Genomic DNA, 144,179 nt, shown 5'->3' with positions numbered 1-144,179 from the left:
TAGTATCGATAATATTGATAACCTATCGATAACGACAGTTCCATCAATAGTATTGCTACCTACTGAATGCTATTCTACAGCCAACTATCGATAGTGAAAACATTTAACTTTCGATTGTATCGATACTATATATAGTATCAGTTGTAGTTACAGTAGTCACAGCTCACAGCCGATACTATCATAGTAATTTCAATATTGAGCTTCAGTACTGTTGCAGCATATTATTGCTGTAAGTAGGTACCTATATGATATTTGTACTATCATTAGCTATTGATACTATCGGCAGTATCGATATTATAGATGATTTCCGAGGTCAACTATCGATAGTTAAGCAACACTAACACTGACTGATTACTGCTTACTTATCTATTCATCACATATGCTATTCTAGTTTAAAAAAAAACTGCTCTCTCATTTACGTGAAGAATGGCTTTGCAAAAAATAAGTTTGACGAAAGAAGTTCTTAGACCGACGACACTTGAAGGCCGCGATCTTTTGATGATAATGGTATCAATTATGATTTTTACATTAATATAAATTGGTACTTGTCAATCTATACGTTAGGAAATCCGACCAAACATGATTACTCATTAATTTGTAACTAAATCTCCGAACAGACACAGGGGGCGTAATCGCGACGCCCCTTATTATCCAAATAGAATATTGCAGACTATAGCTGAGTCTTCATGTTGAATCCAACCAAGTAACACATGGACAATGTTTAGAACACTATTAACTTCCATATTAATAACTGTATGGGTTTTAAAAGTCGACTGTGACTACTACAATGACCGACCCAAGATCAGGACTTCAAATGGCGATCTCATTCTTGAGCCGGCGACGGGAAAGAGCATATATTTACGCCCCAACGGACCGCAGTCCAGCGTGTACATTGGCGATACTAACCTGATCAATCTGACTACACTAAGCGGACCTTTTCAACCACCAATTGAAGTGGAAACATTCCCTTACGCTTCAAACGACATTCTGCGCCGGCTGCAAGTACTCGAAAGCAGAAATGTTGTGTCGCAAGACGAACTCCTTCGAAATATATCAGCACTGTCGATGAGAGCCAACAGACTGTCCACGAGACTCAACCGCTTGCAGCGTCAAGTCGACAGCTGGACAGAAGTCCAGTGTCAGCTCCACACTTGCCAAAACGGAGGCACTTGCCTGCACTTACTCGGCGACTACCATTGTCTTTGTCCGTCAAATTGGGAAGGGAGAAACTGCGAAGTCGATGTCAACGAATGCCGCAATTTCGCCGGCACCGATTTGGGATGTCAAAACGGAGCTGATTGCATCAACCAGCATGGATCCTATCAATGTCGGTGCAAAACCGGATGGTTTGGAACACACTGCACCAAACGAAAGCTGGACTGTTCTGCTGGTAATTTCGAGATGTGCGGTCATGGTACGTGCGTGCCGGTGGCTTCAGGAGAAGGTATTAAATGTATTTGTGACCAAGGATGGACTACAAACGGTAGCGTCGCATGTTTAACAGATGTTAACGAATGTGATACAAGTTTGGGCCCGCGATGCTCTACGAATCCGAAGGTAGAATGTATCAACCTACCCGGATCCTTCAGATGCGGACAGTGCCCTCAAGGATATCAAGGCGACGGGTATGTTTGCTACGACATCGACGAATGTGCGACTTCTAACGGCGGTTGCAGCTCTATGGTGTCTTGTCATAATACTATAGGGTCGCGTATATGTGGCGCATGTCCTCCAGGTCACGTGGGCGACGGCGTCACCTGCACCTGGAGGGGTTCTTGTAACATCGACCACGGAGGATGTCATCCATCTGCGCGTTGTATCGAATCTGGTGCCGTCGGAGGAGGTGTTCTATGTGAATGTCCTCAAGGTATGGATGGCGACGGTCTCGGACTTCATGGCTGTTATGTGTCAACGGACAACAGTACAATGAGTTGTGAAAATGATCCATGCGGCCCACACGGGCGATGCCACAAACTTCGACAAGGTTACACGTGCTACTGCTTAAGAGGTTTCAGTGGTGCTCATTGCGATGTCCAAGCTGAAAGTTGTGCTATTAATCCATGTAAAAACGGAGGTGTATGTAGACCTGACGACACGATGGCACTTGGATTTAGATGCGAATGTACTGCACAGTATTCAGGGACTCTATGCCAGGAACGGTCTCACTGCGGAAGTATCCTACACGCTGAAGAAGGGAGTCTTGTGTATCCGTTGACGAATACCACTTATACTCGTAACTCTAAGTGCGCTTGGATTATTCGTACAGTTCCCGAAAAAGTGATCAATGTGACATTCAGTCGATTTAACTTGCAGCGTTCGCCGGATTGTAATTTCGATTTCTTGCAAATTCACGATGGACGGAGCACAGCTGAGCACTTGTTGGGTAGGTTTTGTGGTAATGAAGCACCAAAGGGAGGCAATATTGTATCCAGTCAGCATAATTTGTATCTGTGGTTCCTGTCGAACAGCGCTCGTGGGAGCGATGGGTTTGCGCTTCATTGGACCAGCGTTGCGCCTGTTTGTGGCGGAGAGGTGAACGCGACATTGCACGGCACTATCAGCTCTCCGGGCTCACCTGGTAAGTATCCTCCTAACAGAGATTGCTACTGGCATTTAAAGACTGCCTTAAATAAAAGAATACAATTGCACTTCTTCCAGCTAGATTTAGAGAAACACGATAATTGTAGCTTCGATTATTTGGCAATTTACGACGGATATAGTCAACCAACGTCAGGCCAGCCCCTGGAGAAGTATTGTAGTTCGACTCAACCTGCTCCCTGGCTATCGACTAGCCCAGAAATTCTTATACATTTTCATTCCGACACTCATACTTCCGGTAAAGGTTTTCAAATAACTTACGCTCCTGTAGAAGGCATTCCGGGTTGCGGGGGCTTCTTCAGCGGAGACAAAGGAGAGGTCACGTCACCCTCTTATGACGGATCTTATTTAAGTAATTTGTTGTGTGAATATAAAATACGTACAGGTCCGGGCACTCAAGTTCAATTAGATTTTAAATTGTTCAATGTTGAGCGTTCCAGAAACTGTAAGCGTGATTATTTAAAAGTTTATGACGGCCCTTCTACGGATTCTCCCATTATGGGTACCTTCTGCGGTAACTTAGACAGAAAAATAATTCTTAATTCTACTTCGAATAATGTTTTCATGGTATTTAAAACGGACCGATCAATTGGTAAAGATGGATTTAAAATAAATTATAAAGTATTATGTAATTACTTGGTACGAGGTGACAGTGGTGTTATCCAGTCCCCGGGATATCCTTTCACTTATCCTGATAACAGAATGTGTGAATATGTAATAGAGACCTCACCCAGTAAATCCATTCAATTGACTTTCCAAGACTTTGATATTGAGGGTGATAGGCTCTGCCAATTTGACGCAGTGGAGGTTAGAGATGGTTTCAATACTAATTCTACTCTCCTTGGAAAATATTGCGGCAACAGAATCCCTCCTACATTGACTTCTTCACATAACATAATGTACGTAAGATTTAATTCAGATATGAGCCAATCTGGCGGTGGATTCTATGCTAACTATACAACAGTTGACATTGAATGTGGAGGTATCTATAGAGACCCAGTTGGCACTATAAAACATCCTTTACTTGATGGCGGCTACAAAAACAGACAAAGATGTAACTGGATGATATTAGCACCCGCCGGTAAAGTTATCCAAGTGACATGGAACAGATTCGATATAGAAAATACGCATTCGTGTACGGCTGATTATTTGGAGCTTATTACTACAGATGACGACAATAGAAATAATACGCTAGGGAAATTTTGCGGTGCCACAGCACCTCCAACTTTTTCAATTTCTAGTAATAACCTTATTCTAAAGTTTGTGTCTGACAGTTCGATCAAATTTGGTGGATTTTCATTAACATATACATTTTTAGATGAAAGTGCTTGCGGTAGTTACACGTACATACAAAATCATGGAGTTATATATTCTCCAGGATGGCCGGAGAGATACGGTAGAAATCTCGATTGTTCTTGGACAATCAAAGTCTCAACGGGGCAACAAATTAAACTTAATATTTCGCAATTCGATGTTGAAGATTCAAATTATAGAACTGGCCAATGTGATGACTTTTTACAGTTAAGTAATGGCCCTAAAGCATCCTCTCCCTTGATCGGCAAATACTGTGGTGAATTTACATGGAAATCTTTCAAAACAACAGCAAACTCGGTCTATATATATTTTCATTCAGATTTTTTGATTGGTGGTAAAGGATTCAAAATAGAATGGGACAGCACAGTCACTGGATGCGGAGGCACATTTACCGGTTCAACGGGATCAATATCATCCCCTAACTATCCGGAAAATTATAATGAAAATTCCGAATGTTTCTACAGAATTGTCACAAATCAAGGCTCAAGGATATCGATGACATTTGAAGATCTTGAATTGGAGACTCTATGTGATGATTACGTTGAAATTTATGATGGAAGAGACCCTGAATCTCCTAAATTAGGATGGTTCTGCAGAGCGTCACCAAATCAGGTAATCGAAACGACAAGTAACTTTGCATTTATTAAATTCAAATCAGATTTCTTGTTGACTGGTAAAGGATTTTTGCTCAATTACAAGGCAATATGTAACAATAATGTGACCGGAACTTACGGTGTGATTGAATCCCTGAACCATCCTAGCAGCTATCCTCTACAGAACTGCACCTGGAATATAAACTTACCGAAAGGTAATAAAATCAACATGACATTTACTGATTTTGATATAAGATCAAACCATTGGTGGTATTCCAACTTGCGTCCTGATGTTGTTGAAGGTGGGGGAAGTTTCCTTAGAAATAATAGTTGTGCTATAGATTATCTTTTGATCGATGAGCCAGCTTTAATAGATCATTCCGCTCGACACTGCACCTGGCCAGAGCCCATAAGCTCAAAGAAGAATATAATGCAATTAAAACTGAATACAAAGAAAGCATCAAATATTCCTCAAACTCATTCAGGATTTAGATTAGAGTGGGTCAGTTACGGGTGTCGTGAGCATTTGAAAAAAAGAAATGGTTTTCTCAATAAGACTTTGTCATCAAGTGAGCAGATGGAGTGTGAATGGCTAATCGAAACTCCATTGGGAACTAGCATGTATCTTACATTCACGAAAGTGTATATGTTGGAAACACATAATTGCACTACTGATGCGATAGAAATTTACAACGGGCCGAGTGATAAATTTCCACTTCTCACTAAGTTCTGTCACGATTCTGCCGTTGTACAGTCGACATCGAACTTACTTTTAGTGAAATTGATCAAAAATTCATCATTGAAAGATTCACATTTTGCAGCTACTTTTAGTGCAATTTTTGCCACCTGCGGCGGTATCATGAGAACACAATCTGGTATTATAACGTCTAAAAATTATCCCAAAAATTATGATAATAATTTAGATTGTGTTTGGATGATAACCGTATCCCGCAGTCATCGTGTGGCAATCGAGTTTACTGATTTTGATCTTAATAACGACGGTGATCGTTGCGATGATTTTGTTAAATTATATGAGGGTGATAATATTAGGACAAGTAATTATTCGCATATCATTTGCAAAGCAGCGTCCCAGAAGTATTTTGTTTCTAAAAGCAATACATTACAAGTGCAGTTTGTGACTAATGAAGTTGAGACAGCGAAAGGGTTTAAAGCCAATTTCAGCGTTACGTGCGGCGGCGTCATAACTACAACAGAAAACTCTGAAAACGGTTTCTTATCTAATGATGACTTTAAAAGTTTTTCCAATTCAAGTTGTGTTTGGACTATTCTCGCGCCGACGTTGGAAGAGAAAGTATCTCTAACCATAACGCATTTATCATTGCCTATTAATTATGAGCAAAGGACAAATGAAACTTGCCCCAATTCTTATCTAAGGATTCTCGATGGAAATGACGAGAATGCACCGTTAATTGGAGAATATTGCGGCCGCAAAGTACCGGCGACCATTGTGAGTCGCGGCAGCGCGCTTACAGTCGTACTTGGTACTCACGAGGACAGAATTAGGGGAGTTTTCTCAGCTCATTATTCGACCGTGGACACATCTTGTGGAGGAACATTTACTTCAGAAAGTGGAGTAATTACTTCCCCTAACTACCCCTCTCCATACCCTAATAATGCAGATTGCGAATGGACACTTAAGACGTCACCAGGCAATAAAGTGTCTATTAGTATCTTGATGTTGAATATTGAATATTCTGAAGAATGTAATGAAGATTATCTAGAAATTCGTGAGCACGATGGTGCTGGTCAATTACTCGGTATTTACTGTGGCAATATCCTTCCAATAAATACTACAGCGGCTTCGGAATTATACATCAAGTTCAAAAGTGATAACAAAGACCCTGGTCCTGGATTCATAATACATTACGAATTCGTGCATGGAAATGACATTAGCGGTCTCAACGATGGTGAAATCGCCTCTCCTCTATATCCACGCCCGTACGACGGTTCGGGCGAATTTTGGTGGCGTATCACTAGCGACAATCAAATAATCAATATTGAAATTGACCAGTTAGTAATACACACTCATAGCGAATCTTGCGATGATAATTTAAGTGTCTATGACGGAATCGATGATGAGGCAACACTCTTGATAGAACTTTGTGGAGCGTTACATTCCAAATCAGAGGTAATTCGAACGACTACCAACGCTGCGTACATAAAACTTACACTAAATGAGAAAAATGAAGGGGCTCTCTTCCATCTTCGATGGTCTCAAGGCGACACAGATATTAGTGAGCCAAATGAGAAACCTAATTGTGGTAATAATAGCACAATAACGATAATGCCCGGGAGTTCGGATCATTTCTCGTCACCTAACTATCCTCATCATTACGAAATCAATCAAAACTGCGAATGGATATATAAAGCTACATTTGGTCGACACTTGTCATTACAATTTGTGGTCTTCGATATCGAAGAACGTGATCCGTGTACTTATGGTGATTATGTTTCAATTTACTCATCAAACAATCCTGCTGAATGGAAACCGATCAAGGAAAAAGCATGTTTAAAGTCTGAAGTAGAACATGTATTTAATGCATCTTCTTTCATTAAAATAACATTCACCAGTGACTTTTCATATACAAAAATGGGATTTTTAGCTATGGTGAAATCTCAATGTGGAGCGACATTAAATGACCCATCCGGAGAAATCACTGCTGATGTAAATGATTTTAACAATATGTATCACAGGGAACCTCTCAGATGTGATTGGAGGGTGAAAGTACGGCCTGGTCGTCGCATAATGTTACAGTTTTCATATTTTAACATAACTAATAAAGAAAATGATTGTCAAACTTATGTTGTACTACACAATGGCGAGTCTCTGGATTCACCTAAGCTATCTGACGGGAAATATTGCGGCTATGCACATGAGAATAGAAAAGGAATGATGACATCAGGGAACAATCTGGTAGTAAGTTACATTGCAAGTAAGGCAAGGACATTCCAAAATTTTAAAATTATTTACGAAGAAGTGCACATGAATTGTGGTCTTACAACGACATTAAACGCGGACAAGACTTGGGAAATAATAAATACGCCAAATTACCCGAACGTGCCTGATCCTTACAGTGAATGCAATTGGCATATCACCGGTCCTATAGGAGAGATACTAAGAGTAGATTTTATAGAACGGTTTGATCTCCACAAAGATGATGAATGTACAGGAGAATATGTAGAAATACTCGATGGTTCTTCATACTTTTCACCTAGTAAAGGACGTTTTTGTGGTACCAATCCTGGTACAATAAAAACCACAGGCAATGCCGTTTCGATAAATTATATCACTGAATTGACTGAACCGAACAATGGTTTCAAAGCTAATGTGTCCATCGATGTATGTGGTGGTGTGATAACTAGCTACAAAGGAGAAGTGACCTCACCTGGATATCCTAACACGATACATCTGCCTCCAGGAACTGTATGCGAATGGCATATTAAAGGCCAAGTTGGACATACAATAGCAATAACACCACAATATATGGATTTGCCAGAATCAGAATCAGAGTGCGGTACAAAAGTTACAATTGAAGAATTGGATCGAGACAGTGACGTTAAAGAGTTACTTCGGACATACTGTACTCAGAATTTTGTGGATCAAACACCTGTTGAAAGTTCATCCAATAGTGTCATAGTGAAGCTTTATATAGGCACACCAAGCTCCTATCCTACCGGTGCGAAATCAACAGGGTTTCGTTTGACATTCAAGTCATCACAACCATCTTGCTATGGAAAATTGGATGTATCTGAGGGCTACCTGACTAGTCCGGGTTATCCACGAGATTCAAGTGTTAACTACTGCAGTTGGGTTGTAACCGTACCAGACGAGACGAGAAGAATATCATTGGAAATTCTCGACTCTGGAAAATATAATGTATATTTTAGCGAGGGTGATTTTGAACATAATATTGTGTACAAATACAAATATGACATAGCGAATGATAACACCACTTTTAAGGCCTCTGGTAACAAAGTGACTTTAAGTGTACGCAATCCTAATGAAAATGAACGATTCCGGTTCAAAGCTAGATTTAGTTCTGACGAGCCTGCTGTTTGTGGAGGCTCACTGACTGGAACCTCTGGGCATCTGACGTCGATGTCATCTCGAATAGATCAAGAAGATGCATTTTACTGTAGTTGGAAATATCAGGCCGATTCTAACCAAGCAGCTGATGTTTTTGAGTACAATACTATACATATTACAGGTTCAGTGAACTCATCAGCACCTATCAGTAGAACACGTTGCCTTTATTTCGATCCAAAATTGACTATACAATCGTTAAATCCTACCAGCGACTATTTGCGTAGATATTCAATAAGGGTTTGTAACGCGCAGTTTTCTTACAGAATACCGAATCGATCTGTACAATTTATTGCAAAAAAACTCAGTGGGAAAGAGTTGACCTTTGATTTGCAATGGAAATTGCAGCCTTGTGGGGGTACTATGTATGTTGCAGAAACTCCTGTTAGTATAGTTAATATTCCGAAATCCTATAATGATTCAATAGATTGTGCTTGGCAGATTGATACTACTAGAACAGAGATCATTCCTACGGAAATAAAGCTTGAAGGGACTTTCAAACTAGGTTGTGTTGACGAGTTTGTCAGAATTGGCCGCTTAGATACACTCGGAATATATACTATTGCTGAATATTGTGTAGATAAGCCACAAAATGAGCCCCTCAAAGTTTCTTACAATCGTGCAGTTGTTGAATATCATATGAAGTCACCAAACTCTACGGACATTAAAATTTTTGCCAGAACCATAACTCAAGAATGTGGTGGTAAATATCTATATCCCGGCAAAATATCATCGCCAAATTTCCCTAAAGGTTACTCTAGCAATTTAGAGTGCGAATGGGAAATTGTCTCCAGAGAATTAGGGTATCGCGTGTCCCTGAAATTTGTAAATAGATTTGCAATTGAGAAGGCACCCAATTGCACCAAAGATGCTGTTATAGTTTATGATTGGAAAAATGGCGATTACATTGAAGTAGCTAGACTGTGTGGTCGCGATATCCCTCCTGTAATCAATTCTACGTACGATCGCCTCAAAATAATTCTGCGCACTGATGATGATGTCAATTTAGACGGATTTCAAGCTTCTTGGACAGCGATCTGCGGTGGTACATACAATGCCACAACCAAGGAGCAGTACTTATATAGCCCTGGATATCCCTACTATCGTCCTACCCAAACCTGTTCCTACAAAGTCCTAGTCGCGCCGGAAGAGCGAATTCAAATTAAATTTATCGATTTTGATTTAGAAGGTGAACAGGGTTCGTGCGAAAATGATAATTTGACAATGTCGTCGGCATATTTTTACGATATATATTGTGGTGATGAAATACCCAAAATTAGTATAATGGTGAATGACGTTGACATAGTGTTTAATTCTGATAATACTATTCAGAAGAAAGGTTTTAAGATGGCTTACTCAATTTATTCTTGTGGCGGACAAGTTAAAGAACCTACTGAAATTTCTTCGGGTCCGGTTGATATTTACAATAATGATATGAACTGTACATGGTTCATTGAAGCTCCAAAGAATAAAACGGTTGTATTGAAATTTGTTTATTTTAATTTAGAGCAATCGTTTGAATGCAATGCCGATTATTTAGCTGTATACGAAGGTCAAAATATAGATGTAGAAAAACGAATAGCTCTTCTTTGCAATGTCATAAAACCGGCAACCACGATACAGAGCAAAGGCAATACAATGACAATCGAATTTAAATCCGACGCATATGTTGGCTTCAAGGGTTTTAAAATAAATGTTTCATTCACTTACTCTGAGTCAGCAGGATGTGGTGGAAAAATTAATGTAGATTCTTCTTATACACTGACGTCACCGTATATAAATTCCTTGTTTTCTTACGAAAACTTCCTAGACTGCAACTGGAATATTATAGCTCCATTAGACAAAGTTATAAAAATTTCGTTCTCATCATTCCATATTGCTCCGTGCCAGTACATCAACCAAACTGCCATAGGCTACAGTCAGTGCGATTGTGATTTTGTAGAAATAAAAGACGGAATAGATCAAGACAGTACAGTAATTAACAATTACTGTGGACACACCCTTCCTCCAGAATTAGTTACCACTGGGAACACAATGGGAATAAGGCTTTCGACTGACGGTGAAATCACAAGTTCAGGTTTCACAGCAACTTTGACCGTCCAGGAAGCAGTCTGTGGTTCGTCTTTGATCAATGCAACGAACGCGGTGCAACGTGTGAAGTCACCTGGTTATGATACTGGTTCCATCCCGCGTAGCATTCACTGTTTGTATAACTTCGTTGTTACTAATACGTATCAACTTGTTCATGTTCATTTTAATGATTTCGATATTGAACCCGGAACGACCAATACTGTTTGCGATAAAGATAAAATTATTATATCCAGTAATACCGCCACTAATAGCAAATCTCTTGGGAAGGATTATATACGTTGGGATAATAGTCACGCTGTAGGTTATTCAATATATCAAACTTATCAATATGATAATTCGGCATTTCCCGAACAATATGTAATATGCGGATCGAAGAAGTCTATCGATCTATATATAAGTGGACCATTCACCATTAACGTCATAACAACGTCTGATGAGGTGGCTCAAAAATTCAGGGGTGTGGATTTGGAAGTTTCGGAAGTCGGTTTTTGCGGCAGGAATTTCACAGAACTTTACGGTAGAATAATAAGCAATTACGACCCTAATCTTAACGATAGCATAAAGAATTGCTACACACTCATAAGTGTTCCTGAAAACTACACGATATCTTTATATTTCTATTCGGCTGATGCGTCGTTTATTTCCAAAATGCATTTCGATGTTTATGATGGTAAAACATTGTCGTCCAGAAAAATGTTGACATTATCTGATGGTCAATCTAATACTAATCCATTATTTTCAACGGGTAACAACGTTTTGATACACAATCGCTTCGAGATCACTGGTAATTATATGACATACCATGCAAATTATATAGCGACTGACAAAGGGAGAGGATGTGGTGGGTACTTTTTTGGCAGTGAAGGTTCTGTCACGAGCCCTTTGTACCCAAGTGTGTATCGTGAGACGAAGACTTGTGAGTGGGTGTTGGAATCGCCACAAGGTACGAGGTTAAGACTGAATTTCGAGGCGTTTGATCTAGGATCAGACTGTGATCACAACTACGTCCAGATGGTAGACAGGACTGGCAGAGTCCTTTCCAATTATTGCTTGGAAATCCCCGCAGATTTCACGAGCGAGAGCAACTATGTTAAGATAGTATCGGTCACAAATAGAAACAACAGAGGGACAGGTTGGGTTGCGAAGTTTTTGACTATATTATAATATGATTAGGCACTTCATGTGAACTGAAACTGATACTCGATACTCGATACAGATACTCGGTAAGATTCTTCATCACCATTTTTATAAAGTTATCGATTTGTTAATACCTATCTGTATCTATCTATTTCTGATTAATTATGTCATGCTATGTGTAATAATACATTTTGTACTTAAGTAACTAATTTGTGCAATAAAGTATTGTTGTATTGTATATGCACAATGTTAAAGACTTCAATGTAGGTTAGGATTATTTAATACGTACAGTCTGCCACAGAGAAATCTGACCCCCTAAGAGATGGTGTTCAAATCGCGGTTGTCAGATTTCTCTGTGGCTGACTGTACATATAAGTTATTTTGATTATGTACATAATGTGTTACATTATTTTCATTTTTATAATAAAGACCATGAATGCTGCATTATAATTCTATAGATTTTCTAATATTCTGTCACTGAAATCTGATAACATTTTAATTTTGTACTTATGTCGATAATTTCCAATAAAGTTCTTGTGAAATAAAATTGACTTTTATTGATATACATTCCATATATTAATATGAAATATATAAAATACTGATAACTTACAAATTACGGTGTTCCGAAAGGCAGTGTTCTAGGTCCTTTTTATATTAAAAATACTGGGTATTCTTCCGGGATTTTCGGTCGAATTTTAAGGTCCAATAAAATTACCTAATCCTATAAAGATTCAAATTAAAATTTCATCAAAAGTATTCTGTTTCAGTAAGTTATACGTTACACAACACACCATTTTGTGTAAGTTAAAAAAAAGAGTTGGTTTTTAAAATTCCGGAAAGAAATAAGGCGCCTCGCCTTTGTTTATTATTGCCAAGTGTATTTTCTCCCTCTCGTCTAAGCGCTTTCCCTGTTTCTTCCTCAGCCGCAGAGCGTCGGAGCCCAGAGTCCGTTACTTTGTTGATCCACTTATGTTTCTCAGCCCTGATTTTTTTACGTCCACTAGCACTTCACAAATCACGAGCAAAAATACTTGTACATATTATAAAAAAGTCCTCTGCCTTGTCTGTCTGTTCGCGATAAACTCAAAAACTACACTACACGGATTTTCACCAATAGATAGTGTGATTTCCGTAATGCCTTATGATAAAAGAAAAACGGAGTTTATCTTAAAAATAAATTTATTTAACACAAAAATCTACATTAATATTATTTCAAACTTACATATAAATTGTTCGACAGAAATACTGAATTAGCACTAAAGTGTCTTAATGCCTGTTACACCACTTTCTGATAAAACATCATATTGCAATCTGACAGATAAACTAACTGCTAGATAAATCTGCCTGAAGTGATTCGCCAGTTAGCTCTATCAAACACTTGTGAATCCTATATATGTACGATATGTGACAGACTATCAGATACTTTATCAGCAAGGAATGAAACAGCCACTTAATATTGCAAAAATAATTTACTAATACGTATTACTACATAAAATTATAACATCAAGTATTATTATCTAAACACTTATAATGTAGATTAGGTTAAAATATTGATGCAGTAAACCGCCGAGGAGTTCCTCCGTTGGGAGCCGGTTCTGGCTGTACCATGAGGTCATGCGTATCATATAATATTTGCGAACGCGTAGGAATAATAATAATCATTTCATTGGTATATCCGGGAGCGGGTCTTGGCGGGAGACCTACACAACATCAAAACACTCCAAAGGGCCTCTACGTGTTGGATCCATATCCCCACGCAAGCCTCTCAAAGGACCGGACTTAGTGCCGTGAATCCCAAAAGGAGATACAAATAATATGAAATGGTTCACAACAAAAATAATAAATTGCAATAACAATTATTGAAAATAGTGCTAGATAGATTAGTAAATCGCAAGACTTCACCACAGAAGATGTTCTATCTTTACCTCTCTGTTCTTTTCTCCCTCTAAGCATTTCCCCGGTTTCTTCCGCAGCCGTTAAGCGTCGGAGCCCAGAGTCCGCTTTCCTACTTTTGCATCCATTTCGCACGAACGTCGGTGTCTTTAGTTATCTCTTTGGTTTTTATCACAAACTTTTATTCAACTTGCAATGTCTCGGGTGGGGTCTTGCAACTCAATTTTGAAGCAGATATCTTCAACCGATTGATCTGAACTTTTGTACACACGTTTAGTTTGGATGACAACGCATTATCACGATTAGCGTTATCTGACGGTGCACCTAGAAACGGCTCCAGACGGGGTGACTCCTTAACGGTTAACCGCACGGACATATTTTTTTTCACACATTGAATGCAATAAGATCTCTTTGACAACGATAAATGCTTGAGTCAAAAATGATGTTTTTGTAACATATTATCATAATTGCGATAAAGTCACAGTTATTTACTATATAATAATAGTTACAACTATGGCATGCTCATTACCATAAAATTACAAGAACTATATATATATATATATATATATATATAATTAATATTACTCACATAGTTCTTGTATATATATATATATATATATATATATATATATATATATATATATATATATATATATATATATATATATATATATATATATATATATATATATATGTATATATATATATATATATATATAAATAATGATATTTGCTAGGTATCACAGACGAATACACACATACAAGATTTAAGTACCCTGTTATTTATATGCGTTAAAGCATACTTTTAGCTAAAGTGTTTTGTCACTATCGCACCTTATGATATTTGAAATTGACAGAAAGAGACAAAATATACTTTCAAGCTTAAAGTATGCTTTGACTTTTTTTTATTCATAACAGGGTTTGGGTATTCAAATCAACATCGAATGCAATCTAGTGTTATAAATATATAAAAAAAAGCAAAAAAATATATAGAATAAGTTTTTTTCTCGTGAGATCCAGGCAACTGTCAGATAGTACAGATTAATAAGGATATTTCGACCCTGTGACTGAGTCACTGCTGTAAAATTTTGTCAAGAAAATGATATTTCTACCACGTAACATAAACGTGCGGACGCAATGACCTAGCCGTCATTGCGTCCACACGTTCTCTGTTTTTTACACGACGCGTACACGATATCAGAGACAGCATGTGGATGTTAGTAACATGTTACGTGTTATGTTTACCACGAACATAACACGTAACATGTTACTAACAAAATTATGCTTCTTCAAAATCGTAAATCACCATTGCCGTTGTCACAACAACAAATTTGTACGATTAATTTGTAATTGAAACGTTAAAAAAAATAAACAAAAATATACATTTTTCATGCACTCTGAAACGTCACGCACTTCACTTTCTTTTCTTTATTTTTATCACCGCATAATAAAAAAAAAAAAAATAAACGTCAATGCCAATCGAAAGCGCAATGGCACATCAAAAGATAAAAAGACGCAACGACCAGATGTCCCAACATGATGGGGAAGCCGATCTTGAAGAACTGCAAGAAGGTGAACTTGTAACCGTACTGCTCGGCGACTCCTGCGCACACCACGTTTGCGCTCGCGCCAATCAGTGTGCCGTTACCTGTGGATAATTAATTGAATCGAATTTTTAAGCCCGGTTCGCTTTTTAGTTAGTATATGTATGTGCGAGTGTTGAATTCAGATACTAATTTGTTCATTTTGGCTGACAATCCTATGACGATCTGATCCTCTGATGCCGAGTGTCTCAGAATGACTAATATTCTAAACAGTCCAGTGTCCTATTATGTCCAGTCTAGTCTCTCAGAATTAAGTAGAAATACTTGACTCGCATTAATCAGTTTGATCTTTCATCTTAAATTTCTTTTGTCTTTCATCTTTCATCAGTCAACTCTTATCCGTACATAATTATAAAACAAAGTCCTCTATCGCGTCTGTCTGTCAGTTCGCGATAACTCAAATATAACCAATAGATAGTGTGGTTCCTGAGGAAGGTTTAGGAGTTTAGGAGTATATTATTATGTTTTTAACCGAGCAAAGCCGGGACGGGCTAGCAGCCCGTTATGTCATAATTTGGTCATCCCTTCATTACTTTAATAATTTTTTAATTCAGTTCATTCTCCTGCTCGTCAATTCATTAATTCACACCTTCGGTAATAGCTTCATTTAAAAAAATAATAATATGAAAGTCTACAGATCGTAGACGACCTCGACAGCGCAGTGGTATAGTTCTTGCCACTGAAACGAGAGGTCCCGGGTTCAATCCCCGGTCGGGTCATGATGGAAAATGATCTTTTTCCGATTGGCCCGGGTCTTGGATGTTTATATATGTATTTGTTATAAAACATGGTATCGTTGTGTTAGTATCTCATAACACAAGTCTCGAACTTACTTTGGGGCTAACTCAATTTGTGTGGTTTGTCCTAATATATTTATTAATAGACAATCAGAAGTATCTCACCTCCTAAACAGGCTCCATAGGCTAAAGCCCAGACAAGCGGGGTCATGGGCAGATTGAGATTGGGGTTGGACCCGAGTGACGTCACGATCCTGACCATCATGGTCGTCAGCGGGATGTTGTCAACGAACGCTGACGTCAACCCGGACACCTGGAGGAATAATTTCATTTGTGTAACACGGGCCTCATCCATATTAATATTATGCGAAAGTGTGTTTGTTTGTCCGTATTTCACGTCGAAACGGAACACGGATTGAGGTGATGGTTGGCGTGTAGATATGGAGCTGCGGCTACTTGGTTTTTATTTGATAATATAATGTTATCAACTCAATGTATACTTCTTATTATTTATTATACAGAGGTAGGTAAGAGTTTGTGAGTTTGTATGTTTGAAGCTACTTGCTTCAAACATACAAACTCACAAACTGCTCCGAAACCACTGAACCGATTTCAAAAATTCTTTCACCTATTAATTTCATTAGAAATAATATATAATTTTATTAGAAAGGTACTTTATCCAAGATTGCTATAGGCTATATTTTATCTCATAATTCCCACAGGGGCGAAGCCCCGGGCAACATCTAGTATATCATCACGATATGTCTGTGTTCTAATTGAAATAATTACATTTCTACTTAATGATTATAAGTATTTGAAAAGGTGAAAATTCTAGTACCTATACGAGGCCAAGAATCTTTACGAAAAAATGCTGCATGCAACTGTCTTGCTTATTCAGTACCTATTCTAGGGCGGCAACCACACGCCTCGACTCACCCATAACAATAGAATGATGGCTGCAGCCAACCTCGAGCTCTCGTCCACTTTGAGAATGAGGGACTCTGTCAGGCCGCCGATGTACTGGATGAGTCCCAGCTTTGACAGAGCCTGTAAACAAGCAATTTCATTTACAAAATGAAACAATAGTGAAGTACTAATCAATACATATACTTAAAACTCTTCCGTTACTGAGTGACTTACTGACTGACAGACAGACAACGTATAGCCGAAACCTCTGGGCGTAGGAAGCTGAAATTTGGCATGTAGGTTCTTTGGGGAGTGTAAGTGAGCAATAAAGAGAGGATTTTCGGAAATTCTACCCCGAAGGGGTGAAAAACTTTTATATGAAACTTCTACCCCGAAGTTAGTGACTTGAATATTTGGATTTTAGTTGTTTACAACAAATTAATGTATAAGTGTTTCAGATTTTTCTGAGTAATTCACGCGGGCGAAGCCGCGTGCAATAAGCTAGTCCTTCATAAAATTGACATTACTACAGTACAATTATTTTAAAGTCAGATATCGAAAACTAATTCTTATCTTTGTAAAAATTTTGAAATATTATATAATGACAGCGCGTGCGCAACGATCGAAACGCTGTGAGGGACACCCTCGTAAGCCTACCTCCATCAAAACAAACAAGGAAGCGAAGAAAAGCAACGTCGACCACTCCACCCTGTGCAGTATCGGCTCCAGATCCTCTCTGTCAGCCAACGTCAGCACCAAGATGGCGCCGAGCAACGCTGTCCAGCCCAGGGTCACCCTGTCTGCAAATGGTGGTGAATTATTTGATACCATTACTAGCTTTTGCCAGCGGCTACGCCCGCTTGGTTTTCCCACGGGAACATTCATTTTTCCGGGATGAAAAGTACCCTATGTCCTTCCCCGTACTTCAAACTACATGTATACAACATTTCATGAAGACTGGTTAAGTAGATAAAACGTGAAGAAGTAAGAAATAAACATATTTTCGCATAGTTAGGATTCAAATCATTCAGAAATTACACAGACACTTTTTCGTCAATCATCGTCAATTTTTCTATTAAACAGAATTTCTCAAAAGCTACAAACTACTGGCTGCTACTGGGATTAGGATATAATATTAGTTAGGATTTAAATAGTAGGTAGCATATGAAAAATACTGGGTACCGACGCTTTACGGCTGATGAAGTATCGGCTAAACGGCCAGCTTGGGAGTACGGTGAAAACTTTTAGGTACCTAATAGGTAACTACATCTTTTTTTAATATTTTGAAAAATATGTATGTAAAATCTTTACAACCTATAATTTGATCAAGTCAAGCAAAACACAGTTTGAAACGCTGCTAATGTTTTGTCCACTCATCGTATGCACCGATCACACTACTCAACGATACTATATTTTGTAACAAATACGTATATAGATAAACATCCAAGACCCGGGCCAATCAGAAAAAGATCATATTCCATCATGACCCGACCGGGGACGAACCCGGGACCTCTCGGTTCAGAGGCAAGCACTTTACCACTGCGCCACCGAGGTCGTCGTCAAATATACTATCTCATTACGGCTACGCTAGCTGTGTTTGGTTGAAACCATAGAACCATGTATTTTTGAAGTACCTCTACACGGCAAACATACTTCTTCTTCGTCGAGACGACTGTTCTAATTGCAACAGGCAGACTGATAGACAGACATACGGACGAACAGACAACGGAGAGATTCCAAGGGATCCGTTTTAACCTGATGTACGGAATCTAAAAAAATACAAAGAGTAGCTTACTGAATTCAGGTATGGAGTGGAGGAAGAACACGGCGACCACAAACGTGATGGCCACCGACGCCTTCACCAGCAGGATCTTATCACGGATCTTGTACTGGAAATAAATATTGTGTTTGTTGTGTGTCCTTTGATGTAAATGAATATATTGTCTATCTATCTATCAGTTTAGTCCCAGTATAAAAAAAAAAAAACGGGTATCCACTCCGGGAGTGCCGGCAGAATTGAAAACGCGGAAAAATAGACATAGGGTGAAAACTTGAATATTAACCTGAAGTTAATATTATATAATTCTGTGATATATATTTCTTTTATCTATTTCTGTGATATTAACGTTGTGCATTTTTGCCTGTGATTTTTGACGTGTTACCAATTATTGATGGTCACGTGTCCTGACGCGAGTTTAACATTTTTTTTACCAATCACAAAAAGTGCACAACGTCGCCGCTAAATAAGTTTTCACTTCAAAAAATAATAAAAAGATCATGGCATTGGCATATAAAACCTAGTCCTAGAAGAAGCATGGAACGTAGTGTACTCGATGAGTCAATAATATTAACACAACCAGTATGGGGTTCCGGAACTGTACGTCACAATTAGTAACACCTATTGATCGAAGTCTCACCGGCTGCAGTTAACAAAAAGACTTTCATAGGCACTTTTTCACCCCAAATTGTACTTACATTAAGTAATTTCTCAAAAAGCTTTAAACTACTGACATTTCGGAACGACCACTGATGAGAAGAAACGGATTATAATTCACTAGCGGCCCGTCCCGGCTTCGCTCGGATAAAAACAATAAATTATACCCCTAAAGCTTCCTCAGGAATCAATCGATCTATTGGTCAAACCGCATGAAAATCCGTGCAGTATTTTTTGAGTTTATCGCGAACATATAGGCAGGCGCGGTTGAGGACGTCGTTTATAATATGTAAGGATAATTTCCAATTTAAATTACATTACTCCTTTTGTTTGTAGCCCGAATTGGGTTAGAATCTCGAATCTTTCTACCGCCTCACACACCACTTCGCTATAGTTGCTCACCTTATCCTTCATCTCCTGAAGGGTACTCTGGAAGGTGGACTTGGGACACGCTCGCTTGGTGTTCTCCTTCAACCGGTTGTCCAACTGCACGTTCAACTTCTTGATCTTTCGCTCCAGTCGCTCCCTTACTATTTGGACGTCTTTACTCAGATGTGGCAGGGAGTCCGCCGCGCGACGCCATATTGAGATTTGATGACGGAGCTCTAGTAAACATTTTAAAATTTTGTCAGACATACGTTTTCCTCAGCTCCGCTTTTTTTGGAGGTCAATATCCTCGTATTGCGGTCAAAATAAAGACACAAAATAAATAAAGACCAATAGTAAGTAGGTAGAATATAATCTGACACCAGTGTTAGCAATTACACAACAGATGAATCAATGAACGATTAAATAACTTTTTACTTCTTCCTAGAGTTCACAGAAAATCTATGTGGGTACCTAACAGTTCGATTTTCGCCCGACTTTTTGGGAATAGACTGCGGATCTGGGCGTAAACACGTAATTTTATGGGATGGATTACGAAGTAACGAAGATTTTTATTAAAAATAAGGGTTGCCGAATACCGAAGTGGAGATGAAAAAATAGGAAAGCGGACTCTGGGCTTCGATGCTCAACGGCTGGGGATCGCAATTTGGAAAATGTTCAGATAAGAGAGAGAGAGTTGTTGGAAATTACCAAAGAATTGTCTCACCTTGTATGTCTCTTGGCACTTTCAACCTTAGTTTGTTGGTGTCTCTGTACATGTATCTCAGTTGACAATACGTCTGTACACACACCAGCAGGATTCCTAACGACATATGGATCGTGAAGTTTGTGAAGTTTATACCCTGTAACAAGATTTTTTACAAAAATTACATTTTTGTCACAAGCTTTCATTCAATGCATGTCAAAAAACCGTGTCCGTCTTGGGTGTACCATCTCTTCATAGTCGTATTCCTCATGACTGAGGCTCGTGGTCATTACGTGGAATTAAACACACACAACAACTTTCTTGGTATTAGTAATGCAGTGGTTTGCCATTGCCTTCTCCATTTCACACACAAGTTAATAATCAATCAGTGTGCAGGTTTCCTCACGATGTTTTCCTTCACCGGAAGCAAGTGGTGGTCGATGAAAACGACTATACATGAGTCAGATTGGTATCCAAACTCATGTGGCACGAGTAGTATTCGAACCTGGGACGTTTCGATTCACAGGCGGACGTCTTAACCATTACACCACCACCGCTGCATCGTACCATCACAACAACCAAAAAACTCACAGATTTTAGGAAAAGCAAAAAACTCACAGATTGGATGACCGCCTTGTTGGACGCTATGATGACGTTCGGGGGGTCGCCGACGGGAGTCATAGTGCCCCCTATATTGCTGTACAGCACCATCGACATCAGGATAGGCACAGGGTCCAGGTCCATCACTTCGCATAGCCTGAAACAGATAAATAAATCATTGATTCAATCTATACTATTATTATAAAGAGGTAAGCGTTTGTGAGTTGGTATGTTTGAGGCGGGTAATCTCCGGAACTACCGAACCGATTTCAAAAATTCTTTCACCATTAGAAAGGTACATTATGCAAGATTGCTATAGGCTATATTTTCTCTCAAAACTTCCACGGGAATAAAGCCCCGGGCAACATCCAGTAATTAATATTTGTACATCATCATTTTCAGGCGTGGCGTGCGTGTGGTCTCGATTCACTCTAGAATACTCCATAATCCTTCCACGGACGTCGTAAGTGGCGAGAATTGGTAGTTTAAAGGCAACAATAGCATTCAACAAGGAACACACACTTTACCTGATAGTGACTGGAGTCATTAGAAGCACAGTAGTGACGTTGTCCAAGAAGGTGGACAGGAGAGCCGTGATGGCACACAGCAGAGTTATCAGCGGCCATAGCTTTCCCTTGGTCACCTGGAACCAATCAAATTAAACCTATTTTACAAAATTTTATTTAAATTGCAATGAGAGTAGGTAACTTCAAATGTGTTACTAAAGATTCGATGAGGGCGCTGTCTCCTGTTGGTTGGCAACACTGGTAAGTTCGGGAGGAATATTGCAACTCAATTTTAATAAACAGATACGTTAGCAGGCATAAAGAACAGCCAAAATTATCAGCTCAAGGTGAAATATACGTTTAATTAGTTACCCGAAATATACACAGCAATATCAGTAGAATAATCACAGACAACAACGCGACAAGCCGCCAAAAAAAAAAGCTTTACGTCAAAAATATTGTCATGAATCGAGGTCAACAACAAGATATCTTCAACCGACAAAATATAGCTGCTTTATTGTCAGTTGTCAATGCCTGTGTGTATGACATCCTGCACAAGGGTTGACTATTTATGTGATTACTTACCACTAGATGGCGGTAGGTAGTTGTAAAAACTTAAGGCGACTAACTTGATCTAGATACAAAATAGTGAGGGAATTTTTTTTTTTGTTCATAGCTATGGAAAATTGTTATAGGAACAGCATTTTTGTTATGGAAAATCAACATTCTGACGAAATTTTGCAGACTATTGTAGCGTTTTACTTACATAATTGTAAAATATTCAAGATTATAATCTTAATGTTTGCAAAATCTTATCTTTCAAGATAAATAATTGTCCATATTGATTATCACTAACAAAAATTAAGTAGGTATATATTTAGGTAATTTATATTGAAATATAAAATTATTGATGATAATTTTGTCTGTTTGAGTGAGTAAAAAATATAGGTATTATGTAAATAATCAAATACGTTAATTAAGTGACATTTTAATTATGGCGACTTATTTTTTTTTTGTAATGCTACTGGAAGTATTATATAATCTGTGGTAATGCTTTTTGACTCTAAATTTGTGATGTAATAAAAAACAACCTCTCAAAATATTGTATAATTACATTAGCATTTAGCGATAAGTCCGCCTTTTCACTCATTATGTTTGAATATCTTGTTGTAACTTATAACTCCTTTGTGAATGGATTAAAAAATTTGCAATAAAGAGTTTATCTAACTATCTATCTATAATTTCGTACCATTGTAAACTTTCACCCCACTCTATTAGGTAGGTATATTTATAATTTTGTCAGCAAGCAAATTGGAGTAAGGAAGTATAAAATCCGCCATATTGATTTTATAATGTCGTCACATAGCCTACATATCCCGGGGTGTAATGTAAATTAAAACTTAAGGAATTGTATGATAACGATAGTTCGTTTCCTGATGGCTATTAAGAATTGTGGTGAAACAAAAAACTCACATAGATAAGTACATAAACTCAAGAAGCATGAGAACATAACAATATATTTTTTTGGGTAGCACGCGGGTCGCCTGATGGTAAGCCAACACCGACACCGGCAACCCAATACGAGTCTCTGGGACGTTGTCGACTTTTTGAGAGAGCGACTCATTTCTTGAAAGCCTTATGTTTAGCCTTGAAGCCTTAGGCTATGTCGAAAAATTTGGGATCTCCGCTTATGGAAGTTTATTTCCACAGTATTGTAATTTCACAAAAAGTATCGAAAAGTTGTAACAAATTATATAAATTAATAGAAAGTAAAAAGTAGTAAGTATTACAATAAATTGATAGAAAGATAAAAACTTTTTAGCCAAATATATCGTCATTATAATAACGTGCTGGGTGAAGGTGATAAAATGTTTAAATTATAATGTGTACGATAATAAAAGCCGACTATGTCAGTCTATGTGTCGTCTATCACTCTTACAATTCCACGTGTCAGTTAGTGACAAACAAACATACACTTGTTTGCATTATTTTATCATAACAGTGTGATTTTTTACCATATATTCATATTTTCATAGATTTTGTAAGAGGTTAGAACTGGCGTTGTCATTTTGTAATTATAGTCTCTGTATCTGGCATCGTAGCAGTCAATCGGCTAAACCGATTTTGATGTAGATTTTTTTATTAAAAAGAGAATTTAATCGAGAGTCTTTTTTGTTTTGATCATTTCTAGAAACTTAAATTTAATCTGTTTTATAATCTAAAAAAACAATGGACCTAATAGTAGTGAAATGTGTCATTATCGTTAGCTAGGTAAGATATAAACGTAACTTATTCCTTAGGTACCTATTATGTTTCTATAAATGAATAAATATATTAGGACAAATCACACAGATTGAGCTAGCCCCAAAGTAAGTTCGAGACTTGTGTTATAGGATACTAACTCAACGATACTTTATATATATTTTATAACAAATATATAAATATATAATATAGATAAACATCCAAGACCCGGGCCAATCAGAAAAAAGTCATTTTCCATTATGACCCGAACGGGGATCGAACCCGGGACCTCTCGGTTCAGTGGAAAGAACTTTACCACTGCACCACCGAGTTCGTCAACTACCTATATAGGGTTTTATCTATTGACAAGTAATCGCATGCACACTCAACGTCAACCGGTGTGCAGGTTTCCTCATGATGTTTTCCTTTACCGGAAGCAAGTGGTGTGTTACTCATTTGAGCAATCAAGTAAAATTAAGAACATATCCTTTAAGTATTTTCCTAGTATGTTCAAAGGTTGGAGGATAACAAATGTGTTTTTAAATAACGGCTCGCCCCGACTTCGCCCGGGTAAAACCATAATAAAAAGTACCCCATGTCACTCCTGAAGGTTTCGCCTATCCCTGTGTCAAATTTCGTCAAAATCGACCTTAGTAGTTTTTAAGTTTATTCATTACAAACAAAAATCTTTCCTCTTTATATAATATTAGTATGGATTTGTCACTTCTTTCGTCTTATGCAGTCTGTTAGAAGTATGTAATTTGTATAAGAATGTTACGCAGTGCACATAAAGTAATTCTTTATTCGTACATAGCTTTGTTATACACACATGACGTGGGTTTAGTTAATGGTCATTGTATATATAGATAAGGTAAAATGATGTGGTGTTTGATGCGACCTTGCTGGAGTATATATATATATATATACTACAGATAGCGACGCGAACGCATGAACATTGCATAGTTTGTATGAGAGATTTTATTTATCTTAACGAAAAAGCAGCCATGTATGCCGAACCCGTAGTGTAATTGTATTAAGTATTAAGTTGTGTAATTTGTATTAATCTGTTTTGTTTCTTGCGTCTATTCTTCTTCACCTGCACTTTAGGAGAAGACTTTGAGTAAATTTTCGAGGTTAATAAGTGATTAAGTATATATTTGGAGATGGAACGGATACCAGTTACCTAACCATCCGGTATCCAGCCTATTCGGCCTTATTGTCACTATCCGGCCGGATACCGGATAGTGAAATTGAAAAAAATATCATTACTTATATTTTTTTTCATCATTACTTATATAATTTTTTTTTTGCACTAACATAGTAATAACCACCAAAGCACCACTAACAAATTATGAGTCTATTACTTAAATAAATAAAATTCATTCATTCATTCATTAGGTACTTTACATTGGGCACGTCAATACCATGTGTGACATGTATAACAAATCCTTTGTTATGCCAAGTTCACCAACAGGTACCTGTTTTAAGATAAGTCCTCTGTCAAGATAAGTTTCGTTGAGTTAGATGAAGTTTACAAAGAATTATTTATCTTATAGTCACGGTAAAATATACTAACCTCAAAAGTGAAGACTGCCAAGAAATCAAACATGCCAGTCTCAGCCATGATGGCAACCAATAGCATCATGCTAAAGAGAAGCAGCAGAGTCTCTATGTCGAGCCAGGAGACCAGCTCTGGCAGAGACGGCCGCTCGCCAACTATCGCCAGTACAGCTACAGAAGTTGTTGACACCATAACAGCCGCCATTGTCCGGTTGATCACCTGAAATTTCAGTCATTTTAATAAATATTTTATCTCTCTCTCGATCGTCTTCGTGTGTTCCTATGGTTACATTCGGAGCTGTGACGCCCCGAAGACCAGAGTTCGCGTAAATAAATGACGATAACATTTTGAAGATTTGGCTATGCTTTTTTAAGCTGCCTGACAACAACCCTCTGAGGATGTCATCGTTGCCTATCAGCTCTTAAGGCATGTGTCCCGTAGTCACCTCGCACGACATCCACGGGGAGGATTTGGAGTGGTGCTATTCGTCTTATAATATAGTCGTATACTTATTTCTAACAAAAATCTCATAATATTTTATTATATTAATACCTACTTAATTGGCTCAGATATTCTGTTACATTTTAATCTATTTACCTATTTTATTTACCACGTGACTACAAACACGTGTAACTCTGATATGAAACAGAATATGTTATTATTATTTGTACATAGTTACACTAATTATAATATTTTATGACTTAAGGCAATTACTCCCCGCTCCCTAGCGGCCACCTCAAACCTTTGCTAATTAAGTACTTTTATTTCTTAGTGACAATTAAAAAAATATTGTAACAGATTATCTCTTGTCATAGTCGCGTTCCTAATGACTGAGGGTCGTGGTCATTACATGGAATGAAACACACGTAACAACTTTCTTGGCATTATTAATGGAGTGGTTTGCCTTCATTGCCTTTTCCATTTCACACATAAGTTAATAATGAACAAGTGTGAATTTCCTCACGATTTTTTTCCTTCACCGGAAGCAAGTGGTGGTCTATGAAAACTACTATACATGAGTCAGATTGGTATACGAACTCATGTGGCACGGGTAGGATTCGAACTTGGGACCTTTCAGGCGGGGGTCTTAACCAGTAATGGTTACCTTGCTTCAACAGATTATGCCACACTAGATACATAAAGAATTTCAGCAGAAAGTATTATAGTTTCTATAATATAATGTGATCACAGTAGACTAAAAATAATTTAAACCACCGTTTTCGATTTAATCCACATTAATATTGAATTTCATTACACAATTGAAATTTAGAATACTTTCTACTAAAATACTTTATCTAGTGCATAATCTGTTAAAATATATTTTATCCTTACATATCATAAAACAAAAGTCCTCTGCCGGGTCTGTCTGTCTGTTCGCGATATACTCAAAAATTACTGCAAGGATTTTCATGCGGTTTTCACCATAGCTATCTAATATACACTGAGTTTTACTGAGTATTATGGTTTTGGCGAGCGAAGCGGGGCGGGTTGCTAGTATACTATTATTTATTGTTAAAAATAGGTATCTTTTGTATGGTTCGGAATGTTTGGGCGACCAAGGTGACGGATGAAAGACGACTGCACATTGCGGAGATGTGGATGCTTCGATGGATGTGTGGAGTGACAAGGATGGATAAGATAAGGAACGAATGTGTGAGAGGAAGACTCAAGGCAGCACCGATAATAGGAACATTGGAAAGTTAACTTCGATGGTATGGTCACGTTATGAGAAGGGAGGAAATTAATATTGTAAGAAAAGTTATGGATTTGAAATTGAATGGGAAAAGAAGTAGGGGCAGGCCGAAGAAGAGGTGGATTGAGTGCGTCAGGCAGGATATGGCTAGAAAGGAAGTAACTGAACATCAGACAGGGAGAAGTGGAGGAGACTGACATGCTGTACCGACCACACATAAAGTGGGGGATAAGGGTAGGCTGATGATAACTAGATCTTATTTGTTTTTTTCTTTCTCTCTGTCAACTACGTTTTCCCGGTTCCTCAGCCGTTGAGCGACGGAGCCCACTGTTCGCTTTCCTAATTTTTCGTCTCCACTTTGAATGGAACCTTAGGCGCTGTCTCCACGATTTCTATATACTTTCTATGGCGCTGTCTCCATGATAATATCGTCGCGATTCTCTCGCTCGTGGAACACAGCGCCAGGAAAACATTCTTTCTCTCTGTCATCTACGTTGTCCCGGTTCCTCAGCCGTTGAGCGACGGAAACCACTGTCCGCTTTCCTACTTTTTCGTCTCCACTTCGAACGGTTGTCAGACCATTGTCATATATATTATCCTTGACGACATCAAGCCAGCACTTCTCGGGTTTGTTCTCTGCCAGGGCCGGGCGGGAGCGGCAAAGCCAGACATTTGTTTCCTAAGTAATTTGCCGGTCTACGCAAGACGTAGTCGGAGCGTAAGGAAAATAATATGTTTTTACATAATTCAATGTGTTTTACAAGCTTTGTATAACTTGTAATGTATGTATAGGTATGTATGTTTGTTATGGTGGAATTCAATTTTGAAGCATATCTGCACGAAATTGAGCTGGATTTTTGTATACACGTTTAGTTCGGATGACGATGCATTATTAAGACCTAATGGTGCACCCAGGATCGGCTGCCGACGAGGATTCCTCAACGGTTAATAGCACGGCTCCATGTTTACAAATAATTATTCTAATAACAGTATGTCACTATATTCATAGACAATGATGAAAACTGGATATACCGGAAGTGATAAATAATTTATGCTAAACTGTTTATATTTGGTGTTTTAGGTCTGTTCGTATGTACCAATATATGTTGACATTATGTTTGCATGCAGCGAACGTTTTATGTTATGATAAGCGTTATCTACAATCGTCAATTAATTGTGAAACACTTGTGTGTTTACGTGTATTAATTATTTACCATTGCACATAAGTGTCTGTGTGTGTGTGTATGTGTGCAATTGACAATGAACTCTAAAAAGCAAGGGCATTCTTCTGTGTCAGTCACAATCTGAAACGGGCGGTCGGAAAATTTCCATTGCTACTACTAGGTTTTAACCCGGTTATATTCGGAATCCCCCCATTTCGTCCCTAAAAATTAGTACGAAACGATTTAATCGTTTTCGAGCTTTCATTCAGAGAAACAAGTTTTAAAATACATTGTGTATACAAATTTTTGAATCATCATCACGTAATTTAAGAGCGACGCTCTAGTCGGAGGAGTTCCTTCCCTTGTTCTCTCTCCAAAGCCAACACCTTCACTTCTTGATACGACGCGAAACCCACTTTTTCTTTAATTTGTTTGCTGTTGTTAATCTCTTGGTTTTCCTGGGCCCCCTTCTTCCTTCCACCTTTCCTTCTATAATAGTTCTGAAGAAGGCATCGTTTCGTATCAAGTGCCCTACCATTTTCCCTCTTATATTTTCAATATGTTTCTTTTTTCCCCAATAAATAAATATATTAGGACAAATCACACAGATTGAGCTAGCCCCAAAGTAAGTTCGAGACTTGTGTTATGGGATACTAACTCAACGATACTATATTTTATAATAAATACATATATAGATAAACATCCAAGACCCGGGCCAATCAGAAAAAGATCATTTTCCAAGAATCAAGAAAAAGATTTTTTGATCGAACCTGGGACCTCTCGGTTCAGTGGCAAGAATCTTACCACTGCGCCACCGAGGTCGTCAAATGCGGTTAAGAACCTCTTCTTTGCTGATTCTTTCTTTCCAGCTGATTCTCTCCAATCTCCGCCAACACCACATCTCGAATGCTTCCAATATTTTCTTTTCTTTTATTGTTAACGTCCACGTCTCTGTTTCGAAATTTTTGAAAAGACATGAAAATTAGCTCGTATAGAATGCTTAACTGTTGGCGTGTTGATGTTACGTATACCGCAATTACGATTAAGAAGCCTTGTGAAGCCTTTCGTATTTGCAATTGCAACTACAGCATTCAATTCAACAAAGGGTTGGCGTCAGGCAGATGCAAAATCACAGTAAAACGTCGTAAAATCACAGTAAAGTGTAATCAAGACTTATAAATCTATTTCTTTAGGTTTCGGGGCGTCACAGCCTCTATTGAAATCTGTTACACGCCATTATGATATACCTATTGTTACATTAAGGTACATCGCAATCTAGAACTGACCAAAGTCCGCTTAAATACTGCATCAATAAAATATAATAACCAAACGGGTCATATTTTATGACAGTTATAAAAATTCCACATTTTATTAAAATTACACGGTTATTTTCGATAAAAGATGTCACAGAAGTCTGCAATTGGTGGATAGTGAAACAGTAAATATGAAAGAGGGTGTGTGTGCCTACAAAGGTTTTTGCTAACAAAGTACTCACTTCTAAAAACAGTAATAAGTAGGTACTTGAATGATAGCCACCACACAAGAAAAGTTAACCCACATTTAAGTACCTAACATCAACTCCACTTTATTGCTAACAGTTTGCCAAACTCTATTTACATTGCTGATTTTTATTTACGGTAAAAAACACACATGCCTACAAACTACGCAATGTATAATTCAATTTACATTGCAGATTTTTCCTTGCGGTACCTACAAAAAAGCACACATACAAACTACGCATTGTAACATTACATCGGCAACAGCGTGGCGGAGTCTAAGTTAAAAAAAGTTGTACTCACTTCGAATATAATAAGAACATAAAGCGCCACCAACAGCACACACGCGTACAACACGCCAGTACTGACATCTAGCGGATTCAATGTGTAACTCATTTTTAATGGCGTCGTTATATTAGTGTTAGTATTCATTCTGATCGCGTAGACGACGGTCGTGTTCATGTCACGCGGGCCGATGTTAAGGACTTGCGAGCGGGGTTCGCCTATATTGAAATCCACGTCTTCTCGATTTTGAAGCACCAGTTTCCATGTCGGTGAAAACTGTAAAATAAAAACAAAACTATCAATACACTTGCCTGATGTGTTACAGCAATTTGTGCTGTAGTGGCGGCGACTGGGGTGATCCGGTGGTTGAGACGCCTGTAAACAGAAAGGTCCTAAGTTCAAATCCCATTTGTGCCACATAAGTTTTTATACCAGTCTGCACTCATTTGATTGATGATTTTATACTAAGTTTAAATAGACCACTAAGTATCCGATTATGTAAAATATCGCGAGGAAACCTGCATTCTAGTTGATGATATATCAGCTAGTGTGTGAAATGGAGAATGACAAATCACTCCATTAATTTTACCCAGGACAGGAAGTCATGTATGTGTAATCTCCCACATAACGGTTACAACACTCAGCCATGAGGAATACGATTTAAATAGCTTGCCACCATCTTGCCTGAGAATTAAATAGGTACATACCTCTTTAGTGTCGATATCATTGTCACCACTATATTGAAGGATGCCAGGCCTCAAGCGCCACCTCTCGAGCCAGACCTCAACCACGTCAGCGCTTGCCAGCTGCGTTGAGTTCAGCTTCTGTTCATTTTGCTCCGACAAGAACGGCCCAGATAGTTCTAGAAGAATCCTCAGTTGATTCTCGGAGACTTTTAATATGTAACCTGAAAGCAGCAAACTCTGTTAATAACAATATTTTGAGATCACCAAGTGGTTGTTTCCCAAATACAAGATCATCATCATATGCCTGCAGTCATCGATTCTAGGTAGACGGAAGGAGGTATCTCCTTCCGTCTACGCCAACGTTATCTGTTGCTCTTTGTCCCAAGACAGAGAAGGATGGCGTACTCAATTTTGGTTTGGTTAATTATACATATATATATAAGTATATATATTTTCCTTTCATCAGCACTTGATCACAATCATAATATGTTTCAGTATACCTTTTGACCATGTACTTTATTATGTACTTACATGTTATATTACTGATAAAAAATTATACATAAATTTATATTTAAAAAATGGTAAGCCCTTCTGGCATAATAGGGACCAACACTGTTTGAATGAGTTTCTTTCGGCATTTCTTCTCAGCAGTGGTCGTTCCGAAATGCTAGTAGTTTGTAGCTTTGGTAAACATAATTTAATTTATATTATGACGTGAAAAAGTGCCTGTGAAGGCCTAATTTCTGAATAAATGATTTGATTTTGATTTTGAATAAAAAAGAAATAAATCTCCGAGATTATATCTTGTATGTTTATCTTTTTCACAATATCGTAATTTTTGTAATACCAATTTTCGTTTGGTGCAAAAGTTTGTTTGGCAAAGTAGGTTGTATAAAATAAGTTGTGTATTATGCTTTCTAATGGCAGAGTCACGTGTTTGATGGGATGTTTCGTGTTAGGTTCTTTATTGACATAACATACAATATTGGACGTCCCACGGGTAATGGTACCTTGTGGTCGATTTTTATTTAAGCATCTATAAATTGCTACTAAAAAACTATTCATAAATAAAAACACAAAAACATTCATTTTTAGGGACTTTGAAACCTAATGAGTAAAAAAGCGGGATATTATTTTTTTCATATTTTTACTAAGAACACAAAAGCTAAATTTTGTTGACGAAGCGCGGGACAGTACATTTTCGAGTCAAAAATCGGGACGTCCCGCCAAAATCGGAACGTCTGGCTTCGTTGCTTATTGTGTATGTCACATATTTCCTTAGGTCTTACTTATGTCTATAATAGTAATTACCTACTACAATAAATATTTTTTTATACTCTAGTCTCTGTGGGACCTAACTGCACTACAAATAAATTATCATATTGAATCGAGTTGAAACGTTACCTTTTTACTTACTTTTCGCATCGCTGGTGACGTAGGTGGTTCTCGTGACGACCTCGTTCTCATTGTACATGAGGAACACCACAGTAAAGAACACCCAACAGCCCAGGAGCAATGTCATCTTTGTGTAGTGGCGCGCTTTAGCGATCTGTTGGAAGATACTCTATGGGAAAAACTGCTTACCAATCGCTGTAATAAGTTTCGATGGATCGCAAGAGAACCTACACCGCAAGTACCAAAAGCGGTACTGCGGTATTGTGAAAATTGTTTTAGTTAAGCCGGGTCCGCTGCGCCATGTTTTGAACAGAACATTGTTGAAAAACATAAAAATGGCCGAACGAAACTAATTAAAGAAATACACTAGAACGTGTTCGCCGGAGTTTGAGGAAAACATCGCCCGCGTTCGTCTGCGGGCGGGGGGAATCGTTCATTTAATGTTTTTTTTTTTATATACGGAACATTTGAGTTTCATTTGGGCTTTAACTGGTTCATAGGGCATATTATTTAGATACACGTTTTTTTCTTTGCTATTTATTACGTACAAAGATTCATTTAATGTTTGATTTTGTAAACGAAATATATACATTGTTTACTGAATATTGCTAGGTTGCAGCGGACGGGAAATGTTTTGAACATAAGTAAGTAACTAGTTCAAGAACAGGGTTCTGTCCAAAACATATCGCAGCGGACTCGGCTGCTTACGATTGAACAAAGACGTTCCAAAATTTAGATGTACGACTTAGTAGCTATTTACGAGTCTTGCCTATAACACTGTGGCAGACAAGTGGGGTAAGCGGCTCCACCTTGGTTAAATTAATCCTTCTATCCTACTAATATTATAAATGCGAAAGTTTGAGATGATGTATGTGTGTATGTTTGTTACTCTTTCACGCAAAATCTACTAGGACGGATTGTTATAAAATTTGGTACACGGGTAGAATATTAACCTGGAACACATAGGGTACTATTTACCCTGAAATTCCCATGGGAGCGAAGCCCCAGGGAGCGGCTAGTATAAGATATATCTAATGTTTATTTCTCACCTTGGATTGTTTGTGATGTTGCCCTTCTTCGTTGCTACATTTGAGTCTGGAAAAAAAAAACTAATTGTTAATCTGTTACTAAAAGACATAAAATTTATATATTTTTTTTTGCAATATCAAATCTGTTTTTTAGCATTAAGTACGCCATTTGTTTATTATAGTTTACAAGCTGTTTACCCGCGACTTCGTCAGAGTAGAATAGTTGTTTCTGACAGCATAATTATATTTTTTGTCGTTAATGTGTTTACCCATGCCAGATTATCTATTTCAATGCTCAATATTTTTGTGTTATAAAAAATCATGCCTTTCGCAGAGAGAATTAACACGGGCGAAGCCGCGGTCAGAAGCTAGTTGAGAAATAAATGTACTAACTTAATCTCCTCCTTCTCTGTCCCTAATGGGGACAGCTCCACCCTGGGGACATCCTCGGGTGCCATCACATTATTGTTGAGATGAGGGGCTGAATTCACCGACGGTAGGCGCTTGGTTTTCGATGCCGACCCGTTTTTCAGGGTTAGGGGAATGGTTTCTTTGCCTGTAAGTAGAAGAAAAACGACATCATTTTCAAGTTTTTTTTTGTTACCTCTTCATAATTAATTTATACAGGCTATGGTTTTTGAAATTTCACACAACATAGTTAGTTATACATAATACAGCACATAACATAGGTGAGTATAGAGATGGACATGGAGAATTCACGTGGGCGAAGCCGCAGGCAAGAGCTAATAGAGTAGATAATCTTAATAATAAAAAAATACAATAAAAAATATATAAAACTCTTGCGTTACTGAGTGACTGGCGTCGCGACTGACGCGTTACGAGTGACGAAATTTGGTGTGTAGGTTCCTGGAAACGAATTTTTACTTACATACGACGTTGTGAGTAAATTATATATTTATTATATTATAATAATATAATAAAAAATACATAAAAAGGTCAAAGACATGCTAATTGGCTACTTTCCAATTAGCATGTCAAAAACAAACAAATATTTGGAGCTTGTATGATACGATGTCACGTCGACGATTTTTAAAATGTATATTTTAATGAGAACAATATATTGTAAATTACGTACCTAATTAATAAAAAATATCTATTAAAGTGACGTTTGATTATTGTGTTTGGTTATTTAAATACCAATATATATTGATTTTTTTACGCATGCAGTCATTTAGGGAATTGTTGATAAATAAATCTCTTCCAGACAACATTTAGTTTAGCTATTCTACTGCCTCACGAGCTTCGTAACTCATGGCTCTGTCTACGCCGTAATGGGATTAAAACGTAATGCTGTATCTGTGTGAAAATAATTTCGTATTGATATCATAATGTTTTTTTCTACGCCTACGCAACTTAGTAACAAAAATTAACATAATATTTCTTACATAAAACAAAGTCCACTGCCGCGTTCTGTTCGCGATAAACTCAAAAACGAATGTACGGATTTTCATACGGTTTTCTCACAATACATAGTGCGATTATTAAATAAGGTTTAGGTGTACAATTATTTGTAGTTCAAGCGAAGCCGGGGCCGGCCGCTAGTGCCATATAATATTACGAATATTGTTACAACAATCGTAAGTAATATGCGAAAGTAAATTTGTTTCTTTTTTTATCTCTTCACGCTCTATCTACTCGACCAATTTTGCATACGTGTAGTTCGTAGTGTGGAGAAGGACATTCATCCCGGAAAAATATCTGGTCCCGTGGGAAATTTACGCAGGCGAAGCCGCGGGCAATGAGCTAGTAAATACATACAGAGTGATTGTTTATGCAGTGTTCAAATTTTTTCTAGGTATATTAAATACTATTAATAGATTGATTTTTTGAAAAAAAACAGTAGAAAAATAAATCTGTACATTGATTAAATGGTGGAAAATGATCTTTTTCTGATTGGTCTGGGTCTTGGATGTTTATCTATATATGAATTTGTTATAAAATATAGCATCGTTGAGTTAGTATCCCATAACACAAGTCTCGAACTTAATTTGGGGCTACCGAACGCTACCGTCACGCGACCGAAGTCGCGGCCATCAGCTAGTATCAAATAATTCTCGTCGATTTAGCGTAATGATGATGATGATGACAGAAGTAGCTGTTTATCTGTATCCGGCCTTTAAAACTAAATAACTGGTTAAGAGTGAGTTGGTTAGTTAGTTAGAAAAGTTCCGTATACTCAGCATTTTTTTTTATTTGAAAGAAAATTTAATAGATCGTGTTCTTGGCCATGTTTTTTATGATGATGTTTGTATAAAGTCTTGTAGGCAGTGTAATATATTCTCAACATGTTTTCCTTGAGCTGGCAGCCTTGTGGAAACCTGTTACTGTACACAGTGAGGTCGAATTAGGGAAATTTTATGCACGTGATCATGAATATGGTCCTGAATGATTTCTGATCCTATATATTATTATGTTGTATTTTTTATCTGTTAAAATATTTATTTAATTTTTTCGCGAACAATGAAAAGAAATGTCCAATGTCATGGTGGCGCTAGTGTGCGAATAGCGTCGCACTCGTCTTGAAAAAGGTCTTCTGTATATTTATGACTGAAATTACAGATGACTTTTCCATCGATAAATCAAACATGACAACAAACAACTCGTATTTTAATTACCAATGTTTTTGTTAGTTGGTAGTACCAGTGACTCGTGACTGTGACTGTGAACGAGATTCATGGACAAGTGAAGCACAGGAGAAAGTAGAATGGAGTATTAAATGAGAGCTGTGTCCTTACTTAATCTACCTTAAACACCATTATGTGCCTTTGTGAACACAATTATTATAATGAATTAAATGCAATAAATGATTTGAGTTTGAATTTGAGAGACATACCTCGGTTATTAGCGGCCAAACGCTGAAATTATGAAAGCGGTTCTTTTAGAATTATAAAAGAACCCTAAAATAATATTTACAACATTGTAACAGTGTTATATAGTTTACTGATCGTGATTATGATTCGTCACTAACTTTTAATCACGTACGATATTTTTAAACCCAAAAATATTGTATGAATGGATGTGGTTTGTCCAATTTTGTCTTAATTGCACTAAAAAGTGCAATATATGATCAAGATTTATCGCGTATAGTGGTCTAAAAGAAGTTTTTTACGAAAATGTATTTTTTGCCACAAGCTTAAACATTGTTGTTATAATAATCTTGTTGCATTCAACGAATGACAAAAAAATATGTCCGTGCGCAGTAAATCTAACACGCCCGTCTCTTTGAGAGCTGATCCAGGGGGAAACTTGTGATAAAAATGATATATTTGTGTTACAAAAAAAAGTATCAGAATTCTGACAAATGTTGACGAAATGACATCTTGTCACCCATATTTTAAGAAACACAAAATTTTTAGACTAACATCTAATCAACTATTTACATTTTGGAAATTTGCAAATTTGTACGGAATCACGAAGAATTATATTCTTTCAGGGATACTTGCAATAGAAGAAACAACCACTATTTAAATAAATTAAAAATTAAATAATATAGAAAATATTAAAAAAATTCATTAATTTAATAGCTTAAGGCTTTCCTTTTAGACAAATGTTATTATAGTATCTCAGAGTATTTTTGGTGATAAAATTGACCAGTAAATCCTTCGATGTCCTTACGTAAAAAACACGAATCATATATTTGAGTAAATGGCATATAGTAGCTGTCTAACGACAGCTGTCAATGTCATAAAATACCGCCTTTTTATTTGTAAAAAGTAAGAAACGATTGATTGACATTACACGGAGACGACGAACGGAACCAAGAGAGTATAATTTATTGAATCCCTCGAGATTTCATTCTCAAATCCTCACACCACATATTTTCAGTAGCCCTTATGTTTGCTGTGCCCTTGCAGGGCGTCACTTGTAGGTACTTTATATTTATTTGACATCTTTTAAACCTGTGACTTGCAATAAATAATCTGAATCTGAATCTGGGTGCATCATCAGGTCATGCTTATCATAATAATGCATTGTCATGGAAACTGAAGCGACGAAATTTCAACTCTGTAGAACATCTTGAAGTAGGAGAAATTTAACTTGCACGATTTTATTACAGACATACAAGCAAACATCGGGACAGGTGAAACAAAATAAAAGCTTGTAATAAGAAGCTTCCATGAAGGGGATAGATTTTTGCATCTTGAAGCTTTTTAAATTTTAAATAAATATATTAGGACAAATCAAACAGATTGAGCTAGCCCCAAAGTAAGTTCGAGACTTGTGTTATTCAACGATACTATATTTTATAACAAATACATATATAGATAAACATCCAAGACCTGGACCAATCAGAAAAATATCATTTTCCATCATGACCCGACCGGGGATCGAACCCGGGACCTCTCGGTTCCAAGGCAATCACTTTACCACTGCGCCACCGAGGTCGTCAATTATTTTCAAACAGATCTTTATTTGTAACATGTGGCCCCGCCCTAAAATAGGACTACTCCATATTTACTAGTCGATTTATTACGAGGTGACTAAGGGGCACATAGCTGATAGGTGATAGGAAACAACAGCATTCCCAAAGAGGTATGCCGTCAGACAGGCAGCCGGTTGTAAAATCACGGCCAAATCTTCAAAATTTCAAGGTACAATTTTTACAAACTTACCATACAGACAGACTAAACTTTTATTGCATTTATTTTACTACCTCGAAAACTGTCTTCCAGGTTATTTTCAAACGACTTCAGTCATTATAATCATTGTCAGTAAGCTGGTTATAGCTTGAATTATAGTTTTGACTACAGTCCAATCCAGACTAAACAGGTTTGAGCTATAATTAGCCGGTTAAATCTGGTTCTAGGCGGCTTGCCAACAGACTAATGCGTATTAACTTTTGAATTTCGAAATAAGAATGTTATTTTTCCTATTTGAGAAGAAATTAAAAATATGTATATATTACATACATACGGTTAAAAAACAAATTTATCGCTAAATATCCTGAACAATTGAGTTGTGGTAAAGGTGAATTTGCAATGAGTCAGTGTTGATTGGTGCACTGTCGACTGTACTTACATACAATGTCTTTATCCTTGCATATCATAAAACAAAGTCTTCTGCCGTGTCTGTCTGTCTGTTCGCGATAAACTCAAAAACTAGGTACTGCACGGTTTTTTCATGGTTTTCACCAATAGTGTGATTTCTGAGAAAGGTTACGGTATATAATTTATTATGTTTTGACCCGAGCGAAGCCGGGACCGGCCGCTAGTTACTTAATAATTGACATTCCACATTGTTTTTATCCTCGGGTCTGTTTACAAACATTACATATACTTATGTAACGATAATTTATTCGGGGAACTTGCTTTAAATTAAGTTGCATATATATTTCAATACTGAGAGTAAGCCTTACTAGTTAAAATGATGTGAGTACCTACGTAAAAAGAAGGGTCTGATTTTATGATCTGCCGTCAATGCTTTTTGGGATTGCTGTTGTCACCGATCTGCTATCAAGCTCTTATTTCTTAGTCGCTTTGTACGACATCCACGGGAGGTTATGAAGCGATCCTTTTTTAGGGCGGGAAACAAACGCCACATGTGATACTAGAAGTAATATTAAATAATTGTTAGGGTTAAAAACTTCATAATATGCAGGTCGTTATCCTATTAATGGTTTTAATAATGCTTTTATTACATCATTACAATATTTCTATAATTATTACTCTTATAAAAATATTCTTTTTTCTTAACTATATTCTATTAATATTATAAATGCGAAAGTTTGTGAGGATGTATGTTTGTTACTCTTTCACACAAAATCTACTGGACGGATTTTTATGAAACTCGGTACACGGGCAGAATATAATCTGGAATAACACTTGGTACTTTTTATCTCCTGAAATTCCCACGGATATGATAGGTATGATAGGGAAAAATCACATCTGTTTTAGATTGAGTTAATCCAAAAGTTACTATCGATAATTGTCTTAAATTTTATAAATGTACTTACATATTATGTTTCCCATTCTATCCTATAAACGGGTCAGAAAGATTTAATATTTATTTTCTTATAAACGGGTCAGAAAGATTTAATATTTATTTTAATAATAAAAAAAGGTTTTGAGAAAAAAAACACCATAAGTACTACCTTCAAGGACTCAAATGTCAAATAAATCTTACCTCTACAATTTTGAGTAATTTGTTTCTATTTCGTCATAATCGTTATTAAAAAGGTTTTAAATAATTCATTTCCTTATTATGTTTATCTTTAACTCTCAGCTGATTGCATCAAAAGAGTGTCTCTTTTGGACACGTTCCAACTTCACATAAACAAACAAACATTTTAGAAGCTGTTAATAGATCTTTAACGTGGTCAAAGTCAAAGCTTTTAATTAGATATACAACAGACAGACGGACGGATAAATCGACAGACGGTAACTATAGGTATATATAAAATAAAAAATGTGTAAATGCATTCACATAATGAAATACGATAATCAAATGTCACTTTAATTGGTCAATTTTATTTATAGAAAGATTTAGTATTTTTTAGATTCAGTATTATTTAGCAGTAGCTTTTTGACTTCAACATTTGTGACGTCACTTGCCTCCGCTGTCATCTTATACAAGCCCCATATATATTTTTTTGTTTTTGACGCATAGAAAAAAGTATTTGATTTGATGCATAATTTTCTAATATCTATGATTTGATTGCAACCACCCATAGATTAACAAAATTAAAAGAACTCCTATTGATTGAAAGCACGTGAGATTAATGTTCTTACGGCCTACATGAAATATAACGAAAGAAAATAAAATTGATGATAAGTCAATTTGGAAGAAACGTAAAATCCTTTGAAAACAAACACGTTACTTAGTTTTTATTAGATTATTCCATTCATCTCTTTATTTTCGAGTGTGTTATTGCTAACACTGGTGTTGGATTCTATCAAGGCGTTTAGGCTAAACGCATTTGACATAACTTTGACAACTAGCTATCACGTCTAGTCGCGTGTACACACTACAGAATTTACTGTCAACCAGTGTGCAGGTTTCCTCCCGAAGCAAGTGGTGGTCATCGAAAACTACCATGAGTCAGGTTGGTATACAAAATCATGTGGTACGAGTAGGATTCTAACCGCGGGGTCCTTTTGCTCACAGGCGGATATTTGTGCTATTTTCTTATCTTATTGAAACCTAAATTCTCTCGAATAAAACGCCGATTTCAAACTAAGGATAGCAGACCTATGTTTCTAAAAAATCAATGCAGTAGTGTTATAAAGTGTCGTGTTTTTCATATAAAATTTCACCAAATTCGTCGTATGAAAAATAATACATTCGGCAGTGAGCGGAGCCAGCAGATCGTTTGATAAAATTAAAACTTGATACCTTTATGGTTCTTAGGTGTTGACAGATGGACAGGAAGACAGACGGACAAGGAATCGATCCTCTAAAGGTTATTTTTTGCCTTTTGAGGTACCTAGTTACTGACATCAGTTTCATCACTTTTTGATAAAATAGTAAGTAGGTATATTGTAAACTGAAAAATACTGCTAGATGGATATGCATGATGTGATTGGTGTAGTTAGCCTATCCAACTCTTGTGAAATATAATTTTTCACCCTATCTTTCCGATATATTACATATCACGGCTTACTGATAAACTATCTGATAGTCTATAACATATCAAACCGCTTAACGAAGTAGGCCTTATTAAAATAAATAAAAACAAATAAAAAAATCCTCTCAGACTATCGATGGTTGACTGCAAGAGATCCCTTCATAGGATAAGCCCGCCATTGTATATTTACCTTCTTGTTATGTAAGTATGTAGCTACTTTTAAACATGTGTTCTTTGTACAATAAAATAAATAAATATTAGGACAAATCACACAGGTTGAGCTAGCCCCAAACTAAGTTCGAGACTTGTTTAATGGGATACTAACTCAACGATACTATATTTTATAACAAATACACATATAGGTAAACATCCAAGACCCGGGCCAATCAAAAAAAGATCATTTTCCATCATGACCCGACCGGGGTTCGAACCGGGATCTCTCGGTTCAGGGGCAATCACATTACCACTGCGCTACCGAGGAAGTCTGTATATAAAGATGTTACAAACAAACAAAAAGTAAGTGACAATAGTACAAAAGACAACTCACTTCGCTCGCTCTCATACAGCTGTCTCAGCGACTCAAAAGCCGGATCACCCTTGACCTCTTCAGGTAGACTGAGCCACAGCTGTCCTGTCGTCAGCTCGGTGCACGACACCAGCGAGTAGTCGCTTCGCGTCATTCCGGGAACGGCGTTATTCCTGGACACACCGCTCAGTTTTTTTACACTGTTTATTAACTTCTCCATTTTCACTTAAACATTCATCGCTTACACTATAATTTTTTATGGTGAAATATTTTTATTTTATACCAATTTGATGCACTTTTGTGGTCACTTTTATGGTCACTGCAAAATGAATATTTTTTTCTATGTACGACTACGGTTCGTACAGTTTTTTCCTTACTATTTTACATTAAGAAAAACCATTAATTTTTTTTTCATTTGAGCGTTTGTTTTTATTCAATTATTAAATTTTATTATTGTTTTTTTTTTGGTTTATTATTTGAGTGTATATCGACAATCAACACGCGGAAATTTATGACGTTTTGTTGTATATAGGTTGTGTGCAAGAAGTCGTTTTGTTGTATGTAGGTTTTGTGCAAGAAGTTTATGTAATACATAAAAACAAACTGAAGAAATGAGACCGACGATTTACATACAATAAAAAGCGATTGGGCCTTATAAGACACACGGACACATTATTAGCACTCCGTCCCGTTTCCTCTCGTGTATTTCTAACAAGTATCTCTTTCTTATATGACTAAAACGAAAGTGACGAAGTCTATAGCTTTATATGTCTAGTTCATATATATGTCTATAAATGGTCCTATTCTAGGGCGGGAACAACACGCTACTTGATTTATAAGCAATTAATCAACACCACAGAGTATAAATAGTATATAACATAAATTGCCGCAAAGATAAACGGTTTGACCCACACCGCGCTTCATAACACAATTATAATATGCATATATATTAGACTATCTGTTTACCCGCAACTTCGTCAGCGTAGAATAGTTACTGACTGTGTTTATCCATGGCAGATAACTAATTTCTAGATATTTTTATGTGCGTCTTTGGTCATCTTTGTTCAATATAGTTTTCATATAAACTTTTCCCCCTCACGTTATAGACTCTGGGGGTAGATTATTGAAGAAAAAAAGCCTATGTTTGAACGGGGCTCTTTAACTACATGCATACGAAATTTCATCAAAATAGGTATAGCGGTTTAGCCGTGGAAGCGGGACGGACTGACTTCCGCATTTATAATATTACTATGAATTAGTATGGATAGCAACTTACGTCAAGGTTGGAAGGACCGATTGCGTATCATTTATAAACTATAGATTATGAATGGGTAATTCATAGATTGCAAAGAATCGAGATAAAATAAATATACGAAAAAGGTAATTTTCCCTTTAGCTACAAATAATAAATATATTAGGACAAACCACACAGATTGAGCTAGCCTATAACATAGCCTATATATATGTATATAGACAAAACATCCCAAGATAAACATCCCAGACCCGGGCCAATCAGAAAAAGATCATTTTCCATCATGACCCGACCGGGGATCGAACCCTGGACCTCTCGGTTCAGAATATAATAGTTCAGAATATGTATTTGTTATAAAATATAGTATCGTTAAGTTAGTATCCCATAACACAAGTCTCGAACTTACTTTGGGGCTAGCTCAATCTGTGTGATTTGTCCCTATATTTATTTAATAAAAGCTTGTTGTGAAAATGTTATTAAATTTTTAATTTATTTTCAAGTTGACCCAATAAAGTAATAAATAAATAGTGTAAGGGCTAGACAACAACTATAAAGTATAATATTATTCACGAGACTGTCTGTGTACTCAGATAATATAATGTCTTTATTAAGTAAACTTATCATTTATTACAATGCTATCGCTCTGCAAACACTTGTTCAAATCTCATTCGTATAATTATACCTATTATTAATTTATTATTGTTACAAATTTTGCGTCATCATTTACGGGATGCTTTAATGCACCGCTATGGTCGGGATAGGCTTGCTTTCAGGCTGTCCCGTTGTCTCCAAAAAGAGCCAAATCAACTTTACAACAGGTTACTATTGCCTAAGAGCCATTGTGACTCGAGAGCAGCCGATAATTCAGTCGTGCTGCGTTTGCGACGACGCACGTTATAGCTCCGTTGTTTTCTATAGGTTTTAACACTGGCGTACGTCGAATCTACATACAATTTCTGCGTTGTCCGTCGTCGGACGTCAATGTGATCAAGGTCGCATGTAGCACATAAACCTACTAATAATACAAATGCGGAGGTTTGCAAGAATAGTGTGTATGTTTGTTACTCTTTCACGTACTAGACCGATTGTTGTGAAATTTGGTACACGGGTAGAATATAACCTGGCATAACACATAGGGTACTTTTTTATCCCAAAATTCCCAAGGAAGCGAAGCCCCGGGGCGCAGCTAATTATACATATATATTTTTTCTAGTTGTTACATAAGTTTATAGGTAATCTAAAAGTATATAGTAACACATTGGGCAGTTAATAAGGTTAGATAATTGTAAAAATATGTATAATCTAGGTAAAATAGTTATATTTCGGATCATTATGATAATTCATAGACTGTAACAACGCAGCTGGATTATTATACGAAGATTTAATAGTTCGTTCAAAAAGTATGAAATTATAAAAACAAACCCAACCATAATAAAAATATAACATTTTGTTACAAATTTTATTAAGAAGTCATCACCATAAACGTAATATTTAATGTAGCTGTCGAACAAACATTTTCTTTGCGAGCAAGTTGTGACGTCACTTGTTTGTGTCATTTGGATGGAGCGTTTGGACGAGTCCAAAAATGTGTGACTTACAGTAATATTTTGATTTCATGAGCCAAGAAAATCTCAATCTTGTATTGGTTATGTGGTCCTAACATTTCGGTATTTATAAATTTCTATATATATAACAAAAAAATAGGCCCTTAGACAAATAGACCCAAGTCTATACTCATCCTACTGGTAAATCCGCCACTGAACGTGACAGAAGTATTAAAAACCATAGTAAAATATTGTAATAAATTACAATGGCGTGACCAAGGATGGTATTAAATATCTTTCAGCCCATCAAATCACATTTTAACATGCAATGCTATATAGATACAAGAATAAAATAATAAAATAAAATAGTATGTTTTCTGTCTGTAAAGGAAAAATAAATTCTGTGTGGGCAGTAAAAAATGCATTTATCATTTCAGCCTTGGTCATATGCTATGATTTATAATTTATATCTACTCAGATATTGTACTTAGTACTTAATATGTAAGCGGGCTATGTCTGTACGTAGGAGATATTAAAGAATATTAATCATTGTATGAGCGCCTTTAGCCTTGCCCAAAGGCTCTGTCATTTTCTCGTCCGTCGACAGACGACGCAGATATTGTATGAAGTTTCGACGTACCTCAACGTATGTCTTCACCTATAGAAAACAACGGAGCAGATCAACGTACTGCGTCGACGCAACGGAACACGACTGAGCAATGGGGCATGGCTCTTAGACGTGCCTTATCACTACTCAGTGTGCGATCATCATTCATCGCGAATATGACTTACTAGCTGCGCCCCGGGGCGTGGCTCCCGTGTGAATTTCGGGATAAAAGGTACCCTATGTGTTATTCTAGGTTATATTCTACCCGTGTACTAAATTATACCATAACACACTTCCTAACAACATTCGCATTTATAACATTAGTAGGATAAGTAGTATTATGAAATTTTACAGTGCAAAAATGTTTGTAGACAAAGAAATCTTAACAATGTAGATGTTTTATATCACCGGAGTGTAACGAGAATACAGTTTGTCTTGAAAACCATATGTAATGAATGAATGAACCATATGTAATGAATGAATTAAATTTTTTTGTCATATACCTATGACACTCCATTGTTCGTTCTCTTCTCGTATATATATATATATATATATATATATATATATATATATATATATAGTGACATAAAGGTTGTCCTTCATGAACCATAAATTTTCATAATAATATGATAATTCAAAAAACCCATGTTTATGAACAGATGTTGACAAATTATCTGTACCTATTTGGTGTCTTTGCGTTTTCAATTACAGTGGAAACATAAAAGGCATTGACATATGGTGGTGGACAGACGGACAAATATTTGTATTTATAGCCTTTAATGTCTCTTTGAGGCTGCGTAACCAAGGTTGGAGGACAGGCGCTCCGCATCAGGTGATATTGTGAAGCGCAGTCCTTCTTCGGAAGACATACGAGTAGAGATGGGCGTTTATACGATAAGCATAACATAATACTATTATTTAATTTAAGCACAAAATAGGTTGATTAATTTAAGCAACGCTTAAAATTTTAACATTCAAATGTAAAAATAACAAGTTAAAACTATTAGTAAATTACATTCTGCTACAAATTATGTTAGTAACTTTTTTCAACGAAAATTGTATTATGTTTCAAACTATACTATAATTAGCACGCAAGATTTTTTAAATTTAACAACTTTTTTCAACGAACTAAATAATAAGATAGGCAGTTGAGAAAAGCTAATTTTTAAAAATAATTTATTGATTAAATCTGTTATTTTTTTATACCTGTTTAGCCCGCCTTTACATACGAGCCCAAGGTTCGACGGTCCGACGTGCGACCATAATGACGGAAACTCCCGCGGATGTCGTACGAGGCGACTAAGGGACACAACCTTGGCCGCTGATAGGCTAAAATAGCATTCCCAAAGTGGATTGACGTAAGGCAGGAGCCCGTTTGTAAAATCACGGCCGAATCTTCAAAATTTTAAGGATTTTTTTTAACCTGACTCCGGTCTGAATGATACATTCTAAATCTAATTAATAACCGAATATAAGTAGGCTATACCTAGGTGCCATCAACTGAGACCGGTCGCACCTAGATTTAGCCGTACTTCGGGGTTTAGCCGTAATATCTACATGTAAAAAGACGTCAAGATTGTGTATAAACATCTAAACAAACGAGATTTAAGTACACGTATGTATCTAATGATTGTAGATACTAGGCGTCTCTATTAACCTACAGTAAAACAAGTAAATAATACATATTTCTCTGATAAACGATTAAATAGCGTATCATAAACTAATTACACAAAACCATTATCATAATTGCAAATTGTGTGATTTGTCCTAATATATATATTATAATTATATGCATTTATGGAAACTGGCGTTGAAACTATATTATATTTTATTTAATACGCACGTGAGACGTGGCCTTTATAATCATAAGCACTTTTGCACTATATTTTTATTTAAAAAAAAATATTTTTTTTTTCTGTGCACACATCACATTATTTTTTAATATTCGAAAAATACAAATAGCAAGTCAATCGGATTCTTTTTCCGAATCATTCCCGCCATAAAATCGTTGCCGGTCAGTATTTTTTTGTTGACAATTTGTTTTGATCAACTCACGATGAAACTTTTGAAATCGTTCTATTTTTTGGCGCGGGCGCGTGCGTTCCTTCGCGCTTTTAGTTGTGTACTAAACAGAGATAGATTCTATTAGTTGTTATCTATATAGGCGACAACAGTTAAAGCGGAAAAACAAACAATAATGTACTTCGCATATTTGTTTTAAATATTTAATGTGACCTATTTAATTTACATTACAATGCTTTTTTTTTCTATTTTTAACCCTTGACGTCAGTCGGAGGTAGCAGCCATACGGCTGAATTGATTTTGATGCAATATTTTTTATTTGAAAGGGATTTTCATCTAGTGTTCTTGGTTATGTTGGGTGTTTGGGCAATGTCTGTTCAGGCGTTTGAAGACCATCAGCAATTTGTAAAAAAAAATAGAGGGTTTAAGCAACTTTAGCTGCTTCAATTTTATCGATTTGAGTCACAGGATTACATCAGATTACCAAATTTCACCTAATTTGGTCCAGTAGTAGAAAATTGGCTGTGACAGACGGACGAACAGGCAGACGCACGAGTAATCCTATAAGAGTTACGTTTTTTGATTTTTTTTGTACGGAACCTTAAAAATAGTAAAACGTATAAACTTACATATTAGCTAACTTGTTCTCCATGGTTTCTCCCGTCGACATTTTGGATTTCGTATTAAAACTTCTTCTAAAATCACTCCCAAGACTGGATTCGTTCAGAATGCTGTTCAAATTGAACAAACTTTGTGACAGTTTATCGTAATAATTATTCCTATGTACCACTTTAATTCTTCCTTCGTTCTCATATTCTATATCCGTGTCGATTGCATTATTATTAATGCCACCTTTATGAAAATAATTTTGCTTAGTTTTGTCAAATTTGTCATGATAAATTTTATTTGTGTCATTGTTTGCTTGTGTTAAATTGTTGTCGGCCCACAAATTTGATATATTTCCTGTTACATTTCCAATAGCTGTGTTATTTTCTTCAATAATGTACTTTGTTTTTTTATATTCACATAATTCTATGTTTGTGTCTTCCATACTCATTGTTTTGTCTCTGTCGTCTATTGTATTTGTAATCTTATTGATTTTTACACTAATTTCAATACATTTTTCACTATTGTCATCAGTTGCATTAATTATTTCTTTATCTTCACAGTTATCAGTTTTTTGGCAATTGCCAACTTCATTTGTTTTATTTCCACCGTCGTTGTAATTCAAATTTATGTTAATATCGTCTGCAGGATGGTCGTAAGCTGCGTTGACTATGCCTTCATTTTTTGATGCCATTTCTGCAAATTAAAAAAAAGAAACTACTGTATTATATTCTCTTTTAATTATTTCTTTCATCTGAGCATATTCCTTGTTTCTTCTTTCGCCATGAAGCATCGGAGCTAAGCGACCATTTGCTATTTTTTCTTTGCCACTTTGTACGGATTGGCGCGCATTTCTCGTAAACATTTGAATCATTGAGTTAAGTTTGTTATTAAATTTGATTAAGTATATGAGTAACATTACCGCAAACAGCAAACCTAAAATAACATAATATAAATTTTTGATGCAAATAACTGCATCGACCTCACACGAAGTATTGTAATAGTTGATAATTATAATTTTGCTGGATACTAGAATAAAAACATCGTGAGGAAGCCTGCATGCAGTTAATAATAGTGTAGGATACTTCACGTTGACCTAGAATCATAAAATTTGGCAAGAAGTAAAGGAAGATAGGAATACTTACGTCAGAAAATAAGCGAATGTTGAAGGATCTTTAGATGCATGAACCGACTGGTTTCTGACCAGATTTTTTGGTGTACAAATCGCCCGTAGTATAATTAATGAAGATCAATTTTGCCAGATATCCTATGGCCGGGAAAAATGGGAACAGTCTAAAATAACAATGGACACTAACCTGAATAGTACAGACTATTATAAACTCGCAAATGTATGCTTCAGTTTATTCCTTTTGTTTTAATGTTGTATTTATATGTATCTCATGTAATTAATGATGCCTGCAACAACTTTTGATAGAAAAATAGTTATTAACAGAAACCAACTTGAGAATCCGTTGAAGGGAACTGTGCGAAATCTAACACGCAAATGAACGTATGTTGAAAGGAAGCATGATATGATAATATTATTGCACGAAGAGAAAAAAAAATAAACATTGGATTCGCAAATACATAACATAGTGTCTGTGTGGTGGACATTTTGTTTTTGTATTGATTATAGCTTCGTTTGTAATTTTATTTCTCTCATCCCGTTTTTTAACTGAACCCTATAGCGTTGGAGACGGAAGCTTTCCTACTCATTTTGCCTCTTCTCATATTTTTAATTTTTAAGTATTTAGGTATAACTTATTTTGGAGATACTGTTTTTCATTTGAGTTTATATAATTTTCTGTTTTAAAGACAAAAATGATGATGGTTTTTCTCCTCTATTTAGATTTTTGGTATCATAAGTTGTGAGACAATTTGATACTTTGAATAGGTTATACTAATAATAATAATTTGATACTTTGAATAGGTTATACTAATAATAATAATTTGATACTTTGAATAGGTTATACTAATAATAATAATTTGATACTTTGAATAGGTTATACTAATAATAATAATTTGATACTTTGAATAGGTTATACTAATAATAATAATTTGATACTTTGAATAGGTTATACTAATAATAATAATTTGATACTTTGAATAGGTTATACTAATAATAATAATTTGATACTTTGAATAGGTTATACTAATAAACTAATTTTATCGTACTAATCTCTGGAACTCTTTTACGTTTTACATAATTATTTATAACCATTTTCAAGAATATACGAATGACCGACTAAGCTGTAGGAGACAACACTTTCAGTTATATTCTGTACAGACTTCAAACAAGAGTCGGTTCTCAATTTTATTTATCGCGATATTCTTTTTGAAAAACAGATTTTACTTTGTTTAGAAGGGAATTCCACGTTGTCGAAGCCGCTGACAAAAGCTTGTCAAATCAATACAGGTATTTTGTTTACAATAAATAGTAACAATTAAGGACCCTGGCGGGCGCTGCAATGGGAGAAGGGCTATATATTTTCGTCAAGTTTATGTTAATGATTATTTATTTTAAATGTTGTCGCGTGTTTGTTTTATTTCATGTATGTTTATATTTAGGCATATTATTATATTTATTTCGATATATGTGTCATAATAAGTTAGTTAATTAATAATAAGTTAATTAATGTCAATTATGTAACTATACCATTTTTTTTTTGCCTTTACGGTGTAAATTTGTCTTCTAAATATTCATTGATTGTGTAGAAGCATTTATTAGTCAATAATTCTTTAAGATGTTGCAGGAACAATATAACCTCTTGACACGTTAAGTGACACTTATGCATTGGTGAAAACAAAATGTCCGCTAAGTGTTTCTTAAAACACTTAGCGGACATTTTTTTTAGGGGACACTTAACATTTAGGTACCGCTGGTGAAAATGAGCATTAGTGTTTTCACAAAAGTTTGTAAAGTTTTATAGACATGGGTAGATGAATGGAGCACACACACAATAATACAGTCAGACACCAAAATATCTGAGAGTCTCCAACTCTTAGATATTTTGGTGTCTGACTGTATATTTTGTTGCTATGTATTTCCTCTTTTTTTTAAAATGTAACTTGTATACTTACAATGAATATCCACAGGCTAATTTGAACCAAAAGCGTTATCACTTCACTACCTCTGAAGATATGGCTTAGACATTGGCGAGATACGACTGTTACCACACATTTAGATCGTACAGGTCTTATATTCAAGAAAATTTCTTTTAAATTACATGTTGTATTGGACCCAGTGATTTTGGGGGCGATTACAAGGTATTGCTATATGGTGTGGTAGTATTTTAGTTTTATTGTACATCTGATACGGTAATGATGTTTTAATCAACATATTCTTTAGGGTTCCATATTTATGGGGTTTTTTGTTTTTCTTTTTTGTATGGTACTGTACTTTGTATGTACTTTGTATGGTAAAATCTTGGATGTTGTGTAGCCCTCTAGACAACTATTCCTCGATTTAAAAAAAAAAGTAAAACCACAACACTAGAGAGCAGCTAGTAAAATAATTAAGTGGGAATCGAACCCAAGTAGTTTAATACGGATACCATAAAAAAAAAGTGTTATTAGATGCAGTAATAAAACTGGATAATAATTTTATTTTGTTATATCTTTATTCAAAATCACAATGTTGATTTCAATCTACAAGCCAACCATCCAATTACAAACATAACCAAAAAAAAAACAACAATATTTTTTGAGCAGTATCAACGAAAAATTAAAAACTAATAACTTTTACCTCACTATATAATCATTTTTGTAAAAAAAAAAATATCATACGGTGCTTATCTACACAATTACTAACACGACAATAGTGCTGTTAATCACACATCATTTTTCAGCCAATAATACTTAACGCTTCTAATCCGAGAGGTGTCTCTAGAGAACTATTTCAGCGAACTTGATTCTGGAATAAAACTATTAGACGTAAATTTGATCGCTCGACGGTAACTGACCGCTGCCGCCAGTTATTATATTTAACTATATTTTATTTATATTTTTCCATAGTCGTTTTGTTTATCTTGTCAGGACATGACTAATTTATATGGCCGTCTGGCTCCTATTATTATAGAATTTATTTCTAAAAATAATAAATAAATATATTAGGACAAAACACACAGATTGAGCTAGCCCCAAAATAAGTTCGAGACTCGTGTTATGGGATACTAACTCAACGATACTATATTTTATAACAAATACATTAATAGATAAACATCCAAAACTCGGGTCAATCAGAAAAAGATCATTTTCCATCATGACCCGACCGGGGATCGAACCCGGGACCTCTCGGTTCAGAGGCAAGCACTTTACCACTGCGCCACCGAGGTCGTCCGAAGAATTTGATTCCAGAGTGATGTCCGCTCTAATATTGTCTCCTCTAGAGAATCTCCCGTGACTTCTGGAACTAGTGAAGCATTTTTTTCGTGGCGCGAAATTCCAATCATTGAATAGCATTTTGTATATTATAATTGTATTGGAAGCTTCCGAGATTGGAATCACACAATTATCGACAAAAATTGTAGTATTTATCATATTTTTTTTTATACCCATTAATATATTTTTTAATTTGCTGTTTGTGCCAACTCCTAAGTGACAAGAAGCATATCTTTAGCGATACTCATGCGCAAGACATATGACTTATGAGAATATGGCGTAAGATAGATCCATGTAAAAATTATACTGTCGATCTTTAACATCAAACATACTATAGTAAGTAATTAAACAATTTTATCTATGAAAAAGCTGCTCAGTAAATACGAGTATGTATATTGAACAGTTTACACTACACCATACTTTTAATCACCTCTTTGTCTTATCTGAGCGTTTTCCGGTTTCTTCTCAGCCATAAGGCGTTGGAGCCCAAGATTCGCTTTTCTACTTTATTACTCCACGTCGCACGGTCGTCGGCATCGCTAGTTGTCAGACCATTGTCACGCGTATCATCCTCGACGACATCAAGCCAGCACTTCTTGAGTTTGTCCTTTCTTGCAGCCTATTTTTCTTCATGATTTTATCAACATATTATTTTTATTGACGCCATTGATTTAAAAAAATATAATAGCTACGTTTTTAACCCATCGTAGATATCAAAATATTGATTTGATTGTAACTAAACAATGATATCACTAAAAATAAGACACTACGTTAAATTACGTTCATATAAAATCAATTCAAAGATTGTTATGAACACTTGGATTTTAATACGTTAATAGACAGCAATAATAATATTGAAATATACCAATGCATATAATACAATTGTAATATTTAAAAAAATACATTAAGTTCCGTTTCATCACTTTCTGATGAAAGATTATATTGTAATCTGACAGATAAAATTAACTGCTAGATAAATCTGCTTAATATGATTGGCCAGTTAGCCCTTACCAACACTTGTGAAACTCAATTTTTCAGACTATTATCAGATACTTTATCAGCAAGCGATAAGCCCTTAATAAACTAAAACATTTTTAGGTTTAATATTAGTCGCTGTGATTCGAGGGTAACAAAGGATTCAGATTCACAATTGATTTTAAATTGAGGCCTATGTCCAGCACTGCCCTTGTGTCTAAGATGATGATCAAAAGCGATAGAATCATATAAATTATATTTTCAAATAGTGTTAGCGACTATCATGCACACATTTGTCTACAAGCAAAATTATTCTTTTAATTATTATTCTGTATATATTACTATTACTTCATTTTCTAAAATCACTTTTAAGTTTAATAGGTCTTATTTGTTTAATTTGAGTAGATTGACCGTCAAATTTAATATCCACATCTAGGTCACTAAGCGGGTGAGAAATTATTGAAACGTCATCTCTTTTTTCATTATCTCTATCCTTCTCTGTAGGACTTAGCGGAGTGACGAATCCACTGTCGTTCATTTTAACATTAGCACTAGGGTTTAAATTTAAAGACATACTTTTTCTACTCTGAAACATACATAAATCATCGTTGAAAGATTTTGTGTCTTTATCGATTTTTTTGAGATTCTCATCAAAGTCATGCTTCAATTGTTGCTCGAATAATCTTTCTTGTCTTATTTGCTCATGTGTGCTGGCAAAAAAGCCAGTGTTTTTCTTCCCTAGTTCCTTTAAACTTTCAGTTATTATACTATCAGCTCTTAAACTCTCAGATCGCTTATTAGGACTTTCATTTTTCTCTTCAAGGACTTTCAGTGGATAATTTTTCAAATTATTAGCTATCAGTCCTGAATGTACTGATTGAGATTTCTTCATTATAAATCTTCCATTATCATTTTTATTCTTATCAGCATTGACAGCGTTCAGGATATCATCTCTATTGATTTTTGAGAATAGGTTAGGACTACTGACACCAGTTTTGAAAGGTTTTTCATCTTCTTCGTTCGCATTGAATTTCGAAGCGAATATCTTTGAGCCAAATGACAATTTCTTGCTGTGTACTTGAACTATTTTCTTGATCTCTGGGGGCAGTTCTTGTTTGTGATGCGTTGAGATGTACCGGCTGAGTAGTGTTAGTTGCTGCTCCATCATCTTGTTCTGCGATTCAATTTTTGCTTGCGATTTCTGGTAGTTTGTAATTGCGTCCATTGCCGACTAAAAATATAAAAACAACGTTTACTACTTTGATACAAAAGTGCCTTTTCAATTATTACTTTCATGTATATAATGATTTATCATCTACTGAAATAACTGATGTATTTTAATTAAGTTTGTACTAAAAAATTATAGTAAACCAATATTGTTTGTTTGTAATAACTTCATTGCACGAAAATAAGTACATTAATCAAAATGAATACAAGAAAGATACATGTACAATGGCGGACTTATCCCTTCTATGGATATCTTGCAGTCAACCTAAGTTGAGAGGACATAATTATTGTGTACTTACATCAAGTTCCTCGGACATTCTAATCTTATCACCGTTCAATAGTCTATTTTCTTCAGTAAGTGTTGCAAGTCTTGGCATTTCTTCTCGAAGGACAGCGTACTCGACTGCGTAGTCGTTGAGTTGACGACTTATATCAAGAGCGTAAACCTGTGATAAAACAATAATAATTGTGATGATTCATAGAATCTTTTAATTGAATATGGTTTTGAATCAATGGTTATATCATCCATATATCATCAATACGAAAGCAGATAAGCTTATCATTTCGTTTTGTACATATAAATGTTTATCGTGTCTTTTTATATACATAAATCCAAAATGAAATCAGCTCTTATCACAACCGTATTTTTTTTTCAATTCACACAGTTTCGAGTTAATGCAAAATATAAAATTTACTGATAATATCCCCAACAATTATCAATATCTGATAAATTCGATTCAAATGCAGCATTAATAAATTTGGTGATACTTGCACACATACCTTCTTCATGACCTTGTCATAGATGACACGGTCCATATCAGGCAGTTTGTGTTTCAAATATTCAGCTGCTTCTTCACAGCTCTCACATAACATAAGTCCATCTTTGTGCACCGATAGAAGAGCGAGTGAGAAGGAGAATACCACATCTAATGATTCTAGGAAAATAAAATCTGTAAATGAAAAAATGGTAGCATTAACTAAATTATGCTATTTATAATAGGCCCTATATACTACTGTAGGTTTTGTAGTTGCTTCTGATTCCAACTAAGAGACACAGCCTGGACAGCTAAAAGGCAATAATAATATTCCCATAGAGAGTTACTATCTTCTGATAAATTACAGCACAATCTTTAAAATTTTAAAGATATATTTTATACGCTTACCGCGCTTCGTGGCATCACAGCCTGAATGAGGCAACCACAGGATAAGTGATTCTATTCTAGGACTCCAGCTCTAAAATAGAAGCGCTGTGACGTAAGGTGGGACAAATATAATATAATAAAATCAATTAATACAATACAAAATATTTTTGATTAAATAATGATTTACCAATATACTTAAATAATCTAAATTGAAAAAGTAAACTTAATTTACTGATCCAACATGAGCGGGAACAACAATAGAGCCACTTACCAAACACTCTAACAACGAAGCCCAGCGGGAACTGGCTCGTGAACAACGTGAGCATCCAGGGCGCCGCGTACAGCGCGGGCGAGATGTCCAGCGCCTCCAGCTTGGCGTGCAGCTCCGGCTCGTGGTCGCGCAGCAGGCGGGACAATTGGTACAGCTAAAGAGAGAAGTTTTAGAGAGAGCCCGCTTCCTTAGATATCGGAGCCCAGGGTCCACTATACATATATCCCTCGGCTTTATAGCTGACTAGATGTTGCCTGGGGATTCGCTCCCGTGGGAATTTAAAAATAAAATATATATAATAATAATCTTCGACAATGTACATTTCTAATGGTGAAATAATTTTTGAAATCGGTTCGGTAGTTTTGGAGCTTACCCGCCTCAAACATACAAACTTACAAATGCATATGAGGAAGGAAAACACTACGGCTAAACACGTATATAGTAGTTTGGCGTGGAGGAGGCGGGACAGGTGATACAGCTTGTGTAAAATTGAGGCAAATTTCAATAAATGGCTTGAATTGAATTGAACTGATCTCATCATATATCCCAATCATATAAACCCAAGGTCCACATCATGTATCCATCGACTTTTAAACGCCCAATCGCTGAAGAAGTAACCGGGAAAACACTTATATATGAGAGAACAGCTTAAGGGAAAACTTCCGGGGAAGGTGTACAGATTCCTAGTCGTTCGCTTTGCGTGGAGCCTAGTTCGAGGTGGAGGAGAGGACACATACCTGTGTCAAGTATCTCTCCTCTTCCGCGAGAAAAATTATGACAATCGCAATAAATAAATAAAATATTACAATTATGATCTATAATAAAGTGTACAAAATGTTTACCTGCACTTGCAAAGCGCTCATATCAGGCAAGTATTGTTTTCTCAGCCCTCTTCTGAACATTAGATGTCGGAGTAATACAAACGCTTCCGCTTCTTCCATCTGAAATGTGTAATATCTTTACGACTTCTGCTACTAGATGGCGGTATTCGTAAAAGTCATGGATGCTTTTAGAGCGCATTTTCCGTCATGTTGGCATCCGTCGATGAATCAACGTAAAAAAGGGTACTTAGGGTACTTTTTATATCTAAAAGTCGCGATTCGTAGGATTTGATTAAAACAATTTGACAGTGGCGTTTTATAAAGTAGATGGCGGTACTGTGCACATAATTAAAAAATAATAAAAACGACAATTTTAAAAATAATTACAAAACGATAAACCGCGATTGCAGCTTGTAATGTTACAATGTATTTTCCCGCTTACGCCTATGGGCTCCGACGCTCAACGGCTGAGGAGGCAACCAAGAGCTCAATGTGAGAGACTATGTTTGTTTGCTGTGCCCTTGCAGGGTGTCACTTGTACTATCAACCATGTAACCAACCAATATAACTTCTTCATAGTCGTATTCCTCATGGCTGAGGGTCGCGGTCATTACGTGGAATGAAACACACACAACAACTTTCTTCTTCTCCATTTCACACACAAGTTAATAATCAACCAGTGTGCAGGTTTCCTCACGATGTTTACCTTCACCGGAAGGTGTGGTGGTCGGTGAAAACTACTATTAATGAGTCAGATTTGTATATAAACTCATGTGGCACGAGTAGGATTCGAACCTGGGACCTTTCGATCCACAGGCGGGGTCTTAACCATTACACCACCACCGCTTCTATAGCCAATATAACTAGTGACTTGCAATAACATCTGAATATGACATTATCCGCTTACATGAAGCAACAGTATCCCGGCGACAAAACTCAGCCCCTGGCAGTAGCCGACTTCCGGATCCAGTAGCGAGTATGCCTTGAGTATGTTGTAAAGGGCTAGTTGCCCCGGGCCGAGGGCTGATGCGAAATACGAGTGCTTTGGGAATGTTCGCCCTGGGAAAAATTAATGTTAAGAGTTATATCCCATTACCAGGTTGCGTCGAGATAAACCTTATTAAATGTTAATGTATATAATTCGCGTGTAATGTATATAAATTGCGTCCGTGCCTCACAGCGTGCTCCGGGTCACTGACGATCCGGACGTGCCTGACACGGAGCTGTGTGAACGAGTTCATACAGGTGGAATATAACCGATTTTTTAGCCGTCCCTGACGAAACACGGCAGGGACGGGGCAATCCGGAAATGTGTGGATAGCCCTTAAGGGATACCATATACTAAATGGGGTTACCATATAAAGCTTAACAAAAAATACGTTCGATTTTACCGTCCAAAAAAGAACTTTTGTATTTTGTCAATAATAATTACCATATACAGTCCGTTACACAAGTTTCCTTCATATAATCGCGTTAGGCATTCCTCTGTATCTACCTGTCGCAACACTTATTGTAATACAATATTTTCTGAATAGCAGTTTTGTTTTTATTATCTGTCATGAAATTAATATTTTGTAGAAAACATATAATGTAGCAAGTATTCTTAGGTACATTTTTTTTCTTATATTTAAGTACTATGTCATCATTTTCCGGGATGAAAAGTCTATAAGATGTTAACCCGGGATTCCGAGGAATTTTTGATTCATAATTAGTTTTTCAATTATCCTACGGGAACCTGACCATTTACCGGAATGAAATGTATCTAAGATGTTAACCCGGTATATAAGGTACTTACATACCAAATTTCAAGCAAATGTGCGCGTTCAGACAGACAAAAATTTCCAAAACTATATTTTCGTCATCTATATCAGTAACTAAGTATATTCCATGAAGAATTTTACTTAAACTTAATAACTTAATTTTAAATTTTTATATTTTAATTGTACAAAATTGGCCTTTCTTCAATTTTATTATATGCATTGATGTGTAAAATAATGATAATAATATTAATAGTAAAATGTAAACAGAATTTGTGTATAAACAAAATTGCTATTATATAAAATATAGATGTAAAGTAAAAAATGTAAACTTGTATATATATATATATATATATATATATAAATAAGATGCAGTACACACTGACCGAGATCAATGAGTATCGCGTGCTGGTGCTTGGTGAGGCCGGCGAGCAGCGCGCGGTAGGCGGCGCGGTAGCGCGGGCACGCGCGCGCGGCCGGCGGCGGCGCGCGCGCGCTCTGCTGCTCCGCCAGCAGCCGCCACACGCCGCCGCGCGACATCCGCGGCACACCTGCACACACACACACAAGTCCCTGAGGCTTACTTAGTGGCAGATTTGCAATTCACTTCCACCACACCATGCAATCGATTCTAAGTGAGACGCAGCGCGAACCATGTGCGTATTGCGACTATGCTATTTAATTTAATATCATCATAGAGTTGATTCGCAATTATGGAGGGTCCGCTGCGCTTCGTTTTGAACAGAAAACATTGTTGAATAAAAATGTAAAATATGAATAGCGAACTGTAGACTGTAGATCCTTTCTTTCTACTGAACACATAATATGAAATTGATTGGGAAAAGAATTAAACGTAGACCGAACACCGTAGCCACATCGGCTAAGAACTAAGACTATTATAGTACCAGATCTGTTAACATCAGACAGGGAGAAGTGAAGGAGACTGACATGCTGTACCTATCACACATAAAGTGAAAGAAGAAAGAGAAAGAGAAAGAAAGAAAAAAAAAGTGGGCAAGCGAACGATTATCTCACTGACCTTGCATAACAGCTTGGGTCAACATATGGTGGTCCACTTTGGAGACGGGCCTCGCCCCGTGGTGGTGGGCTATGGAGTCCCACATTAGGGTAACACCGGCGTCACACACACCCAGCTCGGTGTACTCCAGCTTTATGCGTCGTACTGCGGATGATTCTTCGCTCTCTGTAATTGCAATATCAGTGTTGCGCTGGTTGTTAGTGCGAGTCTTTAAAAAAGTGAAGGTAGCCAGCCAGTCAGACTGGCCAGTAAGAGTGCCAAAAAAAAAAAGTATGGCTATTATTTGATGATATCTTATAGTTGCTGCATGTGGTTCCGCCCTAGAAGAGGACCACTCCATATCCTCCTGTGAAAGTCGTATGAGGTGACTAAGGGACACAAGTCAAAGCTTTAACAGCACAATTAATGTTATTGATCTTATTCTCTCTGATTTTTCGTAAAACAGAATCTCCCCATTTGTAACGGATAAGGATAAAATAGAAAAAATTATGATGAAATAAATATGTCAGTTAAATTATAACAATTTAGATCAAATCAAATATTGTTACATGTTTTACGTTACTTTGCACCTAAGTTAATTTCAAGTTGTTAAGTTCAGTTTAACCAATACCCTTGTAAGTGTTCGTAACAGTGCAATATACTATAATCCTTTTATAGAACAAAATAAGTGTTTTGTTTTTATCAGTATCATTTGTTGCTACTTCCCATATAATATAATTTTCTCAAAGAAACAAACTATTCATTCATACACTGGTATCAAACGCAAAATCTCCTAAAGACTATTTGGGTACATCAAAAAAAGCAACTTTTATTCTACGACTTTTAGTGATTCGTATTTTCTTTCATATAAAAAAATGCAATCTCATTTGCGATTCTATACATTTTAACTGTATGTAATAGCCAAGCAATACGAGACAGTACAGGAGCGTTATGTAGCAGAAACGAACATAGGGTTAACGTTTTATAGAAACAACATTAAAACTAAAAAAAGGAAAATGGCCTTGGACTCATGACACTTTTGGCTCTGTTACTTTCCTAGTGGGGGAGAAAGACAGATAATGTATCTCCAACATTAACCACGAAAAAGAGACTAATAATATGTATTTCACCACAAAATTCCAACAATTTAATTATATCTTATGACGGAACCGCTTTTCCGCCCAATTTTATGTCCACCAATTTCCACATTCATGACAAATCATTTTTTTTACCACGGAACCGATTCCCCACCCGTCTACCTTAGCCCCGCGTATCATCACATAAATTAGGCTAAACGCAGCCTATGGGTCTTGATTTTGCAAGTTTTGTTTCTGTTTATCCCCTAAAAAAGAGAGTAAGATAAATCTCACCTCTCAACCTAGCATTTTCCTTCTCCATTCTCACGAGCAGTATGGTCTGGTCGATAGCCATCTTCCACAGTTGTCTGAGTTGGTCCTTCGTCCGCTTGCCGGGAGGAGCTGACGGTATGCTTAGAAGCTTCTTTGATTCACCTGTAAATAGATAATTTGGTATTTTAATGAATTAATGAATGAACGAACGAACGAATATATGTTGCAATCACGTAATGGATGTTATATAATTCATTACGTGATTGCAATATAAGAATAAACTAAAATAAGGCTTTTTTGTCGAGGCATTCATCCCAGACAGCACTCATGCTTGAGTGTGAAATGAATGAGTTGTGATAAGAAAGTTAATTTTGAAAATTGTATGAAAGTTATAGAGGTAATGTATATGTACCTATATATTTTTATGTTGTTGTGTTTTGTGTGTGTTTATGTTTCAAATAAATTAGATATGTTCTATTCTAATTTAATCCCAATTCTACTTATCCTAATCTTAACTAATATCTTAATATTATAAATATTAAAGTAAGTTTGTTTGTTACCCTCTTCACGATCTATATGGGTACTCAACTAATCTTGAAATTTTGCGTATATATTGTTTGAAGTACTGAGTAGGACAAATACCTTTCATACCGGAAAAAATAAATGTTCCCGTCTAATCACGCGGGCAAAGCTGCCGGCAAAAGCTAGTTATATAGTACCTTCTGGCTCGTCTTGCTGTATGATCTTCTCATAGATGGCCTGTCGCCAGGTCCCGTCTGACTCGCCGCCCGTCTCCGTTGTCGCTGGTCTAGAATCACTGACTTTCATGAATCTGTGGATAAAAAGCACGGACCTACTGTTTATACTAAACCAATATGCAATACTCAATACTCAATACTCAATCATTTATTGCATACCATAAAGTTGACATGATGTTATAAATTATATAAAAGAACATATTTATGGACCCTGGCGGGCACAGCAATATGGATAGATAAGAGGAGGTCGCACTTAAAAATAACTATTTTTTAAATATACAACTTAATTACATAAATAATTTAATAATAGAAATTGAATTTCAATAATGTTATTATTCTTGCGTTGTAGTTACAATTTGTCATCGAGGTAGTCTTCTATATTATAATAAGTTTTGTCTATTAACATTTTTTTCAATTTTTTGTAGAACGATTTATCGTTAACCTCATCTTGTATGTCTTTAGGTAAATTATTATATATTTTTATAGACATAATTAGCGTACTATTAGAATTTAATTTTAGACGGCTGATTGGTAGGACTAGCCTGTTTTCATGTCGGGAAGGGTATTTGGAGTTTACATTTCCACTATAATTGCAATACCACTTCTCACTAATATTATAAAGGCAAATGCTTAATATCCTAACTAATATTGTACTAGTTGTTCTCCGCGAACTTAATCCTCGCAAACACAATAAAGTTTTACAAAATTGTGAATATTCCAAAAACGACTGAACCGATTTTGATGCCCCACGAACTTAAAAATTTTATTGGCATATACCTTTTAAATTTCATGAAAATCGAACCGAAAGTTATCGCGTTACAAACATACATACAAAAAATGTAATTTTGGCCCAAGTAGAATGTTAAACCTCGCTCGCTTCGCTCGCTCGGTCAAAAAAGCGAAAGTAAATTCGTTTCTTTGTTTGTTACCTCTTATCTACTCAACCGATCTTGTTGAAATTATGCGTACATATAGTTTGAAGTGTACCTTTCATCCCGGAAAAATAACTGTTCCCGTGGGAAATTTACGCAGGCGTAAAGGTATGACAAAAATAAAATCACACATTTTTTGATCGTCCAGAAGCTCTATACTAAATGACACGAACAAGTGACGTCACAACGTGCTAAAATGTTCGCGAAGAAAGACATGTTTGTCCGACAGCTACATTAAATATTACGTTTATGGTGATGACTTCTTGATAAAAGTTGTTACAAAATTTTAGTTTTTTATGATGGTTAAATTTATTTTTTGAAAATGGACTTCCCAACCAAGTTTAAATCTTCGTAATGATCCAGCTGCATTGTTACAGTCTATGAATTATCATAATGATCCGAAATATATCTATTTTACATATTTTTTACAATTATCTAACCTTGTAAACTGCCCTATTACACTGTCATGGTAATAATGAAATGTAAAAGTTTAAAATTGGTTTAATACTCACATGTCCATCATAGGAGAGTTGAGAGGAGTGCTTGGTTCCTGTTTCTCCTCTTCGTCATCTGCTGACGGTACTGACGATGGGGCTTGCATTGGAGAGGGAGGTGGTTCTGTACACAAGACAAAACCTACTAATATAAACTAATATAATATAATATAATATAACCTAATATAATATAATATAACCTAATATAATATAATATAACCTAATATAATATAATATAACCTAATATAATATAATATAACCTAATATAATATAACCTAACCGTCTGTCCTGACTTCGTTCGCGAAAAACATAAATTACACACCAAAACCTTAATCAGTTTTTGAGTTTATCGCGAACAGATAGAAAGACAGACAGACGCAGCAGAGGACTTTGCTTTATATAATACTAGCCGCCCGTCCCGGCTTTGCTCGGGTAAAAACGTAATAAATTTACTTACCCCTAAACCTTCCTCGGGAATTACTCTATCAATTGGTGAAAACCAAATGAAAATCCGTGTAGTAGTTATTTAGTTTATCGCGAACAGACAGACAGGCGCGGCAGAGGACTTTGTTTTATAATATGTAAGGATGTAGGTAAGTTTGTGAGGAGGAAGTAGGTATGTTTGTTACTCTTTCACGCGAAATCTACTTGACGTATTTATGAAAATTCTTCAAAACACAATATTTTTATTGTTATATATTTTCAACTTATCTTATTATAATTTTTTAAAAATTAATCAATATCTTTGGGTTTGACGAGCTCCATGGCGTAGTGGTCACCAAGCCTGCCCTCAAGATCTTCTGGAGGTCCAGGGTTCGACTCCCAGCGCGGGTTAATATTTGTACTTGTGTTCACAATTATCTATATATTTATCTGCAGTTCTTGGTGTGTTGTGTCCATTTCTGTCTTTGTTTTAATCGGACACGCGACACAAGCTTAGTGTGGGCCGTTGAGTGTTCTCGATTTGTCAATTTATTCACATTTAGAGATACCTAGGGAACTCTAAAAATCTCATCTGTGAGGAATGTTACTCGAATGATCATATCGAGTGTGTTATTGCTAACACTGGTGTCATATTATATTCAAGTCGCCTAAAGGCATCTGACATGACTTTTACGTCTACTTACCGCCATCTAGTGGTCTTGTACTTGTGTCCTGAGAGGGGGCCACAGGCACCACAGCCGGGGACAGGGACTTGCTTCTGTCCTTGTCTGGGGATAGCAGGTCGGTAGGTTCAGGAGATGGCAACGCTGTTGACGACGTGGCTGGAGAAGATTCCTGTAACAAATTTATTTTTTAGACAAATTAAAAGACCCCCGACTTTCAATATACATTTCGCTACAACTTATGAACGGCTGAAACGATTTTCATGAAACATGGCTGAGAATACTCGGGATAAAATTATCTTTTTTTATATATATCTAGCCTGTAGGTGTTGTGTCCCACTGCTGGGTAAAGGCGGCCTCCCTCTCATTTTCTCCACTCATCTCTCTCTCCATATGGAGATGGAAAATTATGACATGACACAAAAAAAAAAAACAAAACGAAAATCGGTTCATCCGTTTGTGAGCTACGATGCCAAAGTCTGTCTGTGGCATCGTAGCTCACAAACTCTTTTTGCGTCGGGGGTTGAAAAACATTATCTATAGGGTGATTTCTTATATATTGGCATTTTATTCTTTTTTCTACATGCTCTGCATTTGTTATAAAATATAGTATCGTTGAGTTAGTATCCCATAACACAAGTCTCGAACTTACTTTGGGGCTAGCTCAATCTGTGTGATTTGTCCTAATATATTTATTTATTTATTTAGCTACCTTTTTGATCTGGGGCTGATTACCATCGTCTCTGCTTGCTTTCCTTTTCAGAAGATGGTCGAACCCACTTGACAGAGAACGCTTGGCTTTCATAAAGATTGTGCTGCCACCTAGATACTGGTTCAGGAATTCAGATCTGAAAGTTACAAGTTACTTGAATTAATCCTACTATCGAATTTGTAGTATGTAAAATATATTTTATTTTTTTATTAAGTCCTAGTTACTGATATTATAAATGCGAAAGTTTGTGTGAGGATGTATGTTTGTTACTCTTTCAGGCAAAATCTACTGAGCGGGAAAAGCTAATACATAATAATATCAGTACAAATAATAGTATAGTATAGTAATATATCTTGATATATACCTATTTTCCGCAGTATCATGGACGTGCCTGGACTGTTTGGCCTCGCAATGAGCCCGCAGCAACATCATCAGGAAGGCGTTGTGTTCAGCAACCTGAACGAAACCCATTTATCCATAAAGTTTTGTAATTTTGTTCGTAACCAAATAAACTCCAAAACTATTCGGCCGATTTTACTTTTATTAGGGAAACAAATAGTTAGTTATATAGAAAAACAATAAATGTAACAACTATTACAAAAACCAATCAAGTTTCCACTAATTATTACAAATTTATCGAACAGACTCTACAATGATTTTGAAGAAATTTGGCACATACATAGATGAAACCTTAAAGTAAGATAGGATACTTTTTTATTGTGGTTTTACCCGAGCGAACCTGGGACGAGGCGCTAGTAAATAATGTACCTACCTAAACAAATTCATTTATTTATTATAACAAATCGAGTAAGTATGTCATCTACTCGATTTGTTATAATAAATTGAAAAAAACATGTATGCTCTAGAGATAAAATACAACTACCACATTTATAAGTTACATCGGCAATATTCGACGGCGCAGAATAGCGCGTCGTACCGCCCGAATCAAACCGAATACAAACTCAATAAAATAACGACCATATTACTAGGACGTAAGTCTTAAATAAAAAAAAAAAACAATGATTCGTGCGTACGACGCGACGACGCGTACGCGTCAGCCAATAGCGGACAGCTCTGTTCGCGGGTAAACAAACATGGCGCGCTCTGATTAGCTAAAATATTATCGCGGCGTACAAAAATTTGACTTCTGCGCAGGTACATCGGTGTAACTTATAAAAGTGGTAGACCTGTATTTATGACTATTGTGGTAATTCATAGACTGTAACAATGCTGTTGGATCATTATACGAACATTTAAAGTTGGTTGGAAAGTCCATTTAAAAAAATTATGAGAATACACAAATACATTTCCGCCCCGGCTTCGCACGGGTGCAATGAATCACTCTTTAAAAAGTTCTATTGCGTAGTTTTAAAGATCTAAGCACACATAGGGACAGACAGCGGGAAGCGACTTTGTTTCATACTATGTTACTTAGTGATAAACTTAACCATCAGTAAAGAACTGAAATTTTGAAACAATTTTTATTAGGTTGTCATAATGTAAGGAGGTAATGTACAAATACAAACCTCATACATATGGTTGGTGCCGCCCTGGTACTTCATGATGATGATCTCCTGTTCCTCATCAGGCAACTGCTCGATGCGGCGGAGAATAAACGCGTGAGATTTCTTCTCGTTCATGCCTATTAACATTGTTGGTGTTATATCGCCATGTATAGAAAAGCCGGCTTCATGTCGTCAAAAATGTTAAGCTGCTACTAGCATTACCAAGGAAGATTGACGTTGAAGAAGATTGAAGAGGGTGTGCCTCTTGTCGTGTAGACTGGTCGTAAAATCACAGCGAAACCTTCAAAACGTATTTGGGCACTGGGTTTCGGAGCGTCACAACTGAAAAATGTAACAAATACGTGAAGACGAGAGAGAATACGCACCCTCGATGTCGTGGCAAAGTCTGTGGTACCATAGCAGGGGGCAATGCTCGCAGGTCATGTTCGGAGATTTCTCCCTGGTCTTCTTCAGCAGTTCCGCGTGAGCTACGAACGCTTGTTTGATTGCTGGGAAATATATCAAAGGATTATTGTCATATTATACATTATCCGTACTAATATTATAAATGCGATGTTTCTCTGTGTGTCTGGTCCGCTTTCACGGCTACACCGCTGGATTTTGATGAAATTTGGTATCTTTATAGTCAAAGAACTCTGATCGAACATAAGCTACATTTTTGTTTCCAAAATCAACCCCAAAAGGCCATTAAGAGGGGGTGAAAGTTTGTATGAAAATTGTATTGAAAAGACGATCAAAGACTTGTACAAAGATTGTCTAACACACATAATTAATTAATATAGTTATTCTGGGGTATAAAAGCTGATTTATATTATTTTCTCTTTAATATACTTAGAGAGCTTTATTTTGATGGAATGGGGTCCAAAAAATAAAGGAAAGTAGATAACGCTTACCATTCACCACTTCAGTAGCAACAGAGTCGCTCTCACACTTGAAGACAAAACACGCGTAGGATTCGTTAGTCTCTCTACAAACAAAACCAAAGTGGTCCTTATTGAGCCTCCCCAATACACAACTGGCGACATCTCTGAAGGCGCGGTGGAGAAGAATCTGTTTCCTATCGGGGCTTATGAGACGCAGCTCAGAGCGGCCCACCTGAGAAAAATAAATGGATTAGTATCAGAACTATTAAACGTTATGGAGCTGACTTGTGAAAAAAATGTTTGGCCACCTAGTGAGACATGATAATCTGATTGAGAACCAAATAGAAGGTAAAATTGAAACGAAAAGAGGAAAAAGAAACCCAAGAAGGCCTTATATAGACCAAATAAAGGAGGCAACAAGATTGATGTGGTACAGGGAGGACAACACAATGGCTGAGAATAGAGAGAGATGGAACTCCACCGATAAAAACGGACCTGCGCGCGGGGCCCTTTCTAAATCTATGACAAGAACGATGGTCTTAGCAAACATAGCAAACTATAGATCATATATTTCATCGTAAAAGAGAGGCGTATTAGAGCCATGCTCAATTGCTCAGTCGCTCTCCGTCGTTTTAACGTCCGTCGACAACTTAGAACAACGCAGGAATTGTATGAAGTTTCGTCTTATGTCAACGTACGTCAGTGTCAAAACCTATAGAAAATAGCGGAGCTACAATGTGCTGTGACATCGCAACGGAGCATGACTGAGCAATGGGGCTTGGCTCTTAGGAGTGTTCTGTCCCATATTTTATCGTGTATTTAACGATATAAAACACAGAATACTAATTTTTGACATACATGCCTTTATCGCACCGCTCGCCGCTAAACATGATGATGTTAATTGAAAAATGAGATTTAAAGTGTCTACTGTAAATATACTTTAGATTGACAACAAATGAGTAGGCTGTTCATTGTCAGCTCTTGTGTTGTCAATGTAAAGTATGTCTACAGAAGACGTATTAAAGCTCACTTTTCAATGAACGTCTATAAGTAAATTACTCTTCACTAGAAAAACTAATTTCAAACGACGAGGACCGATTTGTGCAAGGAAGCAAGAAATACAATTCAAAATTTTAAAATCTGTGATATGTTGTGGACTGCACTTTTCTTCAATCTGAGAATAACTTATGTGAATATTCTTTAAATTACTTGGTATGTACCTTTATTGGAAGTACTTACTTGGAATAGCATGGTCCTATTCTGCTCCCCAATCAACTGCGTTATTGGAGTCTTTGAATTCAAAGTGCCTATAGAAGCAGAGCGATCTCTCAAAAACGGCTTATTCTCAGGCATGGAACTCCTATTACTAAATTCTTCAATCTTTGGTCTTGCTATTTCATTAAACTTTATCTTTTCTGGACTATCAACTTTTTCTTTTTGAGAATCAACATCATCATTAGAGACATCTTCTAAATTTAAATTTAAAGGCTTAGGCTTAATAGTAACATCGTTAGCTATTTTATTTGCGTCTTCAATAGTATTTTTACAATATTCGCTTATAGATGTGGCAGTTTCACTTATAATTGTGTGTATATCATGTTTTTCATCATCTTCATTTACAGTACCGAGATTATTTTTAGTATGCTCTGTTTGTTTTTTGATTTCAACTCGTTCTTTGGTGAACATATCAAATTCTTTGTCGATTTCATTGGTTTCTGGTTTTGGTTTTTTCGCGAGAGCTTCAGTGCTTTTCCAAGGAGTAGCTTTGTCTGGTTCTAATGGAGTAGTGCTTGGTATCAGACTTTGTTTCAAATTTAATTTATCAGGTTTACTGTCAGTCAAATTTTCTGATGATTCAGTACTGTAGACGGAAGTCTGAAAATGGAAAAAAAGAAAAAGTTATGTTACGGTCTTCTACGGTTATCTAGAAAGACAAATCTGACAGATCTTTTACGTCTTCGACAGAAAGGATATTTTTGTCTTGCGGTGGCACTTTTTTTTTTAAAGGAATGGATGGCAAACGAGCTCTCAGGTCACCAGATGATAAATAATCATGGCTGCTTAGGAATACCAGGGGCATTAAAGGAGCATAGCGTCTTTTAAGACTTGACTCTAGGATTGACTCACAATTAAAGATTCAAAATAAAAGGACTAGAGAATATATTGCTATTGAAAATACGAGTGACTCACGTATATAGATCAACAGTAAAGAAAACAAAATGCTCAGGTATGATATAGTCGACTTTTCAGTCGACAAGTTTTCAGCAACACGAGAGTGACACGTATTTTCATTAACAATGAAAGGAATCTTACCCCAGTGGAAGACAACAAACTGTGGACGCCTCTGCCCCTTCAACTTCTCCGCCTCGTGACAAAATGCTCACGTATGATATAGTCCGACTTTTCAGTCGATAGCAACACGAGAGTGACCCGTATTTTCATTAACAATGAAAGGAATCTTACCCCAGTGGAAGACAACAAACTGTGACGCCTCTGCCCCTTCATCTTCTCCGCTTCGTGCTGAGCAAACTTCATCAGAGCATCGTCTATTAACGATTCTGGAACTTTCCTTTGCGATATCCTTACTTTTCCTATGTACAACACCTGTAAATAACATAGAAAAATAATATTACGCGGCTATGGAACAGCTCTAATGAAAGCGAGAAAGAGAGATGAGAGAGAGACAAAGAGAAATTTGCATACCTCAAAGAAGTGAGAATCAGACGGCGACAGGTCAGCGCAGAGCGACGTGAGAGCTGAAGCGTTACTGACACTGCGCACGAGTTGAGTCTGCTCGCTCGTTCTGAAAGTAAGAAACAAATAACATACGTTCCGTATCCGACAAAAAAACTATACCAATGACTAGTACAATGGCACTTACTGCCCGCCTGTGGACCGAGAAAGGCCTCAGGTTCGTATCCTACTCGTGCCATAAGACTTTGTATACGAATCTAGTAGTTTTTTTAGACCACCACTTGTTCCCGGTGAAGGAAAACATCGTGAGGAAACCTGCACACTGCTGGACAGTTTAGTTCACTATTGTGTATTCGACTACCTACCACTAGATGGCGGTAAGTAGTCATAAAAGTCATATCAGATGCTTTTAGGCGACTTGAACAGAATCTGACACCATTGTTACACACTCGATATGATGATGATTTTATATATTAGTCTGCTTTGCATGCTCTAGCATTATGGGTACAACAACAAGTTACTCCAATAAATAAATATAAAACAATAATGGTAAGTCCTTCTGTCATGATAGGGACCACACTGTTTAATTGAGTTCCTTTCGGCATTTCTTCTCAGCAGTGGTCGTTCCGAAATACTAATAGTTCGTAGCATCTCTTCTTCTTCGTATGTACTTTTTCCCGGAACGAAAACTAACTTTCTCTAAACTCTTATACTTTATTTTTACGTTTATACGTATGTTTAGCTGTAACATCATTGTTCTCCATCAGGTGTTCCAGTTTTCAAAATCATTTATACCCTATTGTTGCCCAGGCTTAATAGCTATATAACAAGAAAGTTTAATTAAAATCAGTCCAGTAGTTCGAAGATTAGCGTGTACAAACAGACAGACATACAGATATACCGACTGTATGTCGACAGAGTTTTTAGTATTTTTTCAAATTCTTTATCTATTACTATGACTCCATCGCATAGTTTTGTTTTATGTAAATTTATTAAATATACAGGATTTTTTTTCTACTGTTTTATTATACATATTAATGGTAAGTAAATAATGGAATTTGGCACATCGCCAGCATAGAAACTCGCACCAGATGGATGGAACTAAGGCAATCAGACGTATGCACAGAATTCTCGCTACAAGAAGTCCCGTCATATGACTATCAATTATCCATATCGAAGGCCAGTGCCCCAGCAGTAGGGATGTTTAAACGTCTAATAATGATGATGAATAACAGTTCGGCCACGTTGGTTTTGTCAGCAACTGAATTAAAACAAGGACTTATCTTAACGCGGACACTAAAGTAGTAAGATACATCGTACCAATTATTTAAATGAAAAAGTTGCCATTCTGGTGAAGTAGCCAGCCACTTCGTCTAATTCTATGCTTTGTCATTACGAAAATGTTGCAAAGGCACACCAAACATGAAGCCAATTTCGTATTAATGATAATTAAAATTAATTATAAACCCGAAATTTTAAAAGGAGCGTAAATTTACCTATAATAGCAATTATTCGTAGCTAAAAGCTGACACGTAACCTTCAAATGTTTTTTTGTTTGTTCGTGTTATTTTTGACATTGATAAGGTTCGAGTTCAAATTTCAATATCCGTGATTTTATCTTATAAACTAGCTTTTGCCTGCGGCTTCGCCTGCGTTTACTTCATGAGTGACTTCATTGACGACCTCGGTGGCGCAGTGGTAAATTTCTTGCCTCTGAACCGAGAGGTCCCGGGTTCGATCCCCGGTCGAGTCATGATGGAAAATGATCTTTTTCTGATTGGCCCGGGTCTTGGATATTTATCTATATGTGTGTTTGTAATAAAATATAGTATCGCTGAGTGATTTGTCCTAATATATTTATTTATGAGTCCCTTAATTGTTTACATAGCATAGCACTTACAGTTTTATTATATGTATAGGTAATTTGAACTGTGGGTATTTGTCGTTATGTCAAAAAGTTAATCTGTTAATACAATAGGAACCAATAAATAAGCAGACAATTTAGACAAGTAGACTGATGAGGAAAGTAGATAAATTATCTCACAATCTCACTCGTACAGTCAACAGCACATCAAGTTACCCTGCATGAAACTCTATGACGCGCTAATAGCGACGAGTTTGCAATTAATTTGGGTAGGATGATGTGCTGTCGACTGTACAGTAGTTTTCATAGACCACCACTTGCATTCAGTGAAGGAAAACATCGTAAGGAAACATACAGCTGTCGAAAATCTTTATTTTAGATATGGCAGAGGCCAAATCTTCAAAATTATAAAGTTTCTTTTTACGCTGACTCCGGGCTTCGCGGCTTCACAACCCCGAACGCAACCTGCAACATGCCGATATGAGAGAATAAATAAAAAAGCTTACAGATTACTGCTGCAGTTCCCTGGTAGCGTTATGGCGGGGCTGGTCCAAGGCAGCTCGGAGTTCTGTTGTTGGAAGCCGATGTTCTTGGTGACCGCGCCGCCGGTCAATGACCCCGTCGAGCCCTTGGGGCTCGCGGTCCCGGGCGACGGCTCCCGCATCTGAGTGAAGAGGTCTGTCACCTGGAGAATGGGGAGACGTCGAATCTATAATAAAGGAACTGAATGCCTACCACGAAACGTACACACGTAGCACGTTACTAACGTCCGCTGTCGCTTTTTAAAGGTTACCGAGGGCACACTAGCACCATCATCATATTTTTATCGATTTCTTTTAAATAAAAGTAAACTTTAAAGATCTAACTTGGACAATTATGCTTTGCTATATAAAGGACTTAAAAAAAAGTAATATAGTTTTCTATTGTACATGTAAGTAGTCACAATTTACTGAACGCACTTTAGTGGCCGCCGTTTCCCGTTTAGTAGATTGCGGCAACTGTGTCCAATATAACACTACAATACTTTTTAATGCAGTCCTTTATCTAGGGAAGCATCATTAGTCCGAGACAGATATTTAAAATTTGCCTCTGTTTAAAAGAAAATGATGGCGGCGCTAGTGTGCGCTCGGTACACTCTTAATACCTACATCGTGTGAAGAAGAGAATGTGTGGACGCAATGACGTGTTACGTGTATTTATGGTAGCCCCTCTGGCGAGTACCTGTCGGACTACGCGCAGTGTAAGAGCGTGTTCCCATTGCTAAGTAGTGCTCCGTTGCGAAGACAGTACTTATTGTTCGCTAATAACCTATTATTGTCAATATTGACGTATCGTGATGAAACCTATATCGGATTTTAAGATAAGACTACCCCCTATTCAGCTGTGCCATATAAAACCGCATCAAATTCCATCCAGTAGATTTTGCGTGATGCGCGAACAAACATACAGATAGACAGGCAGACAAAAACAAATTGTTTTTATTTCTATTAGTTCCACAAAGACACCCGTAATTATTTTCCTTTAATTCAATTCGTTTATTTCGTGAACACAGGTTACTTAATACCACTTATGTACAGACAGACATAGACCACTAACCTACAGTTTTATTATATGTTAAGACGTACATATTAATTACTCGTTAACACATATTCTAAATAGCAGTGACAGTTTTCCTATCAAATTCATTATAACACATATGACGATTTCATAGCAACAAATCAGTGCGCGTGCGCATGACAAAGCCTTGACTGCATGTAACCTGCAGTTTGCCGAGGTTAAATAAGGACGTGTTTAATGAAACTGTTTGCAGTTGATAGTTAGGTACTTCTGTAAGCATAGCATCGTACTGGAGTATTCATATCTATACTATTATTATAAAGACAAACATACAAACTCACAAACGCTTACCATTTGTGAGTTTGTACGTTTGAGACGGGTAATCTCCGAAACTACCGTACCGATTTCAAAAATTCTTTCGCCATTCGAAAGGTACATTATCCAAGATTGCTATAGGCTATATTTTATCTCAAATTTCCCACGGGAGCGAAGCCCCGGGCAACATCTAGTAACAAATATTTGGCTATGCCGCTCTCTCCTGGTTATGGAATCCTGGTCCTGAAGCGATGGTGGTGCAGTGGTTAAGACCGCCTGTGATTATAAGGTCCCAAGTTCGAATCCTACTCATGCCACATGAGTTTGTATACCAATCTGACTCGTGTATAGTTTCATCGACTAATGCTTCCGGTGAAGGTAAACATCGTTAGTAAGCAGGATGCACACTGGTTGACAGTTTAAGTTCACTAGTGTGCAAAAGTCATGTTGGATGGAACGACTTGAATACAATCTGACACACCAATGTTTGATCGCGTATCATGAATTAACTACTAAAAGGAATTTGATGTGGTTTTTACAGTTGTATAGCGGAAGATTTAACTTTAAATCTGGCATAGGTTTCATCGCGATATGTTGTTTAGATCCAGAGATATGAATAATAATAACTTATCGGCGGGCGCATGAAGAAAACGCGGGCGAAGCCGCGGGCTAAAGTTGTTTATGAAAACCGTGTTGCGTCAGTTCATTTTACTTGTAAATATTATTCTATATCTATCAGTCACGATATCATTCCAGTGTGAATGTAGACTTATAATTGTTTTGATACGACACGTGTTGGGCAGCGAGCGTCATTGATGAGACCGTGACAGCCACAGCATTTGATTACCAGAATGCAAGAACTTTTAATTCGGATTCAGAAGTGAGTTTATAAGTACGTCATCTAATACATATTTCGACGACCTCGGTGGCGCAGTGGTAAAGTGCTTGCCTCTGAACCGAGAGGTCCAGGATTCGATCCCCGGTCGGGTCATGATGGAAAATGATCCTTTTCTAATTGGCCCGGGTCTTGGATATTTATCTATATATGTATTTGTTATAAAATATAATATCGTTGAGTTAGTATCCCATGACACAAGTCTCGAACTTACTATGGAGCTAGCTCAATCTCTGTGATTTGTCCAAATATGATATACTCGTATGTATGTATATTTATCAACATTCCGGTGTGAGTTTAGTTCAACTCGCCGACGCACCCGCAAGTGTAGCGCTAGTGCTCGAGTGAGTTTTACAGAATCCAAATTAGCCATATCCGTGCGGAATCCGACGTGAGTTTTTTGATGTCTGTATTTTATTTATTACGTTTAGACAAAAGTCGTAGAATAAAAGAAAGTAATTGTTAAAAGGTTAAGCGTTAGATACCAGGTAACCCCTGTACCTATATATAATCTAAGCGTGTTTCACGTGAAGCACTCTATTTCTGTTCTGTATTTTATGTACGTTTCAATAAATTTATTTGTACATATTTTTTTGTGCAATATACTTTTAAACAAGTTTATTTGTTAGACAAATTAAAAATCCCCCGACTTTCAATATTAATTTCGCTACAACTTTTGAACGGCTGAACCGAATGTCATGAAAAATGGCTAAGAACACTCGGGATAAAATTATCTATGACACAAAAAAAACTAAACGAAACTCGGTTCATCCGTTTGGGAGCTACGATGCCACAGACAGACACGTTAAACTTATAACACCCCTCTTTTTGCGTCGGGAGTTAATAAATAATCACGGCGTCAGCTGTAGAGTCCAGAGTAAAAAATAAATCGTACAATTTTGAAGATATGGCTGTGATCTTACAACCGGCCGCCTTCCTAACGTCATCCCTCTATGAGAATGCTTTTGTTGCCTATCCACTAAGACTATGTGTTTCTTAGTAGTCTCATGTGACATCATCGGGAGGAGTGGGCCTGTTTTAGGTGTAGTACCGTGTGGTTCCAACACGGTACTAAGTTTGAGACGTGTTTTATGTATGTCAGTATTTAGACCAGAATCGAACCCAGAAACTCTGGTGTGATGACCATTAGGTAACAGTGTTCATCTTAGTCTGTGACTATTTCTCCTACTTATATTATTGTGTTTACTAGCGGCCCGATCCGGCTTCGCTCGGGTAAAATATAAATTATACACCTAAATCTTCCTCAGGAATCACACCTATCTATTGGTGAAAATCGCAATCCGAGCAGTAGTTTTTGAGTATATCGCGAACAGACACACAGATAGACGCGGCAGAGGACTTTGTTTTGTAATATGTAAGAATACATGCGCGTACACTAGCTCCACGATCACATTTATATTAATCTATTTTATTGATTTTTTAACCGGACCTTCTAGTTATTATGTACTGTGGCACATGTAAACCACAACATTCCAAGCCAATTGTTCTAATGACAGAAACACAGACACATTAGTGTTATCTACCAACGGTTGCTTCAATTATGTTTACACGGCGTATTAGTTACACATTGGTGATTTATATGAGACTAGATCTTGCCCGGGGCTTCGCTCCGCTCGGGGAATTTTGAGGTAAAATATAGCCTATAGCAATCTTGGATAATGTACCATTCTAATGAATTTTTGAAATCGGCTCGGTAGTTTCGGAGATTACCCCCCTCAAACATACAAACTCAGAAACGCTTAAGTAAGCGTCTATAGCGTAATAAAGAGGTCTTTATTATCAGAAGGCCCTTAAAAGTGGTGGATGGATTGTGTCAGGGAAGATATTATGAGGATGTTGTGGATTGGATAATATATAATTAATACCCTGGTTTAATTAACTAGCAAACAAATCAGAGAAATTAATAGTAAAAGAAAAAATACCAAAGAACAACTGCAATAACAGAGAACCTCAGGACAGAAGCGTTGCCGACCTTCCAAGAAGTCGTTAGTGCACTTTGGCCCTGTCATGTGTCTACCGAATAAATGTGCATTACATGTCTCTCTATCCAATCGATTCGAATTGTGATGCAGCGACCCAATCACATTGCGGTGTGGTTGTCGTTGCGTCACAATGGCGTGCTGTGATTGGTTAGCTGCGTCTCACTGTGAATCGACTTGAAAGTGAGATGTAAATAGCAAAGTTCAAATGTTATGTACAATTTCATCAGCGAAACAATTCATTCATTCAATCATTCAATTCAATCATAATTAATGACAATGATTATCGCAGTTTACGGACGCGTAAAACACTAGGTGTCACAATTCGCGAAAACGAAAACTATATTGATCTTTTCGGAACATTGCGGCCCATTTTTAAGTACATTGCGGCTTTGATAAAACCCTCACATACAAACTAGGCAATGTTTATTGATTCCCGTTCGCCGATAGTGAACTGTAGATATTTCTGGCATAAATAAACGCATGCGGAGTCAATATGCACAGACATTGCATGCAAAGACAAAACAGATGGCCATTTAGTATCAAACTCATTCGTGCAGTGTTAATATTATCTACTTACTTATCTAAATAAATTAGGTAGGAATCATTTCGACAAAATTAGAAAAGAGAGAAGGCTCGTTTTAACAAGTTAAGTATTAATAATTTGTTCTATGTGTAAGTTACATCAGTACAACACTATGACTTTCTGTTTATCCGTTCGTTGGTTCTCAAAGCGTTTCGACCGCTGCGTCCGCGCTGTCATAATAAATTTTTAAATTTTAACGAAGACAATAATTTGTTTTCCTATATTTGACTTTAAAAATCGAATATTTTTATTATTATATTAAAATTGAGTGAGCAATTTAGCTAGCAATATTACACCATACAGAATTTATTAAACGAAATATACACTTATTTATTTTAACCTAAGCTATTAAGTTTAAAATAATCTGAACTGTGGTGGTGTCAATTTTACGAATGATTGATTTTATGGAAATGATTCCTTCTTCAAGAAAATTGACGGATAGTAATGACAGCACGGCCGCAGTTAGTCGACACGATCTTAGAATAACCATTTACGAATAAACCCAGGACAGTACCTAAACGTCCTAGCGCCTAAGAACAAGGAGGCCGATGCTAAATAACGGGAACAGACAAGGAAGAAGACGAAAAATACATTTTATAGTTAGAAAAATCAACTTAAACAGTCCACAAACTTGTTAATAGGTACATAATAGAAAAAGTCTTAGAGAAAAGTTTTCAAGCAGATAAAAACATTGCGGAATATTTTTGTTTTGAAGTTTTAAATGCACAAATTTTCCAAAAATCTGTAACAAACGTACACGATGCTGTTAGTTCGTCACTCGTTGCAAACCCCTTACCATGTGTTTCAAATTTATGGCCGAAGTGTCAGAATGGGACCCGAAAAATGGTCGATTGGGATTCATTGTATCTGCCGGAGAACATAAAAATGTAAAAAAAAAAAAAACAATTCAAAAATCTCGACTATATAATATCCTACTAATGCTACTAATTCTACTAATATTGTAAATGAGAAAGTTTTTGAGGATGTATGTGTGAATGTGTGAATATACTATGTTTGTTAGACTTTCACGCAAAATCTATTGAACGGGAATGCAATTTGGTACACGGATAGAATATAACCGGAAATAATACATGGGGTACTTTTTATCAAGAAATTCCCACGAGAGCGAAGCCCCGGTGCTCAGCTAGCATTATAAATGCTAAAGTTTGTGAGTATGTATGTGTGTGTGTTTGTTATTCTTTCACGCTACTGGATGGATTGTTATGAAATTTGGTAGGTACACGGGTAGAATATAACCTGGAATAACAATGCAATATTACAATGACCTGATAAAGCAATCAGCATCGGCTCCACGCGTGAGAACTCCTCAACGGTTTACTGGACGGACATGATAATTTTTTGTCACACATTGAATACAATAACGACAACATCTCACTGACAACATTAAAAGCTTGTGTCAAAAATTTCATTTTTGTAAAAGACCTTATTTAATGTAACTTTCGGTTTTTCCCTAGGGTTGACTGGTTGGAAGTAGGTAAATATACTTTTAGCATTTAATTCGCCACCTATTTTGTTTGGAAATCAATAAATGTGTGGTCAGTTTTAAAAAATATAGCTCAAATAAAAGAAATATTATCTTATTAACTTATGTATTTAAATTGATTCTATCATAATTTTCTTTTTAATAATAATATATTACTGGCCAATTTGTTGTGAAACAAGAAATGGAAACTGCCAAGCTCGTTTTGAAATTTCAAATTAAGAATCTGACTGCAATAATAGCTACAAATCTGTCAAAGATTAATTAATTCAATAATAATACCAGAAGGATCCATCGGGTGGAACACGTTTGATCAATTATGTCTAGCGTCAATGGCACGTGAGCGGTTCGACACGGCAACATGATTTGCATAATCGTGTGTTTATATGAAAACAATTTATGTACCTATTAACATTGATCAAATCAAATTCTTTATTTTGCCTTAAATACGGTGTACAATTTGGTGTGATATTAGAATGTATTTCGCGCATTTAACCAGAATCTATACTTAGGTGTAAAGCAAAGTTACTTTCTGAACAGATTCTATAATTGTAATACTTTCTATAAGATACTTAAACTGAACAGTAGAATCTATCTAAAAATACAGTAAGAAAAATATAATTTAACTTTTATGATCGTTTTATTTAAAACGTATGTATTATATTCGCGGAAATTAACCTGTCAATGTCAACGTCAACATTTAACCTACAGATATGACTATCGTTGCCCACCTTGGTAATGTTGTCCAGTTGAGGAAAACCTAAGTGAAACAGGTTAATTATTTTGATTGTGTTTCCATACTGCTGTAACCTTATTTATAGGCTCCGAAGGGCAGGGCAGTTTTTTCAGAATATAATTAATAAATCTGTAAATCTCGATGTTTCTTTTTTAACTAGGCACATTAGTTAAGCGTTTGTGAGTTTGTATGTTTGAGGGGGGTGATCTCCGAAACCGATTTTAAAAATTCTTACCCCATTAGAAAGCTACATTATCCAAGCTTGCCATAGGCTATAATTTGTCTCAAAATTCCAACGGGAGCGAAGGTACGGGCAACATCTAGTTTTCAATAACGGTGGACATGTTTATACCGTTCATGTAAACTAGTTTGTAAATAAATTATGAACTTGTATGTACCATGGACAATTCATGAAACAAAACCGGAAATGTTGCCGTAATAAAAATTTTCTATCGTCGTTAAAACATTGTGCGTAATGTCGGATGGTTGCCAAAACTAAGACTCACTTTTGGACGTTCGCAATATGGAGAGGTTAAAGCCATTTGTAACAAGGTCGTTGAATTTTTTTTTCTTTATTTTTTTCCCGGCTTCGTTTGGGCGAAACGATGATAAATTATATTTACACATAAATCTTGAAACTTCTATTTAAGACCAGCATCAAGGACCATCGCATAGTTACGCGACGGTCGCATAGTTAGTTACGATAAAGAGACAGCGGGATAAGCGACATTGTTTTATGTACCTATTTGTGATGAGGTTGTGTGGAAGCGAAAGAAATTTGTAATGTCGTTTCTTCAGGTTGAGCGTCGGTTGTTTATGTTAAACGAAAACTTGTTACTACGTCTTAAACGTTTCAGCTCAATTAATTATTCGAAACCGAAATTATATACAAAAACAGAATTATATCTTGAGACCGAAACCGGAACCGAATATTCGGTCAGACTCTATATCCATACTAATATTATAAAATATGTTGCCCGTGGCTTCGCTCTCGTGGGAATTTTGAGATAAAATATAGCTTATGGCAATCTTAGCTAATGTACCTTTATAATCATGAAAGAATTTTTGAAATCGGTACGGTAGTTTCTGAGATTATCCGCCTCAAACATACAAAGTCACAAACGCTTACTTCTATAAAATAATAGTATAGATGTAAAAGTATATCCATCTATCTCGCTTTCACAACCACTGGGCCGGTTTGATGAATTTTGGAATAGAAGTAGTTAATAAACCGAGGTCCACCATAGGTTACCACTAGAGGAGCTACTGGTTTTTGGCCAGTAGCTCCTCTAGTGGTATATATTATTATTAGAAAGGGGTAAGCGTTTGTGTGTTTGTATGTTTGAGGCGGATAATCTTCGAAACTACCGGACCGATTTCAAAAATTCTTTCACCATTATAATGGTACATTATCCAAGATTGATATAGACTATATTTTATCTCAAAATTTCCACGGAAACGAAGCCACGGGCAATATCTAGTTGGTAATAAGATCGTGATAACTTTACTGTAAAGAATCCCTATTTTCCTCACTATTCGAGCAGTGCCTCCTGCCTTAATCGTGATTACATTATGTAGATAGATACAATGATTAGTGTTATCATAAGATAAACCATAGACAAATATTTTCATGAGACGATGTGCACACGAGAAGAACTTTGCTTTCTGTTTTGGCTAATCCACATTGAAGATTTTCAATTCAATTCAAATCAAATCATTCATACAGTATGCTACAATACACAGCTGCGCCACGGAGTTTTGCTCCCGTGGGAATTTCGGTATCAAAAGTACCATATGCTATTCCAAGTAACATTCTACCCGTGTACCAAATTTCATAATCCGTCCAGTACATTTTCCGTGATAAATAACAAAAACACATATATTACATCCTCACAAAATTTCGCATTTTTAATAAATATTACTTACTTAGTATTATTATGGTAATGTTTCAAGAAGCAGTGTATTAGAAACATTATTTGTTTATAATAAAACAATCTGATTGTTAATAGATATTTTTTGTTCTTTGATGAATTCAAATTCAGTTAATAAAGTGATATTCAAATTCAAATAATTTATTCAGAAATTAGACCTTCACACAGGCACTTTTTCTCGTCAATTTTTATATTTATAGTTATTTCTCACAAGCTACAAACTACTGGCATTTCGGAACGACCACTGCTGAGAAGAAATGCCGAAAGAAACTCATTTGAACAGTGTTGGTCCCTATCATGCCAGATCGGCTTACCATTATTGTTTCTTACAATGTTTTTTTTTCTAATAATATATAAAAGTACATAATGTACATAGTCAAAAGGTATATCAAAACAGGTGATACATGTCAAGTTATGACCAAGTATTAATTATCGACCTCAAAAAAATAATTAAAACAACAGACTTATATGTATATTAACTGTGCCTAATTAAAATCAAGTTAAAAATTGTTTTTTTTTAGTTTTTTTTTTGTTTCTTTTCGTTGAACTATGACGAAATCAAATTACCTAAATCACGTCTTTATCCATATCACATGTGTGAATATTCTGTAGTTTACAGCGATTTCCCTTTATTAAAATGAATTTCTGAGAAAATTGCAAGATTTCCATGATTTTTTTTAGAGGTAAATAGGTATAGTTACAACATCATTATAACATACGTATTCAGTAGTCTGCTAGAAGCGGTGCTGGTGTAATGGTTAAGACGCCCGCCTGTGGATCGAAAGGTCCCAGGTTCGAATCCCACTCATGCCAAATGAGTTTGTATACCAATCTGACTCAGTAATTTTCATCGACCACCACTTGCTTCCGGTGAAGGAAAACATGCACACTGGTTGATTCTTATTAACTTGTGTGTGAAATGGAGAAGGCAATGGCAAACCCCACTCCATTAATAATGCCAAGAAAGTTATTGTGTGTGTTTCATTCCACGTAATAACCACGACCCTCAGCCATGAGGAATACGACTATGAACACTTTCCTAAAATTTTGTGTCAACTTAAGTAGGTACCCATAAAATTGTTCTACTTACAAGTATTATATCTGATATAAGAAAGATCTAATGGAATATTCCCAACTATTCTACGTACAAAATAACTTTAGAGACGAACAACGAAATATGTAGGTATAGGTGCACAAAACAGGTACAGTCGACTGCACGTCAAGTAAGCCTGCATGGATCTCTTTGTGGTGGTGATAGCGACGGAGTGGCAATGAATTTGGGTACTTGGTGTGCTGGTGACTATACATAAACAATCACCCACAAAAACTAGTCGACGTTGAAAAAAATAAACAAGTAAAATGATGTCGGTACTCACGATTGTCTAAAAATCCACAGGTTAATGTGACAAAAAGTTGTTTTTCACACGAGCACTCAACATTGTCTCAGACAATAATAAATTAATTCCTTAAGCGGCCATTGCGTCAATCAATTAAAAACGCATTACACGCACATCACTAATCTATCGATTATGAAATTGTTAAAAAAAAAAAACTTGAGTCACAAATCACAAAATTCCACGTTTGAAATCGATCAGATGTTTTATGTTTACAAATCGTTCACGCAAGTAAGTTGGCACTGGCACTCGTTGGCGTTCTATTTTCAAAACACTGAATGAGATTCCAAATTCAACTTCGAATTTTCTAAAACAGTTGCACATTGAATGTATTTAGCACATGAAAGTACAGAAGGTCCATTTCACACGCGAATAGTATTAAAAGGGTACCGGTCCAGAATTCAAAATTTGAAAATGTGGCGCTAAATGCGACTGGCTGGCGAGACAGGGGCGTCCATACTGAATTCATCATTGTGATCTCGACTTGGCACTATACTCCGTTCGATCTCATTTAGAGCTGCGTTTGTTGTTTTTGGACTTTAGCATCGTTTTAACTATGTCTAGTTTATGTCAAAGATATTTTTAAAATAAATTTCAATATTTGCCGTTTCTCATTCTCCGTTTTGTTTCTCATTTGTTTTCATAAATCATTCGTTTTGTTTATTATTTTGAAATTTTATAATTTTTGTACACAAAATTGCTAAATTTCTTACATGTATGGAAGAAAAACAGACAAAAACACTGAACTAAGAAATTGTAGGTATTAATTTTTTTTCACTTCACAAGTCCACTTTACATTTAATTATTTATTAAAAAATATATAATTATACGTCATATTAAAACAGATATCCATTAATGACTAACAGAACGAGTCGATAGACCCGTCATACTAAATTTATAACCAACCAAGGTTTCTATACAATGTCAAAGTATTAATTTTAGGGTTGGCCTAATAAAGAAAATATTTTCTACAGGCACAAATCACTTCTTTTCGGTCATTTAGTTTTCATTCAGGAATAAGACGTTTTCACGTGATATTCTGAATATAATTGTGTTCATCAAAGCTACAAACTACTAGCATTTCAGAACCACCGACGCGGAGAAGATAATTATTTTTCATAAAAGGTTCTTATTAAGTAGGTATAGAAATTACGAAGTCTAAAATTTCTGTACTAAAATTTAAAATTCAATTTAAGTTATTTATTATAAAAATATTATAAAAAGAAAGTCCCAGTTTCGCGTGCGTCGGTCTGTACGAACGCGATGAACTCAAAAACTACCGGACGGATTTTCAATATATGCTCGAGTGAGGCCGGGATGGACTGCAGTAAAATCTAGAATATTCCAAATGTAAAATAACGAAAAACACAATATTACGGGCATATCGCGTAATAGTTACGAAACTAGAATTGCATCGAATTGTTTCATAATAAAAATCTTGAATTTCCGAAATACTGGCTAGATATCGCCAAACTCAGAAAAATCTGGCGAAATATTTGCCGATTATCCATAGCTGGGATATAGTATAGCTATTAAAGTTGTTGATATTAATACTTATCTAACACACCCTAAAGAGTTATATATGAGTAAGATGCGAACCCGGGACCTTACAAACCCTGGTGAATACTTATTCCTTGTACTTAGTTATAATATCCCAGGTATTTTAACTGTTTTTAAATTACCTAATTACTACTATTTTAAAAGTAATTATTCCTTTAAAAACAGTGATTAAAACAACTATTTTTACAGTACATCCTTACAAATTAAAAAAAAGTCCGCACCGCGTGTCGTATTGCGACTGTTCGTCTGTATGAATGCGAATCAAAAAAATACCAGATTAATTTTTGTTCAGTTTTCATCAATAGATGATGATTTGTGAAGGAGATTTAGTATAATTTATTATGGTTATACCCGAGCAAAGCTGGGACGAGCCGTTATTTAAATAAATTATTTATTTAATATGTTATTTATATGTCGACAGCCCTAAATAGAATTTATAATAAGTACATTAATGATTGAAAATATTTGAATACAACATTTTAGTATGCATTTTATTTATATAAAAGTATAATTTAATATCTAGGAAGTGATTTGTATATTAATTTCGAAATAACATTGTCATTCATAATGAGATATGTTGCAATCTACTTAGATGATCTAATTAGATCTACTAAGAATTTAAGAAGAATAACAAAGAACACAATAAATGTATTTTCTTTCTTTCATATTATTACTAGCTCTTGACCGCGGCTTCGCCCGCGCAATTTTCCCACAGGAACAGTTATTTCGAGATGAAAGGTACCCTATGCCCTTCTCCGTACTTCTTTATGCAAAATTTCATGAAGATTGGTTGAGTAGATAAAGCGTGAAGATGTAACAAACAAATTTACTTTCGCATTAGTTAGTTAGGTATAATAGTTACATATGATACATACATACATTATTGACAATTTTTTGCGATCAATAAATTTCAAAAAGCATATATTTATGCGAGAAGATACTTTATAATATTTTAAACCAAACATGTTTTCTACGTAAGATGGGTGTTCAACGTAAACTTTATTATTAGATATCTACATAATGAGTATGTCAACATGATCCGTCTCTAACAATCTAGATAAGAGAGGTTGTAACACATTACAATAATATTTAGATTCCTTGGGGGTCTTTTCAAAGAGTAATAAAAAAAAATACAGACAGTACAAGGGATTGTAAGTAAAAAATGTACTGCCTTAAAAAAATACAACATCAAAAATAGTATATTACACAAGCGCACAAAATCCGCCATATTGATTTTTATTATTTTTGTAAATTCTAATCCGTGCTTCTTTCCGTGTAATTTTAGTAATCGATGAACTATCTATAAATATAAATTAACAATTTTTAATATAAATTAAAAAAGTATGATAGTTATAAACCAGCTCATATAAGCACTATATGAATGGAAAAGTGTAAATATATGTTATATTTTATCACACCCCAAGAGTAAATTCAAGTAAATAAAATGTATTTTTGGCGGAAAGGTAACTGTGTATTTTTGTGTGCGTGTATCTATTAAGGTATCGTCAATGAAAATATTAAAAATTTGCATATAATATCTTCTTTTAAATAAGTATGTATCTTATCAATCTATACTATTATTGATAGGCATGATAGGGATCAACACTGTTTGAATGAGTTTCTTTCGGCATTTCTTCTCAGCGGTGGTCGTTCCGAAATGCCAGTAGTTTGTAGCTTGTGAGAAATAACTATAAATATAAAGATTGACGAGAAACAGTGCCTGTGATGGTCTAATTTCTGAATAAATTATTTGAATTTGAATTTGAATATTATAAAGAGGTAAGCGATTTGTGAGTTTGTATGTTTGAGGCCGGTAATATTCGAAACTACCGAACCGATTTCAAAAATTCTTTCACTGTTAGACAGGTACATTATACAAGATTGCTATAGGCTATATTTCATCCCAAAATTCCCACGGGAACGAAGCCCCGGGCAATTTGAATAATTGAAAATTTTGACCCGGTCCAGCCAACCATGCATTATAACTGAACTAAACTATAAATACTGTTTATAAGTTTACTAGCGGCCCGCCCCGGCATCGCTCGGGTAAAAAACATAATAAATTATACACCTAACACCTTCCACAGGAACTACACTATCCATTGGTGAAAATCCGTGCGGAAGTTTTTGAGTTTATTGCGAACAGACAGACAGACAGACGCGGCAGAGGACTATGTTTTATAATATGTAAGGATGATCACTCACCTCATGAATACTGGCAGCCCTGAAGAGGTAGCAGTTGAGCAGGCCTTCTTTCTCATTGAGGAGGATGTAGAACAGCTCCTCCGGTCGTCCTGGCACTTGGCTGGCGCTACAGGTTGAAATAGTTAATTATATTTTAGTGATTAGTTTGAATATGGTTTTTTATTAAGCCCCGACAAAAAAAGTGGGGCTGTGGCGACATCTACCACGCCACATGCACAACGCCACAGATGTAAAAAGCCGACCAAACGCAACGAATAACAAGCCACACAAGTGATCCACGACATCTACGGACAGATGGCACTACGATCGACTCGCTACTAGAAGCCTAGACCGCGCAGACAGTGTGTTTTCGATTGGAAGCATAATTCCAACCTCCGACATAACACCATCGGAGCTGTGCGGTTTCGTAAGTATAACGTGTCTGTCTGTGTATCTGTCTGTGAGATCCTAGGTCCCTAAGGGATGAACCGATTTTCGTTTAGTTTTTTTTTTGTGTCATAGATGATTTTATCCCGCGTGTTCTTAGCCATGTTTCATGAAAATCTGTTCAGCCGTCCTAAAGTTGTAGCGAAATGAATATTGAAAGTCGGGGGTTTTTTAATTTGTTTAACAAATAAACTTGTTTTGATGACTATTCGAAGGCTTTTATATTATTAGAAACGCAAGTGAAAAAAGTTACTGAGATAATGACAATGCTTTCAAAGATATGACAAAAATAAAATCACACATTTTTTGATCATCCAGAAGCTCTATACTAAATGACACGAACAAGTGACGTCACAACGTGCTAAAATGTTCGCGGAGAAAGACATGTTTGTTCGACAGCTACATTAAATATTACGTTTATGATGATGACTTCTTGATAAAAGTTGTTACAAAATTTTAGTTTTTTATGATGGTTAAATTTATTTTTATAATTTCATACTTTTTGAAAATGAACTTTCAAACCAACTTTAAATCTTCGTAATCAAGCTGCATTGTTACAGTCTATGAATTATCATAATGATCCTAAATATATCTGTTTTATCTAGGTTATACATATTTTTTTACAATTCTCCGTGACCTTGGCAACTATCCTATTGCATTAATAAAATGCAGAGAAAACTTACCGGACAATGTCCACCAATCTGTGAACAATCACTGGTTCAAAGTTTCCGTTATAGGCCTTCAGACAACCATCTTCCACTGCCATACTCAGCTGAAATATCGAATTTATTGTCAGTTTATGATACGCAGATATACAAGAATGTATTTTTAAAAAAATGACATTTTTGACATAAGATTGTATTGTTGTCAGAGTGATCTTATTGCATTCAACGTGCAAATCAAGTGAAGCCGGAGTCATAGTGAAGCCATGGTACCGCTTACCCCACTCGTCTGTCTCAGCCCCGCGTATCGGACACAACTTTTGCTAAAGTTATAAGGCGTCTCCTCTTGGACACCTGTTCCCACATCGTTTTTGCTTAAATTGTATAGAAATATATACCTTATTCCGAACGCCAGTAGCTCGTATTTCCCTCAGCAGCCACGGCAGCATGGCGTTGGAAAATCGCCGGTCCATTGCCGTGTACCCGAGGTATAACACCGATGTTAGTCTCGTCTTCATTGCTCTAAAAATAAGTATAAATTAATCGTATCTATCTAGTTAGAGCCACGCCCCATTGTTCAGCCGCGCTTCGCCGTTTTGATGGCGTCCGTCTACAGAAAAGCTCAGAAATTGTATGAAGTTTCGATGTCGGCGGCTTGCAAAGTGGTGCGTTGTCAACGGAACACGACATGACTGAGAATGGGGCATGAAGTTAAGGTTATACAAAATGTTCAATTATAATATGTATATATACACTAGCTGTTGCCGCTGGGGGCGCGCCGTCGCGTCATTACGATCCGTCAATTTTCTTGGAGGAATCATTTCCAAAAAACTATTTTGGCCAACGTTTGAGTTTGGTCATACGGCGATTTAGTATCAATTTTTTATTTAAATTAATTTAGTATTTATTATTTAGTTTTAATTTTAATGTATGTTATGTTGTAAATAATTTTATTCTTAATTTGTATACCTATAGGGTTTTTATTGCATCTAGAAGTTATTTCCAAAATTAATCATTCATAAAATTTACATTCACCACAGTACAGATTAATGATTTTAAAGTCGATACTAAAACTGATTCTTGTCTTTGTTAAAATTTGAAAAATTGACAATGACGCGCGTCCGAAGCGGTCGAAACGCTCGGAGATTCACCCGCCCGCGTTAATTAATGTTTAATAATACCTATAACTATAATAATTCACGACTGAAACGCTAGACCGATCTTGATGAAATTTGGTATGCATGTAATTAAAGACTCCAGTCCAAACGTAGGCTACTTTTCAAAAATCTACTCACAAATTTCTATATTGGGGGTGAAAATTTGTATGAAAATCATGTCCGATTTCGAAGTGAAATTCACGGGACAAAAGCTAGTATGACATAATATAACAGTAGTCTGTACCGATTCAATTATTTTATTCATAACATACTAATATTACATCACAGAAAATGAACAAAATTTTAATATTACAAGGGTGCATTGAATATGCTACAAAAGGGCACGACTATTATTGTTTCCTTCGTTGTTAAGTATATGATTTATGGTCTTATTAAGACCATACAGACGGCAGTGATCAGATTTGGCCTAACGAAATCAATGCATTTAAGTAATGTTTACCTAACGCAGAAAACATATGAAGGTTAATATAATAGTATGTTAAAATATAACATTATATAACATTGAGTTAAATTGGAGTTTCAATAAGGAAGGAAGATTTATATGAATATTCCATTCTATAAAACAGTCACTGATCAAGCTGTATATTGGACTTATTAGTGTAATAGTGGAGATTAAAGTGACAAACAGTTAATCTTTTCAAATTCAAAATTAATTATTCAATTTAGGATGATATACATCACTTATTGACGTCAAAAAATTACTTAAACTAAGTCTACTGCCGACTTCCAAAGCGCATGTGAAGAAGAAGCGGCGCAACAAACTTCACCGCGGCCTTTTCTCCAAGGACGTCAATTAACAAATGTAGGTCTTATACATATAGATATTAAAAATTAAAAGGACGAATTCACATCATTATTAGAAAATGTCAAAATTTAAATAAATAAATAAAAAAATGATAATATATTCAATAAAATTATTGAAAATTACTGTTTTATGTCCAAATCTATCATCGCCAGTGAGAAGTCTCCAGTATATAGCCATCTCTCTTTATTTAGAGTAGAAGTAGCTGGTATATTATACCGTCGCTCTCTCTCTCTCATCAGCTGTTTCGACATACAGTTCACCTGCGGTTTCTATGTACCTACATTGCCGGTTTTTCCTTGCGGTAATAAAAATCTCGCATACAACCAACGCAATGTACGTCTAATTTGCATCTGTCTCAGGTCAGCGATAGATGTATGAGACGTGTACACTTTGTATAGTGTTACAGCATGTTATGCTAATTGCATGAGTAAACTTCATAGATAATATTACTCGGAAAGGTCGAAAAACATTGTCTTTTTGGCCAAAGGTCACGTGGTATGCGTCACTATGTATTATCATAAGTAGGTAACGTAATAAGGTTGTTTATTGTTTGTATTTTCCTACTAATAAGGAAAACATATTAAAAAAAAAAACATACATATTATAAAATTACAACTTGTGCCCTACAAATTGCCTATATTGTGGTTTTTGTTGGGATATCTACATATTATTTAAGCCTCAAACGCACGGACCGTTTTTTAAAGCGAGTCAAAAACGTTGGAATAAAACATCTTTGTAACTTTTGAGATTCCTGCGGGCAACAGGTTGTCCTCGACAGAGATTTATGGAAAAAGGAAGGAGAGGCCTTTGCCCACCAGTGGGACAAATTGATTGGTCAATGAAAAAAAATTATAATCCTTGGTATTGCAGGCTGTGGTGGCTACTTCCCATGTGCTAGCCGTGGGCCGGATGCCTGTTTGCAAATTCAAATTCAAATAATTTATTCAGAAACTAGACCTTCACAGGCACTTCTCACAAGCTACAAACTACTGGCATTTCGGAACGACCACTGCTGAGAAGAAATGCCGAAAGAAACTCATTAGAACAATGTTGGTCCCTATCATGCCAGATCAGCTTACCATTATTGTTTCTTACAATGTTTTTTTTTTTATAATATATAAAAGTACATAATGTACATAGTCAAAAGGTATATAAAAACAGATTATGATCCGAGTGCTGATTATAATATATATTATCGATATGAAACACAATTAACTTACATAAAAATATATGAGAAAAGAGATGACCAGTTGCTAAAATAAATTACCCATAGCATTTTTTTATGTTTTATGGATTTTAAAGATACTTTTTTCAATATGACGAATATTTACGCGGAACAACAACAAACTTGCCGGATAAACTGCGGATGCGGATAAAAATGCGCCAACATCGTGAGTTTTTTTACGTCCGTGCGGACGAGGGAATACCTAGTAAATAAAGGTAAATTATTTCTTTTTTAAATACTGATACTGTATTTATTATTTGAAATAAAGTGAGTTTGTTTATTTAATATTAAAATGCACATTTAATTTAAACTAATTACTTAATATTAAAATTATTTGCCAATATAAAAGCAACATCAACAAAAAGATGCCAATCTTTTTTTATTACATAAATAAATAACAAAATATAGACAGATTGAAAAAAAACTATAAATAAAAAAAATGTCCGTAGGTCGTATTTGTAATTTTTAGTTATAGATGTAGACATTTAATATCTGTGTTTTTAGCATATACCTAATATAATAAATTAGTTTATGAAATAAACATTGAAGAGCAAACAGTAGATGAATATGTGTACGAAAATTCCAGTAATTTCTTACCTTTTTCACGCGCCAATTAAAAATCAATAATTCCAACAAACGTTGATTCCGTCGTGCAGTAAAACATAAAAGATCACTTTTATTCATGTTACACGTCGAATTTATTACATTTTCGAAAAGATTTATTCGAACTTAATAAACGAATTATTGCTTTATCAAAACAAAGGCACCTATGGTGGAAAGCGTAATCCTATACTAATGCTATTCCATTGTATTTCTCCCGTCCCTGTCTGATTGCTGCAAAAGAAAGAGATAGATAACGTGACAGCTCAATATTTTTTTTCCTTATGCCGGCTCCACACTGTCGTCGAGCAGTGTGCCAAACTTTGGCGTATTCGGTTATACATTGCTGGCTTTTGATTGCGGTAATTAAAAGATTTCATATTAACTACGCAATGTTCACGCATTCGCGTCTCGCGTCGGCATGCGACTGAGTTCGCCGATAGTGTGCAACCGGAATTATAAATTATTAAGCATTAGCAGTAAATATTATCACGACGAAAGTAAATTATTGTAACGTGAATTGTTATTATTTAAATCCTATTGTATTTTTGTTTTGGATACCTAATTCTTTTTAAAAATATGTGTGTGTCGCCATCTATGAGTTTAACACATTACTACGCATAGAAGTTACATGAAAGCACGATCAAAATTATCAAAAATTGTGCTTAATTAATTAATAAGTAGTTTAAGTAAAAAATGAACGATGTCGTTGTAAAAATTAAGTTGCGCAAAGAGATCCCGTGGGGTTGGACCATAGATAAAATTAATAATATTTCTATTATCTATGGGTTGGATCAAGTTTTAAATGGTCTTAAAGTAAATATACTGCCAGCTCCACACTGTCGCCGAACTCAGACAGATGCCGACACGAATGCGTGAACATTCCGTAATTTTGCGGTGCGAGGATTTGTCCACTATCCGCGTACTATTCGCCAAATTTTAACGGATTCGGTATACCTTGCTGTACATATATACATTGCATGTATATACATTGCTGAATTTTCATTGCGGCAAATAAAAGCACTCATACAAACTCATGTTCATGCATTCGCGACGGTATCTCCGAGTGTGAAACTTACATGAGAATAGGAATGGACTAGACATGATCTCCTCTAAGAGAGAAATATATTATAGCATTAACATGGTAACTTTCTCTCACCTCCGCATGTCTGTCATGTCAAAAATAACATTTTCGTTTTGAAGATTTAGCTATAATTTTCCAACCGACCATCTGCATGACATCAATGCTCTTCGGGAATGCTATTGTGGCTTATCAGTCTATGTGTCCCTTAGTCGCCTCGTACGACATACAGGGGAGGAAACGAATTGGTCCTATTCGGGGGTATACTTCTATAGATTAAGTACAATATTTAAACCAAATTCAATGATTTTCACATCTGTATTATCGTAGATACTATTATTATAAAGAGGTAAGCGTTTGTGAGTTAGTATGTTTGAGGCGGGTAATCTCCGAAACTACCGAAGCGATTTCAAAAATTCTTTCACCATTAGAAAGGTACATTATACAAGATCGCTATAGACCATAATTTTATCTCAAAATTCCCACGAAAGCGAAGCCCCGGGCAACACATAGTTGGTTGTAATCATGCATAACTTTCATAATTTAGGTGAATGTTAAATATTACTTAATCAAGTAGACAATATACGCGTCCCTTTCGCACGCGAGTGCCGAATCTCATACGGCTTCCCTGGATTTTGACGTCACAATATCGATTATTTTATTTGTAGCCCTCCGCCCTTACAATCGTGTTCAGTCATTACATTTTATCTCAAACCGAGAGCCAAACTCACAATATGCTCATATATTGTATAAAAGTTGTATTATTTGTGTCAAAATTATGTGATTTTTTTCAAGTTTTTGTTGTAGTGAAATTTTAGTGTGATTAGTTCCGGAAAAGTCCGCGTGAGCGCTAGTGTGCATTTATATTTGGCGCTCCGTAACAGTTCTGAAAACCTCAGGTGTTTTAATAATAGATAAACGTGTGAAAAGAGATCCATATGTTTCACATGTTTAAGTTTTTTTAGTCTAAGAGCTCACTGCATTGTACATGGTAAAATATTTTTAGTGTTATGCGATATTTTTCAGTTATTTCTCTAACAAATCGTTTCTATTATATGAGCTGTAAAAACTCAAATGGAGTCAGTAATATTTTTAATAAGTTGTTATTTTAATTAACAAGTTAATTATACCATAAACCTATACAGAAAGCATACCGCGAAAAATATAAACACGTAGCACGTTACACATTACAAACGTCTACATGCTGTCCCATTTTCCCATATCGTGTACGCATCGAGTTAAAAAAGAGAAAACGTGTGGACGCAATGACTTGATACGTGTTTTATGTTTCATGGTTTGGGTTTACCAATCCATGGCTTTCATATCCCAAGCTAAATAAAGCCACAAACTCTGCGTAGGTTTTTGTAGTTTGGCATTCGTCAAACGTCTTTGATGTAGTTCAGGAGTTATATTTATGTTGGACGGTATAATATCAAGTCTATATTAGCCCAAAAACATTTAATTCTTACCAGCTGTTTTTCAAATCATCAAAAAAATATTTATTTGCATTAAGTAGGTTACAATAATACCTATTTAGCTATATATAATTAATGATTGACAATTTAGGATACAATTATTTATTACCAGATACTCAACATGCAATCAGTTACTATTTAAATCAAGAAAAAATTTACCTACTGAATTTAATATAAATAATGTCAGTTTTTCTAAAAATGTCAAGGAATATTAATAATGTTCACCCGTAATGTAATTGAAACAACGAATGGTTTTTATTTCATCAACAATTAATTACCTACAACTGAAAACTGTATTTCATCGCTTGTCCATACCGCTTAATGAATCGATTAACTTTTCATGCAGTGAGATCTCCGTCTATTAATTTTCTTTTGTCATTTAAAATTTATCCTTGAAACAGGTTGGATATGTATATTTTAAGACATTACTATCGTGTGGCTTGTGATTGTAACATGATATTTTATAGTTTCGAAAATAATTCCAAATTGAAATTATACCTCACCTTATTATAACGTAAGTTTAAACTTAATGAAAGTAAGAATATTACATGAAGAAATAGCTTATTTATCTATTTCTACCCTTTGTCTTTTACGGTCGCGTGTTCCCGGAGCTGTGACGCCCCGAAGCAAGGGGTCAGCGTAAAGAAAAAACCTTAAAATTGTCTGTGAATTTAAAATCGCCCGTCTGATGTCAACACTGTTGCCTGCCTGGCAAGTCGACGTGTCATATCAGCACCTAAATGATCGCAAAATCGGTAATATTTCGTCAAACCTAATAGAAAGAAGAAACGGTAATTAATGTGTAACCATATATCAACGCGCGTATCTTTTTTTTTTAACTTAGCGAATAAATATGTATATTAGAAATTAAAATTTGGTATTTACTTTGTGTAAAACGTACGTCGGCGTCGTTATTTTTTTGCTTCTTTTCTCTAGGGCGGAAAACACACGCCTGAATATCAATGAATATTTAAATTTCCAGTGACAAAATGGAGAAATCAAGCCACATCACCTCCTCGACGATATCCTTCATCGAATCGAGCGCGGAGGACGTCGCGGAGAAGAGTAAGCGGCGGTCCCTCTTCAAAAATGGCTTCCTCAAAACTAAGAGTTGCAGCAGTGTTGGCTTGGACACGACAGATCTTGAGCGGTAAATAGATAGATAGATAGTTATAGTTTTTATTGTATCACTCTCTTCATAGTCGTACGTGGAATGAAACACACATAACGACTTTCTTGGTACTATTAATGGAGTGGTTTGCCATTGCCTTCTCCATTTCACACACAAGTCGATAATCAACCAGAGTGTAGGTTTCCTCACGATGTTTTCCTTCACCGGAGGATTGTATCACTAGCTAGCGATAATTTCGTGCGTCCGCTAATAACTTGTTATTGTCAATATATCTCGGGTTCTAAGCAACGTATCGCGATGATACATATACCATATTTTAAGTTAGTCTATCCCCTATACAGCTGTGAAAACCGCATCAAATTCCATCCAGTAGTTTTTGCGTGAGGAATGCTGATAAGAAATGCCGAAAGAAACTCGTTTAAACAGCGTTAGTGTCTGTCGTGTCAAAAGAACTTCCTCTTAACAGTCGTATTACTGAGGGTCTTGGTCATTAAGTGGAATGAAATACACGCTATGACTTTCTTGGCAATATGAATACAGTGGTTTGCCATTGCCTTCCCCATTTCATAAATTAGGTGATAATTTATCACCCGTCCAGAAATCCCCTGCCGCGTCTTGACATACGCGGCGGACAATCGGATAAAATTCCCTGTTAAAGGGAACTTTAGGATTTTTTATCTTCCAATGAGATTTCTTGTAATAAGTCCTATTTCTATGCTTTATAAATATTAATAAATTCTTTGAGGAGGTAGTTTAAAAAATATCATAAAACGAAGTCAGTCAACAATTAACATTCACCGAGCTCCACGCATAACTAAATAGTACAATCGCACAGAAAAATACATGTACAAAAAGAATTAAATAGAAAATCAGGTTTTTTTTTTTAATTCGAATGTCGTTTTATGCTACGACAGAACTATTTGGTAGACAATGTTCAAATTATAATAATATAATATAATTATATACTATAATTTATTTCGTTATTCTTTTTTTTAACCTGTTACATCCCACTGCTGGGCAAGGGTCTCCCCCGTGTAATTCCAAGCCGCTTTATTCGATGCGAAATCCAACCATTTCTTCTTAAAGCTTCATAGATCATCAATCAAATTTCCTTTTTCCAATGTGTTCCCAACGTGCATGCGTCAAACATGTCCCGCCAAGTTCGTCATTCTTATTAAAAATAAAAATATTTAGAAGTATAATATAATCCAACTAGTATATTCTATATATTGTCTATCTAATGTCTTCTATATATAGTCTGCGTGTCAGTTTTTTAATACATTTATTTTAGGTCGCACTATAATTTTTGAATGAGTTTATTTTTTTTTGTTTTGTAAAATTCTGGCATAGGGAGACCGCTTAAGAGACCGTGGGATAATAATATTAATTGATGATATGAATTGTTATTATTAGTAATTTACAGGGTTCGCAACATGCTGCACTTGACAGAGATTTGCGTAAAAAGGAAGGCTTTTGCCCGACAGTGGGACACGTCGATAGGCTAAGAATGTTTGGCTCGGGAAGGGGAGATCTTAAGCGCACGCACGTGAAATTATATTATGATTATGACACATTTTGCTGTTTAGCTGATAGGTAGGCAGTGATAATCCAAGACCTTGACAAAAAACACTGACAGGTTTCTAATTAATACTAATTGTTATGTGGTATATAAAAGCCATTCATATTATTATGGAAGTACTTACGAGATCAAAGCTCTATTTAGCTAAAATTTTGATTAAGTGAGAGTTAGTAAGAGTAACAAATTATGACAGTAATAAATAATGTTCTTACTTCGGATGCTTGTCATTGAAGTATATTTAAACTAGTACACATTAACATACACATTGACATAGTAAAGCCAGTGAACTCCCAAGAATAAAAAGAACTGAAATCAAATTAAAAATATATAATATACATAATATGTTTAAAAATATTCTTAAAATCATATAGCTGAGTTGTAAACCATTTCGGCACCATCTTACAACCGTGGAAAAATATTTATTTTTAACGAATAAAGTATTCCTTTCTTTTAATGTCACGTACACGTACATATAAATTATTTAATGTCACACAGCAATCGCCGCCACTTCCTTCTATAATTAACTAAATCGTGTTGCCAAAAATTCAGTCTAGACGCAAAGCATCTCAGTGCGCGATTGTACTTTATTTTTAGAACAGTTCAAGGTTGCTCTGCTCACCGGTTTATTCCGGTTCGGAAAATTATATTTAAAAAAAAAACATCAAAATAAGGCGTTATTGTTCGCGGCCAGTATTAAAATCGGAGTTAAGGTTGTTGTTATTGGCGAATTATTTTTTATTTTCGACCAGTGTTAATTTATATTCAGTTGTCTGTGGATTATTTTGTCGCGGTTAGGTAGGTTGGTTAGGCATTTATTCCATTTTTGAAACTTAATTCGATTGAGTTATGGTAGGTAATATATCATTTCCGCTCCAAATTAGAAACTTTTTACTACTATGACTCCGTGTCTCCGCTGTCCGTCTGTCTCCAGGCTGTATCTCATGAACTTGATAGTAGCCAGTTAAACTTGTAATATAAAATGTAGTCGATATTATTTTAATGAGGTCACTATAGCATAGTCCTTATCATAAAGGAGCTTATCAAAAGGCTCACATCTGGCGAACGGCATGCAATAAAAAAAATGAATTGATAACACACTGAATCAACTGATTTAGTTAACTCCGATGATGTTTAGACAGAGTTTTTATACAGTTGATATATAATAAAACTGAAGTGGGATTGGGCGGGTCACAGTAAGAAGGGCCAGAAGAGAGACTTGAGTTGGATCCCGAGTGATGGGAAAAGATCGCAAGGCAAGCCGAAGGTGCGATGGTCCGACGAACTGACACGGCCTTCGATAAGGTATGGCAACAACTGGCGGGGAATAGAAGTGGTTGGAAACAAAGAGGGGAGGCTTTTGCCCAGCAGTGGGACCTGAGAGATACATAAAAAAAAAATATATATACAACTAGCTGCGCCCAGGGGCTTCGCTCCCGTGGGAATTTCTGAACTGTAACTTTTAAAACCACTTATCGACGTAACATTGCAAGTACTTAGTCGCATACACACTAGGGAGCACCAGTCGCAGTGTGCAGGTTTCCTCACGATGTTTCTCTTCACTGGAACCAAGTGGTGGTCTATGAAAATACGTGATTGCAGAATCAGATTGCTCGTGTGGTTTTATTCTTAAAGTGTTATTAGTGTTTAATTATTTGTGTGTAGGGTTTTTGGAAAAACTGTTTATATCTACTATCACTGCAAGCACAGTATAAAACACAGTCTTATGCTTAGATCACAGAGCAAATTTGTATATATACTAAAATCTTAGATCTTTAGGTATACTGTTAATATATATAGGTACTCTAACTACGCAACGGATTTTGATGCGGTATTTTAATAAAGGTAGACTGATTCAAGGTTTATGTGTGTACCTATAATTTATTTGACGGGCGGCTAGTAAATTATAAAATCTTATCTATGTCAGTAATGACTAATTTTGGCCTGAGAACGATTTAATACATGGAATATTGATAAATCAAGTAATTTTTGAATAACTATAAATGTTACCTATTTAATTATCCTCATGTCCTCAATTTTTGCACCTAGATAAGGATATACTGTGTTTATTTACCTTGTAGACCGCCATATCCGTAACACTTCACCATCCATGTTATTTACAAAATATCAACCGAGCTGTGCCGTTAGAATCAGTAAACTTGCATCGCTCAAACACGAGAGACGCGCGCGGGTCGCCATCTTGCGATTTCCATTTTCGAAAAGTGTAATTTCCTATTCGGCCAGTCCCGATTTATTTTTTTAAAAGTTTGTTTATAATATTGTGTTCATTTTGTTTTTTAATGTTGGGTTGCCAGTGTTTTCGAAGTTTTAAAATCATACCTAAACGTTTTGTTCGTTGTTGTTCACGCTGTTAAGCTGAAAATTCTCCGTTTTTACAATCAGTATTTCAAATTAAATGTGTACTTATTATAAGTGACAAATATGGCCATTAACTCTTAAATTTCACAGCACAATACTGAAAACCGCTTGAAAAAAAAAACAAATTATGCGTTGCTCGTCAATCTATTGTAATAAATTATTATTTAAAGTAAATTCACGTATATATAACTAAGTAAACAGTTTTACCTATCCAAACTTTCGATAGTCAAGGTTAAATACTTTATGAAGTAAGTACTCCATTTACAGGGTACTAAGTCTCACATACGATATTTAATTATTCATTGTTCCTCTGTCTGGTGGGTGTTAGTACCTAAGTAGTAATATAGGTACTAACGAGCTAACTTATATCTTTCCAGGAATGGCATTCGGAGAATCAAATTTAATAACACGAGTAAAGTACGAGTCAAAATATTTAATACTTATTAGCTGCGCCACAGGGCTTTGCTTCCGTGGAAATTTCGGGATAAAAAGTACCCTTGTATTATTCCAGATTATATTCTACCCGTGTACCAAATTTCTTAACAATCAGTCCAGTACATTTTGCGTGAAAGAGTAACAAACATACACACACATCCTCACAAACTTTCGCATTTATAATATTAGTAGGAAGTTGGATGCTATTCAAGGAATTAAAATGTAAAATAAAATCATTTTGCTGGTTAGACTGTCCTTTTCTTACTATGAACTGTAGTCGCGGACAAAACCTAGTTCGTGATAAAAATAACTAAGTAGATTACCTACTTAAAATTGTACCTATGTCAATCCAAAAATACATTGTTATCATGTTTATGGCAGTTTATTGGCAAAATATGCAAGACAGATATATGAATAGGATTTCTGCCAATCTTCCGACTCAATTTGAAGAATAGCAATAATTATTCATTTTTATTTACAGATAAATAGATACGTAATGAAGCAGATTATTTTTGGAAATAATTTACATTGCAATTCGGCACGGGAATGCTGCCCGCGCGATGGGCACCTTGTCTAGGGGCCGTGGCTAGATTTTTGTAGTTATAATTCTTCTGTCTCATTTTTATTATAAATGTAAAAGTTCAAGGAAAGGGAAAATGTGTTAAAAAAATAGGGAAAATCATCGATTTATACATATATATATATTCATAGGTTTTAAATTTTTTTCGTAAACTAAAACTCGACATTATGTAAAGTTTGAAACATAAAAATGAAATATTAGAAGAACACAACTAACAAGTTTACAAATCCAGTTTTCAGTGATTTTCTTCTAGTGTTAAAAAATACTCAAAAATCAGAGAAGAAATCTACCTTGCAACCGAAGCGTGCGCTGTCCATTGTCCAAACTTTCTGATTATTTTTCCTAATAACTATTGTTCCTTGTTATTATTCCTAATAACTAATAACTACTTAATATATTTTTTATTCTATCGTACGAAATATGAAATGGATGAAAAACCAGCAAAAAATATATATATTTATGTAATTTATACAATCCTTTTTAACTTCAAGTTAAGATTGGCAACTATACCTACCTATATTTTTATTACGTGCAATAAAATGGCTATTGTATTGTATTGTATTGAAAGTAGAATATGTAAATTACGCAGAAAAAACGGTGGTCGCACTAAAAAAATAAATTTGAGTGTTCATTGAATTTGACACAGCAACTGTTTATCTAAAAAACAGATAAAAGATAATATAACGCGTAGAACTGGCGGTATCTGGAATTATCTGGACGTTAGCTTTATCAGACGGGCAAATCTGTCTGATAAGCTTCAGATAAGCGACGTTGGGTTATAGGTACTGCTGAAGTGTTGTCGTCAATGTCGCTGCAAATATTGCATACAAAGTTGAATACAATCAAAACCAATCATCAGTCATCGTCAACAGCCATTTAAACGTACTTCTGGGGCACTGGCCTTCCCTACGGATGGATAAGGAGCATGGACCATGCATGACCCACCACTATAGGTGAAAATTACCGAAAGTTTCCGTAACTTTGAAAGTTTCCAGGAATGTTTCGAGAAATGTTCGTTATATATATAGAAAAAAAACCAAAGTTATCTACGGTAATTTTGGAAGTTTTCATAATAGTTTGTTTTGTTTACAACAACATCGACGAGGGTTTTAAATGGCATCGAGCGAGTGCATTTCAAATGTATGAGTACACAATTGTCGAAGACATTGGTATTGTTTGTAAATTTCACTAATTTTTCAATGTAATAAAAAATAGTTTTAATTTTTGTTTTGTTAGTAACATAAAACGACTACAAAAGCTAAAATATAATTATAACAATAATAAAATAAAAATTCCCTTTTCGGCTAGGCCTATATGCATATAAATATTGTTATTGAGTAAAAATATTATTTGAAAAGTTTTCCGGAAACTTTCCTTGGATTAGGAAATATTCCAAGCAGTTTTCATCTCTACCCATCACGAGGGCCCATTGCGTATTGACGGGTTTAAATGACTGCAAATACATATAACAGGGACCAATGGCTTAACACGCCTTCCGAAGCACGCGGAGAAGCTCGACAATACATTTTTGGTCACCCATCCAATGAGCGACCATTGTGAGAGTGATTTAACTACCACCGTCACAGGCCGAGCGCGCTAACCACTGCACCATTGAATTCCTCAAACAAACCAATAGTTAATTCTAGAAGTATTGTATGTGCTAATAGCAAAAGAAAACATATATTTGTTTTGTAGATCATCAAATTATACCGATAATAACACTGTAGGTAGGTTCGATCCCCGGTCAGGTCAAGATGAAAAATGAACATTTTCAGATTGACTTGGGTCTTGGATGTTGATCTATAATGTATATGTTATAAAATATAGTATCGTTGAGTTAGTATCCCATAACACAAGTCTCGAACTTTGGGGCCAATTCAATCCGTGTGATTTGTCCATACATATTTATTTATTTGTCAAACTTACTTTCGCATTAATAATATTAGTCGGAATTCGACAGAAGTTGTTTTGGTGCATTGGACGTTATACATTTTATATGCGAAAAGCGTTTTTTTCGCATATGAAAAATAACGTCCTTTTGTAGGAAACTGCAAATTAATTCATCATGTTGGCACGGATATGTTTATCTGGCTGTTAATATATGTTCAAGGCTTGAAGTAATAACAGTTTACTTTTTAAATACCTATGTCAATATTAATTTTTAACCACCGACGTTAAAAGGAGTATACGTTTAACGTACTTATATACGTATCTGTATGTCCGTTGTGTCGTAACAGCTGTATGATCGAAAAGAATTTGATTTGATTTATTTGAGTAGTTTTTTAGGTTGAGAGCGTTCTCAGCTATGTTTGGAAAATGTTTGTTTAGTCGTAGCACTTTTCTCGGTCGGGGTCGGTGTCGGGGGCTTCCTTGCTCCTCGACCATCACACATTTTCATTAATTTCCACTTTTATTTCTTAAAAAAAAAAAAATAATAGATTATGATAAACTACACAATTAATTTCAATAAAAAGTATTATAATTCTCTATAATAAGTACAATGTTGTCACAGTAGACTAAAAAGAATTTAGTGGCCACAGTTTTAGTCAACTGTGACTACATTATGCAATGGAAAACTTATAATATTTTTACTAAAATTATTTATGTAATGAGGCATAATCTGTTACAATATATATTTTTTAATTTTCGCCAAGAAATGGATAGCCAGTAACACTGACTGACGTATTATGTGGTCTGGTCGAATCCAGAACTGCCTAACCTACTGTCATCGAAAGTGAAACGGCATTTCTTACCGTTTCAGTTAAAAGTATCTCTTCGTAACTTGTTGTTTTGACAACGTGGTTGTTTTACGATTCAGTTTTCAGTTAAATTGTTTTTGCAATACCGGAACAACGCTGTTAGCGTTGCATTCAATACAGAAATGCCCCTGCAGTAAACCGTTGAGGTGTTCCCTCATCGTAGCCAATCCTGAGTGCACCATCAGGTCGTGTTTCATCATAATAATAAATTGTCGTCCAAACTAAACATGTGTACAAAATTTCAGCTCAATCGGTTGAAGATATCTGCTTCAAAATTGAGTTACAAAATTCCAATCGAACATACATGCTTGCATATATTGCAAGTTAAATAAAAGCTTGCCAAAAGTTTCGGAGTTAAATCAAGGTTCAGACGCGATACAACAAATTATTAGATAACCTGGGACCTCTCGTTTCAGTGGCAAAAACCTTACCACTGAAACGAGAGGTCCCAGGTTCGATCCCCGGTCGGGGGTCATGATGGAAAATGATCTTTTTCTGATTGGCCCGGGTTTTGGATGTTTATATATGTATTTGTTATAAAATAAAGTATCGTTGAGTTAGTATCCCATAACACAAGTCTCGAACTTACTTTGGGGCTATCTGAATCTGTGTGACTGTCCTAATATATTTATTTATATTTAGATTGGGGTATTGATTGTTACTAGAGAAAGTCTATAAGAAATGTTTAAAGATTTCTGGTATGAATTAGGTAGGTACATAACTGTAATTGTTTTTTCTGTACAATAGGGTAGTTGCCAAGGTCAGAGAATTATATTATATGTATATATTTATATAATCTAGGTAAAATAGATAAATTTAGGTTTTTTTCTTTAAGATGAATATGAAACGTTTGGACGTCTCCAATTATATTTTTGTCATATCTTTGAAAGCATTGTCATTATCACAGTAATTTTGTCACTGGTGTTTCTATTACCTAAGGAAGTGCCATCGAATAGTCGTTAAAATAAAATAAAAAAAATAAGTTTGCCATACAAATCATTAAAATAAATTTAGCAATTTTTCGCACAGACATATTTAGCAAAACAGTAGACGTACTTGTTGCTCGTATCAAAATGGCGGCGGTAGAAAACGCCGTGACGTAACCAGAAACTGGTTTGAAGCGGATCGAGCCGGTTACATGCGGTCGTTCACCGGTGTTAACTGGTTGGTAAGAGATTTCGTTGTTATAAAAATTTTAATTTTAAAACAATACTGTAGGAGTTTATTTAATATAGCATGCTCGGGTGCTTCTAGCATGATTATAATGTGGTACCTATTTGTTATACTATTATAAAAACTGACTAAACTATGTATCAATTTTAAAACTTAATTTTTAAGATATGTGGCGTACAATTGTATACAAACAAATACATTAATTGATTTAAGATTTTTAAAACATAACAATCAAAATCTGAAAAATAAAATGTGCAATTTCGTACTTATTTTATAGACCTGCATCCATCCCATCAATCCCATGTCCATCTTCTTCGTCTAGGTTATAATATAACTTATAGCTCAAAAAAACTAGCTTCAACAAGGATAGTCAACGTAATGTTTGCATACTTATTGGAATATATTTCGTGAATTGGTAGCGCGCTCTATACTATTACCTTAAAGTTACTCTAACCAGTCAGTGGTTCTCAAAATGATGTCGTCTAATCACTGAAAATCAATGACCGGAGAATGCTAAAACAAACCCAGAGGGGACACACATTTATAACAAGTTATTTTTAGTCTCAGTTAAAATGTTGGGCAAATAATTTTGTGTAAATATTATATTTGAAATAATAATATCGAATTACAGTCTGTTTATCTGTTTATAAATATGTGAATATATGAGGGCGCTGTGTCTTCTTGCTGGCAAAACTGAGTGTTGAACAACTAATCTTGATATTAGATTTGTTATGGCAAAGGCAAAATAAGCAATTAAAAAACAGTTTTACCCCAACGCAAAAAGAGTATCTGTCTGTCTGTGTACGTACACAGACAGACAGACAGAGGGGTAAACCGATTTAGATGCGGGTATTTTAATTTGGTAGCTAATTTTCATCCGGTAGTTCTTAGATATGTTTGATATCAAAATCGTTTCAGACGTTCAAAAGTTGTAGCGAAATGAATATTTAATGTCGGGGCTTTTATAATTTGTCTAACAAATAAACTTGTCATTCTATATTGCAAAAATTCTAACATAAAACTTTCGTTTTTGATCGCAATGGGTATGTATTTTTCCATACTTTTGTGACCATTCTCTTTTACAGCGCTTTTGATTTAGGTACTACGCTCAATTATTTTTTCTGGACCTCTTGCCCTTTAGACCTCAAGAGCTATAAAGGGTTATATTATATTGTCTTATAAATATCGTAACCAATATTATAAATGCCAGAGTAAGTTTGTTTATTCGTCTGTTAACTCTCTACGCTACAACTACTCAACTGATACCGTAACCGATGTCGTAAAGAGTCATGTCGAAGAACACAGAATACATATATAAATCGGCCCGGAAAAAGAACTGTTTCCATGGGATATTATATATAGATGTTTATTGTTTATTTAGATAATTTAGATAATTATATATAGTCGCGCGAAAAACTAGTAAATAAATAAAGTAAGTAAGTAATATATAGTAAACAGAGTCGTCGCCGCCCACTTTGAGAACCACTGCCATAATCAACTAATTAGAAACGTGTAAAATGATTTTTACGAGCCAGTGTTATGACTTTGGTGATTGTTTGGTTCAAAATATTTTGAAAACATTGAATCGTGAGCTGGTGTAATCCGGTGGGATCCAGTTTAACGTCCAGAAGTACGCATAAGGTTCAATAAACATAGCAATGCGGTTAATAGGTGATACACATCAAATAAAGAGTTTAAATCAAAATCAAATCATTTATTCAGAAATTAGGCCTTCTCAGGCACTTTTTCACGTCATATTCTAAATTAAATGATATTTACCAAAGCTACTAACTACTGGTAGTTGTGTTATGGTTAAGACGCCCGCCTGTGGATCGAAAGGTCCCAGGTTCGAATCCCACTTGTGCCACATGAGTTTGTATACAAAATTGACTCATATATATATAGTAGTTTTCATCGACCACCACTTGCTTCCGGTGAAGGAAAACATCGTGAGGAAACCTGCACACTGGTTGATTATTATTAACTTGTGTGTGCAATAGAGAAGGCAATGGAAAACCACTCCCTTAATAATGCCAAGAAAGTTGTTGTGTTTGTTTCATTCCACGTAATGACCACGACTCTCAGCCATGAGGAATACGACTATGAAGACAAACTGCATTTAAAAAAAGTTATTGTCACTTCGTAAGTCTTTTAAAAATGCGGGAGCATTTTCCCGGTTTCGTTCCCTGCCCAAGAATAGGGTACTATGTGTAATGTATATATCCTTTTTTCATTAATTTATACACCTAAACCCTCCTTAGGAATTACACTATCTATTAGTGAAAACCGCATGAAAATCCGGGCAGTAGTTTAAGAATTTATGGCGAACACACAGACAGATGCGGCGAAGAACTTTGTTTTATAATATGTAAGGATACAATATCACAAAAAAACTTTTATCCCACACCACGTTTCGGTCTTTGAGTCAAACACTCATTCTAATAGGTTTAGCAGAAAGCTATCTTGTTGGATATTAGAATGACAGTCTAATGGCCGGACTCACGACAACATTAATATATTCTGGGGGGCTACCACAAAAAACTTTGCACGTAATTGCGTTCACACGTTCTCTTTTTTTTCTACACGACGCGTACACAATATGGAAAAAAGAGCATGTGGACGTTAGTAACGTGCTACGTGTTTATATGTTTCGTGGTAGATCTTCAGCAGTAGTGTAGATTGCTATTCCATTTAACAAAAATTCGGTCTCATTGCTACGTTTTGCGGAATAATTGAATGGTTGTACCTTGACATCAATCTGGAATATGAAAAGTATTGCTATCAACAACATTATCGATACTTTAGATATTTGTATCGATAGCATTGATATCAAATCGATATACATTTTACAAGGACAACTATCGATACTAGAACAATCGAGTTGTCTGTAAACCAGGCGCGGATCCAGTCACCAAAAAGGTTGTGATCAACGATCGAATCACTGTGTCAAAGATTTCTTAAACGCTATATATAAGTTTACAATTTCATTGATAGAATATCGCTTGTTTGTTTATTCAGAAGAGTTCCTGGATTATCTTTTCTGTGCCAATGTGTCTGTACGCAACAAAGTATGCGTTGTGTTATTGTTATATACGTATTAAGACCTAGATTTGAATAATATAAAAAAGGCATCAAATTAGGATTTTGAAAGTTGGTATAAATTATTTTCTGTAGTGTCAAAGACGATGATTGTGGGTATGTCCATTGTGCCCACAACGCTGGATCCGCGCCTGTAAAACTAGCATTTTGGTCAATAATTTAGACATTGCAAGTGGCAGATATCACGTCTGCTTAACTCAACATCATAAACTTAACAACTCAACAGTACTTATCCCTATGTCTGTCAAAAAAATCTCCACAAAAAAGTGCAACAAATTATGACAATGGACCTTTTGGCGAGACTGCGGAAAAGAGACAGAAAGACCGTATACTCTGTGGTGTCCTGCAGTGACCTGACACCTGGGAGCTTAGAGGTTTGGGTGGACCTACCTGACGAGATCAAGTATGACCCCTCGTTGGCGCCATTCAAGAATCTTTACGAGCAACACCACGGTATGAAACATATATTTAGTACAAGCTTTTTTTATCATATAGTGTCACCAGCCTCGATATTGTCTGTCTGTAATCAAATCTTGCGAGATTTTCACCTACTTTCAGCTAGTTAAAATTACTCATGTCGCTTCAGTTTCCATGACAATGTATTATTATAATAAACATAACCTGATGGTGCAACCAGGATAGGCTCCCAATGAGGGAACTCCACAACGGTTTACAGGAGTTTTAGTCACGCGTTGACTGCTACATGATCTCTCTGACGACAATAAAACAGTCAGACAATAAGACGACAAAAAATGACATTACTGTGAAAAACTCTCTTCTTTTTATTGATTCTAAATGACAAATTCAATTTGAATGAAATCTAAGTATCTTTTAAACATAATTTAATTCAATATTATTATTTTATAAAATTTTTTTTCAGGAAAATTGGATATCAAAAATATATCCGAGGAAGAAGGAGACTTACTTGAGAAAAGGATAGCTGATCTGAGACCAGCAGACGAGAAGATTGAGCGAAACCATGACAATAATGATGATGGGAATAGGTAAAGCTATTCTTTGACATCAAATTATATCAAAAAAAACTCAAATTATATCAAAAAACTCACAGGACAAAGTAAGGGTTTGCATTTCACTGCGCATTATCGAGTCGATTCGCAGTGAGACGCGGCGAACCAATCACATTATTGTTGTCGTTACGTCACTGTGGCGCATTTGAGTGTTGCCGCTGCCGCTCCGTAATCAACTATCGATTGCGTTTCGATTGACTATCGATAGTTTGAGTAAAAGCTATAGTATCGATAGCCGGGTTTGGTGCAATACCTACTATCGATTGTATTGAACTGTTATGACAAGAAGAATATCGAAACTATCAATAGTATTGCTCGTTATCAATAGTATTATTCCAAAATAGCTACGAGTATCTATATGGCCTATAGATAGTTTGGCTTTTTTCGATTAAAACTATCTTAGGAAACTATCGATAGTTGGGCAAGACTACATGATTGTTGTTGTTACCTGCGTCTACTGCTGGAGGTCCTGGATTCGATTGCCAGCGCTGGCAAATACCTAGTGTGGTCACAAATCAGTTGTTCTGGGTGCGTTGTGCCCGTTTCTGTATATGCGTCCATCGGACTCGCCCGCGATACTAGCTTAGTGCTCAGTGTGGGCCGTTGAGTATTGTCCATTAACATTCTTAGCAAAAATACTTTCGCGCAAATAACGGAGGATAAAACTATTTTTATTTTTGCACTTGAGACTGACAAAACAGCTGACTGATTCTAATTTATATTTTTAGGTTAAGGCTAACGACAGAAGTAGACGAACAGAAAACAAAGTCTGGTAGGAAAAAACAGGTAAGCATTGTGAAACTTTACTAATTTTCTATTCCTCGTAAAATTATTTGCAAATAAAATCAATCGTCAGAGATAGACAGAAAGAAAACACTTTTATTTTAGTACAAAACACACTCACATTCACATTATATAAATACTCGTACTATTAAATATTATACACAAGTATATAATATATATATTAAATATTGTGCGCTAACATTTAATGGTCTTTAAATATTTCTGAGGAAACTCATTAAGTTACATATTAATTTTATGACCTACCTAGTCCAACATTGTCGAAAACTGTGAAAATTATCTATTATCTACCTATAGGTAGTTACTTCATATGTAGTCGAATTTATGTTGAGGGTCGTGGTCTTGGTCATTACGTGGAATGAAACACATACCTACAACGACTTTCTTGGCATTAAGTATTAACGGTTTGCCATTGCCATTTCCATTTCACACAAGATGATAATCAACCAGTACGCAGGTTTCCTCACGATGTTTCCCTTCACCCGAATGAATTGGTAGTCGATGAAATCTACTAAATACATGAGTCAGATTGGTATACAGACCGCGCCAAGTGGAGTTGAAATTGTGGGAATGCGGACCCTGGGCTCCGACGCTCAACGGCCGAGGGAGCCGGTAACGTGCTCAGATTATAACTCTCCTCTTCCTGTCGTCGGTGTTAAAAAGTGTTTTGACTATAGATTTCGTTATTGTTTTCAGTTATTGAAATTTGCAAGGGTCGTGAAGTTATCAGCGCTTGTTATAGGATGGATTTTACTCACGCTAGCTCTTATACTGAACACGGAGAAATCGGACACCGTCCTGCACACTGCTGTGAAAACGGGAGAAATCAAAGGTAATCAAATTTTTAGGGTTCCGTACGTAAAACGGAACGCTTTTACTAAGACTCCGCTGTCATCAAGAACTTGAACAGATGAAATTTTCACAGTTGCCGCTATAACAACAAATAACAAAAAAATAAAATAAATAGTAACTAGCGGCCCCATCCAGCTTTGCTCGGGTAAAGCCGTAATAAATTATTAGGTGTATTTAGTACCTTCATTTTTCAGCACTCTATCTAATGGTGAAAACCACATGAAAATCTGTGCAGAAGTTTTTGAGTTTATAGCAATTAGCCAAATAGACGCGGCATAGAACTTTATTTTATAATATGTCAGGATAAAGGTGGTACGGAACCCCTCGAGCGCGAGTTCCACTACCACTTGGCTGTAGGGCTTGAACCTTTGTACCGCCGCCATTTCAATTCCTAAATAGATTTTACATTTTCTAACGGATTTTTTCGCTATGACATTTTTTTTTCTTAATTCAATTCTCCTATTCATTCAGAGTACAAGCTGCCAGTAACAAGTCATAAGGCCCAAGCCCTTATAACAATCACAGGGCCGTTCCGAGACATCCCTGGCAATGACAGCAGTAATGTATTAATGCTATGGCTACATAGAACTTTTGATGACGGTGGGCTGGTTTTACAACAGGTACTTATATACAGTTATTTAAAAATTTATTTTTCATAAAAAATAATTTTGTTTGTTACAAAGGTCCGTGTTGTCCGTGGTCACTGGGCGACTGAAAAATATTTTTTTTATTTTCAATGTCAACTAAACTGGATTGGCTACCATGGAACATAAGTAAAACACGTAGCACGTAATTGCGTCAACACGTCGCGCATTGTGTGTATACGATATAAGATTTTTTTACACGATGCGTACATGATATGGGAAAAAGAGACAGCATATGGACGTTAGTAACGTGCTGCACGTTTGCATATTCTAAATTCAAAATTTAAAGAATTTCACGGTGATTTCTAGCCAGTTTAAAACAATAATTGGTCAAGTGTGTGTCAAACTCGTGAAGGTACGGAACCTCGTACCTTGATCATATACGTTACTACATTAGGTTTTCACTTTCGTATGTCTGTCTGTTTGTTCGATCTTTGGTATAAGTTTTCCACGAATCTACGAAACCGATTGAGTTGAAAAGAAAAGTAGCTTAAATTCATGATTCCATGACATAATAATTTTTTTATTGCGAATGCGAAAAGTTCGTGGGCTTTTTTGAGAGGTAAATTATAGAAACGTTCCTTTTTTAAGAAAAAATATTTTCTATATAGGTATTCACCTACCTACAAAATTTGAGTCGTGTCATCATAATAGAATACAATTCTCATTCTTACTTAAAAACAACCCTTTTGAGAATGCCATTGTTGTCTATCAAGCTGTCAAGGACATATTATCTGTCCACGTTTGCCAACAGCCCTATAAAAAAATCCTCAACACGTTTATATTGTTTATTCCATGAAATATTGCATGCAGCACACACTCATTACAAAACAATAGCTTTATATGGCTATCAATTGCGCCATATAAATATTTATATCTTACTATGTACCTATCACTTGTGTCGGAGATGGGTTTACGTTCAGTATTTGTCCGGTTTTTTCCCCAAATAGTCCGGCGTAAATAGGTTTGCCATTCGTCCGGATAAAGCCGGACATAGTTAGGCTTTTTGATTGCGTGTCGGGCCAAAAGACAAGTCCGGTAAGTCCGGCTTTTTTCACTTAAATCATAGTCACTATAGAACCTAGCGACTGCATTTAATTTTAACTGATGACATGACACGATTGTTTCTCAATAATGAATGAATGAATGAATGAATTTATTCTAGTGACCGGACTCGTTTTGTTAATAAACTTAAGGTTTCGCTAGTTTTGTTTGGTGTTTGATTAGAAGTCATAATAAAAATAATATAACTTTTAAATGTTGGAATGATTACATTAAAAAAATATATACACAAAAATAATGTAGCGTGTCCGGGCTATTTTTACCCAAATGTCCGGCCAAGCTGGCATGGTCAGTCCGGCTGTTGGCGTCCTACTGGCCTACCATCAACTTTTACGGAACGATTCCAATGCAACTAAGTTCATTATCGGAACCTAAAATGAATCGCATTCATACTAAAAAGTTAAGTCGACGGTATGCAGATCTGTTTAGATCCTGAACTGGATCGCATAAGAGATAATAATTAAGTCAACCGTTAACCCTAGGCGTAAAAAAAAGACTGTAAAGAATCCGGGCAAATAGGTACTATGGGCGTTTACTACCTATCCACCTGTACGTGACTGAACACATGTCGATATAGATTACCATCCGTAGTATTGTAAACTACGCAAATAGTTTATTTATCATCTTTTGTTCAGCCGTCGTGTGACACATGTCTATAAAACTGAATTGAAACTAATAGGAACATAATTATCACATTAAATTAACATGACGACCTCCGTGGCGCAGTGGTAAAGTTCTAGCCACTGAACCGAGAGGTCCCGGGTTCGATCCCCGGTCGGGTCATGATGGAAAATGATTTTTTTCTGATTGATCCGGGTCTTGGATGTTTATCTATATATGTATTTGTTATAAAATAAAGTATCGTTGAGTTAGTATCCCATAACACAAGTTTCGAACTTACTTTGGGGCTAGCTCAATCTGTGTGATTTGTCCTAATATATTTATTTATTTATTATTTATTTAATCTTTGTGGCTTAATCATCATTCACTGCTATAATGGCGGGGCCGGGTTCAATCCCCGGCAGGTCATGATGGAAAATGATAATTTTTAGATTCACTTGGTTTTGGATGTTTATCTATATACTAGATGTTGCCCGGGACATCGCTCCCGTGGACATTTTGAGATAATAATATAGCCTATAGCAATCTTGGACAATGTACCTTTCTAATGGTGAAAGAATTTTCGAGATCGGATCGGTAGTTTCGGATATTACCCGCCTTAAACATACAAACTCACAAACGCTTACCTATTTATAATAATAGTATAGATTAGTACTGGCTTCGCTCGGCTACAAGGATAGTAAATTACACACATACCTAAACCTTCCTTAGAAATCACACTACATTATTAAGTTTTGTTACCGTTGTACCGTTGCGGAGTTTTAAAGATCTAAGCATACATAGGGGCAGACAGCGGGATGCGACTTTGTTTTATACTATGCGATACAATCAAGTGACTAACGTTTTGTTATAATTTTCAGAATTCATCAATATGGACAGTACATTTGCAACCGGACGAAAAACTGGACTTCTCCAAAAGCATAGCTGAAACAAACACACTGTATGTAGACAGTAGAAACTCTGAAGAGGTGCGCACGAGTGTGAACACGTCCGACAGTTTTCAAAATGGTACCTAAGCCCGCATTTGCAAAATTGTAAAATCGAAATCAAAATCAAATCATTTGTTCAGAAATTAGAACTTCACATGCACTCTTTCACGTAATCTCCGAATACTAGATGGTATTGGTACTAGAATGGTAGATATGAATTATCATATCTACCAATGCTACGAATGCTACTAGTATTTCGGAACGACCACAGCTGAGAAGAAATGCCGAAAGAAACTCATTCACAGTAATGGTCCCTATCATGCCGAAGGCCGGATTTAAGTCTCTTGAATTGAATTCTGTATCATCTTCGCGTGTTCACGGTTTCTTTCCACCTTTGCACTCATTATGTTTGAATATCTTGTTGTAACTGTACTCCTTTGTCAATGGTGCAATAAAGAGTTTATCTATCTATCTATCTATCTATCTTTCGGGGATGTAACGCCGCCGGACAATCTTAAAAAAATAAAACTTTGTAGATTAGGCTGTGATTTTTCAACCGGCCGCCTGTCTGACGTTAACACACTTTAGTCATGCTTTTGAATGAAATAAATAAGCAACAATTGAATCGGTGATGTCCGAGTGGTTAAGACCGTCCGTCTACGATCAAAAGGTTCCAGGATCGGATCCATATCCTAGTGCCACATGAGTTTGAATACCAATCTGACTTATATATATATATAGTAGTTTTCATAGACCACCGCTTGCTTTCGGTGAAGAAAAACATCGTGATGGAACCGCACACTGGTCGACAGTTTAGTTCACTATTGCATATACGATTACTTGCCATAGCCGGCGCAAACACTCAGCAAACACTACAAGAGTTAATCTACCCATTTTGTATAATTTCCATTACAGATACGACAGTGACCCTCTGCATACAGTCCACAAGTTACAACACAGTTCCTCTCACAGTAAACTACCAAATGAACCCTATCGGGGAGACTGAAGGCCTGATCTACGCTTCTTTCCTGCTGGTATCATTATACCTGCTCATCATTTTTGAAGTGGGTAGCTAACTGTCATTTTATAGCCTTACTAGCTGCGCCCCGGAACTTCGCTCCTTTGGAAATTTCAGGATAAAATGTACCCAATGTGTTATTACATGTTATATTCTACCCGTGTATCAAATTTAATAACAATCCGTCCAGTATATTTCGGGTGGAAGAGTGACAAAACTCAAATATTTATTTTCACAAAATTTTTCTTTTATAATATTAGTAGGACTAGCTTTTGCCCATAGCTTCGCCCGCGTTCATTTCCCATCTCCTTATTTCTCTGTGTCATTCTCAAGAAATTCTATGACTATATAAAAGACTATGTTTAGATAAAACGTTATGAAGTAACAAACGTACTTGCGCATTTATAATATTAGTTTGAATAGGATTAGGTTGTTAAGTAGTCATCTTTACTTTTATCTCTTTCTCTCATCTGAGCAATTTGCTCGTTTCTTCCTTAGCCATAGAGCATCGGAGCCCAAGGACTGGTACTCTACTTACTATTTCTCCTACACTTTGCACGGTTTTCGGCGTCTAGGAAGGGACGGAGAATACTTTTTATCACACATTTCCCACGGGAACCTTGGGACACAATTAGATAGAATGCACTCTGACAAAAAATAGATCATTTCTCACTAGTTTCATTGTAGATCTGGACAATGGATCTACAGAGAATGAAGGTGCAATTCGATCTTAATAATCCGTTTTCCGTTCCAGATAGTAAACAGAACGATTGCTGCCCTTCTGTCTTCAACGCTCGGCATAGCAGTCCTAGCCGTCTGCGGCGCGAGACCATCGCTACCAGAGCTGGTCTCCTGGCTGGATGTGGAGACACTGTTACTGCTCTTCAGCATGATGCTGCTCGTGGCTATTATGGCGGAGACCGGTCTATTTGATTATTTGGCTGTCATGGCGTTTGAGGTAAATCTTTCAAATGGAATCATGCGTTTCACAGACGTCATCTTGCAACGCCAGAGTGTCGCTGTCTTGTCGAATATTCGTCACTTTTTTCTGTGCTAGTGTAAACTTTGGTATCCTTTAGCGGCAGTATCTGAGAGGACCAAGACATGTTAACGGAAATCATATTTCTTAAGAACAAAATTGATATATTATAGTCAATTAAAGGCTGACAATTAAAGGCTTCAGACTAATAGTCTGACAACAAGGAATGTCGACGATCGTGCGAAGTGGAGATGAGTCGGTAGGAAAGCGGACCGTGGGCTCCGACGCTCAATGGCTGAGAAGTACCAGGAACACGCTCAGATGAGAGAGAGAGAGAGAGAGAGTAATTTTTATATGAGAGTTCGCATAATTAGGACAACGTGAAGGAGAAATGAGGTAAATAAGAACCACTTTTAAAGTATATACTTACGTTTTAAATAAAATTACCTGACTTAAATGAAATAAGTAAAGTAAGTAACAAAATTGTAGATGGAGCTAAGTATATCATTTTAAAGTGAAATCATGGCTAAAACATGAAAAACGACGCAAAAACTGATCGCAATATTCCGACATCGAGTGTATTATTTGTTTTCCTTGACTTAGATGGGAAATAGTTATGGACAACAAAACAATTGTTGTAAGAATTAATTACTATAATGGAATTCAGTGATATCTGCCGATGATTCACATCCTTAGTCTCGACTCAGCCACGTCAACTGTGTACCCAAAGGTAACTTATAATGAGGCCATTGATAACGTAGGTAATTGATCGCATTTAGTCTTATTACCGGAAAATGTCGTGGGAAAATTCATTGTACTAACGTTATTTTAAGATTGAGTCAGGTTTCGTTTTAATTAAAACAAATTGATAAAAATATGCTGATGTTGTTATTTATTTAAGTTACTTGTCCGTCTTTGGGTCACAGCCTTTTCACCGTGTAATTTTATAATACGTTATACTTTACGTGTAACAAGCACATTGTTATATTACTGGCTATACATATACCTATATATTTACTTTATTAAATTTACCAAACTAAGAAAGAATATGATAAGAATAAGATAGATTTGACGACCTCGGTGGCGCAGTGGTAAGGTTCTTGCCACTGAACCGAGAGGTCCCGGGGTCGATCCCCGGTCGGGTCATGATGGAAAATGATCTTTTTCTGATTGGCCCGGGTCTTGGATGTTTATCTATATATGTATTTGTTATAAAATATAGTACCGTTGAGTTATTATCCCATAACACAAGTCTCGAACTTACTTTGGGGCTAGCTCAATCTGTGTGATTTGTCCTAATATATATATATATATATTTATATGTATGCTTCTCCATAGTTTAAACAATTTGTGTGACAAATTTCAATAAGATTAGTTGAACAGATGAAGCGTGAAGGGGTAACAAAAAACAAACTTACTTTCACATTTTATTATACTATCGGCCGTCTATGTAACTATTTTCAGTAACAGATTACGAAACAAGAAAATTGTCTCTTTTATGTAATTAGTTTGTATTAATTGAAATGGGGTAATGTATCGTGAAAGTATAAAAGGAAGAAATATTAAATAAATATATAAATTGATAGTGTTTCTTACAACTAAGATACAAGAATGTACAATTAATTATTATGTGTACAAACAAGTCCACAATTAGCGACCCGCGATCGAGCTAGGAGCTAACTTGTTCGATTCGCGAGAAGCATCATGTGATCTTACGGAAGTGTTAAGTATATTTTGTGTTCCAGGTGACAGGTGGCAGAACTTGGCCCCTCATCAACTGCCTTTGCCTATTTACTGCTGTGTTTTCGACTTTCCTTGACAATGTCACTACCGTGCTTCTTATGACACCGGTTACAATAAGGTAATGTTTCAGCTGGATAACAATCGAACTGCGATCGATCCGTTATCTTTGTAAGCTTAAGTAACTTAGTAACGTAAGTTTATCAACTGTCTCATCGTTTGTCTATTTAATCAAATGTTGTTAAATTTCTTATGCCATTTGGCCACAGAACCCTAAAAAGTGCTAGGTCAAGTCCCGGCTTCGTTCGAGTAAAAACATAATTTTCTTTTCGGCACTCATTGTCTTTAGATGTAAGTAATTAGTTCTAGTAATGTTGTTTGTAATGAGTGTTTCATGCCAAAATAAAGAGAAATAATAATAATAATATTTACACACTTAAACCTCCAGTCACAACTATTGGTGAAAACTGCATGAAAATCAGTGCACTAGTTTTTGAGTTTATCGCGAACAGAGGAGTTTGTTTTATAATATGTAAGGTACTTAGATGGATAAAAGCTAACTAATATTATAAATGCGGAAGTAAGTTTGCTTGTTACCACTTCACGATCTATCTACTCAACCAATCTTCTTGAAATTTTGCATACATGTAGTTTGCAGTATGGAAAAGGACATAGGGTACCTTTACGGGCGAAGACGCTGTCATGAGCTAGTTTTAAAATACTATTTTTAAAATGTAATGTTTGTTTCAGGTTGTGTGAAGTGATGCAGCTCAATCCAGTGCCCATACTGATGTGTATGGTGATTTTTAGCAACGTGGGGGGCGCCGCTACCCCCGTGGGCGACCCCCCTAACGTGATAATAGCCAGCCATCCTGCCATACTGCGAGAGGTTGGTTTAGTTCTAAAAGGTCACCAGGTTCGAAGGATGTTACCTGTGCGTATCTTTTTAGATTGGCTCACAAACTTCACAAAATTCTTTCTTTATTTTGAAAGAAAGGAAAGAAAGAAAAAAGGTAGGAAGGAAGGCTTGATTTGGCACAAAAAAAAACATGTTATAACAAGTTTTTTTGGACAAGTTAAAATACCCCCGACTTTCAATATTCATTTCGCCACAAGTTTTGAACGGATGTATCGATTTCGACCAAACATCTAAGAACCATACGCATAGAAATTGGCTATCAAATAAAAGCGCATCCATCCAAATCAGTTCACCCGTTGATGAGCTACGGTGCCACGTGCACAGACAGACAGAAACACTTGTAAAACCCCAATAAGGCATGAATAGTAACAAACATACTTATTTTCCAGAATATAAACTTCGCCACATTCACAGCTCACATGGGCCTGGGTATATTGCTGGTGTCCGTGCAGACGTATCTACATCTCCGGTTTATATTTCGAGACATGAACAAGCTGAGACATAGCGTGCCTATAGATATACAAGGTTAGTACTTTGTGAAAAGGCATATTACATAAAACTTTAAAATAATGTACCTTTCTAACTCACTCGAACACTAGCGCTACACTTGCGGGTGCGTCGGCGAGTTGAACTAATGTTACTCCGGAATTTTGACAAATATGTATGGGATGACGTGCAAATTTGCATTCTGTAGTGAGAGAATTTTTGAAATCGGTTCGGTAGTTTCGGAGATTACCCGCCTTAAATATACATACTCACAAACGCATACCTCTTTATAATAATAGTATAGATTGCTTTATATTCTAGCGAAAAAGAAATTACCACGCCACACATCCCCTTGTTCCGAGTTGAATAGAATGCATTGATGCATTAGCAATGATCACTGGTGCACCCAGGATCGGCTCCCGACTAGGGAACTCCATCAACTTTTTTTTAGTTTGTCTCGCTTTGTTTTTTAATGTAAAAAGTAACATGATCTCTAACGACAATAAAAAGCTTGTAACAAAAATTACTCCTTTGTAAAAAAAAACATATATTTTGGGTATTTAAAAATATAAAAGCATTTATGTTTATATACATACAGAACTTCGACAAGAGATAGCGGTGTGGAGAAGAGCGGCCGCGTCATTATCTTCTTATTCAAGAGACGAAGATCTCGTTCGCAGAGCCTTGGAGAAGAAGGTGAATTGTTGCTTTATGTGTTTCAATTTGTTCTACATTTTCTCTGTGTTACATGTGTTTTGAACATTTTTGTTAATTAATTTTAATTTAGTATCGTCTAATTTTGATCTCCTAAATTGAACTGTATATCCATACTAATATAAGAAAAGAGGTTTCTTTATTCTTTGCTATTTAGTTTGTAATGGATAAACTCAAATACTCTTTTGATGAAATTCGGCACAGGGACAGTCGAAACCTTCACCAGTAATATAGGCTACGTTTTCTTTTATCGAGCGATGCCGGAGCGTGCCTGTAGTATGAAATAAAAGCAAAAAAAAATGTTTATGTAACAATTTATAAATTTTCCAGGTGGACAGACTTAGCGCAACCCTGACGAAACGAGAGGCAGGTGGAGGCACTTCAAAATCAGACCCTAGGTTTTGTACTACCCTGGCGCATATGAAAGAAAAGGTAAGCTATATGATCTGAGATTTACCAAAAAAGAAACATTCAAGGTTGCAATCCGGGAGTGCCGGCAGAAGTGAAAACTTGAATATTGACGTTGTGCATTTTGACGTCTCACGAATTTTTGATTCTGTAAGAGACGTCAAAAAACTCACGTCGGATTCTGAGCGGATATGGCTAATTTGCATTCTGTAAAACTCACTCGAACACTAGCGCTACACTTGCGGGTGCGTCGGCGAAAACTAAACTAAACTCACTCCGGAATTTTGACAAATATGTATGGGATGACGTGCAAATTTGCATTCTGTAAGAAAAACGTCAAAAACTCACATCGGAATTCGCGCGGAATCTGACGTGAGTTTTTTAAAAGATCCACTAGCGCTAGCCAAGTGATTGCGGGGCGAGGTGGAACTCCGTTGACAATGTCGAAACTCCGCTGAGTGAGTTTTAAGACTAGAGTCTAGCGATCCCATTTTTACAAAATTAGTATATAGCACATGCACATGCATATCATAATAATGCACCCAGAATTTTTAGACAAAATCATAGTCATTTATGTTAAAATGTTCTAATAGAAAAACTGGTTAACTCAAAGCTATTTTTTATACTATTTACATGAATATCAGCTAAATCGTTTTTAATTATATTCTAATAAAAAGATAAAGAACAAAAAATCAAGAATATCAAGATCGCATAATATTTAGAGGTAGAAAGACATTTGTTTACCTGTAGACATTCCTCTTCACTCGTAAATATTTGACAAGTATAAGTGATGTGATGTGATGCGACTTTCGAGTTTTACGGAATCGCAAAGCAGATGATTGTGACGATTTGACGAAACGTCAACCACACTACAATGTCATTGGATGCCATACTGCAACACTAGTCTCGAACTTACTTTGGGGCTAGCCCAATCTGTGTGATTTGTCCTAATATATTTATTTATTTTATATTTATGATTCCAGTACCGCATCAGGGATAAACAATTGCTAATAAAAGCTGCAATAAGCGTGACATTTGTGGTCATCGTGTTCTTCTTGCACGCCTTCCCTGAGCTACGTAAGTGTTTGTCTTGTGTACAGTTAACAGTACATCAACCTACCCAAATTCATTGCAAACTCGCCGCTATTACCGCGCCATAGAGGTTCTTGCAGGGTGACTTGACATGCTGACATGACTGTACGTATTGCAACTTCGCTATGTACATCTACGATCGAGTGGATTCGCAGTAAGACGCAGGTAATCACAGTGCACGGTTGACGTAACGACAACCACACTGCAATGTGGTTCGCTCCGATACGACAGTGAGAAGTGATATGCGAATCAGTTTTTCTTCTTTAACTATCTCTATTTCAAACATCATAATCGTCGTGAAAGCGTGACAGACAGTAAAACAGACAGACATCCGCATTTGTAATATTACTAATGATTGATACAGTCATTTTTCACAGTCGTATTCCTCATGGCTTCGGATCGTGGTCACTACGTGGAATGATACACACACAACGACTTTCTTGGCACTATTAATGGAGTGGTTTGCCATTGCCTTCTCCATTGCACACACAAGATAATCAACCAGTGCAGGTTTCCTCACGATGTTTTTCTTTCACCGGAAGCAAAGTGGTCCATGTAAACTGCTATACATGAGTCAGATTGGTGTACAAACTCGTGTGGCACAAGTAGGATTCGAACCTGGGACTTTTCGATCCACACACGGGCGTCTTAACCATTACACCACCACCGCTCCATATATGCGATCAGTCGTAGGTAGGTATAGGTATTTGTGATCAATAATAGATTTGTTAGGTGGTAGGGTAATCTCAGGTAGGGTTGGAGTAGGAATAGGCAAAAACAGACGGTTATATAATAATATAATTAATAAGTTAAATACAGACCTGTGTACAATAAAAAAAATATAAACTATAGCACTAAATCACTGTAAAATTTGGAACACTTTTCCGAAACATATTAAAACACTTACCCTTCAAGGGTCTATAAATAATTTAAGATATTTTATTATATATATATATTTTATTATTACACCGTACTGTGGTACGTGCCGATATCGTTATGGTAATGAATGAGTCAAAATGTGATTTCAAAATATCAAGTGGAACAATAATTTAAAATTTTGAATTTAGACTGGAAAGAAATAAAAATCATGCCAGCGCGCACGCGATATGACTAAAGAGGTCATAATGCGGGGCGTTACAGATTCAAAAAGATTATTTCTTTCAGAGCGGCTATCTCTAGGTTGGACAGCATTGCTTGGTGCGTTACTTCTCCTTCTATTGGCTGAGAAAGATGACCTGGAGCCAGTATTGGCCAGGGTGGAGTGGTCCACGTTGTTATTCTTTGCCGCTCTCTTCGTGTTAATGGAGGTAAATTGAATTTTATATTTTTTTTTCTGGAGGAACTGCGTCTCGGGGCTTCGCTCCCGTGGGAGTTTCGACATAAAAACCTATGTACCCTACCCTATGTATTATTCCAGGTTATATTCTAACCGTCTACCAAATTTCATAACAATCGGTCGTGTAGATTTTGCGTAAAAGACAAATGAATTAATTCATACATCCTCACAAAATTTCGCATTTATAGTAATTTGAAGGATATATTTTTGAATTGAATCGTGTCCTGCCTGTGGCATCGATTCGTGTTTATGTTTATTTAGATATGTATTTATTTTATTTTATTAAAGCGAAATTTTCAAAAGATTATGTTTCATTTTTTATATGGATCCCGGTCTCCGAAGCGCCGCAGCCGTGAATGCGGTTATAGGTAATGCAATTTGACGAAGAGAAAATAGTCACGGAAAATTTTTCGTAAAATTGTTACAGGTGCTCTCTAAATTGGGATTGATATCATGGATCGGGAAAATAACAGAATCCCTCATCTTGCAAGTCGGTGAAGAATCGCAACTGGCCGTTGCTGTTGTTCTCATGTTATGGGTAAGTCATCAAGGCATTGCCCGCGCCAATATCACATTTATCATGATAATTCTTTTTTCTTTGCTTTTAACCTCTGCATGAGCTATGGAGACCGTCACAGTTCATCTACTTACTGTATTTAATGTATTTATTTATTTTCTTAGAGAGTAGTAGGTATTCTTAACTAATCGACATAGGGACTGAAGTACATTAATGTTAGTTAAAAACATTACAATGCATGTGTACCTATTTGACATGTACGTATTTAACAAAAACCATTTTAATTTATTTTATTTCTTAGCATAAAATATAAAAAATATATCGGATTATGCCACACTAGATAAATAGTTTTAGTAGGTAGTACTTAAGTATTATTGTTGTTAATTTACTGTAACAATGGGGTGACAGTGGACTAAACGGATTTTGATGGCCGCTTCCTTTCTCTAAAGATGTTAAATATTACATCTTTGGAGAAAGGGCTGCGGTGAAGTCTGTTGCGCCGCTTCTTCTTCACCTCCTTCCTTCTTTTGGAAGTCAATCAATTAATTTTCTATAGTTGTGTAAGTAAACATGTAAGATGTCAAAAAAAACTATACAGGACTCTGTTTCCTGCCCTCAGACGTGCACATATTGGTGCGTATAAAATAGATAATCATAAAATATAAAAAATATATATTTTGTCTTTCATAAAGTCGTCTAATTTATAGTAGCATTTTTGAGCTAACAGATCATGATCTGTTATGTCTGATCTGTCATGGAGGCTCTCTTTGAAAGTACCCACATCTGTTGTCATTTGAAGCAACTTCGGCAATCTAAAAAGGAGCCATATGCCAAACACTCTATTACCATCTGGGGGCACGGTAGTGCCCCCGCCAAGATGAGCCAAGCGAAGCGCAAGGGCACCTACCTTTTCTCGAAACGTTTCGTCGTATTTTTGAACTCCCGTAACTTTGCTTTCGATAATGCTGTAGCTGTAGCGGGAGCCAGGTGATTATGCTCGACCGCTACAAAGGGAAGACCTTCCCGCCAGGCTAGGTGTTGCGCCTGGGGAACCGCACGCGGCAGACGGTGTCAAGTCGGAGGTTGTATTTATGCTTCCAATCGTAAACGCAATGTCTACCATGCCTCAATGCCATTAATTTTTTTTGCAAGTAAAAAGCACAAGTTTACCAACACGACGTCGGTATGAAGTCGTCGTTGGTATGACGTCAATAAGTGATGCATAACATCGTAAGTGTAATAATTTTGAATTGTCCAGGTGTCCGGTCTGACCTCAGCATTCGTGGACAACATCCCCCTCACGACAATGATGATCAGGGTGACTGTGGCCTTAGCTGACCCCGGTGGGCTGGGCTTGCCACTAGCTCCGTTAGCTTGGGCGTTGAGTTTCGGAGCTTGTCTTGGAGGTAAGAATAATTATGTTGCTATCTCAATAAATAGACGAGGATAGATAGCGGTTTTTAAAACAAGATTTTTACAGACAGGTCATTTTTTGCCATTTATAGCTTTTATTGTTGACGACCTCGGTGGCAGTGGTAAAATGCTTGCCTCTGAACCGAGAGAGGTCTCAGGTTCGATCCCCGGTCGGGTCATGATGGAAAATGATATTTTTCTGATTGGCCCGGGTCTTGGATGTATCTCTAAATGTATTTGTTATAAAATATAGTATCGTTATCATCCCATAACACAAGTCTCGAATTTACCTTGGGGCTAGCTCAATCTGTGTGATTTGTCCTAATATATTTATTTATTGTCGACAGAAAGATCTTATAGCGTAAAATTAATGTCCGTGCAGTAAACTGTTGAGGTGTTGGGTAGATACATCAGATTTTACATATTTTAATAACGTATTGTCATGGAAAATTATCGACATGGAAAATTTTTTAGGTACTTTTGTACTAGACAAGCGAAATTTTCTACTTTGTAGGGCAACCCGTATAGTTGCCTGATGATAAGCAAAAACCTCTCGCTTGTTTGCCTATTATGTAAGGTATGAGAAACTACACAGAAATTGTCAACACAATTTCTTATCTATGGTCCCACCGTTTAACTATTTCGTTGTAAGAAAATGATTGTAAATAAAAATCACTTGATACAATTATCTACCTTCTATTAATTATGAAGATCTTCACATCCCACTTCTGACATCATGTTTGCATGTCTAAAGATATAAAAAAACGATTTGTAATTTTCCAAAAGCTAGTAATTAATACTTGTGTCCTTTCTACCAATCCTTGTTAAACAAATTCCGTAACGAACACAGGTAACGGCACATTAATCGGCGCAAGCGCAAACGTGGTCTGCGCAGGAGTCGCCGAGCAACACGGCTACCGGTTCACCTTCATGCAGTTTTTGAAGATAGGCTTCCCAGTCATGATGGGGAACCTTATAGTCGCTACAGGATATCTGCTGTTTTGTCATTGTGTCTTAAAGTGGCATTGAGGGATGCACAGGAGTAGCACAGGAGTAGGGAATCTGAACAGAGGCTAGGTTCGTACAACTACGTTTTGGTAGGTAAGTACACTACTACAAGCACGCAGCGTATGTGCGCGTGTCTACTAGCCGCCCGTCGCATCCATGTCGCAACTGGATAAAACCGGATTGCGCGCGCTCCGCCAGTAAAAAACAGTCCGCAAAAATCCGCCAAAAATTGACTTTTTTAATTATTTTTAGTGGAATAAAATGTCTTTTATTTAAATCTCCTTAGCCAAACTAAAATAGGTAACAATTTCAGACGCTCATTAGTAAGCTTAGCCTGTGTTCTGATTCTCCACTCCTGTGATAAGAGTGTAAATGTGTGTTTTTTTCTATATGGAGTGTTATTAAAATACCTATACAATGCCTATACACATACGAAGTAGTAAGACACGATACCTTGGGTAGATGCTTTATGGGAAGTTTCGCACACTAGCGCCACCACCACATTTTATCAAGTTCTCTTATTTCTTAACGAAAAATTAAAAAATATTTTGGCTGATTCTGCCATACTTATGGATTTAGTAAGTAGTTACGGAGTACTTACTAATTCCATGAGTTTTCTATAATGCAATGATATTTTTCCTTCCTTCTTCTTCTTTTTCTCATCCTTTTTCTATTTTAGTCAACTGTGACTACAATTGTGTAATGTAAAACTTTCTAATAAAATTTTTCTTTGTCTAGTGTGGCTGAATACGTTGAAATATATTTTTTTTAATTTTTCGTTAAGAAATAAAAAAAATTGATAAAAAAAGATGGTGCCGCAAATGTTAAAAGCGCCTTCTGCACTTCTCGATTTGAACATAAGTAGTTTATTATATTACGAGAGAGATTACCTATAATCTATCGGTTTTACAATTTTACGATGCCACATCCAGTTTGAAATTTACTTTATGGAATAAGTGTTGCTGTGATTCTATTTATTCTGTGGTAGGAGATAAAAATACATAATTAAGTTAAAATAATGTATGTATGTACAAAAAGACAAGACGCATTTATGAAAATGTAAGTATTTAGAAATATAAAAAGAAATATGTAATTTAGAAATATATATCGAAAATTGTGATTGCAAAAAAAGTGTTAAAAATTTAGGTAAATAATACTATGAATGAAAATAAAAGTGTCGACAGAATAAATAAATGTATTTTCCGACAATATGTAGGTACTTAAATTGAGTTTTTGGGATTTTCGTGGCAAGAGTGAATAGGCATTTTATGAACTTGCGTGTAACACCCATGGATTTAATAAGTACTTCGTACGAGTACCTACTAATTCCATGGTAACACCATACAACTCATCATTGCTTACAAACTAATTGTAAAGCCGATTTTTTTTTAAAGTTTCTATGAAAATCGCGTTTCTTTCAAATTCACGAGGGCAAAAGCTAGTTGATTATAAAAGTGTAAATAGGTATTCAATAAATTTGTTATAATTATCCAAAACTATCTTTGGACTCAAATTTCTAGTTTGTATGAAAATGCAAATATTGATTTATTTAACAACATTTTATACTTCTATCATGAATTAACTTAGTGAAAATTATTAGTTTGTACTGAATTTTACAATTTACATACATTTGCGGCACCGGATAACTAATGTTATTCAGTGAATTGAATATATTGCTGAGTGATTACCTATATGTAAATTTTTCTATTATTCATATATAAATTCATTTACCTATTTGCCAATAAAGTTCAGACAGTTGCAAAAAATATGTACCTATGTCTAGATAAAAGAATTTTATATATTTATTTAATATTTTATTTTAAAATAGAAATGTTTAAGAGTATTGTGATAATTCATAGACTGCAATTGCTGCTGGATCATTATACGAATATTAAGTCTATTTAAAAACATAATCTATTATTATAAAAAGGTAAGCGTTTGTGAGATTGCATGTTTGAAGCGGGTAATCTCCGAAACAATTCTTTCAATATTGGAAAGGTACATTATCCAAGACTGGATAGGCTATGTTTTATCTCAAAATTCCCACGGGAGCGAAGCATCATGAAAAACTAATATTTTGAAACAAGTTTTATGAAGTCATCAGCATAAACACAATAATTAGGGTAGCTGTCGAACAAACAGCTTGTTTCGCTAAGATATTTCTCAATCGTGACATCACGTTAGAGTATCTTTTAATATAATTACTTATGGAATGTTCGGACGAGTCTAAAAAAGTGTGTGATATATTTTTGTCATATCTTCGAAAGTACCTATTGTAATTTTTTTTCTCTGGTGTTTCTAATAATCCTATATTATCGCCTTCGAATAGTCGTCAAAATAAAAAATTGTCCTCTACCCAATTATATTTCCTGGATAATTTCCTTATTTTTTTTTAATATAAAGTTTAGTAGAAATATATACATATATATACTATAGGTACATATGAATATGTATACCTTAGAAAAAATAGCCAATGTAGTTTAGCAATTTTTTTAAATAATAAGTATTCAATATCAGTATTTATATAATAAAAAATCTAAGTATTTTAAAAAGACTACAAACATTGTATCTAGTTTCATATAGTCAGGTATAAAAAAAATGTTTTTATGACACAATTTGTTAATTTTGTGATTTATTATTATAAATAGATATTTACCGTTTCTAGTTTGTTTTGATTACGTCTGGTGTGGTTTCGTCCTAGAATATGAATGTGTGAGGAGTAACAAACTGTTACTCAATCACCCTAAATCTATTGAACGAGTTTCGATGAAATTTTGTACACGTGTAGAATGTGATCTGGAATAGCGAATATTCTTTTTTTTTTATTCCAAAATTACTAACGGAGCTAAGCCATACGGCGCAAGTATTTTTTATTAATTTACGATCATAAGTGTAAAAGAAATAAAAACATGTAATCCGATATCCAATTTTATGTATTTCAAATAATTTATTGCACAATATAAATACTTACAAATACTTGATAACAATATTTATTAAAATACTGGAAAACATGGAAATATCGTAACTTTTGTCCCTTCCATCGTGTATGCCGAATATATCCGACGAAAAAAACCGCTGCATGTGCAGTTTTACACAGCCCTATTTGTTATAGGTAATTATTTTTAGTGCTTCGAGCACGACGAAATACGGGTTTGCATTTCACTACACTTCTCACTATCGAGTCGATTCGCAGTGAGACGCAGCGACCCAATCACATCGCGGTGTGGTTGTCGTTGCGTCACAACGGCGCACTGTGATTGGTTAGCTGCGTCTCACTGCGAATCGACTCGATGGTGAGATTTAAATAACCAATTTAAGTCCGCGCTGCCTTTTCCATCGATAATCACACGTGACCGTGACCCGTAATTTTACCCGTAAATTAAACATTATTGAAGAAAATCAATATTGTATTTCACGTTAAAATTAATTTACCTAATCAAATTTAAAAATATGTTGCGTTTTTTGCTGTTGGTGGCAATATGGATTACACCATCAACTTGTGAAAATCAAATCTGTAAACATTTAAGTGGTAGCCCTGTCTAGTTGAGCTAGTTGGTGCGCTAGTCTCTCCTCTCTGGCCCTCCTCGCCTGGCCCATCGCCCGTTTCTCCGCAAACTTTACTATAAAAGTCTCCACTGGCATGTTACCTGAAAGTAAAGTCAGAATCTTCTATATACATAAAACTCTTGCGTTACTAAGTGACTGACGGACAGACAACGCACAACCGAAAGTACTGGGCGTAGAAAGCCGAAATTTGGTGTGTAGGTTCCTAGGACAGTGTAAGGGAGCACTAACCATGAGTTATATGACTGGTGACAGAGATGTATGTGATGATATTATTATAAATTAAAAATAAAAATATTATTTTAAAATATCATTATTACTATTATTATAATGAGGTAAGCATCTGTGAGTTTGTATGTTTGAAGCGGGTAATCTGCGAAACTACCGAACCAATTTAAAAATTTATTTCACCATTCGAAAGGTACATTATCCAAGATTGCTATCTCAAAATTCCCACAGGAGCGAAGCCCCGGGCAACATCTACTATAAAATAATCACCTAACAAAAACTGCTCTGCTATTCCTTCTGCATCTTCATCGGCTTGCATCGCAGCAATCTTAAGACAATCCCGTATTCTGTGCGGATCGTACATCTCAGCCAACTTCTGGTGCTTCCTGTGTAGCTCCTCATAGTTCATCTTCATCTGCACTATGGTTGATATGCGGTCAATGACCTCGGTTTTTAAGTCGTCGAGAGATCTCTGCTTAGCGATGTTGTCTTGAGCGATGCGTTCGATACTGCTCATTAGCTCTTCCGTTTCAAGTTCTAGTTCTACTAATTGCGGACTGTTTTCTAGCAGTTTGTCCTGAAATTTATGATTGTTTAAATTTAAATTATTGTTACAGAGTCGAAAGAACCTTGTGTTTATCATACTCTCATATTATTTTATCTCCATTGAAACACGTAAAACAAAACAATCTAGTGAGTTTTATTTTCAGCCAAAGACTGCATTTTTTTTACAAAAATCTTGATTTATTTTCTGATCTTAGGCACAATAGATTAAAAATTTAAAAAAACCTGGCCTACTTAAAAAACAATCAGTTGTGCACACCAATTTGGTCATGATAATTAGGAAAATGTGGTTTTAATTTATTTATTTTTTTAATCTGTTTTTTGTCGAGGCTTCAGTTGCTTGTTTTAATTTCTTAAAAAAATAAATTAAAATTAAGTAAGTAGGTACCTTTGATATTCTGCCCTAGACGAAAGATTTTTAGCCAAACTGTTGGTGTGTAATGGATTGCTGAACATTATATTGAGCAGTCCATTATCACAGGTGGCTAAATCCATTTATATCTTGTGGACAAGCATTATGAAAGCTAGATATGTTTATAATAGTGATCTCCCATGAGGCTGACTTAGTCACACAAAGTGCACAGAAGCAACATTTAGAACTTGTCAAACATTTAGAAGAAAAAACAAAAATAAAAGAAGGTACCTGTAAGTCCTGATTCTCCAAAATCTCCTGCAACTCATCAACAGTCAGCTCGCTAAGTTCAGGAAACATCAACGACTGAGCACTGACTAAAGATTGTGTGCTAGCATCACTCTTGTCATCTAAACTAGGCAACGACCTCTGGAACTCCCTGATTATAGCCTGGACTACCCGCCCTAAGTCCGAATGCTGCGTATAGTTTATCAAACCCGGAGCACCTACAACTTGAGCATTATTTTCTGATATCCAAGGGTGCTGAATCGCTGGATTCACGAATATAGAAGGCTTCTCGTTTGGGAAATCTGGGCTTAGTATCACTGTTAAGCTCATACTTTTACCGTCAGCAGTAAATTCTACTCTATACTCTGTGTTTTCGTCAATTTCCAAAACATTGTCGTTGAATATTTTCAGTGTATCGATTTGGCGTTTTCTGAGATCCTGCTCATTGTAATATGTGCGTTGTAACATTTTATGGAGTGTTTTGATCTATAATAGGGAATAATATCGCGTTATTACAGCAAATTACGTGTATAGTAATGCTAATAAGTCTTAGTAAGTTTAATCAGTAATTGTACTTACAGGTAGATTTTACTAACCAAGAGAAATTTGTTTACTGATAATTTCATAAATGAAATAACGAATTCTTCCACACAGAAACAATAAGTGAATTTAAAACTAAACTCGTAGCGTAGATCAATAAAACAATGCCCTATGTGTTTTGTTTATTGATTTGATTTGATGACGTTTTGTATCAGTAGTCTTTCTGTCACTTTCACTGTCACAATGTCTTTAATTCATCATAGCACAGAATATAAAATCTTAAAGCCAAGCTAAAATTTTCGAAAGACCGGTAAGAATAGTGTTTAGTAATTTGATAATAAAACTACACTGCATAATGTCATATAATATCAAACTGTCTCATCTGAGCGTTATCTCGGTTATTTCGTGCTTTTCTGTGCCCGAGCCCAGAAGCAATGTGAACGAAATTGATACAAACAAAGAGGATAGGATACACGAACACCAAACTTAAAAATCTCAAAATAATTTTGTAACAATTATTATATTTCTTTTTTTTTTGTGCTCCGCCCAGAAATACCTAAGTATCTAAATCCTGGATCCGTCCTTGGATAATTTTAGCTAGGTACCTACCTATACGTAGGTACTTACTGATGTACAAAGTACTTACTAAATCCATGGTATTATTTTTACAGGGAGGGAAGTAGGTTTATGTAATAAGAAGCAGTTCTGTAAATAAAATTTTATTCTACCATAAATTAAAGCTGGACCATAGAGTAAAGACAAATAGCGTGCATAAAATGATTTTCATTATTTGGTGTAGATAGTACAACCTGTAACAAAAAAAAATTAAGATTTTACATGAAAGAGTAAAAACATTCACACATATTTTCCTCACAAACTTTCTCATTTATAAAATTAGTAGGATTACTAGGACCAACTGCCTCCCAGGGCTTCGCTCCTGTGGTAATTAATACCTATTGGGATAAAAAGTACCCTCTCATGTCGTTCAAGAATGATAGCTTTTTCATTCATCATTTGTTTTTATGTAATGTTTTTACTTGGTACAATAAATTTCACTAAATAAATAAAAGTGTTTACCTTCTCCGCTTGATCTTGGCCTGGCACAGCATGTCATCTGTCTCGTTGCACAAATACCTCCGAATCCCCACCAAATAGGAGTCCAGATACTCATCCCAATTCAGATCTTGCATGTTGAATGGAAATATCTGTAAAATGACGTCCAGTTTTACTATATCTCGTGAGAATTTGAAGATGTGTCCACAGTTCACAGAATCACTCTTCGTCGAAAGCACCTTTTCACCCATTTCCCCGAGACCTCTTTTTAACTTACGACGTGACCCGTTAAATCTAACCTGTACCTTTGCAGAACCTAAGTAAACAGCTCTAGTATGTTTTTGAGATCATCCTCAGATAAAACATCTGAGCCTCTAATCTCTCTTCACACCGGTTCTTAGCTAATTTGTATCCGAGAAAGCCCCTCCGACGAAAGGCTGACAGTTGTCGTGCTTACTAAAATAATTAAATTCTGATGCCAAAATGTATGTAAGTACGTATCTAATTTTGGTGGATTTGATGTAGCAACACTGGCTTGTTCAGTTTTTAAGTAGTTCGATTGGTAGGTATTTATTTGTTTTTTTTTTTAAGAAGTACTTATCAAAAACATAAAAGGTAGATGGTAAGTACTTACCTCCTTGTCACCGTCACTTGTGAAGCTCCATAATTCTTGTGTGTTTTTATTGCAGAATGTTATTTGATGTGTGAGAAAGTACACTACCACTGCACACATTTTGTGCACTTTCTTATATATTTTCAGTATTCTGAAATGAGAAATAGGATGTAGGTACAACTTGTTTATTTCATTTACTTACTACTTGTTTACTTGACAACCTCGGTGGCGCAGTGGTAAGGTTCTTGCCACTGAACCGAGAGGTCCCGGGTTCGATCCCCGGTCGGGTCATGATGGTAAAACGATCTTTTTCTGATTGGCCCGGGTCTTGGATGTTTATCTATATATGTATTTATTATAAAATATAGTATCGTTGAGTTAGTATCCCATAATACAAGTCTCGAACTTACTTTGAGGCTAGCTCAATCTGTGTGATTTGTCCCAATATTTATTTATTTATTTAAAAAGAAAATCAAAAGTTTGGGACATAAATCGGAGGTAAGGTGGCTCGTGAACAAAGCGAAAAGGCACCAATAAAAAAAATACTACTTATTTAAAATTTAGTGACGCAAGTTGCAGGACAAGAGACAGAGATATACGTAAAAGAGAATAAAAAGTAGATACCTATTAAAAATAAATATTATAAACACTCATACCTGAAAAATACTTGATAAATCTATAGGTACTATTATTATAAAGAGGTAAGCGTTTGTGAGTTTGTATGTTTGAGGCGGCTAATCTACAAAATTACCGAACCGATTTCTATGATTCTTTCACCATTAGAACATTATCCAAGATTATATCTCAAAATTCCCACGGAAGCGAAGCCTCGGGCAACATCTAGTACATAATACATTGATATCCAAAAATATTTAATTGACATCTGGCGGGCCAGTGTACAAACAAAAAGCGACAAAGAAAAATATAAACCCCGAGAAATTAGAGGAGGGAAGAAGAAGTAGAAACAATAAATGTGAACAAAGTATGTCTCTTCTCCACTTGTGTGAATAAACAAATAAATATTCCACTCACTTCGGTTTTTTTCCCGCACATAACATCAATACATCTAAAAAGGCAGCAGGAGCCACGTGAAGGAAGAAATCGTAGATGTTGTACAGTAAGGCGTACTTTGTCAATGTGAACGTGGGGTACCTGGAAAGACGTAGGTAATGTAATAGCCAATTATTAAGGGAAAATTCAATAGGAATTCTTCATCCATCGCTATTAATATGGAAGTCGGAAATCAATATATATATATATATATAACCCTTGCGGTGCTTAGTGATTGACTGACTGAAAGGCAAAACACAGCCGAAACTACTGGTCGTAGAAAGCTGAAATTTGGTGTATAGGTTCCTAGGACAGTGTAGAGGAGCACCACAGACCATGTATGGTCTGTGGGGAGCACTTCCACAGGATACGAATTTTTACTCACATACGAAGTTGTGGGCAAAAGCTAGTTGATTGTAACTTCAATAAGTGGATGTTATATCATCATGAATAAAACATACGAAATGTGTGGATTGCGAAACCACATGTTTTTATTGTCACTCTCATCAGAGCATTTTCTAATTTGGTACACCTTAGCCACATAGTGCGTATTTGCCCGCCACTCACCAGACGGCATTCAACATAGGATATTGCTCAAATGAGTCGATACTCTTGATGATGTACTGGCCCCAGGTGATCCTGTTGTCAGGAGAGCTCACGTAGTTGAAGATTGGAGGATCCGGCGGGGGAGGTCTGAAAAAAGAGAAAGAGAAGAGGATATAGAACATTACAAATGGTAGGGAGAAGAATACAAAAGTGTTCCAAATAACATAACAAGATAGAGCCACGGAAAACGTTGATTCGAAAACTTACGTGATGGTGTAAACAAGATCTACCTAAATACCTAGGTAAATTAAATGGAAATTGATGACAAAGGACCTCTGCAGCATTGAGTTATCATTCCGCGCCTGACCGGTTCCTAGGTAGGTATTGTCCCTAGTCAGGTCGGGAGGGATGGAAAATGATCATTAATTTTTTCACAAGTACCTAATTTGTTATTTTTATATTTCTCTTCAAGGTCCAAGGGTTAATAGAGGAGCTCGACCAGAATTCGAAATAATAATGAGAGATTTAAACGGGCTGTAGATACCTCATTTTATATGTAGCATGGACCCTTTCAGCCGCTACTACCAAGCAGTTGACCAAACTATCCACAGGCACCAGGTCCGCTGAAACCTCTGGATTGCAGTGCAGAACTCGAAGAACTCCAGTACCTGGAAAATATTAATTGAAACTGCTTAGAAGACCTCCTTAGAAGTCTAGAAGTCTTTACAGGCACTTTTGCATGTCAAATTTTAAAGTATAATTTCTCGAAAAGCTAAATGGGACAACAACATTGTAGGGACGTTACATGGTAAGAAATTCATTGGAAAAGTAGAAGGTGAAAGAAGAGACATATGTGCAGTGCGTTCGGTAGAAATAAGGTAGCAGATAGGTTTATAGGAACATCAGACAGGGAGATGTGGAAGAGGCTGACATTCTGTGCACACCACATAAAGTGGGATAAGGGTAGGTGGATGTTGATTTAGAGTCTGATGACCTCTGTGGTATAGTGGTCACCACACCCATCCACCGTTAGAGGTTCTGGTTCGACCCCAAGCGCGAGAAAATAATGGTATTGTTTTCACAGATGTTTGTCAACACTGTCTGGGGTTGTTGTGTACAGAAACGAGCACTCGCGGACTGAATCATTTCTCGTACCCTAACAAGATTTGGATCTGAAAACTAGTTTAAATAATCATATGCAGATGATGAAACAGATACGAACCAAATCCTATAGTTACTCCTGTCGGGCCGTAAGTGTTGTCCAGCCAACTGCTAATAGGTTCTTTGTATGTGGAAACAACTGAAAAATAAAACACATTGTTACCATCTTCTATTAAAATCCAAATGTCTCTCTTTCTCTCTCGCTCATTTGAGTATGTTTCTGTTTGCAAACCCGGCTATGACACCCGAAGCTCAATGTGAGCTTGCTACCCTCTTTGGAAATGTCATTGTAATCACGACTTAGACGCTTTGATGATTATGCGTGTCAATAATCTGAAAACTAAGGAGCCGAAGACAGTGCGAAGTGGAGAAGGAAAAAAAAAGAGAGAGAGAGAGAGCTTCATATGACATCTACAGGAAGATATGAAGTGAATAGATTCGACGTACTACGAGTAATATCTTATTCTGCTGTCTACTTAGTGAAAAAATATATAAAACCAAACTCACCAATAGCAGGTCTAAAGATAGCAATAGGAATCCCAGAAGCATTTGCTCTTAACTCTTTCTCTGCGAGGGCTTTTGTAAATGTGTAAGTGTTGGGCCAACCTTTTAAGATCCTACAATAATTAAAATCATATGAAAATAATATTGTAAATTTAGAAAAGAGATTGGATCTAAAACTGATCCTTGAGGCACACCATTTTCAAAAACAACTAAACTCATATCGAATTTCGTTTCAATGCTATAAATTCCAAATTAATCAACAATATTTAATGCCTCTAATTCTATTAATTTAGATTTATTGTACTTGATAACCTACTTGATAAAATGATTATGTTGTTACGATCAAATGCATTAGTAAAATCTAGTTATTTATACTTATGTTTATATAGTACGAAATCAACTGACCCAGGCAGTAAGTCCTCAATTTCTTGAAGAGATAACTTGTCTATTATCTCAAACAATTTTTGACAGTCATCATCGAAAGTATAGAACTTTTCTTCTACATGTGAAAGATGACAGTTGGAGAACGCTGTCGATACGTGCATCAGGACCTAAAATTAGTATAAGTTAAGGCAATGGTTATAATCGATATGTTTTTTTGACATATTTCTTCTGGCTTTATTGCGATATACAGGAATATAATTTTTAGAGTGTAGTTAAGAGTGGTTTTGACATTCTGTGTAACTTTTTGTAAGGGGACCTTGGAATTTGATAATACAGTGCAATGATAAAGTCAGATGATTAAAGATTATTCTCAACCGTTCTTTTTATTACAATACATTCTTTAAAAGATTTTTTCGATTAGGCTTCGGTAAAGTAATAATTTTGATAAACGACATGATAGGTAAGTCTAATAAACTAATTCCTCGCTTACATCTAGGTTCTTCATCTCCCTGGCTAGCTTAAGTAGATTTAGTGGACCCCTGACATTAATATTGATTGCTTTTCGTAGATGCTCGTCAAATTTAACTGTCGCCGCTCCGTGGAAGATTATGTTAATCTGAAAAGTAAAACAAGTACATCATAATTCAAACATCCAAACTTCAATTCGAAGATGGCACCCCATGATGATCATAATTTTGAACAATTAGAGTAAGTACCATCACGTTTGCTTACTAAATTATCTCATTAAAGATAGTATAGTCTTTCTGTCCTTAATTCGGTAGCGCTATTCACTAAATCTCCTAGCTCTCATCCTGATAGTCTCATTACTGTGATTTTTATATCAGGACGACACCTAGGTGGTTTAGTAGATGTACTCCCTTATGCAGTGGAAGATCACGTTTTTATCTACGTACGAAGTAGACAAAGCCAAGAGTTGCGAAAGGTTTACGTCTAACTGTTTTGAAGTCTTATTGATGAAATTGAGATTAAATAGTTAATAAATGCTATTAAAATTAATGCTAGCCTATCCTCTTTGAGAAGACGCCTCTCCCAGGAGACATAGAACATTCTGTGTTTTTTCTTTCCCTTGTAGATCATCACGGAAGACAACCAATTTTTCAAATACTATTACTCCTTCGCAAATAACTCCTAATCTGATGAGGCGTTCTGGTAAATCATATTTACCTACTACCTAGGTAGATAGACTGTCGTGCGTGTGTACGTTGAGATTAGACATTAAAATTATCATGTCAGTGTTTAGGTGAGAAAAGCGACTTCCTTCTATAACACTAATAAATAAATAAATATATTTATTAGGTGAAATCACACAAATTGAGGTAGCCCTAAAGTAAGTTCGAGACTTGTGTTATGGGATACTGACTCAACGATACTATATTTTGTAACAAATCAGATCAGGCCAATCAGAAAAACATCATTTTCCATCATGACCTGACCGGGGGAGCATTTTACCACTGCGCCACCGAGGTCGTCAAATGTGACGGTCAGGAGAAAACTTCCTCACCATCACACTAGTGCAATAAAGCAGTGCCACGCCCGGACAGAAAGTAGATACTGCTTTGGCTAAGTCAAACTTACCTTTCCAATCAACATCTGTCTATCAGTCACGGCCAGCCCCAACCCAGGTTGCTCGAAGTCTGCTGACACGACCATCACTTTGTGACGGAATTTCGGTTGTTGCTCTTTGAGACGATCAAATATCTGAAAGTAGAACGATGAATAATGATTCTTATTGTGTTGTTGGTAACGTTGTTATAAGAACGGAGAAAACTTCTTGTACACGTATATCTATCTGTTATTTTTAATTCGAATACATGAGAATCTGTGTTTTTCCTTCTTTCGCGTCATCACGCATTGGACTGAGGTGATTTTGGTGACATAACTTTAGCACAACTTTAACTTTTAGTACATACTTATAAGTACTACTTAATACCTTAATTACCTACATATTATAAAAAAAAATGAATCCCCCTGTCACGGCTGTTTGACGACGAAAATTATCGGACAGATATTTGTACGGTTTTCGCCAATAGATAGTGTGATTTCTGAAGATTTAAGGTACTTTATTACAGCTTTACCCCAGCGAAACCTAATGAGACTCACAGGTTCTTGGAAGACTTGGTCAATCCTTTCAAATACATCCTTCCCTTTCTTCTGTCGCACCAGAAGGTACAGTTTCTCAACACCAGGACAGCTACGAAGAAGTTTCTCTATCAGGATTTTTCCTACGAAACCTTAAAATGAAATAATTATTTAATTTAGAAAAATCGTGTCTTTATAACACCATTTACAGAAAATAGAATAGGTACATACATGATTTGTGGCATCTAATAAGATTACAAGTATTATAGACGTGTACCTATATCCTTACCGAATAAATATGTGTACCAACGCGTCTATGAACCGAAAGCACGCATATGAACAACTTCAAAGTAACAGGCCAGCGCCATTAGTCACAAGGTCAAAATGTTTAGTGAAAATGACACATCCGTTCATTCCGTTGTTCCGCGTGACGCGATTGCACATCACTATTGGACCGCTAAGTACCTACAATCTACTAAATAGCTGCTTTCGCCTCACACAAAGACGGAACTGAAATACTAGCCACTCTATTCATTGGATCGCTCTATTGGTCATAGGTAGGATTACACCAAATGATCAAATATCCAAATTTCACCTGATTTAGTTCAGTGGATTCGCAGGAATTTATTTGGCTGTGATAGACGGACGGACAGGCAGACGCACGACTGATCCTATAAGGGTTCCGTTCTTTTAAATATTTTTTTTTGTACGGAATCTTAAAATTGTAGAAAAAGTCCTTACCAGTAGCTCCAGTGATCATAATATGTTTTGCGTCATAAAACTTCTGCACTCTGGTTAATTGAGTTTGGTTCAAGAGTGCATGAACTGCTGTCCCTTTGGGCGACTCCATAATGGTAACATTTTCCGTATTGAGTGTCATTTTTCTCAACACGTTGACAACACTTTCGAAAAACAAATCGATGATCGGAATTTCAGACCAAAGAGAGTTGGCATTGATTAATGGCACAATGTTGTTATCAGAGATTTATATGCTGTAAAAATAAATTATTAAATATATTATCAGAAAAGTAGATACCTTTTCAATCAATAAAAAGAATAGTAAACTCTATGCCGGCGAAGTCGCTAGCAAAACAACCTAATGCCGGCTCCACACTCTCGTTCACTAATAAATACCCCCTATATTTTATTTTTCTTTAATACTTATCTCCTATATACAAACATAGGCTACTTACAGTTTTATTATACTTAGGTATAAACATATAGATTTGCAAAATCTTCCTCTGAATAAAAGCCTATGACGCAAAACTTTGGTGCTAACAGGTTAATCATACAATTGTCCATAGTTTTAAAGCCCATGTTTGACTTCTATCAAGCATAAGTTTTATTTACAATTGACACTTAGGTGTTATATAATGATTAGACCATCTAAGCAGTTTACCTACAATCAATAAGGAAAATTGATTACCTAGTTATTTTGCCGAAAATCCCAACTAATATTATAATTATGCGATAGTACGTTTGTTTATTCGTCTATTATCTCTTCACGCGTTATCTACTCAACCAATCTTCTTGAAACTTCTCATATATATAATTAGGAGTATGAAGAAGGAAATAGGGTAACTTTCATCCCGGAAAAAACTATTGTTCCCGTGGGATTTGCGAGAAACCTGTATTCTATTATAGGTGGCGCTAAATGCTAATGAAATAAACTTTGCATTAAAAAAACTAGATGGCGCTGATTGTATTTTAAATACGCTATGGATATTTTATCTCAACTAAGTATCCCAATCCCATTTTGAAACAAAGTAAATACTGTTGCCGACGGCATTTAAGCGAGCGAAGCCGCGGGTAAACAGCTAGTATTGTAATAGTCTGTAGCAATAATTATAATTAGGACATCATAAATTGAAAATTTGATATAGGTAAGACCCATAAATTTATTATCAAATGACGTTTTTGGAGAAAAGGCTGCGGTGAAGTTTGTGCGCTTTGGCAGTCGACGGTAGACTTAGCTTAAGTAAATTTTTGACGTCAATAAGTGATGTATATCATCCTAAATTGAATAAAGAATTTTAACTTTATTTGATTTTTATTTTTATACAGTATATAGTATAGTAGATACAGTATCACGCCTTGATCCCGTACGGGGAAGACAGAACCGACAGCCGCGAAACTCGAAAGCCATGTTTAACTAGATAAAAAATATACCGTCCTAATAAAAAGGGACCTTATGGCGGCTGGCATTTAGGTCTATATTGCCGTTGTTCGAATACAAAACAACGGCAATAATGGCGTTAATGCCGAGCGCCATAAGGTCCCATTTGATTTGGACGGCCACATATATACTTATAAGTAAGTACTTACCCGAAATTCTTACTTAGCACTGGTCTAAAAAATAGCCGTGTTAGCGGTATTTATCGGAATTACAACGTGTTAAAAACTATTATTATCTTGATAGTTATCTAAGCAAAGCTATGAATGGACTGAAGTATATTTACAACAAATTCAATTTTTATACTTACAACCATCTGCTTTGAGAATGGAGGCTTTTTAGGGTTCCTTACAATTGTGAAACGGAACCCTCATTATAGATACATCTGTCAAATTAATACACGGTGATGTATGTATCAAGTTGGTAATTGATCTACAAGAGGTCTATAAATCAATTTGGGGCAGAAATAATTTTTTTCTAAGCATATATGTTTGTAACGCGATAACTTTCGAACCGTTAGTCTGATTTTGATGAAATTTAAAAGGTATGTATGATCTGACAATAGGATTTTCAAGCTGGGTCATCAGAATCGGTTAAGTCGTTTTTGAAATATTCACAATTTTGTAAAAAAAATAAGGTGTTCGCGAAGTCTTAAATTCGCAGCGTTATATTAAAAAATAGTTACTTTTTATGCACACTAAGTACGATAGCGTATTAGTTTCGGAAATATCGCTATGCAAAATCAATCTAAATTTTCGACCATCGACTTTCGTCAAAAACGACTGTGTTGACTGTGGTTTCCAGTTAATAGGGAAAGAGTTAATTCTGCTTGCTAGTACATCAACAACGATAGGAATTATAAACAAGTACGTAACACTGCGCGCGAGTTCAACTCGCACTTGACCGGTTATTTCTGACAGTGCGTTAGGACCCCTAATTAACACATTAACCAGCGAAAGACGTCTATGGCAATGACTTCATTAGACATAAATATAAGGTGAATTAGTGACGACCCTGGTTCAGAGTTTATTTTGACCAACTTCATCTATTTTTAAATCACGCGTAAAGTTTCCGTGATTATATATGTGGCATATCTCAAAATTAACGCGGGCGAAGCCGCGAATAAAAGCTAGTTCTTTATATAAATAAAAATAATATAAATAACATAATTTTATTCCGATAATCTAAATAGATCTATACTACGTTGGTAACAATAATAAATAATAATAATAATAAATTAACTATTAACAATTAACTATGAACAATTTAGGTTTATTTACTTAATAGTTAATTGTTAATAGTTAATAAATTAACTATTAACAATTAACTATGAACAATTTAGGTTTATTTACTTTAATTTTGAGGTTTTGTTTAGAAGACCATAAAATTTGTCGTCTACTAAGACGCAAAAATTAAAAAGTTAAGAATATTGTCTTTGCTAACTAAAGTTGCCGCCATCGACGCTCCGCCCTGGAGTGCATGTTGTGGAATTGTAATTTTTAATTGTAATCTTCTATATATATAAAACTCTTGCGTTACTGAGTGACTGACTGACAGACAACGCACAGCCGAAACTACTGGGCGTAGAAATCTGAAATTTGGTGTGTAGATTCCCAGGACAGTGTAGGGGAGCACTAAGAAGAGATTTCCTGAAATTCCCACGGGATTACGGATTTTTACTTACATACGAAGTTGTTGGTAAAAGCTAGTACAAAATATAGTATTGAAGTCTAATTGTAGGTATATTTTATTAGCAACAGCCTACCAGCCTTCAGGAGAAGTCCACGTTTCGAGTTGATTCGAAGTGAGACGCAGCAAACCAATCGCTTTGCGGTATGGTTGTCGTTGCGTCACAGGGGCGCTTGTTAGCTCTGCGTCTCACTGCGAATCAACGGAATCATGAGATGTTAATCTCAAAGTCGCACACATATATTTTTGCTACTGCCCCAGTTTATTTAAAAAGGAAGCGACTTGTTTTAGTAATTATAAGTACCTATTTACCTATGTGACCGCATAAATCGCTCGACATTAACGCCATTATATATATATATATATATATATATATATAGACCTAAGCGCCAGCCGCCATAAGGTCCCTTTTGATTAGGACTTCCACATATTACTAATAGTAAAAGTGAATCACTTTGTCTTCAAATTGCCCGGAAAAGAAAAAGTAGGAAAATGAACCCTGGGCTCTTTACAGCTGTAGAAACAACCGGGAAAACACTCAGACAGATAGCAAAATAATTCTTTCTCATACAATTTCCATTTCATTTATTAATAAAATTGTGCAAAAAATTTAAGTTTCGTTAATTTCAAAATACATTTTACCGATAATTAATAATTTTGGAGTACCGACGCGATCGAGTTACCGTCAATACGTTAAGTTTTTTACTCCGCCAAATTAAATCAATAAGCAGTCAAAAAGTATTCCTACTGGTGCAAATTCTATATCAAAATTATCCTGGATAAAAGTTCTTCCGAATGGTGTTTATGTGACTAGTGTACAGTTAAGAACCACTCTTTAATTTGTCGTAACAACAATCTAAATCAGTGCAAATCTGCTGTGTAATTGTGATCATTACTTCGCTACGAGTGCCAGTTATTAGTCATCAGACCTAGACTCCGCCCAACTCTGTGCGCTTTGACAGTCCGCCCAACAACGAAAGCAAAGTTTCGCCGCCTACGCCATCGCCGCTGTGGCTCTGCGGTCCGTATACACGACTTTCGTGTGAAAGACACTGGTTCGAATCCACGGCCACCTAGCAAATTTTTATTTTTTTTTATTTTTTTATATATATATTTGCTTCTGCGGGCATATTCTTTTTCGTCTCATAATGCCAGATAACTATGAAACCTGTGCTGGATGCCAATCTTTAATTACTGATAGAGAGTATCTAATCTGCTTCTCGTGTAAAAGGGCGTACGATTTAATCTGCGCTAATGTCTCGCAGCAACGATTTTATAGCACTCTGACCGGAGAGCATCGGCAAGCCTGGAGATGTGTGTGTTGTATCAGCAAAATGCCGAAGTCGGACAATACCAACACTCCCGTTCGTGGTGTGTCTGATGGAGTTAATATCAATAGGGGTGCGGCAGCGTGCAATCTCACCCAACACCTGGATGACAGCAGTGCGCTGAATGATACCGTGGAGATGACTGACATGCAATCCTTCATGCTAGAGGCACGACAGTGGCGGGAGGAAATGAAGGCTGCGCGAGTACAGTTGGAAATTTTTAACACAGTGGTTGCTAGGCTTACTGAAAGGCTTGAAGAGAGTGACCGAAAACAAGACCAATTGCAAAAGCGAGTCGACATCCTGGAGAATCAAGTAGCAGAGTTAAGTACAAACAAGGACATATCACTGCAAGTGACAATTGAGAACTTGAAGGCGGAACTGAATGATCGTGACCAGGATTTATTGGGAAATGACTTAGAAATAACAAATATCCCCGAAGAAAAGGGTGAAAACTTGGTACACTTAGTTAGCTCCATTGCGGACAAGCTTGCTGTAGATTTAACGGAGCAAAACATAGTATCTGTGTCGCGGGTTGGTCGATCCTTCGAGGGCGATGGCGCAGCGCAGCGGCCGCGCCCCATTGTTGTCCGCGTTTCGCGGCGGGCGGTGCGAGACCAACTGCTACACTCAGCGCGCGTGCGCCGTGGCGCTACTACGGAGGGCACAGGCCTCCCGATGCCGCATCGCCGTTTTTATATTAATGAAAGGTTAACTAAAACCAATCGTCAACTGTTCAGGCGGGCAAGAGATCTGGGCAAATCTCACAATTGGCGATATGTCTGGACAAAAGACGGAAAAATATTTGTAAGGCAGCATACGGGCTCCGACTCACCGCGTCATCGCATTCGCTGTGAACAGGATCTAACAAAAATTTTTGGGGCATAATACTGTTGGTTCTTGTCTGGTCAAAAGTGCATAACAGTAAATGTATATTGTACCCTTCTTACATAAGTAGAAATTTTAATGTACAATACAGGTGTCTACTTTATTACCGCTTTAGTGCAGATATACAGATATGTCAGTTAAAGTATTTTTTAAAGTATTTTTTATTTCATTTTAATACTGTTTTATTGTTGTTCAATTTTTGCTTGTATTATGCACGTTCGTATTTGGTTCTCTTGTTTAAATATATGTTAATTATAGTGCATGTTAAATATTTTTGGAATAGTCTTTTCTCAGACTTTCATATAGCTTTAAGGTATCATCACATTGAGTATGCATTTAATGCTTCCAAATCTTATAACAATCATTTATGCACGGTGCTCATCATAAATACTAAATTTCAATTTATTTTACATGAATCGTTTTATAATTCGTACTATTGCATTATTAAATATAATAATTTTGTATTTCTCCGTTACCATGCTTATTTAATTAAATTACTAATGTTTATTAATCAAAAAATATTTTCCATAATAATATCGCTGGTAGTGTTAATTCCAGTTAACATTGTCAATAATTATTTTAAATATGATTATCAATTTTATGCTTTTATTCCAGTCTTATGTACCTATTTTTATTTTGTTTGGTGTCATGTCTATATTGTTTTTTATTTACTAAGCGAAGAACGTCGGCGCATTTTCACATATTTGTTGATAACTATGATCAAGTGCTACCCTTATACTAAATTTATTTATTTCATATCTTTAATAATGTTTTACTTTTATGGTTAATAAAACCAAGTATTTCAAATTGGGGCTATTTAATGCGGGTTCACTAAATACCGGTCACGGCGACTTCCTTGTCGCATTGGACCGTCACAGCGCTGACATCGTAGCGATCAACGAGACTTGGCTTAACGACCAGCAGCTTGAGCGTGCGCCCGCTGTGCCAGGCTATAGGTTTCACGCTGTCGCACGCCCAACGCATATGCAGCGGTTGCGCGGAGGAGGGCTCGGATTCTACATTAAAAAAGACATTCACGTAAGATATCTGCCACGCCCAAATGACCACATTGAACAGCTATGGCTCTCTACTAAAGTGAGTGGGCTCAAGTTAGTAGTTGGTACGGCCTATAGGCCTCAATGGGTACACGAGG

The 144,179-nt window shown here is 36.0% G+C and overlaps 7 protein-coding genes across 31 annotated transcripts; 3 read left to right on the top strand and 4 right to left on the bottom strand.

Annotated features, from left to right (window-relative positions):
- The first annotated feature begins 617 nt into the window (after positions 1–617).
- Cubn (Cubilin) lies at positions 618–12,385 on the top strand. Its single transcript, XM_053766124.2, has one exon. The coding sequence runs from the start codon at positions 718–720 to the stop codon at positions 11,863–11,865; it is 11,148 nt and encodes a 3,715-aa protein (XP_053622099.1). The 5' UTR covers positions 618–717; the 3' UTR covers positions 11,866–12,385.
- A 2,033-nt stretch (positions 12,386–14,418) lies between these two features.
- Positions 14,419–48,766, bottom strand: LOC128681857 (P protein-like). 6 transcript variants are annotated; one of them, XM_053766117.1, is made up of 18 exons: positions 48,597–48,766; positions 47,304–47,976; positions 41,271–41,422; positions 33,532–33,694; positions 33,160–33,205; positions 32,132–32,264; positions 30,737–30,936; positions 30,048–30,305; positions 25,408–25,611; positions 21,612–21,727; positions 21,103–21,241; positions 20,506–20,641; positions 19,815–20,017; positions 18,774–18,867; positions 17,636–17,778; positions 17,009–17,119; positions 16,238–16,385; positions 14,419–15,379 (listed from the first exon to the last, which is right to left on the bottom strand). In XM_053766117.1, exons 2-18 carry the CDS (start codon positions 47,972–47,974, stop codon positions 15,201–15,203), a joined length of 3,096 nt encoding a protein of 1,031 aa, XP_053622092.1. In that variant the 5' UTR covers positions 47,975–47,976; positions 48,597–48,766; the 3' UTR covers positions 14,419–15,200. The 6 variants fall into 6 exon arrangements, with proteins under 6 accessions (XP_053622092.1, XP_053622093.1, XP_053622095.1 ...); XM_053766118.1 differs by lacking the exons at positions 47,304–47,976; positions 48,597–48,766 and adding an exon at positions 46,708–46,787 and having other exon boundaries at positions 41,271–41,568; XM_053766120.2 differs by lacking the exons at positions 47,304–47,976; positions 48,597–48,766 and adding an exon at positions 46,708–46,779 and having other exon boundaries at positions 41,271–41,625.
- Positions 48,767–51,049: 2,283 nt separating this feature from the next.
- plx (pollux) lies at positions 51,050–98,136 on the bottom strand. Of its 4 annotated transcripts, none has more exons than XM_053766095.1 (25): positions 98,084–98,136; positions 87,336–87,459; positions 86,959–87,047; positions 85,850–85,955; positions 71,676–71,854; positions 69,315–69,414; positions 69,075–69,215; positions 67,851–68,486; positions 66,642–66,843; positions 66,114–66,236; positions 65,749–65,864; positions 64,587–64,678; positions 64,223–64,358; positions 63,532–63,682; positions 62,423–62,528; positions 60,940–61,052; positions 60,242–60,382; positions 58,893–59,057; positions 58,240–58,404; positions 57,004–57,155; positions 56,118–56,216; positions 55,276–55,429; positions 54,643–54,812; positions 54,162–54,308; positions 51,050–53,866 (listed from the first exon to the last, which is right to left on the bottom strand). In XM_053766095.1, the coding sequence occupies exons 1-25, from the start codon at positions 98,119–98,121 to the stop codon at positions 52,985–52,987; spliced, it is 4,527 nt and encodes a 1,508-aa protein (XP_053622070.1). In that variant the 5' UTR covers positions 98,122–98,136; the 3' UTR covers positions 51,050–52,984. The 4 variants fall into 4 exon arrangements, with proteins under 4 accessions (XP_053622070.1, XP_053622071.1, XP_053622072.1 ...); XM_053766096.2 differs by lacking the exon at positions 98,084–98,136 and adding an exon at positions 90,743–90,969; XM_053766097.2 differs by lacking the exons at positions 85,850–85,955; positions 86,959–87,047; positions 87,336–87,459; positions 98,084–98,136 and adding exons at positions 77,319–77,389; positions 82,067–82,856.
- LOC128681853 (P protein-like) lies at positions 92,526–126,662 on the top strand. 15 transcript variants are annotated; one of them, XM_053766101.1, is made up of 20 exons: positions 92,526–92,725; positions 94,284–94,451; positions 106,661–106,887; positions 107,315–107,438; positions 108,191–108,248; positions 108,960–109,095; positions 109,587–109,735; positions 112,303–112,450; positions 113,287–113,435; positions 114,144–114,347; positions 116,114–116,229; positions 116,859–116,997; positions 117,417–117,552; positions 118,112–118,209; positions 118,558–118,659; positions 119,619–119,712; positions 120,892–121,034; positions 121,491–121,601; positions 122,839–122,986; positions 123,844–126,662. In XM_053766101.1, exons 2-20 carry the CDS (start codon positions 94,291–94,293, stop codon positions 124,020–124,022), a joined length of 2,622 nt encoding a protein of 873 aa, XP_053622076.1. In that variant the 5' UTR covers positions 92,526–92,725; positions 94,284–94,290; the 3' UTR covers positions 124,023–126,662. The 15 variants fall into 15 exon arrangements, with proteins under 15 accessions (XP_053622076.1, XP_053622074.1, XP_053622081.1 ...); XM_053766099.1 differs by having other exon boundaries at positions 92,526–92,817; XM_053766106.1 differs by having other exon boundaries at positions 92,527–92,725; positions 106,702–106,887.
- A 254-nt stretch (positions 126,663–126,916) lies between these two features.
- On the bottom strand, positions 126,917–129,737 carry LOC128681856 (vacuolar protein sorting-associated protein 37A-like). The gene is made up of 4 exons (XM_053766116.2): positions 129,577–129,737; positions 129,001–129,483; positions 128,064–128,370; positions 126,917–127,648 (listed from the first exon to the last, which is right to left on the bottom strand). The coding sequence occupies exons 2-4, from the start codon at positions 129,463–129,465 to the stop codon at positions 127,524–127,526; spliced, it is 897 nt and encodes a 298-aa protein (XP_053622091.1). The 5' UTR covers positions 129,466–129,483; positions 129,577–129,737; the 3' UTR covers positions 126,917–127,523.
- A 487-nt stretch (positions 129,738–130,224) lies between these two features.
- On the bottom strand, positions 130,225–139,395 carry LOC128681851 (fatty acyl-CoA reductase wat-like). Of its 3 annotated transcripts, XM_053766092.1 has the most exons (14): positions 139,274–139,395; positions 137,690–137,940; positions 136,970–137,100; positions 136,445–136,567; positions 135,339–135,464; positions 134,870–135,015; positions 134,468–134,577; positions 134,022–134,099; positions 133,344–133,467; positions 132,821–132,946; positions 132,236–132,355; positions 131,225–131,354; positions 130,615–130,742; positions 130,225–130,346 (listed from the first exon to the last, which is right to left on the bottom strand). In XM_053766092.1, the coding sequence occupies exons 2-14, from the start codon at positions 137,826–137,828 to the stop codon at positions 130,262–130,264; spliced, it is 1,566 nt and encodes a 521-aa protein (XP_053622067.1). In that variant the 5' UTR covers positions 137,829–137,940; positions 139,274–139,395; the 3' UTR covers positions 130,225–130,261. The 3 variants fall into 3 exon arrangements, with proteins under 3 accessions (XP_053622067.1, XP_053622068.1, XP_053622069.1); XM_053766093.1 differs by lacking the exons at positions 137,690–137,940; positions 139,274–139,395 and adding an exon at positions 137,238–137,336 and having other exon boundaries at positions 130,226–130,346; XM_053766094.1 differs by lacking the exons at positions 137,690–137,940; positions 139,274–139,395 and adding an exon at positions 137,180–137,256 and having other exon boundaries at positions 130,226–130,346.
- A 2,081-nt stretch (positions 139,396–141,476) lies between these two features.
- On the top strand, positions 141,477–143,503 carry LOC128681850 (uncharacterized). The gene has a single exon (XM_053766091.2). The coding sequence runs from the start codon at positions 141,959–141,961 to the stop codon at positions 143,024–143,026; it is 1,068 nt and encodes a 355-aa protein (XP_053622066.1). The 5' UTR covers positions 141,477–141,958; the 3' UTR covers positions 143,027–143,503.
- Positions 143,504–144,179: the final 676 nt, after the last annotated feature.

The sequence above is a fragment of the Plodia interpunctella genome, chromosome 28, assembly GCF_027563975.2.
Source record: "Plodia interpunctella isolate USDA-ARS_2022_Savannah chromosome 28, ilPloInte3.2, whole genome shotgun sequence".
Lineage (NCBI taxonomy): Eukaryota > Metazoa > Arthropoda > Insecta > Lepidoptera > Pyralidae > Plodia > Plodia interpunctella.
This window is presented reverse-complemented; position numbering and strand designations above follow the sequence as displayed.

What these genes read in the sequence shown, in the direction of transcription:
- LOC128681850 (XM_053766091.2), top strand. Translation starts at nt 141,959, where the DNA reads ATGCCAGATAACTATGAAACCTGTGCTGGATGCCAATCTTTAATTACT.
- Cubn (XM_053766124.2), top strand. Translation starts at nt 718, where the DNA reads ATGTTTAGAACACTATTAACTTCCATATTAATAACTGTATGGGTTTTA.
- LOC128681857 (XM_053766117.1), bottom strand. Translation starts at nt 47,974, where the DNA reads ATGGCATCAAAAAATGAAGGCATAGTCAACGCAGCTTACGACCATCCT. An exon ending in AACATCACAAACAATCCAAG is followed by an intron (nt 32,265 to 33,159) that starts GTGAGAAATAAA and finishes ATCTTCCAACAG; the next exon opens with ATCGCTAAAGCGCGCCACTA. An exon ending in CCATCATTCTATTGTTATGG is followed by an intron (nt 16,386 to 17,008) that starts GTGAGTCGAGGC and finishes TTATTCCTCCAG; the next exon opens with GTGTCCGGGTTGACGTCAGC.
- LOC128681851 (XM_053766092.1), bottom strand. Translation starts at nt 137,828, where the DNA reads ATGACACTCAATACGGAAAATGTTACCATTATGGAGTCGCCCAAAGGG. An exon ending in AGGAGTAACTATAGGATTTG is followed by an intron (nt 133,468 to 134,021) that starts GTTCGTATCTGT and finishes AATATTTTCCAG; the next exon opens with GTACTGGAGTTCTTCGAGTT. An exon ending in CCTATGTTGAATGCCGTCTG is followed by an intron (nt 132,356 to 132,820) that starts GTGAGTGGCGGG and finishes ACGTCTTTCCAG; the next exon opens with GTACCCCACGTTCACATTGA.
- plx (XM_053766095.1), bottom strand. Translation starts at nt 98,121, where the DNA reads ATGGATGGTGAAGTGTTACGGATATGGCGGTCTACAAG. An exon ending in CGGATATGGCGGTCTACAAG is followed by an intron (nt 87,460 to 98,083) that starts GTAAATAAACAC and finishes ACTTATTTTTAG; the next exon opens with AGCAATGAAGACGAGACTAA. An exon ending in AACTCTCCTATGATGGACAT is followed by an intron (nt 61,053 to 62,422) that starts GTGAGTATTAAA and finishes TTTTATCCACAG; the next exon opens with ATTCATGAAAGTCAGTGATT.
- LOC128681853 (XM_053766101.1), top strand. Translation starts at nt 94,291, where the DNA reads ATGGAGAAATCAAGCCACATCACCTCCTCGACGATATCCTTCATCGAA. An exon ending in ACCTGCTCATCATTTTTGAA is followed by an intron (nt 113,436 to 114,143) that starts GTGGGTAGCTAA and finishes TTTCCGTTCCAG; the next exon opens with ATAGTAAACAGAACGATTGC. An exon ending in TTTCGGAGCTTGTCTTGGAG is followed by an intron (nt 122,987 to 123,843) that starts GTAAGAATAATT and finishes TAACGAACACAG; the next exon opens with GTAACGGCACATTAATCGGC.
- LOC128681856 (XM_053766116.2), bottom strand. Translation starts at nt 129,465, where the DNA reads ATGTTACAACGCACATATTACAATGAGCAGGATCTCAGAAAACGCCAA. An exon ending in TGGAGAATCAGGACTTACAG is followed by an intron (nt 128,371 to 129,000) that starts GTACCTTCTTTT and finishes CATAAATTTCAG; the next exon opens with GACAAACTGCTAGAAAACAG. An exon ending in AGCAGAGCAGTTTTTGTTAG is followed by an intron (nt 127,649 to 128,063) that starts GTGATTATTTTA and finishes CTTTACTTTCAG; the next exon opens with GTAACATGCCAGTGGAGACT.